The 129,272-nt window shown below is 38.0% G+C and overlaps 5 protein-coding genes across 7 annotated transcripts; 3 read left to right on the top strand and 2 right to left on the bottom strand.

Annotated features, from left to right (window-relative positions):
- Positions 1–1,488: 1,488 nt before the first annotated feature.
- On the bottom strand, positions 1,489–21,086 carry TRMT6 (tRNA methyltransferase 6). Of its 2 annotated transcripts, none has more exons than XM_036748262.1 (11): positions 20,858–21,086; positions 12,769–12,914; positions 11,805–11,914; positions 10,351–10,442; positions 10,177–10,260; positions 9,797–9,921; positions 8,998–9,356; positions 8,105–8,190; positions 6,515–6,617; positions 6,275–6,361; positions 1,489–2,379 (listed from the first exon to the last, which is right to left on the bottom strand). In XM_036748262.1, the coding sequence occupies exons 1-11, from the start codon at positions 21,010–21,012 to the stop codon at positions 2,188–2,190; spliced, it is 1,539 nt and encodes a 512-aa protein (XP_036604157.1). In that variant the 5' UTR covers positions 21,013–21,086; the 3' UTR covers positions 1,489–2,187. The 2 variants fall into 2 exon arrangements, with proteins under 2 accessions (XP_036604157.1, XP_036604158.1); XM_036748263.1 differs by lacking the exon at positions 20,858–21,086 and adding an exon at positions 16,249–16,263.
- Positions 21,087–22,545: 1,459 nt separating this feature from the next.
- MCM8 (minichromosome maintenance 8 homologous recombination repair factor) lies at positions 22,546–83,124 on the top strand. Of its 2 annotated transcripts, none has more exons than XM_036751687.1 (20): positions 22,546–22,619; positions 30,014–30,161; positions 30,400–30,483; positions 31,595–31,677; positions 31,824–31,973; positions 33,122–33,225; positions 33,983–34,181; positions 44,708–44,793; positions 49,963–50,114; positions 50,393–50,588; positions 53,777–53,807; positions 54,357–54,497; positions 58,479–58,620; positions 67,276–67,471; positions 68,654–68,873; positions 69,167–69,376; positions 70,475–70,551; positions 77,775–77,964; positions 78,081–78,174; positions 82,872–83,124. In XM_036751687.1, the coding sequence occupies exons 2-19, from the start codon at positions 30,017–30,019 to the stop codon at positions 78,171–78,173; spliced, it is 2,499 nt and encodes an 832-aa protein (XP_036607582.1). In that variant the 5' UTR covers positions 22,546–22,619; positions 30,014–30,016; the 3' UTR covers position 78,174; positions 82,872–83,124. The 2 variants fall into 2 exon arrangements, with proteins under 2 accessions (XP_036607582.1, XP_036607581.1); XM_036751686.1 differs by lacking the exon at positions 82,872–83,124 and adding an exon at positions 81,633–81,846.
- On the top strand, positions 23,203–25,431 carry LOC118843902 (heterogeneous nuclear ribonucleoprotein U-like). The gene is given in 2 exon segments (XM_036751688.1): positions 23,203–25,186; positions 25,189–25,431. Coding segments are annotated over 2 exon segments (2,178 nt in total). The 5' UTR covers positions 23,203–23,211; the 3' UTR covers positions 25,392–25,431.
- Positions 83,125–93,772: 10,648 nt separating the features above from the next.
- Positions 93,773–108,787, top strand: CRLS1 (cardiolipin synthase 1). The gene is made up of 7 exons (XM_036750559.1): positions 93,773–94,654; positions 97,497–97,634; positions 100,403–100,532; positions 103,655–103,740; positions 104,473–104,541; positions 106,631–106,722; positions 107,781–108,787. Exons 1-7 carry the CDS (start codon positions 94,175–94,177, stop codon positions 107,866–107,868), a joined length of 1,083 nt encoding a protein of 360 aa, XP_036606454.1. The 5' UTR covers positions 93,773–94,174; the 3' UTR covers positions 107,869–108,787.
- Positions 108,788–110,339: 1,552 nt separating this feature from the next.
- On the bottom strand, positions 110,340–123,106 carry LRRN4 (leucine rich repeat neuronal 4). The gene is made up of 4 exons (XM_036750560.1): positions 122,397–123,106; positions 119,785–119,989; positions 115,084–115,215; positions 110,340–112,993 (listed from the first exon to the last, which is right to left on the bottom strand). The coding sequence occupies exons 1-4, from the start codon at positions 123,091–123,093 to the stop codon at positions 111,685–111,687; spliced, it is 2,343 nt and encodes a 780-aa protein (XP_036606455.1). The 5' UTR covers positions 123,094–123,106; the 3' UTR covers positions 110,340–111,684.
- Between the last annotated feature and the right edge of the window lie 6,166 nt (positions 123,107–129,272).

Raw genomic sequence — 129,272 nt, forward strand, 5'->3', positions numbered from 1 at the left:
CTCCAAAGAGATAAAAGAGGAAAAGGATCTGTATGTACAAAAATATTTATAGCATCTCTTTTCATAGTAGCCCCAAACTAGAAACAAAGGGGGGTACCTTCCTATTAGGGAATGGCTAGAAGAATTATGGTATATGAACGCAAAATATTGTACTACAACAGATGTTGAAATGGAGAGTTTCAAAGGAAACTGGGAAGACCTTTATGAACTGAAACAAAGTGAAGTTAGCAGAATCAGGAGAATTATACAAGGACATCATAGAGAGGAAAAAAAACCCAGCAACTTTGAAAAGACTAAAGAACTATGACCAGTGTGATGACAAACCATTAGTCTAAGCACTAGGGATGAAACATGACACCCACCTCTTGCCAGAAGAGTGACAGACTTAAAATGAAAAAAATGAGACAAACTTTTGCCCATGATTCATACGGAATTATTTTGTTGGACTATACACATTTGTTATGAATGTTTTATTTTTCGTGCTTTTTTAACTGTTCAATTGGGGAAGTAGGGGGAGCAGTGGGAGGGAGAGATAATAAATGATTACAAAATATGTAAACAAATAATTTTTAAAAGATAGTCATTGTGTACTACACAAATTATCTCACCCATTAGATTTATGAACCACGTCTGTGAGTTAACAATAACACATTCCAGAAGAATTAAGTTCTTTGAGGTCAGGAACTGTATTTTGCTTTGTCTTTGTACCCATATTACCTCACACCAGGCCTTGCACAGAGCAGATAATTAGTAAATACTTGTAGGACTGAAATCTCTAACCAGGCAAATGTCTTCTCTGTTCATTCCAGCCCGTGTTTCACAATGTACTTAGATAGTGGCATTAGAAAAACACAGATTTACTGTATCACTGAGGTAAGTCTCAGTATGAAATGCATGGCTACCAAAGATAAAAAATAACAAGATGTATATTTGTTGATAATTATCATTTGCCATTATCAGAATACAAGGTACAGATCTAGCAGTTTAAATAACATATGGCTGATCAAGAATATCCCCAACTCTTTTTCCCATGAGAATTCCACAGTAAGATAACACTAATAATAAATTATTAATATTTAAATAAACATTAATAACCACACTATGTCAACAAACATATTCAAAAACTGAATACAAATCATCTGTCTTGGGCATAATCTGAAAACCTTTCTTCAGTTGCAAATGAATAATGAAATCAGGGCCAATTTATTAAAATTTTAAAAATCTAACTTCCTAATTGTACTAAGGTTCAGCAAACAGGCATCATGACTATCACTGACTACACTAATTTAGAGTCATGAAATAGGAGACTCTTTAAAGTGTTTTGGATTGAGGTGAGAAACTAGAGACTAGTTTTATAAATCATGTGGAAAAAGTCTTATTATTTTACTGTCACACCTCAAGTACTGATGGTCCATTTGCCCCTTTATATGAAAGAAATCCCTCATAAAAAAATATACAAAAAAACTCTCTCAATTTTAATACTGAGAGAAAAGTTAAGAGTAGTTTTATCGGAAATGGAGAATGAAAGTCTTTTGAAAATCAACAAAAACTAAATAACCCCACCATAACCCTTGCATATACCACGATCGACAGCAATAAAACAAAAATTGACAACTTCAAGTTGTCAAATTTTAAAAATAATAAAAACCAATACAATTTAAAAATGTATGTAATACCACTGGAGAGAGATAGGAAATATCTGGTACCCAAATTATATAAAACCTCCCATACTTCTTAAACTTTTCCTCCATAAATTTTTTTAAATACACATTTATGTGCATATGACTAGAGTTTTCAATTGGTTAAAACGAAGTTGAGTCCTATATACAAAATGTGTTGGGATTATTTTTCTTACTTTATCTGAATTAAGACACTAATTGACACACAATTTTAAGACACAGAAGTGAACTTGGTTAAGTCAAACTTAATTCCATTTCATGCCAAAAGGCTTTGGTTTTCCTGGCACCTTCATGCCATGGTGGATCCAACACCTTTGTCCATAAAGTGGCTTGAAGGGTTTTTTTTCCCTTCCCAATAGCCAGGTGTTAACTGGGAAAAGCTTCTTTAAAATACATTAACACATCCAGGTTTCCAAGAATGGCTGTGTAAACATGCTCTTATGGTACCAAGGAGCAATTGGTAGTGGCATGTTAAGTATGTGAATTCAAAGAATCCTTGGAAGTAAAATCAAGGTAGATCTTCAAGAGTTGAATCAGACTCCTGAACTTTCCGCTTTTTAGCTACTGGCTCTTCAGTCTTTTGTAACTGTACTGCACAGGACTCCGATTTTTGTTTATCATTGGCAACAGTGATGCCTGAGAGAAGATAACCTCCACCTCCACTCATCATCAGTTTGGGATGACTTCGATCTGGCAGAACCTAACCAAAAGAAATGTTAGGTTTTCTAAGTTGACACAATACACAAGGCAAATTTAAGATCCAAATGTAATGTTTAAAACATTATGTTAAATTAATTTTCATAATGCCCCTTGGAATAACATTATTTAAAAATCTTGCTCATCTAATCCAATCAGTTCCAGTTTCTTCTACAGATGAAGAAATAAAAACTCACAATTATACAGTAGTTAAAGATTTGCAAAGCACCTTCCTCAAAATTGCCCTGTAAGGGAAGTAGATAGAAACTATGCTCAGAAAGGGCTAAATAATTTAAGCTCATGATGCTTGTTAGCATTCATATACCACAATCTAACTGGTTTCCTCTGTAATCCTACATATTTTCTAAAAACATTTATTCTGAGAAGGGGTCCATAGGCCTTATCAGACTGCCGAAGGGCTCCATGACACACAAAAAAGGTTAAGAACCTCTAGCTTAAATCTTGAAGGTTTCCTCTGGCTCTAAAATTTGAGGACTCTAAAGAGTAGGCGCTTTAAAAGTCTCCAAATGTACTTTGTTGTTCGGTTGCCTCAGTTGTGTCTGGGACTCTGTGACCCCATTTGGGGTTTTCTTGTCAAAGATAATGGAGTGGTTTGCCATTTCCTTCTCTAGCTCATTTTATAAACGAGGAACTGAGGCAAACAAGGTTAAGTGACTTGCCCAAGGTCACATTGCTGGTGTCTGAGGCCAAATGTGAACTCATGAAGATGAGTCTGTCTACTGCGTCACCTAGCTGTCCTCCAAATATGTTTTACTATAAAGCAAACTCAAAATTAAAGGTGCTCCGTCAACTTTAAAGAGCTATGTAAATGAATTATTATTAACATTGAGTTCAACTCAACAAGCTTTTCATACACTCATTAAGCACCACCTATGAACAGTGCAAAGGAAACAGTACTTTCTGCACATTTACTGGGGAAAGAGCCTATGCCCAAATAAGTTAAGTACAAGAAAATCTGTGAAAGTAGACAGCACTACAAGGTGATATGTGAATTACCTGAATATGAGATCACTTTAATATGGTTTCATTTTCTGACAGCAATGGTCAAGCTTTCATGCTTCTATGGATATTAGGCTAAAAACATCTGACCCTGACCAGATGAAACCAGACTGAGCTGGTTTTCCCACCTTTACTTAGTTCTCTATTGGATGAGTCCATACCACATGTTCTTTTTTGTTGTGTTTTTAAATATATTATGTTTAAGAATGTAGAATACTACAAGGAAATGTACAAAAGTTGATGCTCTTAAAAGAGTATACATCAATGACTATAAAGATGTCACAGTGACTTGTGGTGAGTAAAAAGTGTCAAAGATTATTCAAAACTACAATGAAATAAAATCAGTCACACTGAAGAGCAAAGGAAAAGAGGGTCAAAAATGAAAAACATCAAGAACTGGCAAACTATTGCTACTCAACAGCCTGATTAATTCTCAGAAAACAAGGAAAGCCTTTCATAAAGGACCTGACCCCTCTACAGTGTTGCAAAGGCTTCTCAAGATTGGAAAAACAGCAGTAAGACACACACACTCTCTCTCTATCTGTGCTAACCTTTGTTATGAAGAAAAAATGATTGTCATGGACAAAACAATAAAAAGACTAGGGTTTTAAAGACTGAGAAAAGATGCTCTTTCCTAATGTGACCTTTTTATTTGAAGCTATACTAAATCACTCTCAAAAGCAGTTAGGTAAATATACACAATTTAACTCTAATCATTAGACATCCACCCCAAAGAGTTTTTTAGGGATATTTTTTATTCTCAGTGAGCCTTGAAATTCATCTTTTTTGAGGGAATGATGAACTCTAACAGTATATTGACATAATGAGAAGTAATATTGTTCCAGAATTACAGAAATTCCTAATTGTAGATAGAATACTGCTCCATCTTTTTATATTATTCCATATACCACAAAAAATTAAGAAATTTATCAAAGTGGTAGAGAAAAACATGCTTCCATGGCATAGGAACTTGTCTAATTTAAACCCCACTGAGAACCTATGAACTACAACTACAAAAAAGGCTGGACATTGAAAAATGGGCTGTTTGTCAAAGGTACACAATATGCGAAATGATTTTAAAAGTGGTTTCAAAATGAAGAATTAAAGAATATGAGTCAAAAATCTTATGAACTCAATGCCAAATCATGTACAAGTGACTACAATGAAAGGACATGCTGCATGCTCTAAGTTTTTTTTTAAAGATGCAAGATTTATTGTGTCAGTCAATAAACTTAATTATTTTACTTTGCCCATTGATTTGCACAGCACTGTACCAACTGGGGAGAGAAGAAAAGGTTTTTCATGGGAGGTGGTCCCTGAGTTGATTTGAGGAAGCCTTTCAACCCAAGGAGTCTGAGGAGAGAAAGCAAAGGAAGGAGTGCAGCCCGGAAAGAAGGTCAGAGATGGGAGGTAGAAGGGTGAATTCAGAGAACAGACCACGTACCAATGTGACTGGCCCGGAACGCAAGTAGGGAGCGATGTGAAGTGAGTCTGCACAGGGAGTCTGGAGCCAGACTGAGAGGTGTTTTGAATGTCAAGCTGGCGAGTTGCATTTTAACTTAATGGCAATAAAGAGTCCCAAGAGGTGTTTGGGGAGGCAAGAGCCACAGGTTGATCTGTGTTTTCAAAAGATTATGTTGGTAGCTGTGTGGAAGATGGATTGTGAAGGGCAAAGGGAGGGAGCCATGACCAGAAGTGGGGAAATAAATGAGGGGGCTACTGCAATAGCCTAGGTGATGCTGTAAGGTGCTGAAGGTCTGGAGTTGGATGGTGGCTACCTAACTGGAGTGAAAAGGATTGCTCTGAGACAGAATTAAGGGTCTACTATGTGCAAGGTTTCTTGCAATAAAAACAAGAGACAGAAGGCTAATCTCTGAGTACAGGTTGTGTCTACTAATACAAATAAAAATAGTCAACTGTAATTTTTTTAAAAGTTCAAGCAAATTTGGGTTTACAAACGCAAAGTTCTGAGAAAGTTTCGTAAAAATAAATTTTTCATATTCTTAAATGTCCCTTAATTAGTAACTGCCAATTTCCTAAACTATGCAGATTCAGAAATCTGAATTACTGTGCCTTCAACAATACCTGATCAATCAACAAGCACTTATTAAACACCTGATGTGTGCCTGAAACTCTAATACATTCTGGGGAAACAAAAACAAAAGTGAAACAGTTGCTGCTCTCAAGGACTGTACATTTTATGCAGAGAAACATGTATATAACCATGTTTTATACAAAAATTACATACATATAAATACAGGGTAAATTTGGGGCAAGAGAGCACTAACAGCTAGTAGGATGAGGACAGTCTTCACATAGAAGGTGATATTTGAACAGGGTTTTGAAGGAAGCAAGGGTTTCTTAGAGGTGAAGTAAGGAAGGAGTGTGCACCAAGAATAGGGATAGCCAGGACAAAAATGGGCAGGTGGAAGCTGGAGTGCAACGTGTGAGGACCAGCAAGATTAGTTTGTAGACTGCAGAATGCAGGAAGGGAAGCCTTCTATCATAAAGCTGATGAGGGTGACTATAAAGGGCTTTAAAAGCCAAACAAAAGAGTTTATATTTGATCCTAAAGGCAAGAGGCAACTACTGGAATTTATTCGGTAGGGAAGTGACATAGTTTGACCTGCAATTAAAAAATCCCTTTGGCAGCAAGGCACAGGATGGACCAGAGTGGGGAGAGTCCTGAGGCAGGGAGAATGAGGAGGAGGCTACTGTAATAGTCCAAGAGAGGTGAGAACAGCCTGAATTAGGGTGGTGGCCATATGAGTAAAGAAGGCAGATATAAGAGAGGTTGTGGAGATAGAGGCGAAAAGATTTATGTATTTAGGACAATATGTATTTTCCTATCTCACAGTGCAACTTATTTAAATACATACCTGATAATTTCTGAGCCAGGTTTCTGAGAGCCTGAGATTAATAACTCCTCCTCTTTCTCTTAATTTTGTATAACACTCTACCAGTGGCTGAAGGATAAAGAAAAGATACAGTTTAAATAATATTTTCTGGACAGAAATTCAAGAACAGAATTTAGCAGTCTTCTTCATCATCCCAAATCTTCACCATTCTATTATTTACTCAGCCACAGAAAAATCCATGTCAACCCAGTATAGCATTACCTCTTTATAATGACAGTATACAACAAAAGGCCTTGAAGGAGCAACAAATTCCAGCAAAGAAAGAGCCAGCGGTGTTGGGTGGTATCGACTGGCTATAATTAAACTGAAAAAGGAAAAAAAATTAAATTATTTTTGTCTTCAAGCAGAATATGTTATTTTGACAAGACTTTAAAATTATTAGATACATTCAAATTATACAGACACACAAAAGAAATCATTTAAGCAGCTTTCTGGAACCTCAAACCAAGAGTACTCCAGGGTTGCTTTTTGTTGCTGTACAGCCACTTCACTTGTGTCCAATTCTCTGTGACCCCATTTGGGGTAAAGATACTGGAGTGGTTTGCCATTTCCTTCTCCAGATCATTTTACAGATAAGGAAACTGAGGCAAACAGGGTTAACTGACCAGCCGGGCATCACACAGCTAGTAAGTGTTTGAGGCTGCATTTGAACTCAGGAAGATGAGTCTTCCTGATTCCAAGCCCAGGGCTCTATCCACTGTGCTACCTAGCTGCCCTCAAGAGCTGCTACTTTCTCAGCATTAAAGCTTAGTAATCACTGTTGGTATTTGGTAACTCTAAGTACTATTTAAAGATGAAGACCTGTTTTAAAAGCTTTCTCAAAAACATCTGGATTCTAATTCATCACCAATTAAAATGGTCTTGCAGATGGCCAAACCTACCTCTTCTCCAAAATATCTAGGAGTCTATGAAATTTTTACCAGCCTTTCCTCCAACACCCAAGGTTAGAGCACTGATGCACCCAATGAGAATAAGCTTAATTTATCTACTGTGTTAATATGATGAGAAGCAGTATGGTGTAGTGGGTAGCAATGGCCTTAGAACCAGGAACACCTGAGTTCAAATGCAGACTCTGCTCCAGAAGAGTTGTATGTCCCTGGACAAGTGATACACTTTCAAATCCTACAAACTGCAGAGAAAGTTACCATCTCTTTCAGCAGTGAAAGTTCCACTGAAATCACAGGTACAGTCTCTAGCCCAGGCTCTATCTATAGTAATATGGCAGGAGCCTTATAATTCCTTCTAAAATCTATACTTGTGCCTAGATTGATTTCTTTTAAGTTCAGCCTAATTTTCCTCAGGTTCATAAGGAACCTAATCCTTACTCCCACTGGATCACAGGATTATGCACCTAGAGCTGAAAGGGACCTTAGAGGGCGTCTAAACCACACTCTTCATTTTACTGATGAGGATTACTGAGGCCTAAAGACCTTAAGTGACTTGCCCAAGGTCTCACACACAGTAAGTAGGATTTGAACCAAGGAGCTCTTTCCACACCATCACTCTTTCTACTGAATCACTAGGATCCAAGGCGAACAGTCAAGGGAAAGAAAAAGCAGACAAAGCAGAACCAGGCTGCTTAGTAATTAATCGAGAGCAGTTTACATTTTCTTATGGCCAAAGCAATAAACTAACAATAACAGGGATGAGCAAGTGGCAGGATGACTAGAATGACATTTTTTAAGAAACAAAAATATATAAGAAGCCATCTGTTTTTCTGGAACTGGGATAGTTTAGTGACTAATGTAAATAAGTGATGTGTACTCGATGAGTGATATTACCCATACTCACCCATCTGCATTTCTTTCATTCAATAGAGCAGCAGCTTCTATCTGTCTTTTCTTCTGTTGTTCTTGTTTTCTTTGGAATTCTTGAATCTTGAAAAGTAGAAAAAAATTTTTAAAAAACTCAATCAACTGTCCTGACCCAGACACTTTACTGGATCTCCAATCTGCTCCAGCATCATTTTAACTTTCTCTACCAATTCAGGCACACCACAATAGTAAGAAGATATAATTTAGGAAGCAGTTATAAAAATATTAAACGCATAGGAGATATCCTAATAACCTGTACAGTTATGTCAACAAACATTTATTAAGCACCTACTATGTGCCAGGCACCATGCTAAACTACTTAGAGGTCATGGAGCATACACCTAGAACTAGAAAACATCAATTCGAACCCCTTCATTTTAATTAAGAACTCTTACATTTGTATCGCTTTTTATAGTTTGAAAAGTGCTTTGCATACATTATCTCATTTGATCCTCACAACCACCCTATGATGTAGATTATCTTCATTTTATAGATGAGGAAACAGACTTAAAGAGGTGACTTGCCCATTGCCACATGGTTACTAAGTGTCAGATGTGAACCCAGGTCTCTCTTGACTTCAAGCCCATTGCTCTTTCTACTAGACCAAACTAATTCTCTATGGATAAGGAAACTGAGGGCCAGTGAAATGAAGTGAGCTGCCCAAGGTCCCATAGGTAGAAAGCAGAAAGGAAGATTCAGATCTAGGTCCCTTGATTCCAAATCCAATGTGTGTGGTTTTTTTCCCCATTACATCATAGAATTCTCTTAAAGATCAAAAAATGTTTTCTCCAATAATTGTGATATTTACGGTTTCGATGAAGGAATAGGAGAATCGAGGAGAAACATCATGAGAAGATGAGGGACCCTTACATAGTCTTTTTTATTTCCTCTTTCTTTGTGCTCCTTGTACTCTGGCTCTTGAGATATAACTTCCATTGTTTCTTGCGGAGGATGGTTGTTTTCTATAACTTCAACAATATTTTCTTCCCTCTCTTTTGGAGAAGTCTGAAGGTCATCAAGAAGTGTGCCATTGTTTTCTTCCACTGAAATACTGTCTTTGGACTCTGAAGGCAAAGCTTGGGAAGAAAATGTGCCATTTAGAAGACTGTTCACTTTGCCAAGGGGGAATTCATAAAGACTATTAAAGAAAGATTTTGGGAATCCAAAACAAGTTGTTGCTGCTCGAACAGGACCACCTCCAGGGTACATCTGAATGATTGATCCAAAACCTGAAAGTAAAGAAAACCCATCTTTAATATACAAAGATGCAGTGATCCATTGAGAATTCCCGTATTAAAAAACCCAGGAAAAAGTATTTGCCAAGTTTTCCTCACTACTCATTTGAAACAAAGAAACTTTATTGAATGATCTCAGCTTGAAAACATGATAAGCTTACTTGGCCTTGGTATAGAAAGGGTGATCACCCATAGTTTCTCCCAAGGAGTTCTTAGGAGTCTGTTTTCATAAAGAGCTTCAAATAGGCTAAAACTGAATTTGGTATTATCTTAAGTCACCCTGCCTCAGGGAGGAAGAGGAAACGGTAGCTAACTTTCTGATTAAAAGTAGGAATCCACAAACATTACCAACAATACTTTGAAATTAAGGCAGCATATGATGCTCAGACCTGTTGCCCAAACAATTCAACATGTTTAGTCTTAAACTTTCTTACCCCCCATCCGCTCCATTACAGCACCCAGCACCAAGCCTGCGCAAGTTTCCATTACAATCATTTTATTGCCAGCATGGATATTTCCCAAAGTCAACATCTGGGCCAGTGTATCATATCGCATGTAGCTAAAGAGAAAAGAATGATCCCATCAATGTTACTCACATTTCACAAAATACTTTGTTTTACACTATCATATAACATCTAGCTAACGGGCCACTAATTATTTTTGAGGTGATAAAAGAACTTAGAACTCAAGAAGTGGTAGGATACTTTGTGCAACAGGAGCAAGTTCCCAAGTTTACTCAAAATCGTGACTTTATTACAATAAACTATTATTTCCCATTCCCCAGTCTTCTACTTTTAAAGGAAATATGGCTTACTTAATTTTTCCAGGTTCTCTTGCATAATACATAATTGAAAGAATACGGGTAGACGGCTTCACAACAGTAATAATTGCTTCATATCTAAAGATAAAACACACAAAAAACTCCTTTTGTAGAGAATGTTTTGAACCTATCTTATTTCTACTTGCAACTTTCTAATAGAATTCTTACTTTTTCTTCTTCTTCTTTATATATTTATCCTGTGCGAATTCTGTCTTATCTCGGAATGTTGTACTATTTTCAATTAACTGCTGAACAATTTCCTATAAGAAAAGTAAGAGTTATTCCATATCGTACACCAAATAGTTCAAATTATTAGACAAAGGAAAAAGGGTTTTAGTACATTTACAAAGGTCTAATTCTGGATCCTCTCACCTCATAAAAACCAAAGTATTCATTCAATTTGACTCGACAAACATTTATTAAGCATTGACAATGTACAAAAAACACCGTGCTGGATGCCAGAAATACAAAGACAAAACTACACCATACAAAAGCCTCATGAAGCTGGGGAAATTACATGTACACGAACACAAGTAAATAGAAGATGATTTAAGGAGAGAAAGAACATTAATATATGGCAAAGGAAATAAGGACACCAGGGGAGGCTTCATGAAGGAGGCAACATCTGAACTGACTGTTTAAGAAGCAGAGATGAAAGGGGAGTGCAATCCAAGAAAGGTGGATGGTCTCTGCAAATGCACAGATGTGAAAGCTGGAAAACTGAGTTTAGGGAACAGTTTGGCTGAAACATAAATGTACATGAGGAGGAATAATGGAAATATGGCTGGAAAGTTATGCTGGAAATAGACTAAGGATGGTATTCAACAGGCAGAGAAGGTTGTATTTTACTCTAAAGGAAACAGGGAACTACTGACAGCTTTTGAGCAAAGGAGCAACGTGATCAGACCTGTGCCTTAGAAAGAATAAAGTAGAAGCAAGGAGAATAAGTCAGAAGCTACTAAAATAGTCCAGGTGGATGGATAAAAGGGAGTGGATGCAAGGGATACTGCAGAAGTAGAAAAGGCAAGACTTGGTGGCTGAGTACATAAGAGGAGTGAAAGAGAAGAAAAAGCCAAGGATGATGACAAGGTTATGAGCCTGGGTGACTGGAAGGACAGAGATGTCCTGAATGAAAACGGGAAAGTGTGGAAGAAGCACGGGCTTGGAACAAAGAGAAGAAACTCTTTCTCAGCCACGCTGAATCTGAGATGCCAAGGGGATAGACAAATAGAAATGTCCAGCAGGCAGCAGACAATAAGTAATTGGCATTCGGGAGAAAGGTACGGAGATCTGGGCTTCATCTATGTAAAGATGATAATTGAATTTATGGAAAAAGATTAGATTACTAAGGAAAAAAAGATGGAAAGAGGAGAGAAAGAGGGCTGAGGACAGATCCATGCTAAGGAGTGTGAGGGTCAATAATAATGAAACAAACATTTAAGTTTCCCACAGGAGAAAAGAGCTTTCCTTGGTACTTTTAACTGAAGGCATTTCTTTACATGTTTGTCAAGAGAAGAGGTAATAACAATCACAGTGTTTATGCTTCACCTGAAGTTGTGTGCCTTAATTCACTAAAAACCAAGCAAATCCCTAAGCATATCTGGGCAAACTCTCAATATTACCTCTCCTTTAATGCCCTTGTCCTTCAAAGCTTTTATGTCATCTTGAGTAAGTTTCTGAGACTTTCCATCATCAACTATATTTCGATTATCAATACCAGCTTCTTTAGTTTCTAAAGGAAAGAGATTGATTCATTATATTCTTGTCCTAAAGTAACATTATAAACTTTTAATTCATAGGACAAATTTTTCCACATTTAAGGTTGCTTTTAAAAAACTTGACCTATGATTTCATCAGGACAGGTGAAGAATTTCCTCACCTATGCAGATAAGTACCTTCTCTGCAACTTGTAGTCTCTGAGAGTTGCCTGGACCATTAAAAGGTTAAGTGACTTGCCTAGGATCATATAACCTGCATGTGTGGAAGATGAGACTTGAACTCAGGACTTTCTGACTGTGAGGCCATCTCTGTGTTCTACACCACAAGGCCTCTAAAATTTAATGCTTATGAGATTAAATTATAATACATAAAAACCTAGTTTTTAAAACATATTGATAAAAATTACTTATTTCTTTACCCAAATTAGAACAGTAACAATAAAAGAAGAATTGGACCTTAAAGATAGTTTACGTCTTCTTAGCTCAAGGCCCAGTCCTCGATCAATTCCATGAGTTCCTCAGATCAAACTGTCTCATCACAAGATGCAACTGGGGGAAGGGTGTGTGTGTGTGTGTGTGTGTGTGTGTGTGTGTGTGTGTGTGTGTGTGTGTGTGGTTATTTACCCAGGATTACACAGCTAGCTACTGGAAAGGCTAGAACTAGAACATAAATCTGCCACCCAATGCAGCATTATTGGTACTACACTATGCTGAGGTTCTTAAACTACAATCCCAAACGAATCTGGAATTTCTTAAAATAGAATTTTAGAAGCAAAGTAAAGGTAAATGTAGACAGCAGATTCTTCAAAAACTTCTGATTTGTAAGCTCTTTTTGACTTTTCTAAGTTTAAGTAACTATTTCCCATACCTGAAAAACAAGACATATCTGAAGTGATCTCTTCCATCATCTTCTTGGGTTGAAGGTTTCCACCACTGGATACTTCAAATGTAGTTCCATAACTATGTCCAATGACATTATCCAAAAAAAACCACTGTTTCTCAAAAGTAACTTTTCTGAAAGAGATGAAAAAGAAGGCAGTTAATCAAACAACCTAGTCATAGTATCATTAAGCTAGAGCTAGAAGAGACCTAGGAGGCCCTTAAGTCTAGCTACTTATCAGATGAGGGAATTGAAGCTAGAGAGATTAAGGGATTTGTCCAAGGTCACACAAGTAGTAAATATCAGAGGCAGGATATTAGCCTAGGTCCTCAGACTCCAGATCAACTGTTCTTTCCATTATATACAATTCTTTTCATTTAAATGGTTGCTATGAACCAGCAAAAAGCCATCAAAACCATGCCTGAATACAAAAGGCAATCAACATTAGAGGGAAAAAAACCCAAAAACTGGTGGTTTTTTTGGTTAGGAAAAAGAAGTTAATTGAAAAATGAAGTGCACAACAAAGGGTTTGATAAGCAAATAATATTATTATATTACATTAAAACCATAAGGCCTTTGTAAAAAATGAAATAAAGCAATAGCAGAAGAAGAGTTAAGGTTGGCTGGAGAAGAAAAAGCACAATTTCTGTTCATTTAAAGTAACACTCGTTCTTCTGGAATCACAGTAGAAAGGACTTCATGAAATTGTGTAAGTCTAACCTATTGCCTTCAGGCAGGTAACTAACCATCCAATATAGACATATTTTTATATCATTGCTACTTTATACAAATTTGATAAATGAGTCTGACAATGCTGACAACTTAATGAAAAAACTTAGAAATCTTCATATACAGCTCTACAATATAAGCTTATTTCACTGCAAATCAGAGACAAATGGAAGTTCTTCAAATAATGCTATGAAGGTAAGATGAAGCAGCCAGAGATAGAATAAAAGCTCCCTGACTTTTTCACTTTTTACATTCATATCCTCAGTACCTAGCACAGTTCCTAGCACGTAGCAGACACTTAACGCTTGTTGAAAGACTGATTTTTAATCTGAAGGGAACACTTAATATTAAACTCTTTAAGGACAGGGAGTTTTTATGTTTTTGCCTACCTCCCCAGTATTTAATACAGGGCCTAGCCCATAGTATTAACTTTTTGACTGACTGAGTGAGGAGACAGGATTATAGGCATGCCTCGTTTTATTGCACTTTGCAGATACTGTGGTAGATTTTTGTTTTTTTTACAAATTAAAGGTTTGTGCCAATCCTATGTCAAACAAGTCTATTGGCACCATTTTTCCAATATATGTGCTCATATTGTATCTGTGTTACACTGCGACAATTTTCACAACATTCAAACTTTTTCAACATCATTATATCTGCTATGGTGATCTGTGGTTTTTGATGTTGTTTCCATGAACCACACCTATATAAGACAACAAATTTAATCGACCAATATGTGTTCTGAATGCTCCATCAACCTGACATTCCCCCATCTGTCTCCCTCTCTTTTTGTGTCTCTCTAATATTGAAGACTATTACATAAACTTATATAAAACAATGATAGGGTTTGAGAGGAATGACTCAAAGTCTGAAAAAAGTTCTGCTGCAGGTAAAGTGCTATCAAACAGCACTGCATGCTGCAGAGAAATCTTTCATGATTTGGAAGGGTCAATCAATGTGGCAAACTTCATTATCGTCTTATTTTAAGAAATAGCTACAGCCATCCCTACCCTGATCAGTCAGCAACCATCAACACTGAGGCAAGATCCTCTACCGGCAAAAAGATCACAACTCGGTGAAGGTTCAGATGATGGTTAGCATTTTTTAAGCAATAAAGTATTTTTTAAAATTAAGGTATACACATTGTTTTTTAGACATAATACTAGTGCACACTTAACAGACTAAAATATAGTGTAAACTCAACTTTTATATGCACTGGGAAACCAAAAATTGTGTAACTTTATTGCGATATCCTCTGTATTGCAGTGGTCTGGAACTGAACCCACAATATCTGAGATATGCCTGTATGAATAAAAAGCTTAAAGAAACCTCAGTAGTCATCTAGTCCAACCCTCCCCTTTTACAGACAAGAAAACTGAGGCCCAAGCAGGTGGGCAGAATAACTCGCATTCATCTAATAGTTTATGGTTTGCAGAGCATTTAACAAATGACTCATTTGATTCTGAATAGCACCTACTACAGGGAGGTGATTATTACTGTTATCTCCATTTTACAGAAAAGGAAACAAAGTAGGTGACTTGCCCAGGGTCACATGGCTAGTGTCTGAGGCTACATTTGAATTCAGGTCTTCCTGATTCCATGTTTAGCACTCTATCTGCTGTGCCACCTAGAAATAATTTACATTTATATAGTGCTGAGGTTTGCAGTGCTTTTTATAGACAATATGTCATTTGAGCCTCACAACAACCCAGGGAGGTAGGTCCTATATTATTTTTACAGATGAGGAACCTGAATATAGATATTACATTATATAGATACAGACATATAATACAGATATATCTATATGTTATGTAGATAAGGAATATCTTCCCAACTCCCAATCCAGCACTTTTTGATGTATCATGTTGCTTTAATATTTTACCAACAGATGCCTATAATAATGCCTATTTTCTCCTATATTTGATGTTTCATATTCTTAATTAAAATGAATAAAAGAACTACTTTCAAGCAAATCCTAGATCAATACCACCACCCTGAATATATTTAATATTTTAATCTGAATAGTTCAAGGCTATTCACTCATTTATCTTTAAGTACATTTTCAGGTAGCAAGGAGACCAGTGCTTACTTAGCACAGTGACCAGCACATAGTGGAAACTTAGTAAGTTTTAATTAACTGACTGATTCAGAGACAGTATGAAGAAATGAGGACATTATGGCTTCTTTTCATTGTAGGGAAACTGGTATAGATATACTGTGATTCACTCAAAATAGTCACTATAACATTAATCCTTGTTTCTTGACCTCTAGTCCAGTACTGTAATCTGATGTCTCTTAAGAAAATTCAGGCTTCTCAAAAGATAATTAGATGGGGTCAATAGCACCTGGTTAAGCAGATCCTCCCTTATCTACACTCTCTTTTGTAACAATTAAGATTCAAAGAACTAACAAATGTGTTCCCACATCTCAAGATTTCGCCTATTTCTAACCTGAAAGAAAATTTGGCCAGGAATGTAATGATTCTTCAGCTTCAACTCTTGGACTCTTAGGGAATGGTTTTGCTTGTGAGCTACAATCATTACAGAAGGGTCTCCAGCTCTGTCAAGGAAAGAAGACAAAAGACCAGAGGACAGAAGAGGGGAGGGAAGGAAATATCTCAATCAATCCCATGATTATTATACAGTTGCAGTTCTACATGGGCCCTCCTGCCAACATTCAATCCTCAGAGCCAGCCTGGTTCCCATCTCCACTACTCTTTATTCCTCTGGGGTTTCTCACCTTTCAGATTATCTGTTAGGGTGACACAGTTTTCCATTTCTCCCATTTTCCTCCTGCATACAAAATACACAGCCCAACTTTAGGTTTTAGAAGGATCTAACAACAAACAGTGATTTAAAATAATAAAAGGTGAAGTTACAAAATGACAATGTTTTAAAAGCCAATGATATTAGCTGATCTTATTAATCTCTCTGAGGGACTTCTCTCTAGAAGTTGTCTTCACTTAAAGTTTCAATACTTCTTTTATTCCAAAGACAGGTACTTCTCCTTCATTTACTTCCTTTCATTGATCGGAAACCAAAAGAGAGCTTCCTATTCCTGAGTTCCTATCAGAACTCAGATAGCTAGGGCCAACATATATTAAATAACAACCTATTGGGCCACACCTTGACACAACTATAGATTCAGTTACATTTCAAAGAAAACCACAGATAACTTGGATGGTATCTTAATATTAAAAGTCCCTAGGCTTCTGACAACAAAGATCAATTCTTTAAGTTCCTAATATGTGCAAGGCACTCTACTAGACCCTGTAGAAGACAAACCCTGGCCATTAAAAGGCTTACAATTTACCTGGGAAGACAAGTAATGTATAGAATATGCCAGGGGAGTAAAAGAAAAAAAAATTTTTTTGGCACAAAATATGTAATTTCTGTGGTTTAGAAAGTCCTACCAATGCAGGAAGGATAAAGTTAATTTTAATATTCCATAAATCACTATCAAGTATATATTATTACACTTAATTCAAGGATTTATTGAAAATCCACCATGGATGGAACATGAAGTTAGTTTTTGGGGAGAAAAGGATAAACAAGATTCCTGCCCTCAAAAAGATATGTAAAATAGCAAATTAGAAAGATGCAAAACAATATGCTATATCAGGTCAAAGAGTGAAGGGAACCTTTAGGGAGAGAAGGTAGGGAAGGGACACATCCCAAATATAAAGAAAGATAGTAATATTCGGAGCAAATAGAATTACAATAAGCTTCCTTAAAGGTGGATTCATTTTCTACTCGTCTGAACAATTTTCATTCTCTTTGGAAGGATTATTATTCATGTCCCACACCCTTCATATGGGTGTACCCCAAAGCTTTTTCTTGGATGTTCTTTTTTTTCTGTGATCTCATTAGTTGTCACAGGATCAATCATTACCTCTATGCAGACGACTCCTAGATCTATATATACTCAGCCCTATTTTCTTTCATGAGCTCTAATACTGTATCACCAACTTTCTACAGGAATTTCCAACTAGATGTCCCTCAAGCACCTCAAATCCAACATGTCCAAAACAGAATACGCTAGCTTCTCCTATAATCTACCCCTTTCCTATCTCAAATACTAGAATAGCTCTGTGATCTCATCAATTTGGAAGTTCCTATCAATGATATAGAGCAAAACCCACCTATGCTTTTTCTGTACAGCTCTTGATCAAGTATTCCCATATATTCAATAGGTACTAAAGATCTTCCTCATTTCTCTGTGACAACACAAGGCTACCAGTGAAGCAATCTAGCTGTATACCTGTGTGACCAGGCCGTCTTGTCTTCCCATCATACACTTCCTTGAAGATGCCTTTTGTTCCTGTCCTTCAGAGTGCTTTGCCCCTTATGTGCTGCAGTCTGCTCAAAACCATCATGAATCTCTCCATTGTCCTCTGTGTGACAGTTATTTCTAATTCTACTGAGGCAGCTGTTTTCAATGTCATACCGCCATATAGCAATACTGGTACAATGTTAATAACCTGTAAACCAATAAAATAACCTGTGCTTTCATGAGAATCTTAGGGTCATTAAAGGAGCTTCACAATTTCCTGAAGGTGATCCAGTCCTACCTCCTCTGACCACAAAGGCTTGATCTCTACTCAAAAAGCTTCAATGACTCCCACTTCTGCTACTGATTATCTGTGTGGCCTTGGGTATGTTGCTTAATCCCTCCGAGTCCCAAGCTTCTCCACTTGTATGATGAAGAAATCGAACTAGATAAGGGGTTAACTTTTTATTATCATGGACTCCTCTTGCAGTCTAACCCATGGACTAAATAATCTTCATCCATTCTAATCCATCCTCCATTCATCCTAAAGCTCAAGTCTGACCACGTCACCTCACTATTCCATAAACTCTAGATGCTCCCTATCACCTCCAGAATCAAACATAAAATCCTCTATTTGGTGTTCTAAGCCCTTCGTAACCCAGCACCTCCCCCCCTTTCCAATCTTATGACACTGTTCCCACACACTCTTAGATACAGTGACACTGGCTTCCTGGCTTCTCCTCAAACTAGATACTTGGCTCCAGGCATTTTCATTGGCTTTCCCCCAGGCCTGGAATGCTCCTCCTCTTCATCTCTACTTTGTGGTTTCCTTCAAGTCCAAGCTAAAATCCCATCTTCTACAGGAAACCTTTCCCAATGCCTCTCAATTCTACTGTCTTCCCTCTGTTGATTACTTCCTTCATATTGCTTGTTTGTACATAAGGGTTTACGTGTTGTCTCTCCCCATTAGATTGTGAGGTCCTCAAAGGCAGAGACCATCTTTTGTCTTTCTTTCTATCCTGTGAGCGTAGGCACATAGTAGGCACTTAATAAATTCTTACTGACTGGCTGACATCCTTTGCAACTCAAATCTATGATTTGGGGAGCCCTACTGCCTCTAGGACAATCCTGTCCATAAGAGGCCTTTCTGGATATTTTCTGTTGTTAGTGCCCTTCCCCTAAGTTATTTTGCATTTATTATTTATTTAGCATTTACTTGGCTGTGTACATGTTGTTTCCACATCCTCCCCTATCCCACTTCCCCAGCTGAATACAAGCTCCTTGGGGTTTCATTTTTATCTTTGAATCCCAAGTGCTTAGTAAAGTGCCTGGAACGTGGTAGGTGCTTAGTAAATGCTTGCTGAATTAAACTGATTTCAGGCACCATCCCCTCCATGATGTTAGGTCTGGAGTTCAGAAGAAAGACAAGTGTTTCCCTCACTGGAGGGTTTAAATCAGCGACTAAATAGCAATCAGACAGCGATGTTGCAGAAATGATTCTTGGTCAGGTACAGGCTGGACATGGTGACTTCTTAGATCCCTTTCACATCTCAGACTGCATATGACTGCTTTAGGAGTCTTCTACAAATAAGTTACATTTGAAGCTGAAGAAATGAATGAAACTGCCTAAGAAGAAAGTGGAGAGAGAGAAGTTGACCCGGGGAACATCCACCTTAAGGGACAAAGAAGAGGATGAAGAGGCAGCAAGGTAGATGGAAATACCTGAAACGAAAAGGAAGATTCAAAGGCTCTCAGAATTGAAAAGGACATGAAAAACTATCTAAGCTAACCCATAAATGAACACATACATATACATAAGCAGTCACTCAGTCTTTGACTGAAGTCCTTCAAAGAGAGACACCCTAACTTCATAGATAGTCCATGTCACTTTTGTATAGCTTGAGTGTTATGAGGTTTCTTTTTACATTTAGCCTACATTTAAATTTGCTTCTCTCCAACTTTCTACTCCTCCTTAAGAACCATCTGGTCCAATATCCTCATTTCATAAATGAGAAAACTCTGAGGCCAAAGGCAGAAAAATAATTTGCCCACCTTCATACATGGAGGTGGAATTTGAACCCAGGTCCTCTGAGTCTAAACTAACTGATCACTAGGCAACCTGAAGGTCCATTTGATAAGTGATAACAAATTTATGGTGGGCCCAGTCAACAAAGTTGTGTGACTTCCTCCAATGCTGTTCTGTAGCACTAGAGGAGACAGGTGGTAGGGGTAATCTAGAGCTGAAGTTTAGCTAGGTATGAGTGGCAGTAAGTCAAGAGGGCAAGTAACTGGAAAGTAGAGAACAGAGAATAGCTAACCTGGTTAACTAGAGTGAAAAGTGGGAAGGGAATGAAATGAATGAATGAATAAGAATTTATTAAGCTCAATGTGCCAGGCCCTGTGAAAGAGCAGAGGGGGTGGGGGCTGGAAGTCAAAGTGAGGATGAAAGAGAGGTGTAGAAGAGTGAAGCATAAAGACAGACAGCAGGGTAGGTTATCCTCAGAGAAATTTCACACTTTTCGATCATCCAAGCGGAACACTTATAGATGATAGGGAAAAGAAAGATGAGACTCCCCGTGTGCAGCCGAGATGGAGGGAAGGTATAGGTCGCTGAAGTTAAGGAAGTTGATGAAGTGGAAGGCAAAGTGTTTGAGGAAGATACCAACATGTAAACTGAAGTCCCCAAGTATAGGATCAGGGCAGAGGCAGAGAGGATGACTGAGAGATAGGTACTGAGCTCCTAGAGAAAGAAAGATGTCCTAGTGGCCGGCAGATAACGGCATCACCTCCTCCCTTCCCCGTCCCCAGCCCACCATTTGGGTAGAGTCCCAGGGTTAAACAGCGTGCAGGGCTGCTGAGTGATGGCGGCAGAGGGAGGATGGACAAGGGGCCACATGCCTACTTCTCCACCTGGCCCGGTGTGTGAGGTGCATGAACAAAGGTACATCTAGTTTTGGATCGGGTGGCCAGGAAGGAGGAGGGGGAGGCCGGGCCTTCTGGGGGAAGAGCCTGAAAGGAAGGTGCCGAAGGGGTTCTCTCCCTCCCACCTCCTCCCCAGTCTAGGGGAACCTTTACTCACTTTCTCCGCTGAACCTGCACGGCTTTGAACACGTCCTCTCTCTTCAGCACTACAAAGTCTCCATCCCGAATGAGGTGGTCCTGCTGGCGAGGATGCTCCGCGCTGTTCTCCATGGCGCCGCATCCAGCCGGCCCGTCTTCTTTCGCTCCTTCCATCAGACCTCAGGATCTCCGAAGCCCAGACCTAACCGCGCCGCCTGTTCTCCAGGACGAGCCCTGAGCACGCCGCTTCCGCTTTCCGGCCAGGGTGGTTCAGCCCCCTTCCAACTTCCGCCTGATTGAGCCTCGGATTGGCTCCAGCTTGTTCTATTCCCTCCCTTTCCTTAGCCGCTTCCCTTTGGCGGAAGTGCGTCATTCCGGCGCGAAAAAAAGAACTCCGGGCTAGGGGAGGCGGCTTGGAGACTCCGGGAGTTTTCAGCTGTCCTCTGTCATCTACCTGGCCCGGGCTCCAGGGCCTAGACTGCGCCTCCCTCTCCCAGGAGGTCGCTCCCTGCGGCGCCGGAGACACCGGGTTTGAGTTTTCTGACGTCCTGCCATCTCTGAGCAGCCCCTCTGAGATTCTGCGGGGAGGGTGAGGAGAAGGCCGCGAGGGGCTCGGGTGGAAGCGGCAGTGACCGCGCGCGTCCTCGGCTCCACGGACTGGCCGGGAGGGAGGAGGGACCTTGGTCGTGGTCTGGGGCCGAGTAGAGGAAGCCCGACTTGGTGTTTATTTCTCCCTTGGCCGGTTGCCTCCCTCTCCCCTGCTCTACCTCTCCCCCCAACCCCGCCCCCTCCCCCTTTTCCCCTTCACCTCTTTCACCCCCTTCCCTACCCCAAAGAAAGTAAACTCCTTGAGGACTTAATGATCTGCTGTATCGCTCGAGGCTGTGGCCTCCAATAAATTTTTCAAAGCAGGGCTCCCTGATTTCTTTCTGGCTTACTTTTAGGTCAGAGGCTCTTTGTCTTTGTAGTCTGCGGAAGCCTGTGGGCCCCTTCTCAATGTTTTCAGATGCATAAAATAAAATGGGATTATAATGGAAACTAATGCCCCGCAAATTTAGAGCCCTTGTTTTTAAAATTTTTAACTATTGTATTTGCTGATGTAACACTCAGGTTGACCGTCTATTATTTCTTAGCTTTCTGTATCACTGGACCCACCTCCTTTTTCACTTACAAGTTTCTGGGTGATATCTTTTATGCCACTTCTTGTTCCCAGGTCACCTTTGCTGATACTTTACAGCCTATACCTACATGCCAATCATGCATTTCTGTGTCTTCCATTGTGTCACCTATTATTTTGATTGTGGTGTACCATGATTTACAGCCATGTAAAATTACTAGGAGAATCTTGGTATTTTTTTTAGAAACAGAGGTTTTAGAACAGTTTGGGATTATTGAAGTTCCTGCACGTCTTCCTGAATGTAATTTTTCCCCTCTTGTATTTAACATCTGGACAAGCTCATTGTCCATTTAGGGTACCTTTGTAAGATCCCTAAGATCCCTAAAGGGATCAGTCCATCTACTTCCCATCCATCTGCATTTCATAATCTGGTTATTTAGTATTCTTAATCTACGTGGTTTTTTTCTGTGTAGATTGATAAACTGATCTGTTTTGAGTGACTATGGGTCCTGCTGAGGAGGCGCTCTAGTATTCTGATACTTAATGTGTTTAACAAAATGTCATCTGTAAACAGGAACATCCAGAGGATATCATTATCTATTGGGGACCCCTTATATTTGGAACCTACAGAAAACATCCTCTATGACAGTGGTGAACACCTTTGGTGAGCTTATAGCTTAATGTTTCATACCTTGCTTAACACTAATAATCAGAAGGTCATAGAGCTATTATCTCTGATTACATCTATATATATATATACATATATATATATATGTATTATATCCACAAACATTTAAGTGCCTACTGTATACCAGGTATTAGATGCTGGTGATGCTAAAACAAAAAATGAGATAGTTCCTGCCTTCAGGATCTTATGTTTATAGATAAATATAGAATGTATGCCATATAATTGTGTGAGTGGGGCATGGCGGGGACCAACAACTGTATATGAACCAGGACAAGCATTTTGAAGGAGGTAGCACTTGGAATGAGCCTTGAAGGAAGTTAGGTGCTCTGAGAGGGCAATGGGCAGATATAAAGCATTCTGGGTTTGGGGAACAGCCTTTGCAAAAGGAGATATGCAATCACATATCTGGAGCATCATTTTGGCTAGAATATAGAATGAGTGAAGGGAAGTAATGTTTACTTACCCTACAAAGAAAGGTTAGATCTAGACCAGTAAGTACTTTAAATGCCAAACAGAGGAATTTATATTTTATCCTAAAAGCAATTGAAAGTTTCTTGAAGGCGACCAGATGGAGCTAGAAGAGAACGGGGCCGTGGGGGCGGCTGATTCGGGCCCGATGGAGGAGGAGGAGGCGGGCGGCTCCTCGGAGGACGAAAACGGAGACGACCAGGGCTTCCAGGAAGGGGAAGACGAGCTCGGGGACGAGGAGGAGGAAGCAGGCGCGGGAGACGAGAACGGACACGGGGAGCAGCAGTGTCAACCGCCGACTACGCCGCAGCAGCAGCAGCCTCAGCAGCAGCGCGGGGCGGCCAAGGAGGCCGCAGGGAAGAGCGGCGGCCCCACCTCACTGTTTGCCGTGACGGTGGCGCCTCCCTCGGCAGCCAGGCAGGCCCAGCAGCAGGCGGGAGGCAAGAAGAAGGCAGAAGGCGGCGGAGGCGGCGGCCGCCCCGGGGCTCCGGCGGCGGGAGATGGCAAAACAGAACAGAAGGGTGGAGACAAAAAGAGAGGTGTTAAAAGACCTCGTGAAGATCATGGCCGGGGCTATTTTGAGTACACTGAAGAAAACAAGTACAGCAGAGCTAAATCTCCTCAGCCACCGGTTGAAGAGGAAGATGAACACTTTGATGACACAGTGGTTTGTCTTGATACTTATAATTGTGATCTGCATTTTAAAATCTCAAGAGACCGTCTCAGTGCTTCTTCACTTACTATGAAAAGTTTTGCTTTTCTTTGGGCTGGAGGAAGAGCTTCTTATGGAGTTTCAAAAGGCAAAGTTTGCTTTGAGATGAAGGTAACAGAGAAGATCCCAGTGAGGCATTTATATACAAAAGATATTGATATACATGAAGTCCGCATTGGCTGGTCACTTACAACCAGTGGAATGTTACTTGGTGAAGAAGAATTTTCTTACGGGTATTCTCTAAAAGGAATAAAAACTTGCAACTGCGAGACTGAAGACTATGGGGACAAGTTTGATGAAAATGATGTGATTTCATGTTTTGCTAATTTTGAAGGTGAAGAAATGGAGCTTTCCTATGCAAAGAACGGACAAGATCTTGGTGTTGCTTTCAAAATTAACAAGGAGGTTCTTGCTGGACGACCTCTTTTCCCTCATGTTCTCTGCTATAACTGTGCAGTTGAGTTTAATTTTGGTCAGAAGGAAGAGCCATATTTCCCAATACCTGAAGAATATACTTTTATCCAGAATGTCTCCTTAGATGATCGTGTTAGAGGGCCAAAAGGACCAGATGAGAAGAAAGATTGTGAAGTTGTGATGATGATTGGCTTGCCAGGAGCTGGAAAAACCACTTGGGTTACTAAGCATGCAGCAGAAAATCCTGGTAAATACAACATTCTTGGAACAAACACTATTATGGATAAAATGATGGTGGCGGGCTTTAAGAGACGGATGGCTGATACTGGAAAATTGAACACACTGTTGCAGAGAGCCCCGCAGTGTCTTGGAAAATTCATTGAAATAGCCGCTCGTAAGAAGCGGAACTTTATTCTGGATCAGACAAATGTGTCTGCAGCTGCCCAGAGGAGAAAAATGTGCCTGTTTTCAGGCTTTCAGCGCAAAGCTGTAGTAGTTTGCCCAAAAGATGAAGACTACAAGCAAAGAACACAAAAGAAGGCAGAGGTGGAGGGGAAGGATCTCCCAGAACATGCAGTTCTCAAAATGAAAGGGAACTTTACACTGCCAGAGGTAGCCGAGTGTTTTGATGAGATAACCTATGTAGAGCTGCAGAAAGAAGAAGCCCAAAAGCTTTTGGAGCAGTATAAGGAAGAAAGTAAAAAATCTCTTCCTCCAGAAAAGAAACAGAATACTGGCTCTAAGAAGAGCAATAAGAATAAGAGTGGCAAAAACCAGTTTAATAGAGGAGGTGGTCATAGAGGTCGTGGAGGATTTAACATGCGTGGTGGAAACTTCAGAGGAGGTGCTCCTGGAAATCGTGGTGGTTATAACAGGAGGGGAAATATGCCACAGCGTGGTGGTGGAGGAGGAGGAAGTGGAGGAATTGGTTATCCATACCCTCGTGGCCCTGTCCCAGCAGAGGTGGTTATTCAAACAGAGGCAGCTACAACAGAGGTGGAATGCCCAACAGGGGGAACTACAACCAGAACTTCAGAGGCCGAGGAAACAATCGTGGCTATAAAAATCAATCTCAGGGCTACAACCAGTGGCAGCAGGGTCAATTCTGGGGTCAGAAGCCATGGAGTCAGCATTATCACCAAGGATATTATTGAATACCCAAATAAAAACGAACTGATACATATTTCTCCAAAAAAAAAAAAAAAAAAAAAAAGAAAGTTTCTTGAAGGGGGTCGGAACCAAGATGACAGCTGGAAAACAGGGAATTGCTTAAGCTCTCCCCCAAATCTCTCCCAAAACCTGTAAAATAATGTCTCTGAACAAATTCTAGAGCTACAGAACCCACGAAATAACAGAGGGAAGCAGGTCTCCAGCCCAAGATGGCCTGGATGGTTACTGGGAAGGGTCTGTAGCACCATACTGGGAGCAGAGCTGTTGGGCCATGCCAGGACAGACCAGGCACGGAGTAGATTGGGAGGAACAGGCCTCAGGGCCATGAATCACTGAGCTGTAGCAGTTACCAGACTTCTCAACCCACAAACGCCAAAGACAACTGAGCAGGTCAGTAGGAAAACTGCTGGATCTGGGTGAGAGAAGTGTGCGGTCTGGCCCCAGCCCCGGGAGTGGCAGGCTACAGCAGCAGGAAGCTCCAGCGGCTGCTTCCAGAGTCATTGACCCACAAAGTGGGAGGAGACAAGGTGAGAGTGCAAGGAGCACTTTGCTGGCACAGGCAGGGTTCTCTTGCTTTGTCCTGCTTGGATCTGGGTTGTTGTCCTGGTTGGCGGTTCTTGGGGGAGGAGGAGTACCAGTGTGGCAGAGCTTGCGGTGACTAGAGAGGGAATCCTCGTGGTAGCTACACAGCAGAAAAGAGGGTTGCACTCACAGACCAGAGCACAAGCCAGGAGAGGATTATCGTAACACCTCAGAATAGAAGTAGCTCAGAAAACAGCAGCGCAGGGCCCCTGAAGCTTGGGAAAAAGCACTCTCCACTCTGAAAGCAGTCATACCCTGACAAAAAGCTCAAGGGTCAAGTAGTTGTCTGGGAACATGAGCAAGCAGCGTAAAAGGGCTCAGACTATAGAATCTTTTTTTTTTGGTGACAAAGAAGATCAAAACATGCAGCCAGAAGCAGTCAACAAAGTCAAAGAGCCTATATCAAAAGCCTCCAAGAAAAATATGAATTGGTCTCAGGCCATGGAAGAGCTCAAAAAGGATTTGGAAAATCAAGTAAGAGAAGTAGAGGAAAAATTGGGAAGAGAAATGAGAGTGATGCAAGAAAATCATGAAAACAAGTCAACGACCTGCTAAAGGAGACCCCCCAAAACACTGAAGGAAATAACACCTTAAAATATAGACTAACCAAAAGTTTCTTAAAACTACAGTCTGTTACTTATAAGTCATATATCTAAAAAAGCAAAAATATGCATAGTCATGTTCATGTTGTCTTCCCATTAGAGTGTGAGCTTTTGAGTGCAGGGACTGTTTTGCCTTTATATCCCCAGGTCTTAGGTACCTTGCATATAATAAATGCTCAACAGATACTTGCTGACTGACATATATAGGATAAAAATGATAAAAGATATATCAGGTGAATCCAAAAAAGCAAGAATTGAAATCATGCTATTAGACAAAGGTGTTCCAGTTTGCCAGCTGTGGGGAAAGTGGGTTACAGCTTGGATGCAGGGGTGATGAGAGCCTAGTGGTTGTGGTATAAATAAGAGAAGATGTATGTGAAAGATATTGAGGTGTCATTAACAATTCTTAGCAGCTGATTGGATATGGGGGAATGAACAAGTGAATAATTGAGGATAGAGTTTACATTGTGAATATATCTTTCTGGAAGAATGGATGTACCCTCAACAGGAATTCTGAGAGGTCAGAGATAATGAAGCTATTTGGGGGGGCATGTTGAGTTAGATTTTTTATGAGCTATCAGATAGAAATGTCAAGCAGTCAGTTGGAGGTGCAGGCCTAAAGCTCAGGAGGAAGACGAGGGCCAGATATGTAGATTTGGGAGTTCCCTGCTTAGAACAAATGGTTGAATCTATGGGAGTAGGTGAAATCACTGAGACAAAATGTAGAGAGAGAGAAGGACAGAGTCCAGGACAAAGCCCTGGGTTACATCCAGCCATAGGAGGTAGGACCTGGGTAATGATCCTACAAAGAGACAGAATAGGATTGGTCCAACAGATAGGAGATAAACTACTATAGAGCAGTATCATGAAAATCCAAGAAGGAGAAATTATTGAGAATGAGGAGGTGGTCAACCTTCTACAGTGTTAGATGCTACAGCCACACCAAGAAGGATAAGGACTGAGAAAAAGCTATTGGATTTGGCAAAAAAGAAATCATTGATGACCTTGGGGAGAACATTTTAAGTTGAATGGTAGGGACAGATGCTAGATTGCAAGGGGCTGAGAAGTGACTGGATGATTGAAAGTGGAAGCAATTAATACAAACAGTCTTTTCTAGGAATTTGGGCTTCAAAAGAGAAGAGAGGCACAGAATTATAGCTTGAGAGGATGGTAAGATAAGTGAAAAAATATTTTATAATTTTAAGAAATGCATGGGCAACATCTTGTTTTATCCCATCAAGACAAATGCTTTTTTACAATCAAAAATTAAGGGATATTAGCCAGTTGTGTGATACTGATGCCTTTGTCTGCCATAGAGAAATCTGCAAAAACCTGTCAGTTCCCTTCTCATTTTTCAATAAGAGTAATCTCAGTATACGTGTTCTAGGAAAATCTATAGACAGTGTGAAACAATGTTTTACTATGCTAAAAACAATGTATAATACTAGTAGTTCATATTTATATAGTGCCTTAAGGTTAAACTAGTGCTTTCCTCAGGAAAAAAAAGCCATGAAGTAGGTAATTCAAGCATTATCATCCTCATTTACCAGGAAACTGAGTCTTGGACTGTTATTTATTTTGTACATTTTCCACTATATCAGGTGCAGTGTTTGGCTTCACAGTTCAGATTAGAACAGGGATCTAGGTTTGAGGATTTACAGAAGACTGGCACTCAGAAAGCTAATGCAAGCATGAGCTTTATTACTATGCAGCACAATAAACAGGCAAAAAAGCAAAAAACAAAAGCAACACACACACCCCACAGAGCTTTGGCCATATAAGTCTGGGGTCACTCGTGAAGGAGTGGCAAGATCTCAGGGAGGTTTGCGAATGGGAAAGTCTTTATAGTTTAAAGATGGACTCTCTAGGGATAGACAATCAGCACCAGATATGAGAGGGGGCATTCTTAATTGGACTAAGATGTGCTGGGAAAGAGTCTCCCCCTTGCTGGAGTAGAGGAGTGTCCTAATAGGGACCAGAAATTAACTGAGGATTTGAGGTGGTTATCAGGTACTTCAAGAGTGGATGTCAGTGCACATCTGCTGCAGTTGGACGAGAGCCTCATCCAATCAGGAATTCAGAATGAATCAGGATAGCAGAAAAGTATGGGCTGTTAGTTATTGGTTACATTTTTTAATGGTTATTAGGACCATTTAGCCTAAGTGACTTCATATTAGAGACCTGTTTCTTATAACTACAATCTTGTATATTCCCCCCACAAAAAAAAATTCACTAGTATCATACCAAGTCAGGTCAACAAACATTTATCAAACATTTACTGTATGCTAGACTCTATATTAAATGCTGGGGATAAAAAGAAAGACAAAAACAGTTCCTGCTCCCAAGGAGCTCACAGTCTGATAGGAGAAACAGCATGCAAACAGATGTACAAATAAGGTCTAAAGATGGAGTGTCATGTGAGAGGAACAGCAAGGAGGCCAGAGTCACTGGATCATAGATCATGGATGGAAGTAAGATACAAGAGGACTGGAAAAGGAGAAAGGGGTCAGGTTGTTAAGACCTTTAAAAGGCAAGCAGGATTTTATATTTGATCCTGGAGGTAACAGGAAGCCATTGGGGTTATTGAATAGGAAGGTAATATGATCAGACTCATGCTTTAAGAATAACAATTTGGGAGCAGCTAGGTGGCACAGTGGATAGAGCACCAGCCCTGGATTCAGGAGGACCTGAGTTCAAATGTGGTCTCAGATAGTTGACACTTACTAGCTGTGTGACCCTGGGCAAGTCACTTAACCCCAATTGCCTCACCAAAAAAAAACCCCAGTAATAACAATTTGACAGCTGAATAGAGGATGGACTAAAATAGGGAAAGATTTGATAAGGAGGTAGTTGTAATAGTGCAAATATGAGGTGATGTCAAAGGAGAGAAGGGATCATATACAAAAGACATTGGAGATGTGGAATTGCCAGAATTTGGCAACCGATTGGATATGAGAGGTGAATGAAAGTAAGGGGTCAAGGATGACACCTAGAATGCAAGCCTGGATGACAGAATGGTGGTTGCCCTCGAAAGTAATAGTGAAGTTAGGAAGAGGAGAGGTTTTGTCAGGGAAAGATAATGGTATATTGAGCATGTTGAATTTAAGATACCTATAACCCATCTAGTTTGAAATGTCCAGTTGAAAATGAGATAATATTTGTAAATCACTTGCAGAGTGACTGGCTATAGGCAATATGTAAATGCTTATTTTCTTCCCCAGAGATGGGAAGACTGGAGATGTGATACTGGAAGTCAGGAGAGAAGGTAGGGCTAGATAAAAAGATCTGTGAGTCCTCTGTATAGATATGATAAGTACGATTACTAATAGATTGTTATCTATTCCATTATTTCAAATATGTTACACATTTTCAGGTATCATCCCTATGGCATTGGCTAAATCCTTTTAAATTTCTCTCAGTAGGTCATGAGTACCAATTTTAGAGGCAGAGGATTTGCACGAGGAGGATTTCAGAGCTGGAGAAGAGGAAGAGGTGGTTGGGGTTCTGGTAAAGGGAGAGGAAAAGAACAAAGAAATGATGGGAAGAAAACTATAGAGAAACATGTTTCACGTAAGTATGACACCTTATTTTTAGGTATTTATTGCCTGAGGAAGAACTGAAGCTCCTTGCTGCATGACAGTTGATGGTATACATTATGGGGTGTGATAATTAAAATCCAAAGAGGTTTTTGAGACTCTTACCTTGGAGATTTTTTTTATATCATTCCTTTGAAAACATATTTAATTGTTTAACAGTCATTTTGAAGAAGTTTGGGAAATGTTTGATCATAACCTATTATATCTTTCAGTACAAAACCCAGAACTTTGGCCACGGCAATCAACTCTAGACCAGTTTATACCATATAAAGGCTGGAAATTTTATTTCTCTGAAGGTAAAGTTAAGAGTAAAGAGAATAAATGACATTTTCCTGGCAACTTTCTGGATATGCAACAAATACGCAACAAAATTTGTATTCTGCAACAGGGCATGGTGGAAAGGTTCTGTGTTTGGAGAAGGTTACTTGGCTTTGTGCATAAGCACTGGACGTAGAGGGAGGCAGGAAGACTGCAGTTTAAAACCTTCCTCAGAGATTTAGTTTGCTTCAGTGATATTGAGCAAATCACTCAACCTTTTTGTGTCTCATTCTCTTCATCTGTAAAATGAGGGGGCCGGACATGATGGCCTTCATCAGGCCCTTCTTGCTTTGAGTCTGTGTCCTATAAATCCTCATTCTGCCACTTCATTTTATGTGATGTTGGCCAAACTACTCCATCTCTCTGAGCCTTGGTTTTCTTTTAAATAAAAAGGCCAGATGAGATGGCTGCTGAGATATTTTCCAACTTTAAATCTGTGAACCTATCTAGATGGGATTTAGTTATAGTTTAAACTGAGTCAGGTATTGTGGTATACTCCTATAATCCCAACTCCTGGCTGAAGCTGGTGGATCTTTTACCTCCAAGTTGTAGTGAGCAAAGTAAGTCAGGTATCCATTCTCAGTCCATCACCAATATGTTGAATCCCAGTCTTGGAAGCTGAGAACCATCATGCTGCCTGAGGATGGCTGAACCAACTCAGTTCAGAAATAGTAACTCAAAGCTTCCATTGCTGATCAGGGTGAGGTCAGACACTCAGGTGGCCCTTGGCTACGTGGACATTCAATTTATCATCTAGTTTAATATTCTTTTCATAGCTGGGAATGTCACTTAAGCTTTTGCATAGAAGGGACAACCTTAGATCATCTAGTCCAGGTCTTATTTTACAGATAAGAAAACTGAGGTCTCATAGAAGTTAAGTGACTTTCCCAAGGTTATTAACTGGGGGAGGATATAGAACGCATCTCCTAATCTCCAGTCCTCTGATAGTCCTCCTAGACCATGAGACCTCCGTAATGTTGTTGTGCATCAGGGTAGAATGTGTGTGTATGTTTATAAATATACTTACACATATACATACATATGTATATACATAATTCTTTTGATACTTAACAGCATATGTTGACTTAGTTTACAGTGATAGCTCTCCTTTTGTTCAGAAGATTCAAGCGTTTGAAAATTTTTTCACAAAGCACATCGAGTTGTATGATAAGGTAAGAATCCCATATAACAAAATTCTTATCTTAATGTGTGAGTAATATATATTTTCAAAGTACTTAATGAAAATACTTTTTAAAAAATTCAGATATGAAATATTGCCTGCATGGTGAAAATACGACCTTATGTCTTTATGTTCTAGGATGAAATAGAAAGAAAAGGGAGTATTTTGGTGGATTATAAAGAATTGACGCAAGATGATATATTGACTAACTTGATACCAAACATAGCAACTGAATTGAGAGATATGCCTGAAAAAACATTGGCCTGCATGGGTCTGGCAATTCATCAGGTAAAAATTATACCAGAGGCTTTGTCAGATTTTGAAAGAAAGCAGATTCCTCAGGATAGTCCTTTCAGAAATATTGTTCTATTACCCTTCACTAACAAAAACATCTCTCATGACTAGGACTAGCAATATTCATAGGCTTATGAGCCCGCAGTCTAAGACAAGATGCACTGGCATACACACCACATCTTATGGTTTAGATACTGTAATTTAATGATGTGAATAATAATAGTTAACATTTATATTGAACTTTCCTCATGGATAGCTAGTACAGTCCTATGGAGTGGATGGTATAAGTATTCATACCATTTTCAGAGAGGAAAACTGCATCTCACAGGGGCAGTGTCATTTGCCCAGCGTCACTTGGCGATTAAATTGCAGACCTGGAACTCAGACCTTTCTTTAGATCTTAAGATTTTAAGCCTAGTCTTTTTGATTTTTTTTTTTTATGATTCCTCTTGGGAGAAAATAAATTGGGCTGTATTGTTGAACGCATGTGTTATCTTAAATAATGCTGCTCTGTTGAATTATTCTATCATTTGTGTGGAGATTCTTAATTTGTTTTACTTTGAGATTTGTGTTTGTCTAATTAATTTTTTCCCCAGACCTATAGTTTCGTTGGTGTGGAAATTCTCTTCACCAATTCAGATCAGCAACTAGTTTATAACGTGTTATCTTAGAGAATTGTTTGGCACGCTAAAAGGTTAAGTTAATTTACCTATGATTCCACAACTACTATGTGACAGAGTTAGGACTTGAACCCAGGTCTCCCAATCCTTTAACATTATGCAACATTGCCTTTCTGAAATTTTCTTTAGATGCTAGAGCATTCTTTAGTAGAACCAAGCCAGGAAATAGTGACATGAGGCCTCCTTATTGACTATTTTAACCTGGGACACTTGGTAGCCAGGTCATAATGGAACCAGAGATACCAAACCGAGTTTGAAAACCCAGTCTTGAGGCAGTGAGTCCGGCCGAATCGCAGTCATTTGTCAGGGCAAAAGCATAGCAAATTGCAGAGTAATCTTTCGTAGATGATAGTGCTAAGCAGAGAACCATTAGAATTAGCTAAAATGCTTCTGGAAATATATGTAAAATTAATTGCTATATAAAACAGTATATAAGGAAGTCTCTCTATTTTACCTATCTAGATATTAACAAAAGATTTAGAGAGACATGCAGCTGAATTACAGGCCCAAGAGGGATTATCAAGTGAAGGAGAAACAATCGTAAATGTGCCACATATCATTGCAAGGTAAAGAACGAATTTGTATTATAAAATTTCTTAGAATAAGGATATTGAAAACTATTTAAGAAAGTTTTTATTTAAAAGAATCTAACGTAGAAAGGATATGCATTTGATTCTACTTTGTTGAGGTGAGCCAATTTTCTAAGTCTTAAAAGAAAAGTATAAAAATTGTCATTTTTGAATGTTCACACACTGAATAGTTACTGATAATAACATTGCTACCTAGATTTGTTAGTTATGGCTATAGTGTACTATTAAGTTATTAAGTCTCCTTGTGACCAATATTTGTTATATTTTATCCAAGTTATGAGACATGAAAGAATGAATTCAACCTTATTAGTTTTTAAAAACTTATTATTAAACACAGATATAATAGCCATCTGGATTGAAAGGAAGTAGGTATGGATGGCATATCAGCTTTGCCTAGAATTTATAGATGAAATTTTCAGTGTTGTTTTTTTAAGAAGCATTGAAAGTTATTGAATTGGGTGTCATTACAGAGCACCTTCTAGGTTCCTCATTTATTTATCATCATATAGTCCTACTTGTGGAAATTTTTTTTGTCAAAGAACTTCTTAAGGGTGAAGGAAGGGAGAAGAAAAAAATCCCTGTATCTTTAATGATGTCTTCACTCTGTGATTTCATATATAGTTTGATAATTCAGTAGTAGCACCTAAAAAGTATACATAGAAGTAAAGGCACCTACATTCTATTTTTATATTTTTCTTTATAAATCTCTTATACTGTGTTTCCATTATTTTAGGGTATACAACTATGACTCCCTAACTCAGCTGAAAAATGTCCGAGCCAATTGCTATGGGAAATATATTGCTTTACGAGGAACAGTTGTTCGAGTCAGTAACATAAAACCTCTTTGCACCAAGATGGCTTTTTTGTGTGCTGCGTGTGGAGAAATACAAAGTTTTTCTTTTCCAGATGGAAAATACAGTCTTCCCACAAAGGTAATTTCCAGTCCTCATTGTCAAAGAACTTTTTTTTAACCCTTAGAGAATAAAGAGTACTAAATATAGCCATGAATATAGTGAGTTTATTATGTGTCCCACCTCCTTCTGTTTCTCAGAATCTCTTTTTTGTTGTTGTCATTCATTTGTTTCAGTTGTGTCTGACTCTTTATGACCTCATTTGCGGTTTTCTTAGGAAAGATACGGCCCATTCATATCCTGTGACTATTTACCAATTGGAGAGTGACTCATATTCTTACACATTTGGCAAAGTTCTCTATATATTTGAGATAAGAGGCCTTTATCCAAGAAACTGTCTATAAAATTTTCCCCAATTTTCTGCTTTCCTTCTAATCTTGGGTACATTGGTTTTATTTGTACAGAACCTTTTTAACTTAATGTAATCAAAATCATCCATTTGACATCTCACAATGCTCTGTCTCTCTAATCTATAAATTCTCCTGTCCATAAATCTGATAGATAATGTGTTCCATGTTCTTCTAATTTACTTACTTTATCTCCCTTTATGTCTAGGTCATGTATCCATTTTGACCTTATCTTGGCAAATGGTGTAAGATGTTTGTCTATACCTAATTTCTCCCAGACTGCTTTCCAGTTTTCCCAGTAATTTTTACCAAAAACTGAATTTTTATCCCAAAAGTTTAAATCTTTACATTTATCAAACACAAGGTTACTATAATCATTTGCTACTATGTATGATATATCTACTTTATTCCACTGATCCACCATTCTGTTCCTTAGTACCAGATAAGTTTGATAATTATTGCCTTATGATAGAGTTTAAGATTGGACACTGCTGGACCTCCTTCCTTTACTTTTTTTCCCATTCCTTTGATATTCTTGACCTTTTGTTCTTCCAAATTAATTTTGTTATTATTTTGTCTAGCTCAATAAAATAACTTTTTGGTAACTTAATTGGAATGGTGTTGAGTAAATATATTAATGTAGGTAAAATTGTCATTTTTATTATATTGGCGCATGGGCAATTAATATTTCTCCAGTTATTTAAACCTGACTTTATATAAAAACTATTTTATAGTTATGTTCTTATAACTCCTGGGTTTGTCTTGGCAGGTATGCTCCTAAGTATTTTATATTGTCTGTGGGTATTTTTAATGAATTATATCTTACTATTTCTTCTTGCAAGACTTTGGTGATGATTGATGTGGGTTTATTTTATATCCTGCTACTTTACTAAAATTATTAATTGTTTCAACTAGCTTTTTGTTGAATTGCTAGGATTTTCCAAGTATGCTATCTTATTGTTTGCAAAAAGAGGTAGTTTTATTACCCATTCTGATTCCTTCAATTTCCTTTTCTTCTCTTATTGTTATTGCTAGCATTTCTAATACAATGTTGAATAATTATGGTGATAATAAGAACCCTTGTTTCACTTCTGACGTCATTGGGAAGGCTTCTAGCTAATCCTTATTACAGATAATGTTTACTGATGTTTTTGTGTAGATACTTCTTATCATTTTAAGGAAAAATCAATTTATACCTATGCTTCCAAGTGTTTTTAATAGAAATGGGTGTTGTATTTTATCAAACTCTTTTTCTGCATCTATTGATATAATCATGTGATTTTTTTAAACTTTTGTTATTGGTATAATCAATTATGTTAATAGTTTTACTTATTTGAACCATTCTTGCAATCCTGGTATAAATCGCACTCAGTCATAATGCAAAATCTTTGTGATATATTGTTGTAATCTCCTAGCTAATATTTTATTTAGGATTTTTGCATTAATATTTGTTAGTGAAATTGGTCTGTACTTTTCTCTGTTTTTGCTCTTCCTGGTTTAGGTATCAGCACCATATTTGTTTCATAAAAGGAGTTTGGTAGAACTCCTTTTTTGCCTATTATTCCAAATAATTAATTTAATTTTGGAACTAGCTGATCTTTAAATGTATGATAGAATTCATTTGTAAATCTGTCTGGTGCTGATGCTATTTTCTTAGGAAGCTCATTTATGACTTGTTCAATTTATTTTTCTGAAACAGGTTTATTTAGATATTTTATTTCCTCTACTGTTAATCTGGGCAGTTTATGTTTTTGTTAAGTATTCTTCCATTTCACTTAAATTATTAAATTTATTGGCATTTAATTGGGCTAAATAACTCCTAATGATCGCTTTGATTTCATCTTCATTTCATTTTTGATAATAGTGATTTGATTTTCTTCTCTTTTTAAAAACTCATTAACCAATGGTTTACCTATTTTAATTCATTTTTTCATAAGACTAATTCCCAATTTTATTTATTAATTCAATGGTTTTCTTACATTCACTTTTCTTAATCTCACCTTTGATTTTCAGGATTTCCGATTTGGTATTTAATTGAGCATTTTTAATTTGTTCTTTTTCTAGTTTTTTTCTTTTAAATTGCCCACCCAATTCATTGATCTGCTCTTTTATTAATATAAACATTTAGAGTTATATATTTTCCTCTGATTATTGTTTTTGCAGCATCCCATAAGTTTTAATATGTTTTCTCATTATTATCATTCTTCTTTAATAAAATTATTTATTGTTTCTATGACCTGTTCTTTAATCCACTCATTCCTTAAGATTAAGTTATTTAGTGTCCCATTATTTTTTAATCCCTGTTTTTATGGTCCCTTATTAAATGTAACTTTTATTGCATTATGATCTTAAAAAGATGCATTTAATATTTATGCTTTTTCTCCATTTAGCTATTTATGGCCAAATTAAAAGATCAGTTTCTGTAAAGGTGCCATGTTAGCTTAGAAAAAAGTATCTTCCTTTTTATTCTCATTCAGTTCTTTCTAGATGTCTATCATGTCCAGCTTATCTAAGATTTTATTAATTTCCCTAACTTCTTTCTTATTTATTTTTTGCTTAGATTTACCTAATTCTGAGCGGGGGAAGGTTGAAATCCCCCATTATTATAGTTCTGCTATCTATTTCCACCTGTATTTCCTTTACCTTTTCCTTTAAAAATTTGGATGCTATAGCATTTGGTGTATACATGTTTAGTATTAATACTCATCTATGGTCCCTTTTAACATTATGTAGTTTTCCTCTTACCTCTTTTAATTAAATCTATTTTAGCTTTAACTTTGTCTGAGATAATGATTGCTACCTTTGCTTTTTTTATATCAGCTGAAGCATAATAAATTTTTCTCCAGCCTTTATTTTTACTTTATGTGTGTCTCTCCTTTTTAGATGTGTTTCTTGTAAACAACATATTGGTGAGTTCTGTCTTTTGATCCATTATATCTGTTTCTGTTTTTATGGGCGAGTTCATCCTACTCACTTTCAAAGTTTCAATTACTAGTTGTGTATTTCCCTTCATCCTATTTTTCCTCACATTTATTCTTTTCTCTCTTGTTTTACCCTACCTCTCCTCAGAAATCTATTTTATTTCTATTTCCTCCCTAGCCTGCGCACCCTTCTAAAGTTTCTCCCTTATCCTATTTCCTTGCCCTCTCCTATTTCTGTATAAGTTAAGAAGACTTTTATCCTCTACTAAATATGTATGCTATTCCTTCTTTCATCCAGTTCTGATGAGAATGGGGTTCCTGTCCAACACCATATCCTCCCCTCCACTGTAACAGTTCTTCCCTCCATTTACACCTCTTTTGTATGAGATAATTTATCCCCTTTTAACTCTCCCTACCCAGTTTTCTTTTTTAGGCTCATCCCATCATAATCAACTCAACCTCAAGCCTTCTATCTATGTATACTCTTTTGAACTACTCTAGTAATGATAACATTCTTAGGAATTACAAATCTCATTTTCTCATATGAGAAGTAAAGAGTTTAACCTTATTAAGTTCCTTATAATTAGTCTTTTATGTTTACCTTCTTATGTTTCTCCTGATTCTTATAAGTCAAATTTTCTGTTTAGTTCTGGTCTTTTCTTTGAGAGTACCTAAAAGTCCTTTAGTTCGTTATCTGCCCATTTTTCCCACGCCATCACTTATAATCTTAGAAATCCTGCTTACTTGGACATCAGCTTCCTCCCAACCAAATGAAAATTGTCTTCTGAAGTGCAAGCGACGTGTTTATGACCATCTAGTATAAGAGTAACACAAGATATTTCTGTTTCTGTGGTTGTGTCTTGATGGTTGTATTCTTGTACAAATTGTTAGGGCCATTCTTGCTGTTTTGTCTATTTGGAATTCAGTCTCTTGCACATGAACTTTGCATTCCTTTTTGGGTGCATCCATCACTCATGTGTCCGTAGCTGTAAACAAAATATACTTTTGCTTCTTTGCTTGTAGTGCACTGGTGGTGGTCTTGTATCTGATGGTTATAACCTTTGTTTTAATAGTCTTTTATTTTCACAATTAGATTTTGTCTATTCTATCTTTGCAGATTCTTTATAAATTTTTGTCTCAAGTCTATATTAGTAGTATGATCTTTGGTGTGCTTACAGTATAAGCTCCTTGAGGGCAGGGACTGTTTTGCTTCTTTTTGTATCCCTAGTGCTTAGTATAGTGGCTAGCTAGCACACAGTAGGTACTTAATAGATGCTTATTGATTACTTCTTTAGTCCATACATAAGAGAATGCTCTAGAACAGAGATTCCTTTTTTTTTTGTTTTGTTTTGTTTTTCTGTCGGTTTTTGGCAGGGCAGTTGGGGTTAAGTGACTTGCCCAAGGTCTCACAGCTAGTACTTGTGTCGTGTCTGAGGTCGGATTTGAACTCAGGTCCTCCTGACTCCAGGGCTGGTGTTCTACTCACTGCTTCAGCTAGCTGCCCCTAGAGCAGAGATTCTTAACCACGAGTCAATGAACTTTTTTTCAGTGTTTTCATAACTTTATTTCAGTATAATTTATTTTCTTTTTAATCCTATGTATTTTATTTTGTACATTTGAAAATATGATTCTAAGAGAGTTCCATAGGTTTCATTGGACTGCTAACCGAGATCCATGATGCAAAAAACCCTAAGAACTCCTGTGCTAAAGTCAACTGGGATTGGTTCACCCTGTTGGGAATTCTTTATTACAAGGATAGACCTATACTCAGTCTCTCCTTTGGGTGATACTTTTGTGGCCAAGCCTTTGCTTTGCCCACTATCTACCATAGAAGATCTTGCTTCTCCCCATTTCACAAGTGAATCATATCTTTCAGACTCAGGAATTGTCATACCAGATTTTCTTAGTAGGACATTTATTTTCTTGATGAATTCCTTAGAAGGGGGTATGTAAATCATTGCCCTTTGCATTGTTTTCTACTGCCACTATGTCTGGTATTTTTGATCCACTAGATTAAATTATTAAATATTAAAAAATATTCCCATGCTGACTAAGTGGAACCCCTTCCCAAGTCTGATCTTACTGGAATCTTTCAATTCTTTGACATTTCTTTTCCAATATTCTTAAAATGTTCTTATGTTTATTCTCTGGAGTCCAAAATCAAGATATTCCTATTAGTTTCCAGTTCAAAAACACCAAAATACTTAATAAACAGATCAGACTTCATTTCTTGAAAAAGGTGATAACAAAAGTTTTTATTTAGTAAACAGTAATGCTAAATTTGTTTTTTCAATATTTTCATAACCCCAAATGGGGTCACAAAGAGTCGGAAATGACTGAAACAACAAATGCTAAACTTAATACTAAACATATAGTCTATAAAGTAATAAATAATAGTTCTATATGATTAACATGTAACAAGACAGTAGAACAGGCAAAGTAATGTCATTTATTATCAGGCACTTTGCATACATGATTTTTTGAGAAAATAGCAACAGGAAAAGAAAAAATAAACAAAAATCCCAGATATAAGAGATATAATAGGATTATTAAGGTTATAAAAACCCATTTTGTTCTTTAGCTTTTCCCATGAGTCTCAGCCAGTGCTCAGATTCTGTGCTTATGATGTTATTTAATCAGTCAATGGTAATTTACTAAGCACCATCACTGTGTGTCAGCAACTGTTTAAGTACAAGGGTTACAAATATGTAGGTGAAAGTTCTTGCCTTCAGTGAGACTGCACACTGCCATGGAGACACAGTTAAGTCATTTTTCAGTCATGTCCAACTTTTCATGACCTCATTTGGGGTTTTCTTGACAAAGATACCAGAGTGGTTTCCTATTTCCATCTCTAGGTTATTTTATAGATGAGGAAACTGAGGCAAACAGGGTTAAATGACTTGCCCAGGGTCACATTGCTAGTAAGTGTCTTAAGGCCACATCTGAACTCAGGAAGATGAGTCTTCCTGAATCCAGGCCCTGCGCTCTATCCATTGCACTGCCTAGCTATACCATGGAGGCATAACATATTCACAGATAAATATGAGGTATTTATAAAATAAACAAATATATGGGGAAGACACTAACAACTGGGGATATCAGGAAAGGCATCTTAAGGTACGTGGCCCACATGCCAAGCTAGGTTCTTCAAGAGGTAGAGGTGAGGAGAGGGGACATTTCAGATACAGGGTCAGACTGAAAAAAGCACAAAAGCAGAAGGTAGAATGTTGTGCTCTGGGACTAGTAAGTAAGCTAGTTGTAACAACAATGTTGCTAGTGGCCGTTATGGGGGTGTAAGACCAACAACACCAACACACAGAAGAGCTGCCAGCTCAAGTTCTTTGATCTGCTTTTCTAAGGAAAGCAACTTTAAAGGGGTTAACAGTCGCACTTTAATCAAACATACGCATACCATTAACTTAGTTCAGGGGGAAGAGCCAGTACCCTGGCCAATACGAACAGAAATTACAAATAGAAAATATGAACAGAGCAAACACAGTTATCAACAGATAGGCCTCTAGCTGCCTGACCAAAGAATTACATAGTTACCAGAGAGAGTCACCAACATCTGGGTTTTCAAAGTCATGGGGCTCCAGTGGCTAGCCAGAGTCTCCTGTGGTCAAATCACACAATAGTCTTCCGGTGAGTGAGAGCCCGAAACAAGAAGCCAACCTCTTGAGTTTATAGATCCTTCTTAGGTCCTGAGGGCTTCACACATAATCAGCAAAAGGGTGTGGACCTGGGGCTTCACTCCTAGCAAGACTTAATCAAAGGCACTTGATTACTTTATAGAATTCTAAAAGAGAAAACAACAAAAAAAGTCCTCCCCTGCTTGGCATTATACCAGTGTGGCTGGAAAATAGCAGCTGTGAGGCAGACTAATATGTAGTCAACCTGGAAAGAATTTAAAGTCCTATGAAGGACTTTAAATACCAAACAGAGGAATTTATATTTTTCCTGCAGTAATTAGGGAGCCACTGAAGTTTCTTGACTATAGGAGTGACATTAGAGACCTATTGTTTAAGAATATTAGTCTGACAACTGTTTGGAAGGGAGAGCAATTAGGAGGCTATTGAAATTGACCAGGTAAGAGATAATGAGTGTCTAGAAGTGTGGTTGTGATATCATTAGAGAAAAGAGAATGGATAAAAAGATGTTGAAGAGGTTGAATCAATGAGATTTGTTCAACTAATTGAATCTAGGGGAGTGAGTACTAGTGAAAAGTTGTATGACTTCTAGGTTGTGTATATTGTTGACTGTGCTTCTAAAACAAATAAGGAATTTAGGAGAGTAGGTTTAGAGGGAAAGATCATAAGGCCTGTTTTGGTCATGCCGATATTGAGATGTTCATATTTCTCTCTTCTCCTCCCCGTGTGTGTGTGTGTGTGTGTATGTATACATACATACATATATATATATATGTATGTATGTATACATACACACACACACACACACACACACTACACACACACACACATATAAAATAGGGGCTGGATTTGTGACCTCATTGGTATATGGGATAGCCAGGTGAGGAATTCTTTCTACCTCTACAAAGTCTCTGCAATTTGTAGTCTAAGAGGCCGACATAAACCTTGAGAAGGTAAGTAATTTGCCCAGGGTCACACACCCTGTATGACCCTGGGAAAAAATAATATAGCTATAACACAGTATACACGCAGTCATTTTGAGAAATATGTGTGTATGTATGTATGTGTGCACACGTAAACACAAATATACACACACAGAAATGGATACCCTTTACCTGCCCTTCCCATTTCTGCAGCTGCCATGTCAACTATCATTTCACAATCTAAAGTGAGAATCTATAGCTTCAGAAGTGGAGGAAGGGAAAAATCTTTGAAAAATAAGAGAAATTTATTGGAGCAAATCTTAGGTAGAACTGGCCTGCCTTTGCCTACCTGCCTCCAAAATATCTTTTTCCATAGTGCCTAAAGATTTTCCTTTCACATTTGTTACCATAATGTTAAGCAGATTGGGAGTTTGTGTTTTTTTTAACTCTTTTCTCTTTTGGAATGCTAAGGCAATCAAGTGCCTTTAATGAGTCTTGCCTTTGAATTGGGCCTTTTGTCTTTTGTTTTGGAGTGCTTCTCAGCACTAAGGTAATCAAGTACCTTTGTTGAGTCTTCCCTTTCAAATATAATGGCAAGTAAAGTGGGGCCTTTTGTTGTCTTTTGTTTTGGAGTGCTTCTCAGCACTGAGGCAAATAGGTTGACTCTTGTCTTTGTTTGAATCAAGAGTCATTGATTTCTCCTCAGACACTTGATACACTTACTAGCTGTGTGACCTTGGGCAAGTCATTTAACCCCAATTGCCTGCCTTCCCCCTCCAAAAAAGAAAAGAAAAAAAGTCATTGATTGGAAACAATATATATGATGTGGTGCTAGTGATTAAAGATCTTTCCCACACCCCTTTTGCTAAGTAGGCTCTGAGCTCTCAGGGCCCTGAACAGGGTATATGAGCTCTGAGGTTGGGGTATTGCTTTTGGGGGTACACTCATTGTGTTGGTGTGGAGACTCTGGGTAGCCAGATATTGCCTCTCTCTCTCTCTCTGTGGTAACTATGTATGTATTGCTATGGATAGACTGGTTTGTGTTATTTACTCTGTTTATATAATTTCTGCTTGTAATTTCTGTTTGTATTCTCTCTGAAGTTCAGGGTGCTGGCTTTTCCCCCTGAACTAGGTGAATAGTATACGTATGTTTAATTAAAGTAAGGTTGTTAACCCCTTAAAGTTGCTTTCCTTAGAAAAGCAGATCAAAGAACCTGTGCTGGCAGCCCTCCTGTGTGGTGGTGCTGTTGATCTTACACAGTCCCAGTAGCTGCAAGCAGCATTGTTGTTATAGTTACCAAGTTAATAACTTTCAATTCCACAAGTTACAGCTCTTACCAGTTAGCCATTAAGTATGAATTGGAGCAATGAGTTTGTTTTTCTTCTAGGATAGGTGTTCTTAACTTAGGGTCTGTGAACTTGCTTTTTAATATTTTGATAACTGTATTGCAATATAAGTGATTTCCTTTGTAGTCATGTTTTATTTTATCTATTTAAAAACATCTGAGAAGGGCTCCACAGGTTTCATCAGACTGCCAAAGGCTTTCTTTGTCATTTAAATATAAGGTTAAGAGCCCCTGTTCAAGGCTCTAGCTGAGATAGTTATTTGAGGGAATGGTAACTTTGATAGAAAGGGAAGCGTGTTAAGTTATTTTAGATTCTGGAGCACTTTAGAATACCGGACTGCTATAGTGACAGACTTGTAGTGAGGACCACGTAGGAGCACATGTGAAGAAGAGTGGCAGAAGAGAGGTATAGAAATGAAGGATAGAAAGATAGCAAAAATACCGAAATGTAACCTAGTTCAAAAATTTTTCTAGGACTAATTTTAGACTTAGAATAAAGGATTTCTTCTGCTAACCCTCTTCCATGGACTGAATGATTCCCTACTCCCAAGACCTTGAACTCAAATTAGTATTGTTAGCTGTATCATTGTCTAGCTAGCCTATGCATCTAACTACCTTTTAGAATATTGTTTCTATTGGAAAGTATATTCCAAGTAATAAAAGAGACTGACTCATGAACTTTTAAAAAACAACCTGTTCATAAGTTGGGAACAATATATTGTAAGGCATAAATTAAATAGAATAATCAAGAGCAAAATGTTAGTGACAGTTATCATGACTAGTATACTCTGGTCTATTTAAAAAAACTCTGGTTTATACTCTATGTAGAATACTCTATGTAGTATGAAACTATAGTCTATATTATAAAGAAAGTGGGATTTATACTTGATAAGTCAGGCTTGATGGGTAGAATATACAGATAGTTGGAGACAGAGAGAGGAAAGGCATTCCAGGTTGAGAAGACAGTCTTAGAGGTAGGATTGATGTATTGTGTGAGAGGGAATAGTAAGGTGACCTGCCTAATATGTTAAGTAATTTGACTATATTTTATGTCTCCTCAGGAGCACTCTATATCTAGTAGGTGCTTAATAAGATTGTGGGATTAAAAATAAGGAAAATGGCTATGAGGCAGCATTAAGGCAGATTATGGAGGGCTTGACACCTAGATAGCATTTAGATTTTATAAAGTATGGAAACCATTGTAGCTATTCTTGTGTCAAATTGTAATACTACCATGGTGCCAAATTGTTAATCAAATAAGTTAAATGAGGCATTTTCATTTCTAACAAATGAGGCATTTAACATTTCTAAAGAACTCATTTAAGTCTAGCAAAATATGACTTTGAATATATTTCTATTCCAGTGTCCTGTGCCTGTATGCCATGGGAAAACATTCACCGCCCTCCGAAGTTCTCCTCTCACAGTTACTGTGGATTGGCAGTCTATTAAGTAAGTAACCGTAGATTATAGGTTTCTTGAAAACGTTAAGGTGATCTTTGCGTGTGTTATTATTATCATACTATAGAATAAAATTTGTTATATGTAGGCCAACAGGGATTAAAAATATTGATCAATAAATGCAATGCACAGGTTTTAGGTAATGAGGGGTTTGATGAAAGATAAATTGTATCTTATTGTAGTTATTCATCAAACTAGGTGATAAGCCATGAGGAAGTATTGCAAAGGAACTCTGCATAATCACTAGTACCAAATTTTTTTTAAGGTGAATTCACAACCAATGAAGAAGAAATGAAATTATTAGGAACTAATACATCCAATTATGTGCTAACAAAACTGACAATCTAAGTGAACTATCTGAATATTTACAAAAATATAAATTGCCCAACTATATCCTTGATGCCTAAACCAAGGAAAGGCAAAGCAGAGAAAAAAAACAATAGACTGATGTCCCTAACGAAAATTGATGTAAAAATTTTAAATAAAATATTAGCAAGGAGGTTACAGCAACACATCACGAAGATTATACATTATGACCAAATTGGATTTAAACCAGGAATGCTGGTATATTTCATTATTAGAACTATAAACATAATTAGTCTTTTTATTAGCAAGAACAACAAAAATCATATATCAGTAGATACAGAAAAAGCTTTTGGCAAAATAAAAAACTCATTCCTATTTAGAAAAAAAAATTTTAGAAAACAGAAATAAGTCTTTATGTGATTAGTATTATCTGTTTAGCCTTTAGCCAGCATCATCTATAATAACAATAAACTAGAAACCTTTCCAACAAATCAGGAGTAAAGTAAGGACATCCATTATTATCATTGCTGTTCATTATGGTGCCAAATATTGTAATAAGGCAATGAAAAGAAATTAAGGGAATAAGCATAGCTGAAGAGGAAACAAAATTATCACTTTTTCCAGGTGGTATAATTATTTAGAGAATCCTAGAGAATCATCTAAAAGAATTTATTGATACAATTAACTTTTGCAAAGTTGCAGAATATGAAATTAAGACATATGAATCATCAGCATTTTTATATCTTACTAATATAATCTAGCATAAGGAGAAAAAAAATTCCGTTAAAAATTTACTACAGAAAGTATAAAATACCTGGGAATCTACCTGCCAAGACATTTAGAAGAACTATGCGGACACAACTATAAAACACTCTTTATAGAAATAAAGGCAATTCTAAATAATTAGAGAAATAGTAATTTCTCATGGGTAATCTGAGTGAATATAATAAAAATTACAACACAACTTGAGTTAATTTACTTATATATATTAATCAAACTACCAAAAAACTACTTTGTAGAGTACAATAAAATGGCAGAATTCATTTGGAGAAACAAAAAATCAAGAATATCAAGGGAATTAATGAAAAAAAGTGGCAAAGAAGAGGGCCAATAGTAGCAGACCTCAAAATACCAGTGCCCGAAGTACCATTTTGGTACTGGGTTGAAAATAGGTTTAGTTACTGGGTTAGGTTTAGTTCATATTATATAGAAGCAAATAAGGACAGTAGCATAAACCCAAACATCCCAGTTATTTGGACAAGAACTCACTGTTCAACAAAACCTGTTTGGTAAAATTTGAAAACAGTCTGATAGAAACTAGATACAGGGGGCAGAGCCAAGATGGTGCTGTGAAAGGAAGGAACTACTGGAGCCCTCTCACATATTCTCTCAGATACGTCTAAAAAAGTGAGTCCAAGCAGTTCGAGAGAGTTAGAGGCCACTAGTAGACTGAGAGGTAGGAGCGCCAGGCATGTGGATTGGCACCAGACCAAACTAACTGGGAACAGCAGAGGAATCCAGCCAGTCTGCTGCTCTGGGAGAGCACTGGGTGAGCAAAATGCCCTAGCAGGAGCAGGCCCAGGGCGGAAGTACCCGGCTACAGCTGCGATCGAGCCTCAGCCCAGGACGGGAGTCTGTCAGAGTGCAGAGCCTGCAGCCACGAGAGCAGCTAGCCCAGAGGCCTCCAACCCACAGTCTAAAGGTTTGAAACTCACCTTCTTGAACAGGTAAAACAGCTCATATCCCTCCCTTGAATAAACCCAGAGAATAAAATCTCAGGAGAAACAGAGGAGCCAGAAGCGGGGCTTCAGTAGCGAGAGAAGTGGGGGAGAGGGGCCTTCCTGTGGTGGCAGAAGGAGACTAGTACAGGAAGAGAGGTGTCCCAGCAGTCCCCACCTCAGCAGAACAACGAGAGTAACTGAGCCCCAGGGGGTGGAGCTAACTAACGTCTACACCAGGACCCCAGACTTGGCTTTGCACAGCCAGGGGAAGTGGCAGACACCAGCACAGACAAGAGCTGAGACCACCCATTCTGTAGAACAGTCAGGGGGAAGAGGAGACCACCCCCCCAGCAGTCAGACCACCCTTCCCCCACACCTCATGAAACCAGAGACCATAGCACATAAAGCTAGATCCTAACACAAGTAACTTGGGACAGAGTCCGCTGAGCCCTGGAAGCAGAGATCCACTTCAGAAACCAGGAGGGAAAAAAAAAACACCATGAAAAAGAATAGCAAGAAGCTTTCAAAGATGATAGATTCATATTATGGAGACAGGGATGATCAAAATGCCACTTCAGAAGAAGACAGCATGGTCACTACATCCACATCGGAAAACTCAAAAGGGAAAGTGAACTGGTCTCCAGACCTAAAAGCATTACTGGAAGAACTCAAAAAAAAAAAAAAAAAGAAATTGAGCAAGCCATCAATGAACTCCCTCGGAAAAAATCTCCAGGGCCAGATGGTTTTGCATGTGAATTTTATCAAACATTTAAAGAACAATTAATTCCTATCCTTTGTAGACTATTTGGGAAAATGGGTGAAGAAGGAGTCCTACCAAATTCTTTTTATGACACAAATATGGTACTAATACCTAAACCAGAAAGAGTCAAAACAGAGAAAGAAAATTATAGACCAATTTCCCTAATGAATATTGATGCAAAAGTTTTAAATAAAATGTTAGCAAAAAGATTGCAGCAACTTATCAGGAGAATAATACACTATGACCAGGTAGGATTTATTCCAGGAATGCAAGGTTGGTTCAGTATTAGGAAAACTATGAGCATAATTGATCATATCAATAATGAAACTGGCAGAAACCATATGATCATCTCAATAGATGCAGAAAAAGCCTTTGACAAAATACAACACCCATTCCTATAAAAACACTAAGAAAGTGTAGGAGTAAATGGAGCCTTCCTTAAAATTATAAATAGCATCTACCTAAAACCATCAACAAACATTATTTGTAATGGGGAAAAGCTAGATGCATTTCCAATAAGATCAGGGGTGAAACAAGGATGTCCACTATCACCCCTACTATTCAATTTCGTACTAGAAATGTTAGCTGTAGCAATAAGAGAAGAAAAAGAAATTGAAGGAATTAATTTTAATTCCTTCAAAAACTAAATTATCACTTTTTGCAGATGATATGGTGATTTACTTAGAGAATCCTAGAGAATCAAGAGAAAAACTACTTGAAATAATAAACAGCTTTAGCAAAGTTGCAGGATATAAAATAAACCCACATAAATCCTCGGCATTCCTATACATTACTAACAAAGCCCAACAGCAAGAGATAGAGAAATTCCATTCAAAGTTACTGTAGACGCTATAAAATATTCGGGAGTCTATCTGCCAAGACAAACCCAGGGCCTATATGAACATAATTATGAAACACGCTTCACACGAATAAAGTTCAGATCTAAATGAGTGGAAAAATATCAGTTGCTCATGGTTAGGCCGTGCTAATATGACAAAAATGACAATTTTCCCTAAATTAATTTATTCAATCGAATTGCCAAAAAATTATTTTACAGAGCTGGATAAAATAATAACAAAATTCATCTGGAAGAACAAGAGGTTTAGAATATCTAGGGAATTAATGAAAAGAAATGCTAGGGAAGGTGGCCTAGCCATACCAGATATTAAACTATACTATAAAGCAGCAGTCGTCAAAACTACCTAGTACTGGCTAAGAAACAGAGCTGTGGATCAGTGGAATAGAATAGGTACACAAGACACAGTAGTCAATGACTATAGCAATCTACTCTTTGATAAAGCCAAAGAATCCAGCTTCTGGGCTAAGAATTCACTATTTCACAAAAACTGTTGGGAAAATTGGAAAATGGTAGGGCAGAAACTGGGCATAAACCAATATCTTACACCATATACTAAAATAAAGTCAAAATGGGCTCATGATTTAGGAATAAAGGCTGATACTATAAGTAATTAGGGAGAGCAAGGAATTGTTTACCTATCCGATTTATGGAAAAGCAAAGAATTCATGACACAACAAGAGATAGAGAGCATTACAAAATACAAAATGGATAATTTTGATTATGTTAAATTGAAATGTTTTTGTATAAACAAAGCCAATGCAACAAAGATTAGGAGGGAAGTAGAAAATTTGGAGAAAATCTTTGCAACTAGTGTCTCTGATAAAGGTCTCATTTCTAAAATATACAGGGAACTGAGCCAAATCTATAGGAATACAAGTCATTCCCCAATTGAGAAATGGTCAAAGAATATGAACAGGCAGTTTTCAGAGGAAGAAATTAAAGATATCTATAGGCATATGAAAAAAATGCTCCAAATCACTACTGATTAGAGAAATACAAATCAAAACAACTCTTAGGTAACACATCTCTCCTGTCAGATTGGCTAACATGACAAAACAGGAAAATGATAAATGCTGGAGAGGATGTGAGAAAATAGGAACATTGTTACATTGCTGTTTGTTCTCTGCCTACCTAAATTTAAAAGTCATCATTACCAGGAATTAAATTATATGAATTTATTTAATTTTTGCTGCAACACCTGAGAAAGCTGGTTTTCTAGGGCATTGCAAATCATTTTAAGGGCTACAGTTTGCATCAGTGGAGAAAGCACCTACATGTATGGTCCTTTTATTATGCTTTTAATTCCAAAATACAAAATTTGCTAAAGTAAGCTTTAGACTCACTATTTAAATTGAAAAGGTGGTAAGGAATTGTGTTGTTTTTACTACTGTATACCATGTCTAGTTTACCTCCATGCTAAAGGATACTTTAATATTTGGTGAATGAATTTTTAACATGTAAAAGAAAAAACTAAGTCAATGTTTCTATAAACTTGTACATTGCTGTCTTTGTAGAATCCAGGAGTTGATGTCAGATGACCAGAGAGAAGCAGGCCGGATTCCTCGAACAATAGAATGTGAGCTTGTTCAGGACCTTGTAGATAGCTGTGTCCCAGGAGACATAGTCACCATTACAGGAATTGTTAAAGTGTCAAATACTGAAGAAGGTATACTATGAATTTTGCTTTATCTTTTCTTTCTTTCTTTCTTTTTTTTTTTTTGAAGAACTAATCTATTATCCTTTAGTAGCTATTCATTTTCTATCCACTTTTTATTAGGGATTGGAATATTTCCAAATCTAATTGTCAAATTCTAAGTTTTAGGCATAGTGTTTATTATGAAGGTGTAACATTTACTTTTATTTGAAGTTCCTTTTTTAGTTCACCCTGTCTTTTGATTTTGTAACTTGAATAAAGGGGAACTTTTAATTGTTTTAATTTTTCAGGTTCTCGAAATAAGAATGACAAATGCATGTTCCTCTTATACATTGAAGCAAATTCTGTAAGCAATAGCAAAGGACAAAAAACAAAAATTTCTGAAGACGGGGCAAGTTATGGAACATCTATGGAGTTTTCACTGAAAGATCTTTATGCTATCCAAGAGATTCAGTCTGAAGAAAACCTTTTTAAGCTTATTGTCAAGTAAGGATAAGTCGTTATTTTATGGGTTTTTTTTTTGTTTTTTTGGGGGGCGGGGTTGGCACGGCAATTGAGGTTAAGTGACTTGCCCAAGGTCACACAGCTAGTACATGTGTCAAATGTCTGAGGCCGGATTTGAACTCAGGTCCTCCTGACTCCAGGGCTGGTGCTCTATTCACTGCACCACCTAGCTGCCCCAATAAGTCGTTATTTTAATGCTTAAGTTAATATAACAACAGCCAGTACTGTGGAGGTGTAAAGCCAATAACAGCAGCACACAGGAGGGCTGCTAGCACAGATTCTTTGATCTGCTTTTCTAAAGAAATGCAACTTTAAGGGCTTAACAATCTTACTTTAATTAAACATACATATATCATTCACTTAGTTTAGGGGAAAAAGTCAGCATCCTGAACTTCGGTGCAAATACAAACAGAAATTGCAAACAGAGAAAATAACACAAATCAACAGACAGGCTTCTCACTTTCTGACCATAGCAATACATGCGTAGTTACCAGAGAGAGACACACCAACATCTGGGTTTTCAAAACTGTGGGGCTCCTTAACAGCTACCTAGAGTCTTGTCTGGCCAAATCACACAAACACTCTTCCAATGAGTGAGCCCCCAAAGCAAAATGCTAACCTCAGAGTATGTATACTGTTTCCAATCAAGGGCTTGATTCAATCAAAGACTCTTGATTCAAACAAAGGCAAGACTCAGGCACTTGATTGCCTTAGTACTGAGAAGCACTCCAAAAGAAAAAACAGCAAAAAGTCCCACTTTGCTTGCTATTACAGTTGAATGTTTGAATAATATATAATAATTTTTTTTATGTTATATCATACAGATCTCTTATTGTAGTGATTGTGCTTCATTACTATCTTGCCATGTCATTTCTGTTTTTGCTGTCTTTCTGAAAGAGTGCCCTGCACTTGGAGCCAACAGAGACCTGGGTTTCAATCCCACTTCTAAGAGTAGCAAGTCATTTAACTCTTCTAGGTTTCAGTCTCCCCATCTGTAAAGTAGAGATAATACTAGTGCCTACTCCACAGGTTTGTTGTGAAGAACAAATGAGAAAATGTATGTAAAGCATTTTACAAATCTTAAAGCATTGGATAAACTTCAGCTTTTACCTGTACTTTATATTCTGGAAAGTCAGTTGAGTACGCAAAGGATTGTTGTTTTAGGAATATAGATACTTTTCCAAGTAAAGTACTCTTCTAATACTTTATTCACTTTGATTTTTGTGCTTTGGACCCTTATTACCTCTTTTTTCTAAATTTGAAATGTTAATTAGATAATTCACCATTATTCATAAATCTTCACTGTGGCACTGATAATGCACCTAATATGGAAACTCTCCTCAGAGAGGTTAAATAACTGTCAAACCTTGCTAGCAAGTAAATATCAGAGGCAAGTTTTGAACTTGGGTTTCCCTGATTCTGAGGCCACTACTATGCCACACTTTGCCTCATAGCTCTTCAATTTTTTTTTGTTCTTAAACATTCAAAGATGCCACTCTGAGTAGGAAAACCACAAAAACTCGCAAAAGTAGAAATTAGTCTCTGAGCTATAGTTATAGTCACCACGATGCTGTTATTATCAGGGGAACTGGAAGAATCTAGCTTAGGACCTGAAATAGCCCGCAGTTTACTCTTCCCTTCTCCCAAACCCCTTCCATATAAATAAATATTTACCACTATATTTCTATGGCTCTTCTTAGATCATCATATTTATCTAATGCTGAATATTTATTTTTGTTAATTTGATTTTAGTTAATGATAGTTCACATTTATTTAGAATTTTATGTTTATACAAGTGTTTTTGTAGACATATCAATTAATTCCCACAGTAATTTTATGGGTATTATTGTCCTTTTAAAGACAAAAAATTTAGTATCATAGAAGTCAAATTAATTGCCTAAGACTCTAGGATCATAGATTTAAAACTGGAAAAGACCTTAGAGAGGATTATTTCAACCTTTCATTTTCCAGATTAGATAACAGATTTATGGGACTTGCCCAAGTAACGGAAACAGGATTTGGACCAGGTTCTCAGATTCCAAATCCAGTTCTCTTTCTACTGCCCCGTTCTACCATGATAGTATGTAGAAGGTCAGAACTTTTGACATAGATTGATTTTTCTACTATGCAACTTTGCTTTTTTAAGTGAATATGACAATTGTGTGATTTTTTTCCTATTGTTTTCTTTCAAGTCTACCTCTTCCTATTCCCATTCTTTGAAACTTCAACATGAGCTATGGACCACCAGTCATGTTGGAACAGAGTAGGCAATAAATGGTTACATGTTAAAAAAAAAAGTTGGGGGGAGTATATGTAATAAAATTTAGTAAAAATTGGTACAATTGACAATCTTGGTTTTTATTGTAATTATAATAATAGTTGCTAGCATTTATATAGCTTTATATAAGGTTCACAAAACACTATATTTTTTTTATCTTATTTTATTTTCACAACAACCCTGGGAGGTAGGTGCTGTTATCTTCATTTTATAGATGAAAAAACTGAGGGAGGCAGAGGCTAAATAACTTACTGAAAGCCACACAGCTTGTTAGTTTCTGAGGCAGTATTCTAGCTTGGTCTTCCTGACTCCCAAGTACAGTGTTCTGTCCTCTATGCCACATTGTATATCTTGTTTTTCTAATAGAAACAGGTTGCATGTTCACTGTTGCATATTCATACATAGTTTTGCTTATATAACTCTCCATCTTGTCATTTTCAGTATATTGTTATTCATATCCAGTTGATCATTTAATCCTCCTCAATAACTTAGCTATCAAAACATATATGTCAGCATGCACATTAGTGTTAAATTTCATTTAATACAATACATTTGTTTTACAACCAAAAACCACTTTAAAGTCTAGTTCTGGAAAAGACTTAGGAAAGGGTATAATTCACTTAAGATAATTAAAGTGCTTATTGAGTGCCTTGACTCTGTGCAGACTTGAAGTATTTGAAATAGTCTTCCTTTTTTTAGATTAGCATATGTCACTAAGGAAGAATTTTGAGAACTTATATCATAGTAAAAGTTGTCGAATTTTTTTTCAGGAAATTTTTTTGTTTTTGGAAAAAATAGCAAGTGAAAATTATATAAGAGATGATAGTTAAATTTTTTTAAAAGGATAATGAAGTTTGACAGTATTTCAAACCTAGTTCTTTTTGTTTTTCAGCTCACTTTGCCCAGTAATTTTTGGTCATGAAGTAAGTATTATACATTGTTTAATTTTGTTCTTATTTTTAAATGAAAATCTACTGTCTTCATTTAGGAAATGTAGCCTCCGAAGAATTTTGAAAATAGATGTAAAATAGCCAGATATATAAAAATAACTCATTTTAATTGATATGAATTTTTAATTTAATTATTTCTTAATTCAGCCTGTATATAACTTGCTTTGTATATATTTGTTTGCAAGTTGTCTCCCCCATAGACTGTATGCTACTTGAGGATAGGGTCTCTTTTGCTTCTTTTTTGTATCCTCAGCATTTAACATGGTACCTGGCACACAGTAGGTTCTTAACAAATATTTACTGATTGATTTTTTTCCCTCCTTTATGTAGTTACCTCAATCATTACCTTCACAAATTAATGTTGTAAACTTACAGTGTAGTCTTAGTAGTAGTCACCTTCAGGAAAATTAAGCAGATAGTACATGAGATAAGCTCTTGTTATAATTTCAGAAGGAAATAGCAGGTAAAAAGCAGTTGTTAAGTTTTTGCCTCATTTTTGACCAGTTTTTTTTTATACCCTAGCTTGTTAAAGCTGGTTTGGCATTAGCACTCTTTGGAGGATGCCAGAAGTATGTGGATGACAAAAACAGAATTCCAGTTCGAGGAGACCCACACATCCTAGTGGTTGGAGATCCAGGATTGGGAAAGAGTCAGATGCTACAAGTAGGCTATCACTCACTGCTTGGAGATTTTACTTGTAATACGCAAGTATAATTCATAATTATCTCTTAAAACTACCATTTTCCATATGGAATAAAAGCTCTTAATATAAGATTGAATAGTTAAGATGCACCTCAAGTGCCACTGGCCTTTGCTCATTCCCTCAGTTGTTAATACCTCCCCCCCACCTCCCACCATTTTGTTTGTTTTGTACATGTCCTGTATTTATTTGTTTGTGAATGTATGATAACTCTCCTGGAGAATTCAAACTCAAGGAGGACAGGCAGGACTGTCCCTACTTTTGTATTTGCAACCCTAGGACCTTGTACATATGCATTTTTAGTGTTTTTGGTATGACTATATAATACATTTATTCTATCAGGTTTATTCTGTATATGATAAGCATTTTTCCTTGGATGTGATTTGTTGCATAATTTAAAATTTGTGTATTAAATCAGGGAGGTAACTCTCTTATTGGTCCTTCCTTTCAAATTGCAATTACCTGCCTACAATTGACTGTAGCTCAAGTAAGTAGATGTCCTATCATTCATATTCCTTGGTTTAAAATTCCTGTCTTCCCTGCCCATTGCCTTGCTTTTATTATATGAGGTGAGTTTGCTGATGATGAGACCGAAGTAAAAATCAAGGAAGTACAGTAGCATCACCAGCTGGCCTTTTAATTGTAATTGTTTGTGACTATAAAAGCTGAGCAGCTACTGAACCTTCAGATAATTTTAATGTCAAAATTTTGATTTACCTAGTCCTTAATTAAAGATGACAAGTAGCCCAGGGTTTTATATTTTCTTTATATTCTTTATTGCACATATTGTGTAATAAAAGCCTGACACATAGTAAACACATATTTTATGCTTTTTCTTTCATTCCATTGTGTAATCTTTTTTTGTATACTTCTGATTGTTTTCATTAAGAATAATAATTACAATATAGGTGACAGTACACAGTAGAGCTTTAAAGTTTGTAAAGTATTTTACATATTTTATCTCATTTTATCCTCAAATAAACTTTATAAAGTGGGTGCTAGTGTTATCTCCTTTTTAAAAAATGAGTAAAATGAGCCTTAGTACCCAGAATTATACAACTACTAGATGTGTGAGGTAGTATTCAAACCTATGTCTTTTTTACTGAAAGTCCAGCGTTTTGTCCACAGAACCGTACTGCTCTTGAGGCCTGAAGTGTTAACCACTACTTTATCATACTTTGACCAAAAGTTTGGTACCAGTTGTAAGCTATTCATATCATTTTTACAAATATATTTTATAGATTACTTATTGTACAGAATTTTTTCTTATATATATATTTTTGTTTATAACTTATAAAATTTTCATCCTTCCCAATTCTTTTTCAAAAATCATTGTGACAGTCTCTATGTAGTAATGATTCATTTAGCAGTCCTGAATAATACCAGTGAAATTGCTCATATTTGAGGCAGATTTTAATTCTGAACTAATGTTTTCATCAAAACTTGGGTTTGTGAATGTAGTTTTATGTGTTGCATAGTCTTTTGTTTAAAATATTTAGTTTTATTTTAGTCTCTATAGCTACATTTTTAAAAAAATTATTTAAGCTGTTTTTACAATTAATATTTTAATTACCACATTCTGGGAAATGTTATTTGTTTATGTCAAATTATAGATAGGAGCACTCCATTTACTTTTTTTTCCAAGTTGCCTTTGTGACGTACTTTAATTGAATGTTCTGAATTAGGCAGGATTATGAATCTCAGCTGGAATTCCCTTAGAGTCCTGACTGTCCCATACATTGAATCTAAATTCAAGCATTCCTAAAAAGGTTGTACAGTTTCTTAGTGGCCTCTCCTAACAGTCTATTTTGTAAGACACTCTTTAGAAATTTAGAGCCTAGCATAGTGCTTTACACAAAGCAGTAGATGCTTAAAATATTTGTTGAGTTGAATTGAAAAATGACAACTACTACTTTTGCCATTTGAACTTAAACATTAATTTATTAAACAAATATAGTTATTAAGTATCTACTACATGTAAAGCATGCTTGAGAATACCAAAATTAATAAGACGTAGTCCCTTCTGTCACTATGTTTTATAGTCTGATAAAGCAAGTAACAAATACAACCGTGTTGTAATGTAGAATGTGAAAGTCCAATACAAGGTACAAATTTGTCAATCAAAAATCATTTATTAAGTGCCAAATGTGTCAGGCCCTGTGCCAGTCATTGAAGGTGCAAATAAGGGTAAAATCAGTCTTCTTCCTTAAGAAGCATATGTTCTAATGGAGGAGACAACAAATAAAATAACCAGGCACCTACAAGAAATACATAGAATAGATGGAAGTTAATATGAGATAGGAAGGTGCTTTCAGGTGAGAGGGAGACAAAAAAAGGCCTCCTGCAGTGGCAGGTACTTGAGCTGAATCCTGAATGAAGCCAGAAAAACCAAGAGGTGGAGGTAAAGCATTTTAGGCATGGGTACAGCCAGTGCAAGAATGTGGAGTCACGAGATGGAGTGTCATGTTTGAGGAACAGCAGGTAGGCCAGTGTAACTAAAACATAAAGTGTGTAGAGGTGAATAAAGTGTAAGAAGACTGGAAGGGCAGGGTGGGACCAGGTTATGTAAAGATTTGAGTGTCAAACAGAGGAGTTTATATTTGACTCTGGATGTAAGAGGAAGTCACTGGAGCTTATAGAGCAGGGAAATAATTTATTCCACCAGGATTAGTGAGGGGTGAAGGGTGTAATGTGAGAGAAACTGTAGCTAGCTACACTAGCTAGCACTAGAAAAGGTGTCAATAGATATAGTTTCATAAGGAATTAGCCATGTCTTTGTAAGGGCCAGAAGATAGAAAGAGGTGTTGGGGGGAAGGGGTAGAAGAGGTTTAAGGTGAAAGTTTGTAAATGATGGAGTAGGTATTCCAGAGGGCACAAGGAAGGGATAGGCAGATCCAGGGTGAGACAGAGTAGGGGAGGAGGAGATAAGGTTAAGGTAGAAGAGGTAGTGAGTTAAGTTTTGTATACTGGCAACCTAGAGTTCAAAATCACTGGGACAGGGAGACTATGAGAATATGAGACCATGCCAACAACTTAGCAGTGAGTCCAAGTGATTAGGAAAAAGACAATTGAGGTTAGCAGAAGATCAGATCATTCTGAGATCTTTGCTTGAAGTTCAGCCTTCTGACAGGCGATAATGTGTCCTTTGAGACTCCTCGAAGCCCTCATGGGAAGCAGTAGCAGGTAGAGGTTTAGGAGCCTGGTCAGGAGGTAGGGGGAACTATCTTTTCCTGGAGAAGACCCTAGAGGGCAAGAAATGGAAGAAATGGAAGAGATCAGTGGGCAGCCTGGCATTGGAAGTGGTCCTGAAGTAGGGATCCACCAAAGCATAGGAATCCAGAAGATGGGAAAATTACTTCCTGAGATTGAGGTTAGGGAAAGCTTGATGGTGAAGTTGTCATTTGAACTTGGCCTTGAAGAATATGTTTGAATTGAACAGGTGGGGAAAATGTTCCAGATAAAACAAATAGGGAATGCTCAGAGAATAGCTAATGGCTGGGGGAAAGTAGAAGTAATTGGGCTGGAAAGTCAGGTTTCAGCCAAAGCTTGGAGTGTAGAATGTCTTGAATATTAGGAGGAATGCAGACTTTTCTTGGAAGCCCATTTTGGCAGCATTCAAAGTTTCTGAATAGAAGCATGATCAAAACTTTGCTTTGAGAATGTTCTACCACCAGAATGATGAATCAGTAGAGGGAAGACTAAAGACTGGAAGACCAGTAATAGACTTGGATAGAAATAATAAGGAACCAAAACTGTGGAGGGGGCAGAGGAAATGGAGAGGAATTGGTTTTCATAAGAGGTATATAAAGGTAGAATCAAGAAAAGTTAGCAATTAATCAGTAATGAAGGAAGGTTTGAGAATTCAGAGATGACACAAAATATATTATTTTTTGGTATGTTCACTTTTTTCTTTTCTTTTAGTGGCCTTACCTTATTTTCCTTAGGCAGTGTGTAACGTTGCCCCACGTGGTGTTTATGTTTGTGGTAATACAACTACTTCATCTGGTCTGACTGTCACACTTTCGAAAGATAGTGCATCTGGAGACTTTGCATTAGAAGCTGGTGCCCTGGTACTTGGTGATCAAGGTAAGAAAAAAAATGAAGCCAAGTTCAGTAGACTAATGGTTCTTTATTATTTTCCTTCCCTAAAATCCTGTCTATCATTTTTGATGTACTGCTTGCATAGCATTAGCATACGTGGATACTTCAATAATTGGCAGCAAATGGTGCCAACTTTTAGTTTTTAGTATTTTGAAAAGGGTGGCAATTATTTGTTTGGAAATGGCACCACACAATTCAGAGAGATGCACGCTCTGGGGCAGCCACTAAACATCTTTAACCTAATCTCCAGGTGCGTTTCCTTCCAAGCTTATTTTCCCCCATGTAAAAAATTGTATGATTCTGGATTTTCAGAAATGCCCATAATGTAGTTATGGGCATCATTTACTAAATATTGATTAATTTGAAATTGATATCAAATAAAAATGTTTAAAATTATAATTTATTTAAAACTGGTTTTGTGGAAAGCAAATTATTTATTGTTATCAGTACTCATTGTGAATGTTAGCAGGCATTGAGTATGAAAACTGGCAGTTTGATGTATGTATTATATCATGAAGAGAATTATTGTACATACTACAGTTAAACACACAAACATCTCTATACATTTCACCAACATAGAGTACAATTCAATAAGTGCTTAAAAGTCATCTAAATTAAAGATCAGTGGAATTATGATATTGGAACAGTGAATCACATCTCAAAATTTGTGGATTGTTTTGTGTTAAACCAGGGGTGGGGAACCTGTGGCCTTCTAGGTCATTGGGTACAGTCTTTTGACTGAATCCAAGTTTTATAGAACAAATCCTTTTATTAAGGGGATATACTCTATGAAGTTTGGATTCAGTCAAAGGGCTGCACTTGAGGACCTAGAAGGTCACATGTGGCCTTGAAGCCACAGATTCCCTACCCATTTTAGACAAATAAAAGAGCTGCTTGCATTAAAAAAAATGAAAAATTTAAGGTTTTATTTCATCCTTATATGTTGTTTAAAAATTATTCTGTTACACTAGTTCATAATTGTGAAAGTTACTGCAAATCTAAAAATTCTTTTTAAAAATTTGTGGACAAATTGAGTATTTATGTGGATCTCAATACATATATAGAAAATCCTCATAAAATGTTGATATGGATAGGAAGTAGGCGTATTGATCAGTAAGTGTTGATTCTCTCTCAGTAACCCTTTTAGGTACTAATAAGGTCCAAGATTTTTACCATGCCATTGGTATCTTCCTCTTCTTCAGTTATCTTTTTTTTAATTTAATATTTTATTTTTTCCCCAATTACATGTAAAAACAATTGTAACATTCTGTTTTCAAATTTTAAATTTCAAATTCTCTCTCTCCCTCTTCTCCCCCCTCATTGAGAAGGCCAGCAGTTTGACATAGATTATACACGTGTAGTCATGCAAAACACATTTCCATGTAAGTCGTTCTGTGAAAGACAATACAGGCCCCCCCCCCAAAAAAAAAAACCAACAAGAAAAATAAAGTAAAGTAAAAGTATCTTTGATATGCATTCAGGCTCTACCAGTTCTTTCTCTGAAGATGGATAGCACCTTTCATCATAAGTCCTTCAGAATTGTCTTGGATCATTGCTGAGAATAGTTAAGTAATTCACAGTAGTTCATCATACAATATTGCTCTTACTGTGTACAATGTTCTTCTGGTTCTGCTCATTTCACTTTGCATCAGTTCATGTAAGTCTTTCCAGGTTTTTCTGAGAGCATCCTGCTCCTCATTTCTTATGGCAGTCACAATCATATACAACAACTTGTTTAGCCATTCTCCAATTGATGGACATCCCTTCACTTTCCAGTTCTTTGCCACCACAAAAAGAACTGCTATTGTACATGTAAGTCCTTTTCCTTTTTGTTTTTTATCTCTTTGGGATAAAGACCTAGTAGTAGTATTGCTTGGCCAAAGGGTATGCATGATTTTATAGCCCTTTGGGCATAGTTCCAAATTGCTCTCCAGAATGGCTGAATATATGAATGTATGAAAAAACAGTCAGCAACTTGGTAAAAGAGGCACAAAAAATATTGAGAAAAACACCACCAGCAGTGCATTTGTATTTTAATTTTCCCACATTCCCTCCTACACTTGTCATTTTTCTTTTCTGTCATATTAGCCAATCTGATAGGTTTTTGGTGGAAGTTCAGAGTTGTTTTAATTTGCTTAATTTGCAATTTTTAATCAATTAGTGATTTAGAATACTTTTTCATATGATTAGATAGTTTTGATTACTTTGTCTGAAAACTGCCTGTCCAATCCTCTGACCATTTATCATTTGAGGAATGGTTCTGAGGTCTTTCTCTCAGAAACTTGCTGTAAAAAGTTTTTTTCACAGTAATGATTACCAATTATGTATTTCCCTCCATCCTATTTTCCCACTATTTATCCTGCTCGCGCTCTCTCTCTCTCTCTCTCTCTGTCTCTCTCTTTGTCTCTCTCCTTTCACCCTGTCCATTCTCAAGTCTACCCTCCCTTCTATCAGCCTGCCTCCCCTTTCTCTTTTCCCCTGCCCCTCTTACTTTTCCTGTATGGTACGATGCATTTCTACAATCAACTTTGTGTGTATATTATTCTCTCTTTTAGCCAATTCTGATGAGAGCACGGTTCATGTTTTCCTCTCCCCCTTCTCCCATCTTCCCCTCCATTGTAAAATCTCTTTTGAGCCTCTTTTATGTGAGATAATTTACCCCATTCTACCTCTTCCTTTCCCCTTCTCCTAGTGCATTCTTCTTTCTTGCCCTTTAATTTTTTTTTTTAGATAATCATTCCATCATATTCAACTCTTATCTGTGCTTTCTGTCTATGTATATTCCTTCTTAACTTTCCTAATAATGAGAAAGTTTTGGGGAGTTACAAGTATCATTTTCTGGTGAGGAAATATAAACATTTTAACCTTATCGAATCCTTTATGACTTCTCTTTCCTGTTTACCTTTTTATCCTTCTTTTGAGTCTTGTATTTGAAAGTCAGATTTTCTATTCAGCTCTGGTCTTTTCATCAGGAATGCTTCAAAGTCCTCTATTTCATTGAATTTCCATTTTTTTCCTTCATTTTTTTTCCCATAAAGGATTATACTCAGTTCTGCTGGATAGGTGATTCTTAGTTCTAATCCTAACTCTTTTGCCCTCCAGAATATGAGATTCCACGCTCTCCAGTCCTTTAATATAGAAATTGCTGAATCTTGTGTTATCCTGACTGTGGCTCCATGATATAGGAATTATTTCTTTTTAGCTGCTTGCAGTATTTTCTCCTTGACCTGAGAGCTCTGGAATCTGGCTATAATATTCCTGAGAGTTTTCATTTTGAGATTTCTTTCAAGAGGGGATCAGTATAGTCTTTCAATTTCTATTTCACCCTCCGATTCTAGAATATCAGGTCACTTTTCCTTGATAATTTCTTAAAAGATTATGTCTAGGGGCATTTTTTGATCATAGCTTTCAGGTGGTCCAATAATTTTTAAATTATCTCTCCTGGATCTATTTTCCAGGTCAGCTGTTTTTCCGATGAGGTATTTCACATTTTCTTCTATTTTTCATTCTTTTTGAATTTGTTTTATTGATTCTTGATGTCTCATAGAGTTATTAGCTCCTACTTGCCCAATTCTAATTTTTAAAGAATTATTTTCTTCAGTGAGTTTTTGTACCTTCTTTTCTTCCTTTTCCATTTTGCCAATTCTGCTTTTTAGGAAGCACTTTTCTTCAGTGCATTTTTGTATATCTTTTTCCATTTGGCCAATTCTGCTTTTCAAGGCATTCTTCTCTTCTTTGGGTTTTGTGCCTCTTTTACTATTTGGCCTATTGTGTTTTTTAAAATGGCATTTTTCTCAATATTTTTTGTGCCTCTTTTACCAAGTTGCTGACTGTTTTTTCATACATCACTCTCATTTCTCTTCCCAATTTTTCCTCTACCTCGCTTAATTTTTAAAATCCTTTTTTGAGCTCTTTGTGGCCTGGAACCAGTTCATATTTTTCTTTGAGGCTTTGGATGTAGGAATTTTGACTTTGTTGTCTTCTTCTGAGTATGTGTTTTGATATTCCTTGTCACCATAGTAACTTTCTATAGTCAGGATCTTTTTCAGCTGTTTGCTCATTTCCTAGCCTATTTTTTTAATTATTCATTTATTTTAAACCAAAATACACAATAAGAAAAGAAAAAAAGGGGCAGCTAGGTGGCACAGTTTATAGAGCATGGACCCTGGAGTCAAGAGGACCTGAGTTCAAATCTGGCCTCAGACACTTGACACTTACTAGTTGTGTGACCTTGGGGAAGTCATTTAAGCCCAATTGCCTTGCCTTCCTCCTTCAAAAAAAAAAACATATTATAAACTTAAATACACAATAAGAAAAGAAAAAAAGCATTGGTATGTGCACAGCAGAACATAAGAAAGGATTCAAAATATACAGTAGTGAATTTCCATTTTAAGAAAGCCTATATAATAAATACTACACATTGTGTTCGGAGCTGTCCATCTTTTCTTTGCTTCCTTGTAAGTTTTCTTTTGTCCTCTGCTATGCACTTTTTATTTTGTTCTTTTTTCCCCCTTCTTTCCCTTCCCTCCCCCAAGAAGACTACATTTAAGTGTGGATATGTACACATACACACGCATATACATATGCACACAAACCTCTGATACATATACACCTACTTGCACTTATATGTACATACACATACTTAGATATCTATAATCATACTCATATATAGACATATGCATTCATATGCATCTGTGTAATACCACATTATACTTGTTTGTCCATTGTTTCTCTGAGGGTGGATAACATCTTCCTTCATAAGTCCAAGTCTTTCCATATTTTTCTAAGTCCACCAACTCATCATTTTCTACATCACAGCAATATTCCAACATTTTACTGTCTAGCCATTTTAAATAGTCTAAAACAATATTGCTTAATGTGGCTGACCTATTGTGTAGTTTCCATATTTTTCTCTTTTGATTAAATCTATTTTAGCTTTAACTTTGTCTGAGAGCATGATTACTATCCCTGGATTTTTTTCCCTAATAAATTCTACTCTTGATCTTTATTTTATATTTGTGTGTCTTATTTCCTATCCCTCCTGACTCCTCTACTTTAATTCTACCCCCTATCTTGCTTTCCTATTACTTAACTTACCCCCTCATCCAAAGATCCCTCCCTTATCATCTCCCCCCATACCTTTTCCCTTTACTCTCTTGTTTCTGTCTAAATTTAGAAGACTTTTATAGTCTTCCAAATATCTTATTCCATCTTTATCCCATTCCCATTAATCTAGGCCCTTTCTATACCCCCCCCCCTTATCCTATTACCTCACCCTCTTATTTCCTTCTAAATGTTCTTTTTCCCAAATCTGACGAGTAGGGTTCCTTCTAAAAACCCCTCATTCTCCCCCCCTCCCTTTAGCTTTTTCTTTTCTTTCTGAATTTAGAAGACTTTTATACCCTTCTAGATATATGTGTATTGTTTCCTCTTTAACCCATTCCCAATGAGAGTAGGGTTCCAGAACTACCAGCCCTCCTCCCCCATATGATTCCTCTGTGTCACTTCTTCCTCTTGCACCTCCCTTATATATGATAATTATTCTTTTCCTAAATTGTTTTACTTTTTAGAATCACACCATACTCACTTCTCCCCCACCTTTCTTTTGAGTTACCCAATTAATAATAATAATCCTAGATATGTTTTACATTTCCTCATATAAAAAGTAAAGTCTGTCCTTATTGAGTCCCTTTTAATTAGTCTTTGATGTATATCTTATATTTCTCTTGGATCTCATATGCCAAATTTTCTATTAAGTTTATTTTTGGGGGTTTTTTTTGCAACAAAATCCTGAAAATCTGGCAAATCATTGAATGCCCCATTTTTATTTGGAATTATGCTTAACTTTGCTGTATATGATATTTTCAGCTGCAACTCCAGTTCCTTTGCTCTTCAGTATATTAGTGTTACAAGATCTGCAGTTAGTGTTGCCACTGCTAGGTCTTTTTTTCTTTTTTTTGATCATAGCTTTCAGGTAGTCTGATTATTCTTATGTTTTCTCTTCTTGATCTCTTCTCCAGGTCATTTGTTTTTCTTGTGTTTCACATTCTCTTCTATTTTTTCATCCTTTATATTTTGTTTTATTATTTTGTAGTCTCTTATAACTTCACTGACTTCCCCTTGCCCAATTCTAAGTTTTAAGGAGTCATTTTCTTCCTTAAGATTCTGGATCTTCTTTTCCAGTTGTTTGACTTTCTTTTCATAATCTCCTTGTTTTTCTTGGATTTAAAAAAAAACAAAACATTCCAGCCTATTTTTTGACTTCTAATTCTATGCTAAAATGGGGTTCTGCTTCTGGAGTGGGGGGGGCACAGTCTCAAGCTTCAGGTTTTTTTGTGCAGCTGTTTTCAGAGGTAATTCTAGGGACCTCTAAGTTTTCAGTTCTTCCAGGATGGTATGATATGAGGAGAGGTGTGCTTACCACTTTCCTGTACTTGTTCACTGGTCTGTGAGCAACCACAAGCACTCTTTTCCACCCTGGAACAGTGACCCAGGGTCCCTGCTCCCCTGCTGCTGCAAGCTCTGGTATGTTAGTGCTCCTCCTCATCCTGGGACTGAGACCCAGGACTGTGACCCTCATCTGAGTATGGGCAAGACAACAGAGTCCTGCCCCCAGCAGAGAGACCCCTGTAATCTCTTTCTGACCAGTTGTTCAACCCCATTATTGTCTGCGCTGAGAAGTCTGGAAACTGCCACTGCTGCCATTGATTTAGCTACCTCCAAGGCCTGGGGTCAGGTCTGTGCTGGACTACACTCCACTCTCACCCTGGTGCAACAGACCTTTCCTGCCAACCTTCTAAGTTGTCTTGGGCTGGAAAATTGTTTCACTAAATCCCTTTGTGGGTTCTGGCTCTCTAGAATTCGTTTTGAGCTGTTATTTAAAGGCATCTGGAGGGGTTTGGCAAAGAGCTCAGGTGAGTCCCCACCTTTTCTCTGCCATTTTGCTGCCAAACCTCGATTATCTTATAAATAAACACTTAGAATCATCTAAATTGTGCTGTCCCTAGCACACACTTTTTCAGTAGTTCCCAAATTACAGTAACTCTTCAGAATAGCTACATATAAAAACTTTGAGGGTAATAGTTTGTGTGGATAATTTTTACTTATCATAAGCTATATTAACTACCAGAAACATTTAACTTATAATCAGCATCTAGAATCATCTATATTAAAAGTAGCAGTTTTATCATAAATAGTCAATGTTAGAACTGGAAGAGGCCTTTTTAAGCCTACTACCTTCTCAGTTTGTGGAGGAAGAAACTAAAGTCTAAGGGTTAAATTACTTTGTTAAGATCACACAGGTATTAAATAGCAGGTCTAGTATTTGAACCCAGTTCCTATGAATCCAAATTCAGTACTGAAAATTAAATGTTGTAATTGATAATTTTAAAAAACACATAGCTAATGGTTTGATATTTTATTTAGATGACTTTTAAGCACTTTTTGAAATGAACTCTGTGATAGTACAATGTACAATAAATGGTTTGTTATGAGTGATACTGGTGTTATGTAACATTTGTGTTTCGCTATTAGTATGAACAACAATTCTCTTCATCAAAACAGGGAAATGTTAAATGTTGGAGAAGATGTGGGAACATTGGAATACTAATGCATTGTTGGTGGAATTGTGAACTGATCTAACCATTCTGGAGAAGAGTTTGGAACTATGCCCAAAGGGCTATAAAACTGTACATACCCTTTGACCCAGCAATACCACTTCTAGATCTATATCCCAAAGAGATCATAAAAAGGGGAAAAGGGCCCACATGTACAAAAATATTTATAGCAGCTCTTTTTGTGGTGGAAAAGAATTCAAATTTGAGTAGATTCCCCCTCTATTGTAGTATATGAATGTAATGGAATACTATTGTTCCATAAGAAATGGTGAGCAGGTGGATTTCAGGAAAACCTGGAAAGACTTGCATGAACTGATGCTGAGTGAAGTGAGCAGAAGCAGGAGAACATTATACATTGTGCTATGAACAACTTTGTTAGACTTAGCTCTTCTGAGTAATGCAGTGATCTAAGACAATTCCAAAAGACTCATGATAGAAAATGCTATCCACATCCAGAGAAAAAACTATGAAGTCTGAATGCAGATCACAGAATACTATTTTCTCTTTTTTGTTTTTATGTTTTTTTCTTTCTCATGGTTTTTCCCTTTTGTTCTAATTCTTCTTCCACAACCTGACTAGTGCGGAAATATGTTTAATATGATTGTACATGCATAGCCTATATCATATTGCATGCTGTCTTGGGGAGGGGGAAGTGGAGGGAGGGTGGAAAATTTAGAACTCAAAATCTTAGTGAATGTTGAAAACTAAAAAATAAGTTAATTAATGAAAAAAAAAATTTTCTTCCTCATGTAATGTTTACTATATGATTTTTCTTACTTCAAACTGCCAGAAACTAATAGATCATTTACTGCAAAATTCTAGATACTTAAAGAAATAGTGTCATCTTTCAACTTGAACTACTTAGATTTAATGTGTGTTAAGTGTAAGGTATTAGGTTATTGATTATGCATTTGTTTTTAAATTGTAATCTAGTTAAATGTTTATATTTATTAGTTTGTTTAATATTTAGCTTAAGAAAAATTCCACAATAAGTTATTCCTTTAATCAAGGACTTTAATTTCAGGTATTTGTGGAATAGATGAATTTGATAAGATGGGGAATCAGCATCAAGCCCTGCTAGAAGCTATGGAGCAGCAAAGCATTAGCCTTGCTAAAGCTGGCATTGTCTGCAACCTCCCAGCAAGAACTTCAATTATTGCTGCAGCAAACCCAGTTGGAGGACACTATAATAAAGCCAAAACTGTTTCTGAAAATTTAAAGTAAGTCTGTATTTACAGTTAACGACTCAATAAAATGGCAGGTTTTTAATAAAGGTCATTTGTGACCAATTTTATTTAGATTTTTTTTCCAAATGGTGGATTCTTGACTTCAGGTATGCTTTTGGTTTTTTTTTCTTTCTTTTTTTTTTGGAGGGGGAAAGGCAGGGTAATTGGGGTTAAGTGACTTGCCCAAGGTCATAGTTATGGAGTGTGTCAAGTGTCTGAGGCTAGATTTGAACTCAGGTCCTCCTGACTCCAGGGCTGGTGCTCTTCAGCTATGCTTTTGATGATGCTATAAAGCAGGGCTGTCCAAAATGAGGCCCACAGGCCATATGCGGCCTGCCTGTGGGTCTTAATTTTCATGAGTGAAAATATAAAATAATAATTTGCATGGAATGCATATTAGATTTTTTCAATTCCATCACTAATAAATAATCTCATTGATATTAATTTTCTTTGGTGTTTTTAAGCAGTATTACAGACAGAACACATCGCATGGAATTTTCAATCAATCTGTTGGATGCGTTCCGTCTGTATGATGCAGACTAGTCATTATGCACCTACTTTTATACTGTTGTGTTGTTGCTTTGTTGTTTCGTGTTTGCTTTCGTGCTTCGCACCTTCACCCGTCATATTGATGGTGTGTGTTCCCCATTTTCTGTTAGGGTACTGTATTTTTTATTCTGGGTATGGCCCTCGAATAATTATTTTATTTTAATGTGGTCCTAAGATAACCTAAGGTTGGACAGCCCTGCTATAAAGGGCTGCCTTATCAACCTGTTAAGAGATGGGCCAGAAAAAAAGATGTGGTGAAAGGTGGCATTTTTGTGGCCACTGATCCTTCCAAGGAAAGGTGTATCAAGCCTAAGGTTGGATGCAAATTAGTAATAAGTAAGGGGTATTGGGGTGAGGAGAGGAGAGAAGGAAGTTATAAGTAATGACAATTTCACTGATATATCAGGTAGGAAAAAAAGACTTCATGAGCCACTATGGCCTATATGCCAGAAATTGCTAACCTTTACATTGGACTTAATGCTATGTTTGCTGATTGATCTTAAAAGTGAAATTTCTCATTCTTTTGTTAACTTAGAATTTTATTTCTTAAATTTTTTTTTGAGTAATAGGGGAAACAGGTTTGTAGATTTCCTAGTTCTTGTTTCTTTTTGTTTATACACCTTCTAGAATTGGGAGTGCTCTGTTATCCAGATTTGATTTGGTATTTATCCTACTGGATACCCCAAATGAGGATCATGACCATTTACTTTCTGAACATGTGATGGCAATAAGAGCTGGAAAGAAGAAAACAGTTTCAAGTGCCACAGTGTCTCGTGTGAGCAGTCAGAATTCAAACACCTCTTTGCTTGAAGTTGTTTCTGATAAACCTTTATCAGAAAGACTAAAGGTAGACATTACCTCTTTTTCTTCTGTTCATGTTTAGATGTGAAAAATTAATATTCTTTTTTATATTGCATTTATATTATATATACTTATCATGTTCTATACCTTTACTTCATGTACTATGTGAGGATTAAGGCCAGCATCAGTTTTATCCAGAATGATCAAACTCAAACAGATTTTGAGAGTCAGAATCTCCATTATAAGATTTAATATCTAGAAATTTTAAATATTTGATAAATTATTTTTAGTAATCTCTCTATTTTATCTACATATCTGTAATTTGAATCATTGCTTTAGGTTTCTCCTGGAGAAAACTTAGATCCAATTCCACATCATTTATTGAGAAAGTATGTTGGATATTCTCGGCAGTATGTTCATCCAAAGTTATCTCCAGAAGCTGCTCAAATTCTTCAAGATTTTTATCTTGAGCTTCGGAAACAGACTCAGCGATTAAATGGTACACCAATTACCACAAGGCAGTTGGAGTCACTAATTCGCCTGACAGAGGTTATTTTCAGTTGTAAATATTTTAATGGTTTTTATTTCTTTAGTTTTACTACAGTTTTGCTGTACTATGGTAGTTTTAAAAGCAGATTTGGTGTCTTTCGTGAACAGGCATCTGGATACTTAATGAAATATACAATAAGAAAATAAAGGATATAAGTCCTTTAGTAGATCTATTGAACACATACAAACACCATGCTGGTGAACCAATTTTTTTGTGTCTTCCACTATTGCCAGTTCATTCTAGCCAGTAGAACTGCTTATTAATTCACTGTAGAACATTCTTTGAAGACATGATAGACCCATAATCTCCTTTTGAAGTGTCTGGGGAAAGGATATAAAGTATTCTAGAACTCCAAACTACCAAAAGCTATATATATATGAAAACTACAGGTTAAGAATGTCCAGTATTTTATTCTAAAATTTGACAGTTCTAGCATAGATAACAGGAGACTCATACTTCTGATAATCAAAAAGTAACTTTATCATTTTAAGAATTAGGTCCTTGTGTTGGCTGGTGTTGCTTAAAATAAAACACAAGGGAAACAACTAAGAACTTAACTTCAAAGTAATTACATTTAAAATACTTTTTTTGCATTCTGTTTCATCCACGTGAGTACCCCCTACACTGATACTTCCACACCTCAGCAGACAATGTTTGTGATTTCTGGGGCTGAAAATTTTGTCATCTACTTGGGCAGCACTTCTGATGAGCTTCTTTGACCTTAGCTAGGCTGATCCACTGACAAGAAACATTCTAAGCCATTATGTGTTCATACTTGACACCTTTCCACTTTGGTAGACCTGCCACCAGCTGTACTCCTCCTACACAGCCTTTGACAAGCCAAGGTCATCTTTACACTGTGATGAGGCCTCAGAGTAGGACTTCAGTGGAAGTGGCATGCTGTTGCTATAATACTATTTCAGATGATCAGTTCCCAGCCTATTAACAAGCTGAAATATATCTGGAGTTGCATCTTTAACATATGTGTAATGCATAAAATATAACCAACTCTACTGACTATATTATTCTAAGAGGGGCAAATATATTAACTTGTATTACCTATCAAAATTGAAAATATATTATGGATTTTGTTGAAGGCTCGGACAAGAATGGAATTAAGGGAGAAAGCAACCAAAGAAGATGCAGAAGACATAGTTGAAATTATGAAGTACAGGTAAGATTTTAATTTTAAATTAAGCTAAGAAATGATGTTAAATGGAATAATGACATTTCGTTGTCATTAGAAGCTTAGTTTATGTGTACCTGATTTTTCTACTGAATTACTGTATTTCTGTGAAAACGTTTTTCATAATAACAGTATGTACAAGAAAACTGTTCTCAATTAAAAACATGCCACCAATACAATAAAGTAATTAATGCAAAATATGACATTTGCGGGGAGGCAGTTTTAAGCCTATTATGGTTCTGCACAGCCCTAAAATCATCATCACCCCTAATAAATAGTACTAAATATTGTCAAATAAAAAAGAAATCTCAACAAAACATCGTATTAATCAGTTGATAAAAATGGATGACATTAAGGTATATGGCTCCACTGAAGAGTACATTAAACAGCTTCTTCATGGAAGCTTTTCCCAATGATATTCAAAGGTCATTTGGACTCAGTAAGTGTGAAATTCTTAATTTACACCAAGGAAAAACATAAACTAAATCTTTGAGCTTGAATCCAGAGCTCAAATACAACCAAGGACAAGGCAATACTTATGATTTTCTGCAGGTAAGACATACTGAGTATAAAGCCATAAAGAAGAAAGCTATGGCTTGACTTACAAGCATACTGAAGTCAGAGTTCAGTGAGTGAACACTTTTAGAGAAATTAACACCTTTGCAATGCCAGTCTTACATTTGCTTTTTTTTTTTTTTTTTTTTTTTTTGAGGGAGGAAGGTAGGGCAATTGGGGTTAAGGGATTTGCCCAAGGTCACACAGCTAGTAGGTGTGTCAAGTGTCTGAGGCCAGATTTGAACTCAGGTCCTCCTGACTCCAGGGCCGATGCTCTACTCACTGTGCCACCTAACTGCCCCAGAGGTTGAGTGATTTGCCCAAGATCACAAGCTAGGAAGTTTCTGAGACTGGATTTGAATTCAGTTCTTCCTGACTCCAAGGCTAGCACACTATTCACTGCACCACTTAGGTGCCCCTTGCTTTTGGAACAGTAAATGAATAACGGTGGATTCTGAAATACCCAAATAAAAATCTATATAATATTTATGAAATACAGGACCATCACTCAAGCAGCTATAGGAAGATTAAGAGCCTTCAGAAAAGGAGAAAAGGGCCATAGAGATATTCTCGGGTGGCCTGATAAAAAGATTGGAAACTTAAATATTTTTTGGAACAGATTGCATTACAAAGCAGTAGGCTGACAAGATGCCTCTGATTAGTATAACTGAAAGTGGTTTCATTTTCCTCTCCATCTCAAAAGCTTATTAGAAATCAATTAACTAACTCTCAAAGATGTTTTCACAAAAGGGGAAGTGATGTGGATGATGATAAGGGTCTTATGACATTAACCCCTTTGGCTGCAACACTCTTAATGCATCTTTTTTAACAGACCATTAGATTTCAAGACTCAGTTTCTCAGGGTGTGTACTACTACCATTTCAACCCTTAACTTGCTTTCCTGAGGTAGGAAAGCCTGTCACTACCTCCTGACGAAGTTCCACTTCCAAAAGTAGTTCACAAAATTAAACCTTTCATTATAACCCTAACCAAGTCAGTGATCATACTACACACAAACAGTGGATTCTGAAATTACTTCTATGTCTGTTACCAGGTACCTCCGTTTGGTGCTTGCTACGGCCAATGGCTTTTCTGACTCATTTTGAAGCAAAGCATTCATGATGCACAAGCATAAGGCTTCTACGTATCCCATCATGTAGTCTCAAAAGGTCATTATAATGTGGTCCTTAACTCTCTCAAGCCTCTAGAGATTCCTTTTAATAATGATGACAAGATGAAAACATTGTTTTAGGAACTAATCAAGTAGTAAGAAAGAAAAAAGTCAAAAATGACTACGGAGGGTTCCTGCAATAGAGATGTGGTCAGCTGCTGGCTATTCCAGATCAGTTCTCACAGCATGCCAGGCATCAGTATTCACTTAAATGTAACTTTTCGTCTTTTGCCTTATGATCCGCAGATTTTTTCTTTGGTAGGGGTGGGAAGGGAGGTGTTTCCCTAGTCAGCACTACCCTAGCAAACTGAAGTTAACAAGATATATATTAACTTCATTGGAATGAGCCAGTCTAGTTTTTCATAGAATTTTTCCACTCCTATCTTCTACAGTTAGTTGTTCATTAGTATCTAGGCTAAAATTGTTTCATGACGAGCTGTTTGCTCGTGTTTATCATGAACCTTGAAAAGTAAGATAACCAAATGCCTCTCCAAATTGTTTCTTGTTTCTGATAAAATCCAAGTCTGTGAAATCATTTATTAATCCTAGGAGGACCTAGAAGACATCATTCCATTTAGTGTCAGTTTCCTCATTTCTTCTAGTTTCATTTGGGGCAAGACTGTCAATGCAGATATAGTTCAGTTCTTCCAATATTATATGTACTAGTGAATTATTGGATAAAGTTTGTATATTAAATACTAACAGTTATGTTAATGTTTATGCCTATTCTAAGAACTATATGATTCTTAGTATCTTCTATCCTGCTCTCTGCCACCATTTTTGTGGGAGTCGAAGGGGTTACACAAGACTGAGTTCTGGTCTGTATTTGTAACTACTTCATGGGTCACTGTAACCAAAAATTTCATTATATGGTAGTTATCATTTTTGTGGTAAGTTCTTCCAGCAATAGAGAATTCATAATCTTTCCCAAAAAAAACTAACTCTCTATATTTCTGTCAAGGCCACCATCATCCATCTAGTTATCCAAGTTTGCAACATCAGAGTCATCCTGGACACCTCATTCTCCATCACCCCTCCTATCTAATTGCTTGTTAAATTGTGTCAAGTTCTGCAACACATATCCCATCTATCTGCTTCTCTCTGCCACCCTGGGTCAGGCCTTTATCACGTCTCATTTAGACTACCGTGATAGTCTAATAGTTGGTCTTCCTAATTCAAGTCTCTAACCTCTCCAGTCCGTTTTCCACACAGCAGCTAAAGTAATATTCCTAAAGCATAGATCTGACCGTGCTATTCCCTTGCTCAATCAACTCCAGTAGTTCCCTTTTACCAATGTCACCAAATACATACTCCTCTGTTTGGCATTTAAAACTTTTTACAACCAGGCTCCAAACTACCATTATAGCCTTAGGCTGCAACCCACAGTCCAGCCATACAGGATTTTCCTATGATTAGAATGATGCACTGTCTTTGTTTCTATCTCTATTTTATTCTGCTCAGTTTTCTCCAAAAATCAATTCAAACACTACCTCTTAGATGAGGCCTTTCCTGATTCCCCTCCTCCCCACTCCAGCTACTAGTATGTCCCCTCAAAACCACTATCCTGTATTTTGTATGTTTTACATATACTTTGACATGTACATAAATGTAGTCTTTCCCAAAGAATGTAATCTCTTTTAGTAGAGGAATGGTTTCATTTTTGTTTGTGTGTTCTCAGTACTTAATACAATTCCAGGCATAGAGTAGGTATTTAATATTTATTTATTGATAGATAGACTGGATATTTTAAAAACAGAACATTCGTTTAACTGATGTATACTCAGATCTTTTCCATCTTAGTAAAATCTAGCAGAGCCTTTATTCTGTAGGCATACTCTTCAGTGAGCCAGGGTTACCCCTATGCTGTAAAAAAGCATTCAAATAGGAATTACATATCAAGTCTGAGAAATGGGAAATGAACAGAAGTTTTTAAAAATGTATTTTATCACTGTTGTTAGTGGAGTTGATTCGATTCTGTGCCAAATAGTTACCATAATGTGGAGGCTGAAATGAAGAGACATGGTATACAAGGGCAACTGTAAATTCCTTCAGGGCAGAGATTATGTTTTCTTTTTTGTCTTTGTATTACCAACACCTGTCATAGTGCCTTACATATTGGTAAGTGTGCAGTCACCTAAGAAAAAAGCAAAAGACAGTTAAGGGAAAAATTAGTTTTCAAAGTGCATGGCTTAAGACCCAGCTAAGTTAAAGCAACCCAAGAGCATTTGTAAATGGAATGGAAAGGAATACAATAGATACATATGAAATGGAACATAGATGCTGATCTTTCCTCATCACCATAACAAATCTGGAATTTGGATTCTACTACCTCAATATCCAATGTGCTATGTTAAGTGATAGCGTGGCACTAAAGAAATTAGGTTAAGAAGGACAAATGAAGGTGACAATTTAAAAGGTATTCAAGGATTGATTTTTTTAATATTTTTTCAATTGACAAAAATTAATTTTCTCTTCTCCCTCTTTTGAATTCTTATAACAAATATACATAGTCAAGCAAAACAAATTTCTGAACTGGCCATGTCAATAATATTTTCAGTCAATACAAAACATTTATTAAGAGCCTATTATGTGCTAAGTACTGGTGAAACAAAGACAGACAAAAGACAGTCCCTGCCCTCAAGGAGCTTACAGTCCAATGGGGGAAGATAACATACAAAAGAAAGCAGAAAAGCAGAGTTGGAGAGAAGGTGCCCAGCACCGGGGCAAGATGGAGAAATCCAGAAGAATGAAATCAGGTGGGAAACAAAGGTATGGATAACCTCAGCTCCCTCCTTAAATGGAATTTCTGCATGGAGAGATCTGGGTGGAGAGGGGCCCCAGTAGCAGAAAGTACTAACGAGGTGCAAATTGCATGGCTGAAGTGATCTTGAAGAATGAATGGACTCTTGAGGTATGATGAGAAGTCCAGAGGACAGTAGCTGAGTAGGAAATGATGAGATGGTTGGCCATGTCCAAAAATATATGTCTCATTTAGCACCTTAAGTCTGTCACTTCTGTCAAGTACCTCTCAGTGGATAGCAGGTTCCATCATTGGTCCTCTGGAATCTTGATTCATTATTCCATTGATCAGGGTTCTTAAGCCTTTCAAAGTTGTCTTTATAATGTTATTGTTGTTCCAGTTCTGCTCACTCTACTCTGTACCAATTCATGTAAGTTCTCAATTTCTCTGAAATCACCACCACCACCACCACCCCACTTCATCATTTCTTACAGCACAATAGTATTCATAAATGACAGCCTTTTTAGCCATTCCTCAATTTATTGTTACCTCCTGAGTGTCTAGTTCTTTGCCACTACTAAAAGAGTTGCTATAAATATTTTGTACATATATGACCCTTTCCTCTTTTATTTCTTTTCTTGTTGAGGCATAGGCCTAGTACTAGTATCATAGGATCAAAGTGTATATAAATATTAGTAACTTGGGGTGTTGTATCATCAAAGAGATATGTGCAACTGCTTTAGGTACCTTTCAGGATTGGATTGCACAGTATAATAAGCACTCCACACCAAATCAAGGTAAGCTTAACATTTATTCTGCACACAAGGACAATAGAAAGCAGTATTAAAGAAATATAGAAAGATGAAGATAAAGCTTAACAGATTAATAGAAATATTTACACATCACCAAAACAGGGAAGCACCAATATCTGGGTTCACATTCCGGGGTGGGGGGGCTTGATTTCAGCTCCCAGAGTCCCAACTGGGACAGAAAGTCTCAAGCAGAGCATCCTCTCACGAGTGAACCCCGAGAGAGAATACCAATTTTCCCAGAATATATACAGTTTCAAACAAAGGAAAAATTGGCGAGGTGTGTTTTAAGCAACTAATAGGCTTGGCGCCAGAAGGCATCAGATTCTACATGACCCAGCACCTGATTGGCTCAGTGCCAAGGTTCTAGGTCACTCAGCACAGGATGTATTGCAGCTGTGGACTGGGCCAGAGTTCAAAGGTGCAAGACCTCTGTGATTGATAAGGCAAAACGAAGTTCAAAAGAACACAGGATTGATTCCATATATTCCTAGAAGGGTGGCCAACCCTTCCAGGACAAGAAATCAGCCAGGTATACTTTTACCTTTAGTCTTGGGAATGCGACCCCTGTTCCAAGGAGAAAGGACAACATATGTAGTCACATAGGCCTGTAAATGTACAGGGAAGATCTTTATATTTCATTAACCCTTCAGGTGTATTTCTAAATTACTTTCCAGAATGACTAGACTAAGTCACAGTTCCACCAGCAGTTAACCAGCATGTTTGTCTTCCCTAAATCCCTCCAACATTTGGCCCCGTTCCTTATTTTGTCAACTTAGGCACCCTGACAGGTATGAGGTAGAACTTCAGAGTTGCTTTAATCTATGCTAATTATTAGTGATTCAGTCTTTTTTCACATAGCTGTTGATAGCTTGAATGTCTTACTTTGAAAACTGTTCATACCCTTTGACCATTTATCAGTTGGGGAGTGGCTCATATTCTTAAATTTTAATTAGTTCCTTATATACCTTGAAAATGAGATGCTTATCAGACAAGCTTGCTGCGATATTTTTCCCAGTTTCTTTTTTTTCCTCTCTTCTCATTCAAGCTACATTGGTTTTATTGGTATAAAAACTTCATTTTAATGTAATCAGAATTGTCCACTTTATCTTCTGTGACCCTTTCCATCCCTTGTCATGCGTTGTTCCCCTACACATAAATCTAAAAGGTAATTTCTTTGTTCTTCTAATTTGTGTATGTTACCTTTTATGTTTAATTCACATATCCATTTGGGGCTTATCTTGGTGTACAGCTTGAGATGATGCTCTACACTTATTTTCTGCCTTACTGTTTTCCTAGCAGTTTTTCTCATAGAGTAAATTTTTACCCCACTAACGGGGGTCTTTGGGTTTATCAAAGACTAGGCTACTCTATTCGTTTGCTTCTGTCTGTTTATGCAACTAATCCATTCCAGTAGGCAGTCTATATCTTAACCAGTATCAGATTGTTTTTGATGATTAATGTTTTGTAGTATAGAGATCTGGTACTGCCAAACTCCCTTTTCTTCCCACCTTTTTCATTATTTCTCTTGAGATTCTTGACCTTTTGTTAAAATAATTTTATTTTTTGTTTTTCTTTTTTATTCAGTTGGAGTGTGGGGGCTAGAGGGGAAGGATGAATAGCAATAAGTTGTTCAAAAAAAAAAAAAAAAGAGGGCCATTGAAACTTTTTTTAAAACAGAAGAAAAGCCAGAGGGAAACTGACAAGCAGCAAAACCTTGAAAGTTGCTTGTTGAAGTTATTATATACTGTAAAGGAAATTCAGGATTTATAGTTTATGTACAACCCTCTGGTTTTACTTTGTATATGGAAATGCTCATTTTATTTAGTTTCTAAGTTCAGAATAAATATTTTTAAAGATGTGGTCTTTTACAGTCTAAAGGTTTATGACTTTTTTTTAAATCTCTACCATATTTGCCAAAACTCTTTTGTTTTAGTATGCTAGGAACTTACTCAGATGAGTTTGGGAATCTGGATTTTGAGCGTTCTCAACATGGTTCTGGAATGAGCAAGAGGTCAGCAGCAAAAAGGTTCATTTCTGCTCTCAACACCATTGCAGAAAGAACCTATAATAATTTATTTCAATATCAACAACTTCGACAGATTTCTAAAGAGCTAAACATTCAGGTAATATTTTTTATACAGTGCTTTTGGTGGGGGAGAGGGGTAAGAAGGACCAGACCTATTCCATTGGCAAAGGGAACTCCCAGTGAGGAAGCTCTACCATTTCTTTTCTCTTCCAGGTTGCTGATTTTGAAAATTTTATCAGTTCACTGAATGACCAAGGCTACCTCTTAAAAAAAGGTCCAAAAGTTTACCAGCTTCAAACTATGTAAAGTGAGTTTCCCAGCAATAGCTTGTTTTACCATCAACAGTTGCTTTAAAAAAGCAAACAGTATTCTTTATGTGTGAAATGTATTAAGTATATCTGAATTTATTGTTATTTTAATATTAGCCATATACTTAAAATAAAGCAAAAAACATAAATTTTTATAACTAGAAATGCCACATGATTAAACAAAAAATAATAATAATAATAAAAAAAAGAAATGCCACATGAAAAGAAGACCAAATGTAGTAGATAAGGTAAACTAAATACTTAAAATGTCAGGCAGCCTCTTTTTCATTTTTCCATTTTCCCCCAAAGACCAAGAGTTGTTTACATTTTCCTTATTAGAGGTCAGAAAAAACCTGAGATCTATCTGAATCACTTTTTTATACTTATTTAAATAGTTCCCCAAAAAATCATATAGATTTTTATTGGCGCTTTTTTCTTAAAATTTATATTACTAATTTAGAAATTAATATTTGAAATAAATTTAATTTTTAATTAACTTTTTCATCTTGACATTAGCCACTGTGCATTCTTTAGGATTTTAAATTCTTCAAAAGGTAGTTTTCGTGTGTGAAATTCTTAATTTAAAATATTACTATTAAAATGAGTCAGATTTTTATGCTTACTATAAATGACATAGATGATATTGAAACTTAATTTTATAATAAATATTTATTTTTTATGTGTATTCCTTTTGCCATTTAACTAAACAAATGAAATTCAGTATAAAAAGGATGTGACTGCTTGTTTTTCTTTAACATTTCATAAATAGGATAGACCTAAAGATAGGAAGAAAGCCTACAAGCTGAATCTCCTGGCATGTTATGATTCTACAGAGTGGTTTGCAGTTTAGCGATACCATGCTTTTTAATGAATGAATGATTTTAAAACTATTTATTGTTTGATTAGTTTTGCCTGACTAAAATGGTTATGTCTTTTTCTCATCACTGATTCTAAAATGATCTATTCCTTTTTATTTTCTAAAAACCTTTTTTACTTAAATATTATGAGATTTGGAGGAGGCATTGTGGTACTGCTCGCTCCTTTTCCCCCAGCCCTCCCCACCTCGAGGTACTTGTGCTCTTCAAGCTATATTCATGACCTTTTTCCCTTAAAAGTTAGCCTTGGCATTTGTTTAAACTTTATCCAATATAAAAGCAGCGGTTAGGACTGATTGCCTCATCTTTACGTGCCTCCAGTAGCTCCCTAGGACTTAGCTACTAAGTCACAGATGAGTTGATATGTATATTATGAGTTTTCTGTTGGTAGCATAATAAATAAACTGACAGCAGTTTTTGCTATTCAGCTGTAAGTACGTATGCATTTGTCTCAGAGACTTCATAACCCTATAGGAATGAAGGACATGAACCACTTTACCTAGGTCGCATTTTATATCCCTCATATACTAGAGATCCAGGTAACATCAGTAAGCCATTGTCCTGGAAACCTTATGAGAAGCTGCTGCCAAACCCTGTTCTATACCCTCTACAACCCCAAAGTTTTGTTCCAACTCCACTCAGCCCTTCACTGTGCCCTCTGGAATGCATGTTCCATAGGCAACAAACTTCTCTTCATTTTAAATCTTTTCCTCTCCCACTCCATCTACCAGCTCTTGCTGAAACCTGGCTTTCCTCTATATGACCTCCCTGGCCACCCGTTCCAGCATTGGCAGCACCTTCACTCATTCTTCTCACTGGCTGAGGAAGAGAAGTTTGAATATTCCCATTGTTACTTCCAGGTTCTCCCTCTTCCTCCATAAGAGAAGTTTGAATATTCCCATTGTTACTTCCAGGTTCTCCCTCTTCCTCCATCACTCAGTAAACTCTTCCTTTGAGGTTTAAGCTATTGAAATCTACCAAACAAATATTTATATCTATCAAACAAAATCCTAGTAGCTGCTGTCTACAAATCATTTCTATACTCCCCAACCCCAGTTCACTCCCCTTCCTTCTTCAATGAGTTTTATTCTTGATTCATAATTTTCTCTCATCCTCAGCTCCTACCCTCATACTAGGTGGAATTCAACATTCATATTGATTCTCTCTCAAATACTGTAACTATTCATTTCCTCAATGTACTCACCTCTGCTGACCTCCAGTCTCCTATCTCCAACTGCCTTTCAGACATCTCAAACTCTATGTCTAGTAGGCATCTTAAACTCAACATGTCTAAAACAACTCATTAACTTTGTCCCTAAACCTTGCCCCCACCTCCCACCCCACATCGTCCCTATTACTGTAGAAGGCAATGCCATCTTCCCAGTCCCCTCAGGTTCACAATCTAGGGGCCATCATGGATTCTTCACTGTCTCTTACCCCCATAGCCAAGATGTTGCCAAGGCCTTTTTTACCTCGGTTTTACCTTGTAACATCTCTTGAATATGCCCCCTTCTCTCCTCTGACACTGTCATTACTCTGATGCAAGCCTTCATAACTTCACACCTGGACTACTGCAATGGTCTGGATGATGGATCTGCCTGCCTCAGGTCTCTGCCCATTCCAATCCATTCTCCATTCAGCCACCAAAAAGATTTTCCTAAAATGCAGATGTGACCATGTCACACCCCTTACTCAATAAACTCCAGTGGCTTCCTGTTACCTCCAGGAGCAAATACAAAATGCTCTGGTTTGGCATTCAAAGCCCTTCATAATCTAGTCCCCTCCTACCTTTCCAGTGTCCTTACACCTTATTCCCTAACATATACTCTTCCATCCAGTAACACTGCCTTCCTGGCTATTCCACAAATGGAACATTATCTCAGCTCCAGGTGTCCTATTTGTCCCTCATGCTTGGAATGCTATCCCTCTTCTGCTTTGACTGCTGACCTCCCTGTCCTTTAAGTCCCAATTCAATTCCCACCTTCTATAGGAAGCTTTCCTCAACCCCTCTTAATTCTAGTGTTTTCCCTCTGTTAATTTTTTCCTATTTACCCTATATCTACCTCCTAGGGTTGTTGTGAGGATAAAATAACATTTGTAAAGCAATCTGCAAATCTTAAAGCATTGAATATTATTATTTTTTAGTTATGTCACTTCAGTAAATGTCTTTTCTAAGATATCAGAAAAGCCCATTGGCTGATTGTCAATAGGAAGAACACTGGTGGAGGCTTTTGAGCCACAGTACTAGGAACAGCCACATACAGAGTTATCCATAGAATCAGAGGTAGCAGTCACACCTCTAGGGATCTAACATGCCTACAAGTTGGGGGAATGAACTCAGAAGCAATGCTGTACCTGCACTGACCAAAAAGCAGGGAAATATTGGAGAAAGCCCAGATGAGCTGATTTTAGCTTTCATCTTGAATTAGTTGGTGGTACTAGCTCTAGGAATAGTAAATTTAAAGGACAGGAACTTGGATTTAGGTTAACTCTTAACAGAGCTCCCCTGGAAGACCAGAAAGGCTAAGTAGACTCTCATATCCTCCTTTCCCATGCCTTCGTTTTGCCCTCTTCTCTCACAGACCCTACCAGGCCTTATATTCAGGAAGAGCAGCATGGCTGTTCACACCACTTGGATTAAATGGGAGTTAACCCTGGGTGAGATGGAAGACCATCAAGCCTTATCATCTGTCTTGCCACTGCATCCTAACATCCTCTGGACCTTGCCATCTGCATTGCCTCTATTGCCTTCAGACCCCCAGGCTCTACATCTGACCTATCCTTAAGACTTTCAGGCCTTTCCATCCAGCCTACTGATGAAATCTTTTATGTGTTGTCTCCCTCAGTTAGTGTATAAACTCCTTGAGAGCAAAGACTCTGGATTTTTCTGTTTGTATTCTCAGAACTTAGCACAGTGCTTTGGCATTGATTAAATGCTTAATATGTGCTACTCATTCATATAAGGCATCCAATTTGGGGGTAAATGGCTAATTATGACCCAGCAGAGTGTCAAGTAGGTCAGAGCTCTCCTGTTAATTTGTTGTTGTTCAGTCATGTCCAACTCTTTGTGACCCCATGGACCATAGCACACCAGTGCTGTCCACAGGGTTTTCTTGGAAAAGATACAGGAGGTGGTTTGACATTTCCTTCTCCAGTGGATTAAAGCAAACAGTTAAGTGACTTGCCCAGGGTCGCACAGCTAGTAAATGTCTGAGGCCACATTTGAACTCAGTTCTTTCTGACTCCAGGCCCAGCACTCTATCCACTGGAACACCCAACTGCCTCCTGTTAATAGTGGTATGTGATTTTTAAAGCTTGCAAGATCTATTGTGATATCTATGTACCTTGCCCCTGTAATATAGGTACCTAAAGCAGTGGCATTCTGCAGTGTAAGCAAGCCTAATTATAGGCTCGTGGGCTAACTTAAACCTACACAAATGGCAGTATGTTTCTGTGTTAATTATTCACAAAGAGAGTGTCTAAGTTTCGCAGAGGTAGCACTCTCCTTGGGCAAGTAAACACCAGATCACTTAATTGTTATGATTAAAGCAAAACCTTCCGAAAGGCTGCAGTATCTCCACTTGACCACCAAAAGGTGCCCAGACTGAAAATGCCTAGATTGATTCTAGTTTCACAGTTATCCAAGGAAGTGACATGCCTTAAATCTGGGGTAGTTTTCACAAGATCCATGTATAAGGGGAACCCTGAGTGCTACATGTGGAAATTAATGAAGACTCCTCCACATCCTTAATTAATGAGTAATTTGTGGATGGGGGAAAAAATTGTGCACCTAAAAGATATATTTCCATACTACCTTTCAGATCCGGATGAAATTTAAAACTGCCCTTGGTTGCTCAGAACTATTTCCTGTACATCACAAGAAGCCCCTGAACGTCCACATCAAATTATTCACACACACAACACCTTAGCCACTTTTGGAGGGTAAACATTTTTGAAAATAAAATTCTGTGTAAGTGCTAATAAAATTCTATGTAAATGCTAAAAATTAGTTTTTCTTCAAGGAAGTATTTTTGGAAAAGGGGGGTTTGGGGAGGAGAGATATTTTGTCCTAAAATAGAAATGAACTCAGAAATGGTAGCATACATATTATGAATATGAAATAATTTAGAAACCAAATTATGATACAGATTTAAAATATTATGTGGTAAAGTACCATTCAGCTATTCTGACTAGAACTGAATTGCAAGAAGTTCAGTTCCACAACCAACTTTAAAGTGTGTTCTGTGTGTTAGGCACTGTGCTACATGTAGGAGATAACTAGTCTTGACCTGGTGTAGCTTTTTGCAACCATAGGAGTCTATCTCTTCTTTTAGATCATGGCCTTGGGGCCTCTTTCGTTCTATTATTTCATACCCAGCCTGATTGCTTTGAGAAGTCCTTAAACATTTGTCTGCCTTTTGAACTGAAGTCCTCTGTTGCCACTAAAACTCCCTCAATATAAACACTATTTGAGTTATAGTCAGAAAGTGGAAGAATCTCTCAGTCCAAACAGCAACAGCTGGGGAGTAGTGGAAAGACAAGAATTTCTATACTTAGTCCTGGAGAGGTAGTAACCACCTTTTGGCTTAGAAAGGGCTGCAACCTAAGGGGCTAGGTGTGAGATTCTTTTCCATCCCTTTTTGGGTCCCTAGTTTATGCAAAACACCTCAAAAAATACGGTGTTACTGACTTCTACTCTACTTTCCCATAGCAACCAATTTCTGTCCTCGTTTTACTTGTCTTTCTAGCAATTTCCAAACAACTCAGTAGCATTTAATGTAAGTCTTTAGTGGAGAGCACTTCTTGTAATTAATTGTTGGTTATTCAGGACTAATTACAACTGGTTTCCTCTACTTTCCTTCTGTTTGGGTTTGGCTCTCACTCTCTATTTCATTAGCAGTTCCACCTGAGGGTATATATAGGTGGGAGAGAGGAAGATACTAAGTGCATTTTACCACTTCTTAAGTAACTGATTTTAAAATGGTGATGGAAGAAAAAAAAATCTGAAACTAACTGCATGTGAAGATTAGGTCTGTGAAATTTCTCAACTATTCTCTGTAGCCAAGCTTGTTCATTATAATTATACAGTGTTCAATTCCTTTTTATTCTTTTCATTTACATTATTATAATCAATGTTCACATTATTTTATAAGGGCAGGGGACTACAGGTGTGGACTATTTCATATAATAGTAACTGATATTTATGCGGCAATTTAAAGATTGCAAATCACTATATACATATATATGCACATTACACTTTCATTTGATCCTCACTACAACCCTGTGAGAGAGGTGCAATTATTCCCATTTTATATATGAAGAAACAGAGGCTGAAAGAAATTAAGTTACTTGTGTCAAGGTCACAGCTCTTAAGTATCTGAAGCTGAATGTCAACTTAAGTCTTCCTGATTCCAAGTCCAGCATTCTATCCAGTGAACCAGCAATATACCTATATGTTCTAAGACATCCTCGACAGATAGGTTGGTTAGTTTTGCCAGACTTTCCCCCTTTTTTTACCTCTTTGTTAGAAGAGAGGCATTGCTAGTTAAGGAATAAGGGAAGATATTCTGGAAAACAAAGGAATTTAAAACAAAAGATTAACAAAAATAAGTAAAAGGAAAGCCTATGCATCGTCACTAGAAAAATACAAAGTTTGTGATCAGCTTAAATCATCTTTTTCCCCATGTGTGCCTCTACAAGCCTGGTGACAGTGCTGAGGTTTAAGAGTGCTGGAACCGCGAAATGGCGACACACAAGTCCTGCCCAAATGAATTCGACCCATGCCTCCTTTCAGCCAAATTAAAACAAAGTTTATTAAAAATCCACCACATTGGCCAGACTCTTAAGAAATCTGAGGATTTGTATCCCCAATGCCAGTGGGCCAGATTGAATCTGAGCACTTTCATGGAGGCAAGATGGATCTTATATACACAAGTACTGTGGGAGGGATGTAGGGGGAGCCAAGTAGTCTGGGGTGACCAAGGGAGGGGTCCAGGGAGTATCTTGATGGGAGTGGCCAGTAGTCTGGGGTGACTAAAGGTCGGAGGCTGGGAACCTAGATAGGATTAAGAGTGGGAAGTAGCCAAAGGTGATCTGGAGGTAACTATGGAGGGCTAGTCTAGGTTCTGGGTAACAGATTTGGGCTTAGCAATGAACAATAATGAATGGCTTATAGCCTCGGGCAGATGACAGATCGAGAGGGAAGATTCAAGGAGAGTTTAAGGGGGCTCCCAGGGCCTATACCCCATCAACAGCAGCTCATGCATTCAGTGTTTATGAGATGGTCTTATACATCATGTTACAGAAACATGTTAAAATTATAAAATGTTTTAAGTTCACGTGCTATGTGCTTCTGTAAATATGTTTCAGTTTACTGTTCTGTCTTACTGTGGCAAAATTAGAATTGTGCTTCTTCCATGTTTTCTGTATTTTCTTCTTTCAGTCCATAATAAATCATTCTGTTCATTTATTAACTAGCACTTTCCACCAAGTTCTAGGAAATGTGGTCTGAGGAATCAAGGACAGTTCCTTGTTAATATCCTTAGGGGTTGGGATAGGAAAGCTGTAACTTTTTAATCAGTTGTGGTTTAGCCACTGCTGTTAGGCCTTCAACTCAAAATAGAAGATACAGCTTTCCTATCTTATAAATAATATTTAAAAATTGTAATGTCGCAAGTTATTTTGTTGTATTCTTTATATCTTTGAGCCATTTTTTCTCATCAATTTATCAACCTCAATAAGAAAAAGAATTTGATACTGTAGTATGCATAACAGCACCTTTTGGATTTGGAGCCAGAGGACATGAATTCAGATTCTGACTCTGCCACTTACTTACTATTTTGAGAGACCTTGGGCAAATCACCTCTAGGAATCAATTTCTTCATCTATAAAATAAGAATATTGGACTAGATCAGGAGTTCTTAACTGGGGTCCATGAACTTGTGTAATATTTTGATAACTCTATTTAAAAGTAATTGGTTTCCTTTGGAATTGTATGCATTTTGTTTTATGCTTTACAAATAATTATCCTGACACCAGACTATTAAAGTGATCCATGATGCAAAAAAGGTTAGGAACACCTTTGCTCAGGAGGTAAAATGTCATACAGATCAGCAGGATGGAAAATACTGAGAAGGCAAATATGAAAAGCCCAGACATTCCACAAAAAGAAAAAGCTAGAGCTGGGATTCCTTATCTTTTTTGTATAATGAACCCCACTTTGGCAGTCTTATGAAACCCATGCATCCAGTCTCAGAGTGTTTTCAAATAATTAAGTGCTAAAATTTCAGGCAGAAGTTAGATTTGTTTTAAAAGATGTTTAATTTTGGGGGGCGGAGCCAAGATGGCGGCTGGTAAGCATGGAATAGAGTGAGCTCCGTACCCGAGTCCCTCCAAAAACCTATAAAAAAGGGCTCTGAACCAATTCTAGAACGGCAGAACCCACAGAACAGCAGAGGGAAGCAGGGCTCCAGCCCAGGACAGCCCGGATGGTCTCTGGGTGAGCTCTATTCCACACGGAGCTGGGAGCTGGGAGCTGGGAGCTGGGAACGGAGTGGAGCAGAGCCCAGCCTGAGCGGCGTGGACGATCCAGTCCAGAAGCCGGGCGGAGGGGGCCCTAGCGCCCTGAATATGTGAGCTGCGGCAGTTACCAGACCCCTCGACCCACAAACACCAAAGACTGCGGAGAAGGTTAGTGGGAAAAGCTGCGGGAGTGGAAGGAGTTCCCAGTTCGGCTTCCAGCCCCGGGGGCAGCGGAGGTGGGGCAGCTACAGCTGTTGTTACTTGCAGCTCCAGGCCCACCTGGTGGGGGGAATTAAGTGGCGGATCACAGCAGGGGTGCACAGCCTGCCGAAGATCTGAGCCCAGTCTGGACTGGGGGTCCTTGGGGAAGGAGGAGTGCGGCTCTGACAGAGCTGGCACCTCCCCCCCAAACGTAGAACATAGAACTCTGTAATCTACAAGCAGTCATACCCCACTGAAAAACTCAAGGGTCAAGTTAGTTGGTTGGGAATATGGCCAGGACGCGAAAACGCGCCCAGATTCAGTCTCAGACTTTGGATTCTTTCTTTGGTGACAAAGAAGACCAAAACATACAGCCTAAAGAAGACAACAAAGTCATAGAGCCTACAACCAAAGCCTCCAAGAAAAACATGAACTGGCCCCAGACCACAGAAGAACTCAAAAAGGATTTGGAAAAGCAAGTTAGAGAAGTAGAGGAAAAATTGGGAAGAGAAATAAGAAGGATGCGAGAAAACCATGAAAAACAAGTCAATGACTTGCTAAAGGAGACCCAAAAAAATACTGAAAAATACACTGAAGAAAACAACACCTTAAAAAATAGACTAACTCAAATGGCAAAAGAGCTCCAAAAAGCCAATGAGGAGAAGAATTCCTTGAAAGGCAGAATTAGCCAAATGGAAAAGGAGGTCCAAAAGACCACTGAAGAAAATACTACTTTAAAAATTAGATTGGAGCAAGTGGAAGCTAGTGACTTTATGAGAAATCAGGATATTATAAAACAGAACCAGAGGAATGAAAAAATGGAAGACAATGTGAAATATCTCCTTGGAAAAACCACTGACCTGGAAAATAGATCCAGGAGAGATAATTTAAAAATTATTGGACTACCTGAAAGCCATGATCAAAAAAGAGCCTAGATACCATCTTTCAGGAAATTATCAAGGAGAACTGCCCTGATATTCTAGAGCCACAGGGCAAAATAGAAATTGAAAGAATCCATCGATCGCCTCTGCAAATAGATCCCAAAAAGAAATCTCCTAGGAATATTGTTGCCAAATTCCAGAGCTCCCAGATCAAGGAGAAAATACTGCAAGCAGCCAGAAAGAAACAATTTGAATATTGTGGAAACCCAATCAGAATAACCCAAGACCTGGCAGCTTCTACATTAAGAGATCGAAGGGCTTGGAATGCGATATTCCGGAGGTCAATGGAGCTAGGATTAAAACCTAGAATCACCTACCCAGCAAAACTGAGTATCATGTTCCAAGGCAAAATATGGACTTTCAATAAAATGGAGGACTTTCAAGCTTTCTCAGTGAAAAGACCAGAACTGAATAGAAAATTTGACTTTCAAACACAAGAATCAAGAGAAGCATGAAAAGGTAATCAAGAAACGGAAATTGCAAGGGACTTACTAAAGTTGAACTGTTTTGTTTACATTCCTACATGGAAAGATGATGAGTACGATTCATGAGACCTCAGTATTAGGGTAGTTGAAGGGAATATGCATATATATATATATGCATATATATATGTTTATGTATATATATAAGTGAATGTGTATGTATGCATGTATCTATGTGTATATGTATGTATGTGTATGTATGTGTATATATATATATAAGTAAAAGAAAGAGAGCAGACACAGGGTGAGTTGAGGATGAAGGGAAGATAGCTAAAAGAAATAAAATGAAATTAAGGGATGAGAGAGTAACTTACTGAGAGAGGGAGATAGGGAGAGATAGAATGGGGTGGATTATCTCCCATAAAGGTGGCAAGAGGAAGCAGTTCTAGGAGAGGAGGGGAGTGGGCAGGTGAGGGGGGAATGAGTGAACCTTGCTCTCATCAGATTTGGCCTGAGGGGGAATACCATACATACTCAGTTGGGTATCTTACCCCACAGGAAAGAAGAGGGAGGAAGATAAAAAAAAAAAAAATAAAAGGCAGGGGGATGATGGAGGGGAGGGCAGATGGGGGTGGAGGTAATCAAAACAAACACTTTGGAAAGGGGACAGGGTCAAGGAAGAAAATTCAATAAAGCGGGATGGGTTGGGAAGGAGCAAAATGTAGTTAGCCTTTCACAACATGAATATTGTGGAAGGGTTATACGTAATAATACATGGGGGGCCTAGGTTGAATTGCTCAACTTCTTAGGGAGGGTGGGTGGGAAGGGAAGAGGGAAGGGAATTTGGAACTCAAAGTTTTAAAATCAGATGTTCAAAAACAAAAAAAACTTTTTGTATGCAACTAAAAAATAAGATACACAGGCAATGGGGCGTAGAAATTTATCTTGCCCTACAAGAAAGGAAGGGAAAAGGGGATGAGAGGGGAGGGGGGTGATAGAGGGGAGGGCTGACCGGGGAACAGGGTAACCAGAATATACGCCATCTTGGAGTGGGGGGGGAGGGCAGAAATGGGGAGAAAATTTGTAATTCAAACTGTTGTGAAAATCAATGCTGAAAACCAAATTTGTTAAATAAATAAATTGCATTAATAAAAAAAAAGATCATCAAAATGTAAAAAAAAAAAAAAAAAAAAAAAAAAGATGTTTAATTTTTCCCCCATTTATACTCATAGACCCCCTGAAATCTATCCACAGATTTCTTGGGGGTCCATAGACTTCAAGTTAAGAGTCCTTGATCTAGAGATAAAGAAAGCAACCCACATTTGAACCTCAGACTGAAAAGTTATAAAGATTTGAAATAAGTATTTACTGACAATGAAAAAACACCTACCTAAAAAGGAATTGTAAAAAAATTGTTAAAAAAAAAAAAAAGCAACTCCTGAGATGGCATGAAAAGGAAAAAATAGAAAGAAGTATTTCTCTTTGCTCCAGTTATCTTGGCTAACTAAGCATGTATTTTTTAAAATGGGGCTCTAAAAAGACTTTCTTCCTTTTGACTACAATAAGATTATTTAATAACTATCTTGACTCCTGGTTTACATTAGTGGCATAGTAATTTTGTCTGTTTCCTCCTTCAATAAAATATTTTGATATGTGTCTAAGATATTAAGATGTTTCAAATATTCCTGAAAAACATCTGGCCCATGCAATTGCTCATTTTGGCTTCTCTTAGCCCTCTCTATGTCAACAAACACGGTGGAGAAGAAACAACTATTGCAAATATTTACAGAGCATGAATACAGAAAATGTGCAATTATTAGACCATCTGATCAACAAATAAGCATTTATTAAGAGCTTACTATGTATCATATATCCCTCAGAGCTATGGTATGATGGATAGATGTATTCTTAACTGAACAAGAGACAGGCAATTATAGAAAATAAAACAGATAATTCTGATTATATAAAACAATGGCTTCCACACAAACAAAATCAATATACCTGGGATAAAAAGGGAAGTCATCATATGGGAAATGACCCTTTTTTGGTTTTTTTTGCAATTCTATCTCCCTCTCCTTGCTCACTCTATCCCCAATCGAGGGGGAAAAAAAGGAAAAGTATTTCTAATGTAATGCCTGCCCCAAAGCCCATCAGTATGGGACTCTCCTGTTTCATGGGGATGAATGCCCAGCCCTGTTCCAGAAACAAGAGAGCTTCAGTCCTCATTAGAACCCCCTAGGGATTCACTGAATTTTAGTCTTCAGAATCCAGTCTTTCGGCATTTCTGGCATCCAGCTTCAAGAGAGAAGATGGAAGAGGCAAACCTCACTTCAGGTTACATCATATACCATCATATAAGATGCTCCCATGTATAAGATGCACCTTAATTTTGGGGCCCAAAATTTGGAAAAAAAATATTACATATAGTTATTGAACTCAAGTTTTATTCATCTGCTCATAGCTTTCAGGCATCTTTTGGGCAAGTCTGGTGCGTGTACGCATGCTTAGTCCATTCCGTTTCATGAACCTGAAGCACCAATTGTGTCCTCCTTTGAAATCAGTAACTTCTTTTTCATTAGCAATTCTTCTTGCCTCATGCTGAACCATCTTTGGGGATGCAAGAATTCCAATTGCCTTTTGCTCTTCAATCCATATCTTCAATTCCCTCTCTAAATCAGGCCGTTCTGCTAACTCATGGCCTTCTTCTGCCATGGCGCTTTCAGTAGGGTTTCTTCTTCCCATAGTCAGTCTCCAATTGTTTTCTCAGTTGGAGGAGAACCAAACTTATGCTCAGCAGCATGATTTCCATTCACTTTTGCAAACTGGATCAGTTTTAACTTGAATTCAGCACTCAACGAAAATCTTTTCTCAGCCATTTCTGGGCAGAACATGGCAAAACGTAACCTTAATATACTGGTAACAAATGCAAAACAATGAGCGCAAAGACAAGTGGAAAATCAACAATGAGCACAAAAACAAGCGTGAAAAAGCGGGAAATGCAAGTAAAAAAATCTACAACCACTGTATAAGATGCACCCAGTTTTTAGACCCCAAATTTTTTGGAAAAGGGTGCGTCTTATACATAGGGAAATAGAGTACCTATTCCCAGCTTGATTACACTAGAGTCTCAGGGAGTTTCCCCTTGGTTGAGATCTAGGAAACTCTTTCTTGACCGAGCAGAGTTATCTTGCTCCCAATGAAACAGTTCCTTCACTCTGTATTGTCTGGGGTACATTCTCCAATGTGTACTTGTACCAGAAGCGAGCGAGACAAACCACAGAGTATAAGTTTTAAGTGGAGAATTTATTAGCCAGCGGCCATTGGGGTACGGCACCACAAATCAATGGCAACGTGTTGAAGCGAAAGGGTAGTTTATATAGGATATGGGAGTACAGAGTGGGGGGGAACAGGAACAAAGGTCCTGGCTGATCAAAAGATTCAGTCAGGTTATTGTACTAGTGGGATAATCTCATTTACATTCCTTGGTGGAGTCATGGAGCCCCAGGGATATCTGCTAGAAAGGGTCTGCCAGGTTATCCTTCAGTGGGATGGTCCTATCTACTGACATTCCTTGGTGGAGTCATGGAGTCCCAGGGGGTTTGCTAAATGCCAAAGATATCTGAGTCCATTCTTTCTGGGGGTGCTTGTCAGTAGCTAGGGGTTTCTCAGGGGTTCCTAATTTTCCTTGTATTACATTTTCTCTGCTTTGTTTTACTGTGATTGGGATAAATGGGATTCTTTGCTATTCACTATGTGCATTAACAGTAGTTGGTAGGAAAGGGGTTAAAGCCTTGAATATGGAACTTGAGGGGTCCCCCTTCTCCTCAGAAATAACAAAGCTATCACAAGTTAAGTTGAACCTAATTATATCCCCTAATGTTTAAGAGAACATATAGATAATACTTCTAGCCCAGTACCACTTCTCTCAGAAGAGAGAAGAGCAGCCTTCAGCTTCCCCTCAAGGCAACAATGAAAATCTCCTTTGGAAAAGGGGGTGGGAGGAGGGAGAGAGGCTGTAGATGTCTACTTTGCCTCCCCTCTAGCCACACAAAGTGACAGGCTTCTTACATGTAGGCCTCCATACACTAACAAAGTTAAGCTAAATAAATTCCCACAAAAATTAAGTCCTAAGGACACCATAAAACACTCTTGAGGACACACCTTTGGAGCATATTTATGTTTGGGTGGCAATGGGAGAAAGAGTAACCAGTAGATAGAAAAAAAAAAATCTGTCAAAAACTAAAGGAGAAGAAAGTGTTAAAAAAGAAGGTGATTAGCAATGAAAGTTCAGAGACGTGGATTGACAGAGCCACTGGATTTGTCAATTAGGAGAGAAAGCAATTTTTAATAGTGAAAGAAGTCTGATTACAGCAACTTGGGGAGTAAGGAAGGAAATGTATCAAGTGAAATGTTTAAGCGGAGAATAACAACATTCTCGTGTGACTTAAGTGTAGTGAAGGTCTAAAAGAATGTCTCCAAATTCTGAATCTCCCTTAGTTGTTCACTTAATGCCTGGAAGATTTGACTCCTTTAACTTTTGTCTATTATCTAAGAGAAAGTAACAACCTTAATTACAATATAGCCATATTCCTAATGACTATCATTTTCTCCATCTTATATTGGTTTATTTTAAATTGAAGGATTTACTTTGTAGAATGACTTTTCGTCTAAAAAATCAATGCACTGCAGGATAAACTTTCAGAAAGTAAATTCAACCTGAAACAGAACTTATTTCTGATTGACTTGCCCAAGGTTATATGAGCATCAAAACAAGAATTCAAAACTGGAGCCAACCTTGTCCACTGCCTACTTTCACTGCTGCCATCTGTTTTACTCTGCTCCCTGTTTGTCTGTAGTTCTGGCATAAACAAGACAAATCCTTCCCCATTATAATCGGGTGCTGCCTACGGAGCAGTCTTTGCCCAAGTTTCTGTTGCCAGTTTAATACACTAGACTGAGTCTTAACACCCAACTCCACCGAACGGTTCCAAACAAGCCAACGAGCATTTAATAGGCACCTACTATGTGGCTGGCACTGAGCTAAGCAAACACACCCTTATCATACCCTCTAGTCCCACATTAGAAAATAACCCCACCGTTACATCTTTCCCTTAAATAACATCTGCCTCCTTCTGCCTTCCGTTTCCTGAGCTCCATCTCACATCCTAGCTCCAAGCTGCACCAGCTCCTCGCAGACCTCGCTGCGCGTCTCGGCGGCCGATACTCTAGTGAGGGAGGGGGAGGGTGTGGCCTAATCCAGCCCACCTCCACCTCTCCTCCCCAGGTAGGAGCGGCGCCAAAGAGAGGGGGCCGGAGAGGACTGGGAACTTTGGCTCCGTTCTGGTCCTGGAAAGGCTGCAGACATTCCCTTGGGAGGCAGCGAAGGTAGAGGGCGCCCGTGGTCCCCGGCGCTGCCCCCATGATGCCAATGCCGGGCACCCCGTCCGGTCCGGAGAAGCCGGCCGAGGCTGTTGGGGGGCAAGCTCTGTGGTCTTCCCGCCCGACCCGCGGGCACATGTTGTGTGTTGTGTCCCACTCCCTGCCCTGTTCCCCAGACCACGGTCCCCTCTTTTTTCGCCTCGGGGATGCCCGCGCGCCCGGCTCCCGGCGTCAGCGGCCACGCGACGGCTCCTCGCCCCGCCCCCTGCCTCATTCCCTCCGGAGTCCGTACGCGGAGCGGCGGTTGGTGGCACCATAACGGCCCCCGCAGCCCACACTAACGGACCGGGTCGGGGTAAGTGGCAGGGAAGGCACGGGGCTGTCGTAAAAGTGTCGTGAAAGTGCCCGCCCCTGGCCACCCTCGAGGCCACCTGGACGGAGGCGGAGGCAACTGGTCGTTCGAAGACGACCATGCCCATGTGTCCGCACCCGGGGACGCGGCCTTGCTGTGAGGCTAGCGGGTCGTGAGGGCGACCGAGGACTTGCCTTCATGGAGAGGCGGCTCTCCTGCGCTTATTCTTGCTGCTACTTCTCCTCAGGCCGCTGAGGCGACTTCCGCGCTCTCCCCGCCGGGCCGCTGCGGCCGCCGCCTCCGGGGCCATGCTGCCAGCCTGGCTAAGCCGGGGGTCCCGGGGGGTGCTCCAGGGCGCCGGCCGCAGCCTCTCGCTCACCCCCCGGGCCCGCAGCCCCGTGTCTCTGGAGCGGGTGGCCTCTGTGGGGGCCAAGTTCGAGCAGGAGCCCGCCGAGGAGCCGGTGGGGGCAGCCCGGCGGTGGTCTAGGGCGAGCGGACTCGAGGAGCTTCTGGCAGGCGCCGGGAGGCGGCCCCGGCCCACCTTGAGCCCGGGCCCCGCCGCCTCCTGCGGCTGCTGGGGCCTCCTACCCACCCACTGGGGACTGCTCCGGTCCGCGCCGGGCAGCCCCCGGCCCGGAACCGGGGTCGCGGCCGGCCTGCGGTTTGCGGGGTCCGGCCGAAGAGGACACAGCTCTGGATGGGGAAAGGGAACCCCGGAACAAACGCCAGAAGCCGCAGGTGCGAAAGGAGTCTTGAACTCGGCGTGGAACCAGCATCCCCCTAGCCTGGTAGGTAACCGGGCGGGCGACCCCGCGCCCCTCCCCCAGAGAGCGGGTAGGGTCTCTGCCAGTCTCTGCGCGGGCAGAAAGCGCGCAGACCCGGGCCTGAAGTGAAGAGCCCCGCGGGCACGCGCCGGTCTGTCCGTGAACTTGTTAAAATCTGCGCCTACGGGAGCGCACGTGCGGTTCATGGAGCGGTGACCAGCGTGCAGCCTCCAGGCTGGGTCATCCACAGTGTCACTGGCAAGATAAGCCGGACTTCAGCCCTTCCACCCCCAGGCATCTGTGGAGACCTGCGCTTGGGGAGCTACCGGAGCCGAAAAGTGGTTTTAGTCTTTGGCATTAAACAAAAGATTTTTAAGTGAATTCTTTTTGTTAAGGAGTCAATAAAAGGAAATAAAATTTCAGGGACGCAGCAAAGCTGACTGACTTAATTCTAAGCGTATGACTTTGGTTTTCAGCTATATCCCCAAAAGACTTAATTGCTTTTAGTTCTAATTAAAGCATTTGTATCTTTGATTTTTTAAATAAAATGAAACTTCCCTGCTTGTTGAGATAGGAAATATTCTGCCACTTTTTTTTTTCATTTGTTACCTGGTATCCGTTAAACGTTGACCAAACTTTAAGGCAGTCAACTCGGTTTTAAAGGAGAACTTTTGTTGTCGCGGTAGCGGGTCTCACCCCGATTGTTACATCTTCAATTGTTATGTCTTCAATGGCCCTCTATTAGGCCATTCCATCAGATGTGCACCATGAGTTGAGGTAACCACATCAAGGCAGAAGTATAAGCTGCCTTAAGAGCTAAAGCATGTTGGCATTTGAGTGCTGTATGATTTGAGGTTGCCATATCCTGGCAGAAGTTCCTTCAGCCCTTTCTCGAGCATGACACAGGTTGAGTGTCATCTGGTTGGGTAATCTGAGATTAGCTTCTTTAAATTTTTGAGAGTTTTACAAGTTTAGCTTAATGATTGTGAATTAATTTGATAATGTATTCCTACAGACCTGAATTACATGGTGGAAACAAACTCCTTTCACTGTTAACTTGGGATCCAATCTAGCTTCTTGAGTCATAATTATCAAATTAATTTACCTGGATATACAAGACTGTTTATCCTTGCTTATTGTATCATTAGTTCCCCCATGAGTAATTCTTAAGGTTTTTATTCCGCTTTTGGTTTTTGTTTTTTATTTCCTTACCCTCAACCATCAAGTGCTTTATCACAGTTTTATTCATTATCTCATTGGATATGTTTAACTTGCTCCATACCAAGCTGTGCCTGGAAATGTATGTCTTTGTTCTTTGGACTGTGGCAGTGGAAAAGAGAGCGTGACCTTCTAACTTGAGTTTGGACACACTCCCTAAATTATGTAAGAGGGCCCATTCAACAAAATCTATTCCACAGTTATTTATTGAATGTCTACCATGCACCAGGTGGATTATGGTAGGCGCTGTAGGATAGGTAACTGGGGGAGGGGAGGATACAGAGAGAAGATAATGTGGCCTAAATAAATGTCTGGTCACTTGAATTACAGAATGACAGTCTTATAAATTGTGAGTTTCACTGTAGAGTACTTTTCAGACATTGTGTTAAAAAAAAAAAACTAGGTTTAAAAACATTCCTTGCCAGATTCTGTTAGAAACATGTAGTACCTGCAGAGTACCCTTTTTCTTAGACTCTTTCAGTTAAGATTTGGTTTTTCAGATGTGTCTTCCAAGTCTCCATGAGGCACCAAATAATGAAACAATAATGGGTCTCTGGGTGGATGAGAAGAAAATTCCATTAGGGAGTTAGGAGTAGCAATTCAGAGCCAGGTTTCAGGAAAATCATGTTAATTTCTGCTCTACCATTTGCAGCTGAAGCTTTTAAAAATTGAAATGCTGTCACTAGAAAAATTTCTTGCCAAAAGTACGGGAGCTTCTTGAAGGCAACTACAAATCAGCTATTTCGTCACTGTCAAGTTTAGATAACTATTTGTACCTTTCAAATCATTTTCAAGATGAAGCCTAAATGCCAACATAATGCATGAAGATCTGCTAAGGGAAGACATTTGGTGGAAGAAATTAGTAGGGAGGCCCTGAATTTTAGGGTGGGGTGCTGTTTAAATTTAGTTTCTTATAAATTCTTTAAAATTGTTCTGGATTGTGTATTTTCCTTAACTCTCAGCAGGGCATCTGGGTAGAGATATTCTTTAGACCAGCCTTCAAGGCCTTGCTTAATGGTACATTTGTAGCTTTATTTTATATCCTTTGACATACCATGTCTAAACTGGGCTAATGATTGTTACACAAACAAAAGCCATGCATTACTGCTTCTGTGCCTTTTCCTCATTCTACTATAACCAGTGGATGAAATGCCCTCCTCCTTTCGAAATCTCCACCTTTTGAAATTGCATCCTTTAGCAAAACTGAAACAAAGCTCCTTCTGAAACCGTCTCTGAAAGCAGAAACTATTTGTTTTGTTTTTTTTTAGTAATTTGTGTTTGCATCTTTTTCTCTTTCTGCCTCTCTCTTCTTAATTTGACCCACTTCTACTTAGGAGGCTGCTTCTAGAAGCACCCAGATGCTGTCTTGTTTATATTTCCCATTATCACTTAGCACAGTGTAACCCAATTGATAGCTAGTGGGAATTCAATAAATTTTGGTAGACACAGAACTAAATTAATAGTGGCTCAGGTTAAAACACATCGTCTGTATGATCTTGATCATTGGTGGGGAGGGAAGATTCTGCCACATTTTTGTTTTCTGTTAAAACCAGTCCCTTAATCTTTTTAGGACGTGATAGTACTATTTTAAAGGTAAAAACAATTAAAGTATATATTAATTTTTAACTTTCTTGTTTTTCTGTTCCAGTATGAAAATCCATGGACAATCCCAAATTTATTGTCAATGACAAGAATTGCCCTGGCCCCAGTTTTGGGTTATTTGATTATTGAAGAAGATTTTAATGTTGCACTAGGAGTTTTTGCTTTAGCTGGGCTAACTGATTTGGTAAGTTGTAATGTGTCCACAAAAATTATAAAATGATATTGAACCACTGTAGTCATTTATTAAAAGGGCCACTAAATGTTGCTGTAATCATCAGAAAAATCTGTAAAATTTGAGGTCAGTACTGTTATTAATCTCTTAGATGCATCTCAGGTGGTAGTAATTCTCAGGTAATATAAATTTAACTGTTATTTCAGTAACATAGTACTCTAGTATACAGCTCTTGGGCATTTTTGAGGTGTGTTCATGTCTAAATAGTTAATTTTACCCTTATAAAATGTTATGTATATTTTACAGATGAAGAAATTGAGGCACAGAGAAATTAAGTCAATTGCCTAAGATTACAGAGCTAGTTAGTAGTTGAGCTGGAACTAGAACTCATGTCTTATGATGCTCAACCCTGTGCTCTTTCTGTGAGACTATACTATTCCACTATTCAGCCAGACTGCTCTGGTTTCTGTGTGTGTGTGATTTTTTTATGAAGAAGTTATCTTGTCTTGGATTGGTTTGTCTTTTTACTTACCTCACTGTATATAACATTCGAGCTACTAAATAATTATTGACTAAACTAAAGCTTTTCTTATAGTTTATAAGTGTACTTGAGTACTCTTATTATACCTTTGTAGTTTACCAGATTTTTTCCTAGTGGATGGCCCATTATTCATCTATATCTACAACATACAACTTTTCACTAAGGTGATAATAGTCTACTGTTACTTTGCCAACATTCTAATATATTTAGCATGTTCAATGAAGATACAAAACATTAAAAACAAAACATACACCCAAAATAAAGATTCTAATGCTCTAAAACCTTATTTTTTTCATACACTGTTCAGATCATGTATGAATGTATTTTCTTAAGTCTAAATCTATACCACCAATCAAGTTTGTGCTTCAGAATTTAATTTGTCTAACTTCTTTTGCAGTAGTGAACAAGAAAATAATATTCTGTATCAAAATTTTCGATCAGAAAGCATTTTTCTAGCATATTTTTATGTAACATGCTAAAGAGAGATCAGATTGTCAGTCAGTCCATCTCAAAACATTATTGACCAACCCTACTCCATGCCAGGCGGTATGCTGAGCACTGAGGATGTACAAAGAGGCAAAAGATAATTCCTGCCCTCCAGGAACTCATAATCTAAAGGGGGCAGGGACACAACGATATATTAAAAGAAGGAAGGACTAGAATTAAGAGGGATTGGGAAGCACTTCCCATAGGAGATGGGATTTTAGTTGGGACTTGAAGACTGGGATGCTGCTAGGTGGAGCTGAGGAGAGAGATTCCAGATGTGGGAAGGCCAGCGTCACTGGATCAAATAATACTTGGTGGGGAGTAAGGTATAAGAAGATTGGAAAGATTCAAGGGGTAAGGGCTTTGAATGCTGAGCAATGGATTTTGTATTTGATCTTGGAGGTGATAGGGAACCAGTGCAGTTTATTGATTAGAGGAGGTGAGATGGTTGGACCTGCACTTTAGGAATATTACTTTGTTAACTTGAATGGAGCATGGATTGGAGTAGAGAGACCTGAGGCAGGTAGACCCACCAACAGGCTATTCTGTTAATTAAGGCATGAGGTGATAAGACCTGGACCAAAGTGGTGGCAGTGTCAGAGGAGAGTCAGGGGCATATTTGAGAGATGCTGCAAAGGTAAAATTAACAGATCTTGTTAATAGATTAGATAATGGGGGTGAGGAGGGTGAGAGATAATGAGGACTCCAGGATGACAAACTCAGGTTTCCATCCTGGGTAACCGGGAGGATGGTGTTGCCCTATATTGTAATAAGGAAGTTAGGACATGGGGAGATTTTAGAGGGGAAGATAATGAGTTCACTTTTTGACAGGTTAAATTTAAGATGTCTACTGTATATCCAGTTCAAGATTCTGAAAGGCACTTGGAGATGAGAAATTGGAGGTAAGCAGATAATTTGAGGAAGAATAGGTAGATAAGAATCATCAGCATAGAGATGGTAATTAAATCAATAGGAGCTAATGAAACCACTGAAGTTACTGAAGTAGTATGGAGGGAAAGGAGAAGAAGACCCAGAGCAGAACCCTGTGGGACACCTAAAGTTAGAGGGTGTGAAAAAGATGGTGGTCTGATAGAAGAACTAGAAGAAAATGGTGTCCCAAAAACTTAAAGACGAGAGTATCTAGAAGAGGGTAATCAACAGTGTCAAAAGCTGCCTAGAAGCTGAGGAGGATGAAGAATGAGAAGAGGCCAAGAGATCATCAGTGACTTGGAAGGGAATTGTTTCAGTGGAATGATGAGGCTGGAAGCCTCAGGCCTTCTTGGGGGTTGTGCCTCATACAAAGACGGAGGTCGTTGATGGCGTGGAATATGTGAATAACCAAACAAGCAATAAAAATCATATATAACTAAATCAATGTATTACTGGTATTAACAAGCCAAACTGCACATCTAGATTATTGACATAGTAGAGAAATGATGGAAATTACAGGTTTAATTGAGCAATTTTCAGAAGCAAAATATACAACGCTGAATTGAAGAAGTATTGTTGGAGTGTATAACATCAAATTTTAATAATATTTTAGTTGATTTTATGTTTTTTAAATAACGTGTATTTTTTGCTTAGCAATCCAGGAACACTGCTTTATTTTTGATAAGTGATCTCATACAGAATTAACAGATTGCCATTAGTGATTTTTTTCTGGTGTATATAGCTGGATCTTGTAGCTGTGAAATATCTCTTGTAGATTAATGATGACATTTGTTTTAAAAAACAAAAACTCTTCTATTTTCAGTTGGATGGATTTATTGCTAGAAACTGGGCCAACCAGAAATCAGCACTGGGAAGTGCTCTCGATCCACTTGCTGATAAAATACTCATCAGTGTCCTATACATTAGCTTGACATGTGCAGATCTTATTCCAGGTAAGAGCTCAAAAATAATATTCGGTATTGTGGTAAGTTTCTTACAAAATTACATAGTCATAGTCTTAATGTTTTTAACTGGACCTGTGATTTCTTGGGTTTAAGGAACTTAGTGTCAGGAAACACCCTCTACCAAAGTATATCAGCAACTGACTTGCAACTTATAGCCTTAATAATAGTTGCCTGGGCCTCAGGGGTTAAAATTCTTTGCCCAAAATCACGTAAAACCACTATGTGTCAGAAGCATGATTTAAACACACATCTTCTGATTCACAGACTCTTATCAAATATTTAATGTTCTTTCTGCCATAATAATATTGTGATAAATTCTAATAATAGGCCGTGGATTTCTTTTGATAAGAAGAGTTTGATTCAAAAGTTTTCCCAATTTAAATTTTTCACCAACAAAAATAATAATTGTTTGGTTATAGAACCATATTTGTTCTTCCTTAAAACTTAAGCTGAAGTCAGTTATTATTTCTTTAGGAGATTGAATGCTCAAACTTAATTATCTATCTCAGGCAAATTTTTTTGGCAAACAATTCAAGCTATTCGCTGGGAGATACTACAAATTATTTTTTAATACTATTTTATTTTTTCCCAGTTACATGTAAAGACAATTTTTAACTTTTTTTTTAATTTTGAGTTCCAGTTTTTCTCTCTCCTTCCCTTGCTGCCCCCCTTCCTGAGATGGTAAGCAGTTTGATATAGATTATACATGTTCAGTCATGCAAAACATATTATCATATTACTCACATTGTGAAAGAAGACACAGATCCAAAGGGAAAAAACACACACAAAAAAATACTATGCTTCCATTTGCATTCAGACTCCACCACTTATTTCTCTGGATGTGTAGCATTTTCCATGAGTCCTTTAAATTATCTTAGATCATTGCATTGCTGAGAAGAGTTAAGTCATTCACAGTTGAAGTGTATAACATTTTGCCGGTTCTGCTCAATTCACTTTGCATCAATTCATGCCTGGGTTTTTTTGAAATTAGCCTGCTCATCATTTCTTATAGCACAGTAATATTCCATCACAATCATATATCACAACTTGTTTAGCCATTCCCCAGTTGATGGGCATCCCCTCAATTTCCAATTCATTGTCACCACAAACAGCTGCTTTAAATATTTTTGTACAGAAAAGTCCTTTCCCCTTTTTGAATTATTTTAAAATAACTTCTGCATTTGTATTTTCTGAAGCACATTACGGTATTTTTTTTTCCTAATAGATGACTACATAAGAAAAATGAGAACTCTGGAATTTTTAATATTTCTGCTATATTTCATATCTGTATTACACAAAATTCTATTCAACTCAACAAATGTTCAGTGTATGCCTACTGTGTGCAAGACACTGGGCTAGTCACTGGCAATATAAAAATTGGAAAACCTAGATGGCATAATGGACAGAGTGCTGGAGTTGGAAGCAGGAAGGCCTAAGATCAAATCCTGTTTCAAAAACTTTGTAGCTTTTTATTTATCCTCTATCTGACTCAGTTTCCACCTCTAATAATGGGGATAAAAATAGCATGTACCTCCCAGGGTCATTGTGAAGATCAAATGAGGTAATAAATGTAAAGCATTTTGTGAACCTTTTAAAGTTCCAGATAAATTAGCTATTAGCTTCTTGAAGAACTTTCAGTCTAATTAGAAGATAGAGCATATATGCAAATAAGCTTGATCCAAAATAAAATGGAATAAAGGCAAAGGAGAAGAGAGAGAAAAGTTCTCTAAGAAAATGTAAGGAGATTATTTTTTTCAGCTGGGAGATCAGAGGCTTTTAGGTTTCATGAATGTAGGAATATTATACCTCACTTATGTTGACATCTTAGATAGATTTGAAACATTAGATGCTCACTCGTGCCAGGTACCCTGTTGTGTTGTGGATACGAATACATACAAACCAGGAAGACAAATTACTGTCCTCCAGGACCTTGCAAGTAATGGGGAAGGACAGCACGTAAGAAGGGTACTGTCAAAGTGAGGAAGGGGACAGTTGACACAGCGTGCTATGGCAATCGAAGTAGTGAGAGGGTGGCTTCACTACCGAGAATAAAGTAGAGACTCTGAACAGCAAAACATCTCAAAAACATCCATGTACAGTACCTAAGTTCATCTTGTCTCTTCAACAAGCATTTGTATACTATAGAATACCTAGTTAAATTTAAGTAAGGTATTGTTATTTAGAAGAGGCCTTCTCTTCAGCATTCAGTATATTTAGATATAGCCTTCCTCACAGTCCTGAGAGGCTCAGTTATATTTTCCTAACCCAGGAAACCAATCAATGGTAAAAGTGGGAGATAGAGTATTTCTTAGAAGCAGACCCCCTGGCAGCAAGAAGTAACAGCTGAAGACCCTGGGAAGTGAAGGGGAAGACATTAAAAAATCTTTAAATAGCCTCTGGGACTTTTTAAAGGTGCATACATCACTAGCCCTTGAGGGCATCATGGTATTACCACACAGTACAATAATGCTGAGGTCATCAAGAAAAGGTTATGGTCTCTATAATCTATGAAGATGGAGAAATGATTCTAGAAAGTTTTACATGTACAATGATTAGAATTTAAATGTTTTGGCATGCAGGAGAGTAAACTGCATTTAATCTGAAAATTTATGTAGAATACTTTCCCTGACAATACTAGTAAATGGGTGTTAAAGAGGCATTTATTAATGTTGTCAACTGGGCAGAACCTGTCTCACTTGTCGATGGCTGGAGTGGAACAAAGCAGGCTAGAGAAAGAGTCAGGAATCAAACAAATTTACTTTCAAAGTGTGGGAAACGGCTTGCAAGCAGAGAGGCAGATTAGATGCATGTGCCAGGGTGAGGGGATCCTTATACTGACAGTGAGGAGTAACAGCAACGATGAGACGAGTTTGATTCATGGCAGGGCTTCATGACTGGAACATGGGTGCTTGTCTGAACTCAGAGAACACCTGGTTCTGGTCAAAGCAATATAGTAATTATGCGATTTTGCCAGAGGGTGAGTGTAAAGGACTGTTGTTATGCCAAGCTCAGGGCACAGTCTGCTTGCTGGGCCTTAGCTCTGGAAAACAGGGTGTTTCCTAATATCTTGACAATGTATATGTTAAGATGATTTCATTTTTATTTTTCAGCTTCACTTACTTACATGATTATTTCAAGAGATGTAGTGTTGATTGCTGCCGTTTTTTATGTCAGATACAGAACTCTTCCATCACCAGTAAGTAAAAAATATATTTTATGTTAAAGTGAGATTACTTAAAACCTATATAGAGAAAAAATTTTGTAAAGACCTCAGTCTTAAAGTTACTGACATACAGTGAGGTCTATTTATTGAAATATCTTTTGGTGATGATTTTTAATCCCTTAACCAACTGATTCAATTAGTGGTTTATCTTTTTTTTAAAGCATGCATCATCATGCTTCATAAAAGAGATTAAAGTAATTGCTTAGTAACATGAAAATACAAGTAAATTTAAAATGCATAGGAACTTATTTTATAAGTTTGAATATCACAGACTTATTAAAAATTGTGTTTTAAGGGCAAAAGCAGGCATGGAGTTAATTCTGCTTAGGACTACTGTGAAGCATTTGCCTGATCTCTAAATCACCAGCTAAATTCTAACTAAATATAATGGATTTTTTAAAATGTCACTGACTTTACTATTTTTAATTCTCCAAACTAAAAGTACTGATTCTAGTAAGAAATAAAGTACGGTATTAAACAGATGTTTTGTTATGCATTCAATTTATTTAATCAAATGATTCTATTCAGTTCTTGATTGCATAAAGCAGGACCCTGATATATGATTATACTATTGCAGTTATTACTATTTATATCTTATTCTATAGATTATATATAACATTTGATCATAATAAGTTTCTAAAAACTGTCATTTTTTTCTTTTCAAAAACAAACTAAATATCCAAACTTTTATTATCACTTTCACAGCGAACACTTGCTAGATATTTCAATCCTTGCTATGCCACTGCTAGGTTAAAGCCAACATTCATCAGTAAGGTAAGGACAATATAAACTCTTTCAATTCTTTGTCTTACACTCTTTTTTATCTCCTTTACTATTATGTTGTTCATTCCCAATGATAAAGATGCCCTAATTTTTTTTTTCTATAATGAAAGAGAATCTTTGATAATCAACAAAAATCTTTTGTTGTAGCATTTTTCTATATTAAGTGTAGGTCCTTGGATCTGCTGGAACTAGTGATGAAACATAGCTTCTCATTTAATGAATTAGCTAGCAAATGATAAATGTTTATGACACATTAGAAGAAAATGATGTCACCTACATACTTCTATCTCACTCTTTCCTTCTCAAGTTCCTAGATCTTTGTCAGTCTTATGGTTAGTTTTATTGGGAGATTAGGAATTTTGGTGGACTCTTTAAGGTGATTTATATGTTTGAATTGGAGAGGGTGAAGAGTGGAAGGGTAATTGCTGCTTGGAGAAACAAAAAACATTTCTTCTGCCTTCCTACAATGTAAACATCACATATAATCTACTTTTATTTGTTACTATCACATGCAAAGGAACAGGAAGAAGCATTATTTCATAGCACACTATCAAAATACTATAACTATATGCCCAATTTGTTCGGCTGGATGCCAGGATGCAAAAATTTCATCGTTTCACAGTAACTTCTACTTACTAGCAATATGCTTTTTTTTTTTTAACATGAAGATGATATTTCCATAAGGGTATGTATGTACTTGGAACTGCTTCTCTGATAGTAACAATTTGCTTTGCTCTGTCAATGCCCCATCTCCAGTTGGTTAGATTGGAGTCTGGCCTTGGAACAACTAACTGGTCTACAGGGGGATGGAAACCATATCTTTGTTCTCGTAAATATCATGTTGTAACCAACTTAGCTAACCTGCTGTGATGGAATTTTAATTTTAACTGTATTGTTTTGGCTTCTAATTGGAAGGGAGTAACACTAAAAAGCAGGTGATTCAAGGAAGTATAAGGACAAATGTTTCAATGTCTTATCCTTATATAGGTAGGCCAGGTAATGATACTAATAATAAGAATAAAATAGTTCATAGTATTTGTTATATACCTCTTCCATGACCACAGCAACCCTGTAAACTTCTTGGGGACAGGGACCATGGATTTTCTAAACTTGATTGCTTCCCCCTTGGCTTTTACCCCCATCACTTAACACACAGTGTCTTGAGTATGTGGATGTTTAATACAGTTTTGCTCTTGTTAGTAAAAATATCTTTTTGAAGTAGTTCTTTTTTTTTATTGTTACCTGGTTGAAAAAGTAGTAACATAATACAAATTATGGTCTTTTCCCCTTGTCTACACCACTTCCCATATTTTCTTTCTTCATCATTGTCTCTTCTGTATACTCCAGTCATAGAGTCAGTATGTTCTTTGTTCCCCTTTCTTAGTCCCTTTTCCATGCCCATATATTAGGGACATCCTCCCAACTCGAGAAAATTTGCCTCAATGAGGATAAGGAACGAGATGAATGTTTACCATTGTTGGGTCAGGGGATGGGTGGTGTAGTGAAAAGATCACTGAATTCAGAAGCCCTAGGTTCTAGTTTTGGTTCTGCTATTACCTTGTTTAGATAAATTATTTCATTTCTATATTACCCCCATTTGAACAGTGGAGATAATAATGCTTGCCCAGTTCACTCCATAGGGCAGAACCTGTTTTATTTTTGTTTTTGTATCCCCAGTACCTACCACAATACATGACATATAACAAGTAGCTTAATAAATGCTTGTTGATAGGGTTGTGCAAATAAATTGAGATCATGTGAAATCAGTTTGAAAAATTATTAAAGCAATATACAAATGAAAGATACTGGTATTATTGCCAAACTAATGCTATTCTCACATCATTTGTAAACCTTTGATAAAATTAAATAGCTAAAATTTCTTTAAAAGAAAAGTTGTATACACATGCTATCTTTTTTTTTTTGTATCTAACATTAGGAATATTTCAGTTCAACATCTAACATTTGGTGGATACTCTGCCTTAAAACAGCCAGTTTCATTGTCTATTTGTATGCTACATAATTGAGAATAGATCGAGGTGGCCTTGATTTATTTTTTGCTTAAACATTTGTTTTTCTGTAGGTGAATACAGCAGTTCAGTTAATTTTAGTGGCAGCTTCTTTGGCAGCTCCAGTTTTCAATTATGTCGACAGCATTTATCTTCAGATACTTTGGTAAGGTAAAATTTTAATTTATCACTCTGAGAATTTTAATGTCTTGGTAGTTTTAAAAATTATTTCATCTGTAGTGCTTCTTTGTCAGCAGTATCAACAATATTGATAATTGTAGCATTGAAAATGTACGAACTTTATAAGTACTAAGTGTTGTAGCAGATTGTGATATTTATGTATACTTGGCAGTTGTGTGGAAAATTTTTTTAATGAACACAGCTTGTATCAACAGATCAGTCACTTTCCCACAAATAATCTCTCATAGTATTTTCCTTGAAAAATAAGTTAATCAAAATTGCCTGTAGACTGATTGTACATGCTTATTTTATTTTCTGCTATTTGTTAAGAGAAAGTAGTGACGTATGCTTGAACCTTGATAATTTGAAACCAGCATTAGTATATTTTATTATTTCCTTTTAATATGTTCTTCATTTGCATTGTTATGCAAGTAACATATGGGTCACTCCTTTGGTTTTGCTTTATTTTGCATGATTCATACAAATGTGAAATTACTTATTGGGGCAGCTAGGTGGTACACTGGATGGGATGCTGGGCCTGGAGTTGGGAAGACCTGCATTCAAATCCAGTCTCAGACACTTACTTGCTGTGTAACCCTGGGCAAGTCACTTAACTCTATTTGCCTGCAAAATGAGCTGAAGAAGGAAATGGCAAAACACTCTCTATTATCTTTGCAAAGAAAACTCCCAAAAGGGGTCACAAAGAGTCAAACATAACTGAAAACAACTGAACAAGAAGTTATTACTGATTGCCATACAATTTTCAAAGTCATCCATTCTATCTTTCAAATATTTGACTGTGTTTGATGCATACAACACAAATCTTTTTTTTAATGCTTAAAAGATCATTTGACTTTATTGTCTTTTGAAAATTATGCCTACAAAACTTTAGTTAACTCTCTGTAACTGATGGCAAATCCTAACATTTCATTATCTGAGGGTTCATAAAATAAGAAAAAGGGAGCTTGGTATAAGGCAACTATATTTTTTATAATTGTTATAACTTGTATTTCTTTTTTCTTCTTACTTCCCCTACAACAAAAGGTGTTTTACAGCCTTCACCACAACTGCATCAGCCTACAGTTATTATCATTATGGCCGGAAAACAATCCAGGTGATAAAAGGCAAATAAATGTCATCCATCGTTATTAGCTGGAAAGCAGTAAGACATCTACATCAGAACCAGCTGGTAATCTACAGGAGTCTCCCTTTTTTGTTAGTTTGGAAAAGACTTTGTCAAAACATAAACCATGTCAGTGTCATCCCAATTGAAGTCAAGTGCATTGAAATTAAGCTTAAATCATGTACTGTATATATGTGGAATTTTCCAATGTATTTTTAAATAAAAATATAATTTGGAATTTTTTATTAGATTTCTTAAAGTAATTTACAATTCACCAATTATTGTTAGTCAATTTTGAATTTTTTTAAAGAAATATTTCCTGAAAATATAGTCTAATCCCTGGTTCCCTTGTTCATTAAATAGAATTTTCATTCTTAAGAAAGCATTATATGTTACCAGGTCAGTGAAAGGGAAGGGAATTAGATTTAATGTGAACTTACCTACAACTTAAGTATTTTTATTTTTCAAATCTCTGGCCTATAGCAGTTGATATGAATATGTCATTTGTTAGTTTAGTCTGGTGATATGTTATGACAAGCTAAGTTATAAAGAGAATTTAAGATGCAGTGTGTTTTGAAAATAAAGTCAAACACATACTACAGTATTGAGGTTCATGTTAAGTCTTCCAAAATCTTTGATGCCTAATAGTTTATTTGTTATTTATGTCAGGATAATGAGTAACAGAATAGTTATAGCTTAACATAGGGGAGTTCATACCTATTACTGTTTGCTACCTAAGGATCAATGATTGCTTTATGACTTTGCACTATGTTCCTAAAATAGACAAGTTTTCATAATATTAGAACTTGTATTCATGTGATATATAAATAATAATTTAAAGATGTGTATTTTTCCAAGGTTTTTTTTAAACTTAAGGAAATCTTGTTTTCATGAAGATAATAAAGAAATAAAATAGCAGAGAATACTATTGTTTCTTCAAAAGCCTACTGATTTCCTTGATGCTGAATTACCAACAAATCAGAAAACTTTTTATTTCAAACACTGAAGTTTTTAAAGATATGTGGATCACTGGTAAACCAAAACTGAAATGTTCATAAAAATGAACTGGAAAAGTAGAGTTTGGCAAATTATTTTAGTTGCTTCTTTCATTGCTGCATGAAGAGGCAGGTAGGTGGTATAGTACATAGAACACCAGACCTGGAAGCAGGAGGACCCAAGTTAAAAAATCCAGCTTTAGACACTCATGAGCAAGTCACTTAACCTGTGCCTCAGTTTCCTCATCTGTAAAATGAGTATAATAATAGCAAAATAAGATAGAATTTGTGAGATAGTTTGCAAATCTTAAAGCACTATATAAATGCTAGCTATTATTATAGGAAGTGATGCACTAAGGCATTGGTATTTCCTTCCCTATCCTGGGTTAAGTGATGAGCAGCAAAATGTTGAACTTTCCATCTTTTTTTTTAAGTTTTGTCCTTTGGATAGAGGTAAATTTTATTATTACCTTCTCTGTAGGTCTTCCTTACCTTAAAAAAAAAAACATACACACATAAATCCAGACTTGCAAAGAAAAGGGACATGAATAAGTTGGACTTTTGACAGTAGAACTATATAGATGATCTCTCATCATTCTAACTTCGTAGTGGGAGTATGGGGTTTTTCTAACTAGGTTTACACACTGAGGAGATCCTGAGGTAGCCAGCAAAAGGGAACAATTTAGAAGCATTGCAATAAATTGACTTTAGGTAGAAGATATTAGGAAGGGGAATGCTAACATATATAGTGTTACAAGGTTATATATGGATATAAAAAGATTTTATATATTCAGTATGCTGCTTATTGCTGTAGATAATGGGTTGGCAACCTTTTGTGTGATAAAAATGTTCACTAATGATGTTTACTAGCTTGTCGCTTCTGACTGACCTTTGGCTGATCTGACCCAACTTGGAGCACAATTGAACCCCTCGACCGTAAACATTGACATGACTTAGTGCTGTTCGGCCAGATTTTGGCTGATTTTAAATCTAATTCAGTTACAGAATTGTAGAACTGAACTGTGAGGTAGCATGGGGCTAGGGTTAGGTTTGAGAGGCACACTTTCCTTGTTTTCATTCTCTCTGCTCACGTACCATGTATATTACCTTGCTTGGGTATTTTTTTTTAATAGGATATCATTTACACATAGGTGGAATGTGTGAAAGGACTATTTATTAGTCTAAACACAGATGGTATATTTTGATTATATGTTAAGGAGAAAAGGGGAGGTTGGATCAATTTGTACAATATCTTAAGACTGTGGATTGTTTTGCCTGTGTAACTTGTTTATGAATCTAAATCCTCAGATTACCTTAGTTTTTCATGTAGCACTTTAAAACTTTTTAAATCTATAAAAAGACCACATACTTCAGCTGTTTGCTGAAGTCACAAATGTGAGTATAGCAGTTTGAAAAAACAGTTTTTTTCTACACAAATGAGTCCTAAAACAGTAAAACAAACTCAAGAAACGTAGCCACCATTACTGGCTTTAAACAGTTATTTACTTATTCCCATGTTTTTGTGAAGGTGAGAAACATTAAGAACAAATCAAAACCACATGTTTTGTAAGACTAGAAGGGGAATTGTTTTTATCTATAGGTATACTTAAGAATTTGTTTTATCCATGTTTAATACACTAAAACCCCAAAATGTATGCTTGTTTCCTGTTTTTCACTAGAATAGATCTTTTTAGAATCTTAGAGGCTGAAGTTCATAGTAGATGTTGCTTTTCCCAGGTACTAAGAATGGAGGAGATGCCTTCTTTGTGTCTCTGGAAAGTAGTTGGTCCTGGTGTTTTGTTTTTTGAAAGTAGGATATTTTAGCCACGGAAGTGAAATTAATATGCCAGGAATCCTGTCTACTCCCAGCTAATGTAGCCAGAAGCTCTGTCTATACTTATATCTATGTATTTCAACCTTCAGAGGAAGAATCCACTGAAATCCTTGGACACATTCCTTGGCCAGTGTCGTGTCATCATTTATGTCTTAGCTGGACTCGATGTCTAAAGAAGGCAAGATAACAATGTGAGAATTCTTTGCTCGCATTAGGACTTCATTTTAAATGTTTCTGTTAAGTATTGAGGTGGCACCAATCTATGAAACATTCAAGGTCTTAACTAGGTAGCACATCAGATTGCATATAGCAGACATCCAATAAATGTTGAATTGAAGTAAATTACTATGCCCAGTACTTGACAGTATGGAAAGACAATGTCCGTTTTCTAAGAATTAATCTAGCTGAGTCTGGAGAAGACCCATCACCAGTTACCTGTTGATAGAGTGAAAATCATTTGTTACAGCCAGTCTCAAAGACCTATATACTATATTATCTACTACTAGCGATAGTACTTAATTCACATGATTGTGGAGAGGCTCAAAGGAGATAATGCCTATGAAGCAGCTTTCCAAGCCTTAAAGCACTGTATTATCAGATCTTCTTGACAGGAGTGCCTACGCACACAATGAATTTATAGGTTCTTGAAGTATAAGGTGACCTGCAATTATTTGGGGAGCTCTGGGAATGACCTAGTGTTGCACATAAAACTACTTCTCTCCATAGTCTGCCTATTCCCAGAAGTGGAGTAGTCAAAAAGGAAGATTTGGAAAAAAGTGATCACATTCCTTATCAGGAATGTGATCTGGAAGCAGAAGTCAGTAGCATTCCTAGTGACAAATCATAGGATCATAAATTTATCACTATAAGGGACCTTAGAGACCATCAGTCTTCTCTGTCCTCCCTTAGTAGGGCTTCCACGTAGCTTGATCAAAGGTGGCCAGTTCCCTAGAATGGGCTTTTAGGGAAAGGCCTTCTTGATAGTTCTCTTGAAGACTAATTAAAAGTCTGGAGTTTTAACGGATAGTCAAACGCTGGGTTTTTGTAGGAGACAAGGTGTGTATCATATTGTTCTGCATGTCTTGTTTTGCACTTCTTATAAAGACAGACAGACAATATAAAGGTGCTAAGTAAAAGCAGTCCACTTGTGCTGCACAGACCTGCAAAAATGAATAAGAAACTTGGCTTTGTTGTAAATGTGGTACATGCTTTTCTCCATTCACTTGTTCTGGTTAGACTCAGACCTGCTTTGTTAGATGCCAACACACAGACATTGTACGTTGTACTTGGTGAGAGCCCATGCAAGGGGTGCTCCCTGGCTATGGCATAGATCTCTTTCAGTACTGTCTGTTTCTCTGCTCTGTCTTCAGGGTGGTAGATAAGCTGATACATACGCACCACTGAATTGGGTGCACACCAGTGGATGAGCGCAGATGTATCAGTGGTCTCAGACACCTCCTGGAGTTTAGGTGGGTCTGGGATGGTGTCTTCTCTACTGAGGCCAGGGCACCGGCACTGTGATGATTTCTGTAGTATATCACATGGAGTTTGGAGATGCTTACAAGGATGATAATCACAGAGAATATCTTGCTTAACCACATCCTTCCTCTCCTCTGCCTCCTCCTCCTCCTCCTCACTGTAGTCATCCAGCATGTCGATTGGAATCCCTATGACTGAAGCACTTGGCTGATGTCTCTCAGTAGTGGTCTGTGCCCTTTGATTGGTCTGGGGAGTGCTTACCGTGTGTGGAAGAGAGGGGATCCTGGGGTGCTTCCTAGGGAATGGGGTAGAGTCTGAAGTAGGTACTGAGATACCTGGTCCAATAGTAGCTTGGTTAAGGAAGTTTTTCCTAATAGCATTTTCTTTCCTTAGTTTTGTTGGAGCTGTTCTTCCAGCACTGGGTGGAATGGCCCAGTCACGAGGACCTACTGTAGAGACTATGGTAGGGATGATTGCTGTCCTTCCACCATTTTGGGTAGGCAGAGCAAGTTTTGGTGTATCAAAAGTAGCTTTCTTGCTCAGGATGGAGTTTTCCTTGGTAATATTAGGTGTCCCTAAAGCAGGAAATGCAGTGGGCTGTGTTTTGTGGAAGCTAGGAGAAGCCAGTGTCACTGATTGATTTGATCCATTTAATGGTTTGTTAGAGGAATTGTTATCAGCACTGCTTTCCAAGGAAGGAGGGCTTGATGTGATGGAGGTTGTGTTTCTTTTAGAAAGACACTTACTGTACAGCTGGGAGAGGGAAAGAGAAGACGAAAATGTACTGTTGGGGTCTGCAGCTGGAGTACAGAGAGTGTCGTTGGGCCTAGGAGAGTGAGACAAACCAGTTAGAGAACACTTGACGTCAGTGTCAGCATGATGATGGGTCAATGGATGGACTAAGCAGGGGGCTTTGGTATGATTTTAAAAGCCCTAAAGGGGCTTCTACCTACCCAGTCTTGATCCTTGCCAAAAGGTCTCAGGTTCCTGTATCAGTCATTCCTTTGGGTAAAGGACCCCACTGAAATCAAATGTTACTATGAAGAGAAACCTGTACTAAGCTATTGTCAGCCTTAAACACCTCAACCGAATTTGTTTATCCGATAAACTTTGGAGCAATGGTAGACTATAGGAGCAGTAAACTTTGCTAGGGAAGTGTGGAGTTAATGGAGGAAGGTCAAATAATGAGGTGCTGCCTGGGAGATAAGGCAACTATGGGTATGTAAGTGGAGCTAGAGCCTTTTGAGGAGCTAGTATGGATGCCTTGAGCCCTTAATACAGGGGCTAATGAAGAGGAGAAGGGAGTTGAAGCACTACCAGTAAACATCTCCTGCTGAACCGTTGTGGAGAGGGACAGCTCTGAACAACAGGCCTGAAAGACAACCAACTTACACTTAACTTTTAACTTGTCTGGTAATCGAAGGGGTAACGACATGATGAAGAAGCAAAAGTCAGTTCAACTTCATCACAAGAAATAGCAACTTCCCTTACCTGACTTTTATAAGAACTATGTCAAGTAGAAGGACTTCTTGGTTTTGATTACTTTATCATCTTTTTTTTCCCGGAGCTGATGAGCAAATCATCAAGTGAAAGTAACATGGGGTGACTGTATGAGGGAGGGAGTGTTAAGAGTAGATGATTTCTGAGCACCCCTTTTAGCACTACTATTGTATGATTAAATTCTGTCCTTTGGTGAAGTCCTACTCTGATGGATCATCATTAAGACATGGAAATGACCCCGATTTCTCAAAGGCTGTGCCAAAAAGTACAAGTTCTGGCAAATCCTAGAAAACTGCAATGGCCTCCAAGTATGGGAAAAATAATAGGAGTGTTGTTGCCCGGAGATCAGCTTCTCAAAAGTTCAGAAGGGTTCATCACTGGGGTGGCTGCAAGGTGATAAAATTTTTGGCAACTGTTGAAGACCACCCACAAAATCATATTTTTCCCACTTACCAGATCATTGAGAAATCCCTCCTTTTTTCACTCTGCATTTATTTTACAAATATTTTACATACACTTAGATTTGTACATGTCTTCCCTGATTGAATGTAAGCTCCTTGAGAGAAGGGATTCCCATCCCCTAATAGTGCCTCACTTATGCAGTGCTTAATAAATGCTTATGGGCTGATAGATTGAGGAGCATCCATGTTAGTGGATGTACGCTGACAGAATTTCAGATCCTTCAAGTATGGAATGAATCTCTGAAAAATCATCCTTCAGTGGGCAGAGCACCAGCCCTGGAGCAGGAGGACCTGAGTTCAAATGCGGACTCAGACACTCGACACACTAGCTGTGTGACCTTGGGCAAGTCACTTAACCCCAATTGCCTTCCCTTCTCTCCTCCAAAAAACAAAACTAAAATTATCCTTACTTAAATTGGGCTTTTTAGCTCCTTTTAATGCTAGCAGAATAGTTAACCTTTGCATGGCTCTATCTCAGAATTTCTTGTTAACACCCAGTGGTAATTAACAATTTGGGTGTCCTATATCCCAGTTCAGTATGCTCAGTCTGGAGCAAGAAATTACAGTATTTGTGTTTGTGGGTTAAGCAGTCATGGGATTTGGGACAGTTGAAGAATCATGCTAATAAAGGCAAGAATTCCTATGTAGAATGTCCATCAGAATAAAGTCATTTAGACTATTGTTGAAGGGTTATATGGGCTCTAAGTTGGAATAGGATGCATCATTATTGCTGTGAGAAGTCTTTGGGTCCTACTTTCTCTTCATAATTGGGCATTAATATCTGAAAAACAGTGACAAAGGACCATCTTAACCCAGAGAACAAGGTGGAACAACACAAAAGAACATAAAGTAGTAATAGCAATTTTGTGTAAGAGCTACTAGTAAAGAGTAAGCCTTATCTGAGGCCTCTCTACCACGAAGTTCTTTTTTCCAGTGAAATAATGGAGCCAGTTACCTGTTCAAGACCATTTTCTTGGAGAGGAGCCAAGACAAGTCACAGCTGCAAGTTAAAGGATTGCCATACAGGTTGATGAAAATAACCTGGGAGGAATCCAGGGTCCAAGGCTGGAAGGAACTCAGGTTGCAGCTGAAGTACAAAAAGTAAAGGATTAGAGAAAGAGGATCTAGGTATAAATTCTTTCAGATAGTTTTATTCTTGTGGTTATTATTACAAGGGTAATTGAATAGAAAATCAGAAGACAAAAGAGTTGGGTCCTGGGCCCACTTTTACCATCAACCGGCTATGATCCTCAAGGCAGTACCTTTGTGTCCCACTTTTTACTTCCCTCAAATACCAATTCTTACTTCAGATGCTTCTGGTGAGAATCAAATGACATTTCTGTGAAATGCACTTTGAGAACAATAAAACACAATAAATTATTATGGAGTGAGCATTCAAATGTGTGGTTAACAAGACTAATAACGAAGATTGAGAACTTACACTATACCAGATAATGGCCTCTAACATTCCAACATTTCACTATCATTTTAGAAATGTTATCCCAGATTAACAATGGTAGTTAATCCAACTTTATTTTTTATCCCTTAGACTTTCTTAGGGTAAAGTCATCCTAACAACTGCACAAGTGTCTGTGTGTGTAAGAGAGAGAGATAGGGGCAGCTAGGTGGCACAGTGAGTAGAGCACTGGCCCTGGAGTCAGGAGGACCTGAGTTCAAATCTGGCCTCAGACACTTGACACACTTACTAGCTGTGTGACCTTGGGCAAGTCACTTAACCCCAATTGCCCTGCCTTCCCCCCTCCAAAAAAAAAAAAAAAGAAGATGGCAAAAATACAGAATGGAGTGAATTAGGATGGGTGTTATGCCATGGCTGATATCAAGAGCTATCTCTAGTCTCAATAACTTCTATTTTACAAAGTGGCAAGCACATTTCCCAGTCTCTTCAGAGATAATGTCAAGATCACTAGCAACTTAGCAAGCGGAAAAGAGAGAACTCTGATCATTACTTAATCTTGGTCTAATTTTTGGTGTTCTTTCACTCAAAATCAGCTTTTTGCTATCAATCCACTGTGAAAGTAGTTTCAGATTGACCTCTGAAAAGTATCCTTGGCCTCACTAAATCTTGTTTTTATCTTTTGTTTTTCCTGCTTTGTTGAATATAGCATCTAACCCCAACATTCTTGTACATGTTAATCATATTAAATTGAGCTTCTAGAGCAGTGTAAAAAGGGAAAGGTTACCAAAAGGCAGCCTCCAGCTTGGGGGCGGGGTATGAAACTAGAAGAATTCACCTACTTTTCCTTGCTCATTAACGGGATGATTCATGTGAACCTTAGGGTTGGTTGGTTTGTTAGCATCAACTGGCAATCTGCTGCGAGTTATGATCGAAAGCAGAGTAACATCTTGAAAAGTACGCTGGATTTGGAGTCAGAGAACCTGAATTTAAATCTCAGCTTTGTCTAGGGCTCCTATGACCTTGGACAAGTCTCTTAACTCCTTCTCAGCCTCGATTTTCTCAGAGGCAAAGGGGTTGGATGAGCTAGGTGAGCTTGGGGGGAGGCCCTTTGAGCACTATGATTATCTTGGAACAGAACCCCATACAAACATTCATCAAAAATGAGTATTCATTATTCAAGTCGACATGGTACGTACATGATGGGAGAGGGCAGGACCTGGCTTAGAAGACCTCCAATTCTGCCACTTACTCTACTTGTGTGATCTTGACATCTCAGGTTTCTCATCTTTAAAACAAGGAGGACTAGATGACCTTAAAGGTGTCTTCTAGCCCCAAATCTATGATCATAGAATCCTCAGCAATACTCATTCTACAAAATTCATGGCCCAGGACAATTGCCCTAAATAGCTATATCCTAGTAATGACTGCTTATAGGCTGGAATAGCAAAGCAGTTTTGTCCTAGGGTTGGTGGAGCTGCTTGAAATAATGTGGATAAATGGGAACTTTGCCGACAGTCCAGCCAATTCAATCCAGTTGATTTTAATAAGCTTTTATTTAGTGCCTACTATGTACAAGATACCATACATTTCAAATCTAGCTCCTCCTGAAAATCCTTTGCATTTTCGGTAATGTAAAAGAAATAAGCAAGGTCTCTAATTTGCTTATCAAGTGTCTTGTCAATATATTTGGAGCCGAGGAGGAAAAGGAACCAGCACTAATTAGGGCATACTGTGTACCAGGCTCAAATATCTCATTTGATCCTTAATCCTGTGAAGTAGGTGCCTGAGAGAGACAGAAGTAAAGTGACTTGGGCCGAGGTCACACAGCTGTAAGTATCTGAGGCAGGATTTGAATTACATCTTCCTGATTTCAGGCCCAGCACAAAATCAGGCCCTTCTGACTCCAGGACCAGCACTCTATCCATGGCACCACCCAACTGCCTCAATTTCAGATTGATTCTCCTGTCAGTCTCACAGTTTTTAGCCTACGCCAAGGTTTAGGATAGCTCTGGCCAGGACCAAACCACAGCAAAATTATAAAAGTTTTCTTCAGCACCTCCTTTTCAGAGCATTCTTCTCTGCCAGTTCCCTAAATGATGCCCCACTGCCTGCTATTCTCTGGTCATCACCCCTCCCAAAGCTAGTCTTACTCCCTCGGTAGAATACAACCAGTTCCATCCTTCCCTCACATCAAAATGGAAACAACTGGTGCAAAGTGCACTGAATTTAGTGTCAAAAACAAATAGAATGAAAAATATATATTGACCTGTATTAGGATAGGAAGCCCATTAAAATAATGCATTAATATGTTCAACTTTGAGAGGCCTGGAATTTAGTAGAAATGGATCGTGCTATATCACTTTTGGAAAAAGTGCATGTTTTCAGCGTTTGCTAACTACTGTGTACAATTACAGCCTTCCTTTTTACACCAATATTCTCCCAGGAATGAGAGATGATTCCCAATAATGGAACACCTTATCTCAGGAGAAATAAAATTTCAAATAGCCCAAAAGCAAGTGGAAAAATGTTTGGTGTACATACGTACTTAGAATTATGTGTTTGAGAACTGGCATAAAAGACATTATTAAAGACATGTATGACCAGAAAATGAGGGATGGGGTAAGTAATGTCACAAAAATATGTGACAAGAGATGGACAGCTTAATTGTTGCACAGGTTGGAATAATGGAGGGATTGCTCAAGGGCAGTGTTGGAATTACCAGAGTAACTCCTTCATCTACACAGGTGACAACGCATCTGTGATTTCATGGCTCAGGCCCAGTAAGGTGCCTGAGGCACATGAAGGTCAAAATGACTCTCCCGGGGCCCTGTAGCTAAGTGGCAAAGGAGAGAACTTGGATAATCCTGACTCCAAGTCTATTCCTGCTGCCTCTTATCCTGGCACCCCTGAAATACGCAAAGAACCAGGGGAAAGCCTGTAGCACATTGGGTATGTCTTACCGGGGGATACAATATGGACAAGAATCCTACTGAATGAAAAGTCATGAAGAGGTTGTGACCTGCATCAGTGGTGGGATTGCCTATACAGTGAAATACATCTCACCAGTCCAACAAAGTAGAAGGAAAACCACAAAAACTATATCTGTTCTTAGTTCTGTTCCATCAGGACCCGGCTCTCTTCCCCTAGAACTGTCTGGTTACCTAATATCTCAGCATATGCTAATAGGTTACTGTGTTGCCCCATGAAGTAATAGCTAATGGACCTCCAGAAGACCATACACAAACACACACAAACAAGTTACTGTAATCCTGGGCACTTTTACTGGGAAGCAAGGAGCCTTTTTTTTTAAGAAGGGAAATAGAAATTTGGTTCAGCAGTCACTTATATATACAAGCAGTACCAACCCTAGATCTGGCCATTCCTTTTTACTCAGATCTTTCTCCTGTTGGCATGTGCTCTGTTTTTAGTTTTTCATCATTTATGGCCTCTGAATTCTCCATAGTTTCAGTTTTCTCTCCCCAAGCTACTACTTACTCTCATGTGTGGTACCAGGCACTGAAGGGTTTTACACCAATACTCCCACACATTCCAAGGTATGGGGCTGTTAAACCAGAACTGTACATTTTTTTATAGGAAAAGTGGAAACCTTACCCCACCATGCTGTTTCAAAGTCAGAATTCAACAACGACCCTAAAGCTATCCTGTCAGAAGCTAAAAATAAACCTCAAAATAAATCTTCATGCAAGCTGAGGCTAAGATTTGGGATTGAAGCCGACGCACACATATCTGTGCCTTTAACCAGGCTAAGATTCTCTTTCCAGACTTAACAACAAAGATGGAGAGTTTGGATTGGCTTTGATTTCCAGTGTGGCCTATCTGGATAAAGGGATGTCACAGTATGGGAGCTATTCTTCTAGATATGGCTGACCACCCACTAAAGCAACTGCCCATGTGGCATAATCCATTGGACCTGTGAAGGCTCTTGTCCATAAAGGATCTCACCAATTCAGATGTCAAGTGTCTGATATCCCCTTTGAGTTAAGTGTCTCTCCAGGTTCTTCTTTTAAAATGAAAAAGTCTCAGAGTAGAGAGAAAAGGTTAGTTAATTTCCTCACACTTCTTTTTGTGGATGCCAAGATAACCTGAGATACTGATGTGTTCATAAAAATAACTTGGCATAAATGGAAGGTATTAAATCATTAATGCCTTGGGATTTTACAAATGCAGACACACAAACACTAAGCATATGGATCTGAGATCGCTCTGAGAAACACTTACTTTTGGAGTAGAAGAGACTGCAAATGAGGAGTATCTTCAAATATTTCTGTTTTAACAAAACTCAGCACTTGAGAGTCTTGACAATCCAGTACTCTCAGGTTAGGGGTAGCCTTGAATATTTCCCCATCGAGGCTTTTCAGTCTTGCCATCTTCTTAAGGTAGAGGGACCTGAGGTTTGGTACGTCCCTGATCCATCCTAGCTGGACTGAAACACAGAGGCAGAACTCTTTGTGGACCACATGAAGGGAAGCGAAAAGGAAGGAGCACTAAAAAGGAGTTAGTTTCATTTAAAACAACAACGACAAACACAAGTGGTATAATTTCATGAATATGGGAGCTGATCAGAACTTTAAAGCGAAACTCAAAAGACCACATTTCAGATTCTTTAGTCAGTCATTAGTCTAGAATCTCATCTAGAAAATATGTCTTATGAGAAGGACTGGATCCAGAAATTAAAGACTATCATATCTCATCGACTCAAAGAACTGGAATTCAGTCCAGCATCCTCATGAGAATAATAGGCTCATCATAGACCCAGACCTGAAAGAGACACAGAGGTCATTTAGTCCAAACCCCTTCATTCTACTGAGGAAGAAATTAAGGGGAAGTGACTTGCCCAAAGTCACACAGGCAGTAAATAGCACTGACAGAATTCACAAAGGCTTGTCCTCCGATTCCAAATCCAGCCCCATTTTTACCTGAGATGAAACTGAGTCTCAGAGAGGTTACTTGCTCAGTGTTACGCTGCTAGTAAAGAGAAGTCAGGACTGGAAACTAGCCCAGTGTCTTTCCCCCAATATCATAATGAGGAAACTAAAGAAAAATCAAACCCATCCCAGTTCTCTCAAGTAGCTAATAATTTGCAGATATGAAATACAATGAGGTAATGAGTGGGACTAAAGGAGTGGGGAAAAGCAAGTAATACAACTAAGAAAACTACTTTTTCTTACCTTTTGACTGATTTCATTTCCTGACTTCCCTACAAAACCAAAAACTTCTCCTTCTGAATTCCATCCCATTACCTAAATTCTCTTGCTTCTCCTAGGTGGGATTTATGGGGGAAAAAAATCTACTTTCCTCGAGATTAATTTGTATCATTAATGATACCAACAATAACGGGCATTTATATTGTGCTCGAAGGTTTGCAAAATATCTTACTTATGTTATTTCATTTAACCCTCATAAGAACCCTGTGTTACTGCTTTTGTTGTTGTTCAGTCGTGTTCAGATCTTTGTGACCCCATTTGGGGTTTTCTTGGCAAAGATACTGGAATGGTTTACCATTTTCTTCTCTGGCTCATTTTACAGAGGAGGAAACTGAGGCAAACAGGGCTAAGTGATTTGCCCAAGGTTAAACAGCTAGTAAGTGTCTGAGGCTGAATTTGAACTCAGGTCTTCCTGACTCCAGGCCTGATGCTCTATCCACTGCACCACCTAACTGTCTCAAGAACCTTGTGAGCTACGCACAATTATCCCCATTTAACAGATGACAAAATCTAAGGCAAAGAAAAGTTAAGTGACTCACGGCCAGACAGTTAGTAAATGTCTGATGTGACATTGGAACCCAAGTCTTCTGGACTCCAAGTCCAGTGATTTCTTTCTCCACTAGGACAACTAAAGAAGGAAGTACAGGAGAGGACTGGCCCTCCAGTGGTCTGGACCCAGGATGTACAAACCTAGTATTGAGTCTATGGAGTCCATCAGTTAATAATTATTTCCTGAGCACCTATTAAATTTCAAGCAATTACTGTATGTATGTATGTGTGTGTATGTATATGTATATATATTCCTAGTACTGCAGTGGTTGCTATTATTCACTAAAAAACCAATTTTGTTCTATACCTTCCTTTTCATCCCCTTGTGACACCACACACACACACACACACACACACACACACACTTTTATGTTCATATATAACATATATGTATGTGTGTGCATACATACATATACACACATAAACACACATATATATGGAATCTTCCTGAATCCAAGGCCAGCCCTCTTCCCATGATGCTACTCTGGCCACTCTGGCTCTCAAACAAGAAAGATATGAATTCAAAAGTGTGTATGTGCATGTGTGCATGTATATATGTATATCTATGTATATACATACACAGATATACATATGTGTGTGTGTGTATAAAGATAATTATAATTCTATATAAATATGAGTCTGTATAAAACATTTTATAAATAACTATTTACTTATATAATATATACATATATCTATGTATGTGTATAATGTATATATTATATATAAATATATACTTATACACACATATACATATAACTAAACACACACACTTCAGAGTGAGTGGGGTGATGTAAACTTTTGTAGTCACATCTTCTTTGCTTGAGAGCCACAGTGGCATCATGGGGAGAGGTCTGGCTTTGGAGTCAGGAAGACCTGGGTTCACTTTCTGCCTCAGACATACATACACTGGCCATTTGACCATGGGAAAAGTCATTTCACTTCTCAATGCTCCCCAAAGTTATCTAAGTTGCAGATGAGTAGCATCAGTTAAAAGGGTTTTTAGACACCAGAAATTCCCCACTATAATGTTTATTGTTTAAATCCCAGTCCCATTCCTAGAAAATTCCTCAGACTTACTTTCTGGAAGAAAAGTCCCACTCAGATCCAATACTTCCATGGTATGCATAGGTGTCTTTTCTCCAACTTGGCCTAATATTCTCTGAGCAAAGGCTGACTCTTTAATCCCTTCTTGGTCATTTTTCCCCAACAGGGTAGCCGACAGGTTAAGGAAGCGTAGGGATGGAAAGCATGAAAATGCCCCAGGTTGGATTTCCAGGATAGGATTTCCCACAAGTGAGAGCCATGTCAGGTTCTGTAGCATCACAGTGTGGCAGCTGGGTACGGATGAAAGCTTGTTAAAGCTTAGGTCCAGAGTTTCAAGGCTTTCAGAGACAGGAGTCTCCCCCCAGTGAAGTTCTTGGATCAGGTTGTTCCTCAGGATAAGAACTTGAAGATTGGAGAGGTCCCTCAGGTCCTGATCTCTCAGTTCCTTGAGCTGGTTGCTGCTTAGGTCTAAGCTTTGTAGTGTCCTTGGCAGACAGGGAGGGAAGCTTGTGAGGCTTCTGTTTACTAGAAACAAGGTGGCTGTTGTTGTCATATTAAACTCCTCACAAGATAAGCTAGAAAAACTGAGGTTGTCCTCCCAGGGACCAAGCCGGGCAACTTGAAAGAGAGTTGCGACTGCCTTTGGCCCAGCAATACCTTCTTTGCTTGGTGGGCTGTCAGGTGCTGCCCAGCCCAGCTCCATCATGGAAAGCAGCAGCAAGAAGAACATTCTGTGGTTTCAGTGGCCTCCAAGTATGGACCTTTTGGGGAAGGGGGAGCAAAGACCATCAGAAGACATAGCGAACGCAATCGCTGTTCGGTGCCCAGAAGCAGTTTCTAAGTAAAAAAAAAAGGCTGGGGTGGTTTTTCCTATTATGCCTGGAATGGTAACGTAGAAGCAGGGGATGCAGTAGGGTTTTTACTAGAATGAAAACCAACTCTTCTAAAAAGCCTAGAAGAGAAAGCCATGATTATAACCTTAGACAAGCCTGGGATATTTTGATGTGCAGAATGTCAGACCTTAAAGAGCCCCAAGGTCAACACTCTCACTTTCTCTGTGGAGACCATTTCCTAATAATCCCTGAGGACCCTATGTACCAAGCTAGAACATTAAGCTGGCACTTCTGGGTTTGAAAACTTGATGAATCTCAGCTGAAATCCATTCCCTGTGGGGGTGTGGGGGTAGAGGAGGAAGAAACCATGAACTAAATTCCAGGGTCTCTGGGAACACAGTCTATTTTTTAAAAAAATTGCTTAAAAATTATCAGCATGAGAAACATCAACAAACACGAACATATCCTTATACAAAACCGAAAAAAAATAAAAAGAGGATATGAAACTGTGAGTTTCTATTATGCACAGCGTGTTTTGTTTTGTTTTTTAAGGTATACAATACATTTAACATGTACCAACTCTATTCTGTTTACCTCTGTCTCCTGAGTGTCCTTCTGCTCTCTTCTGAGTGATTTTAAAATGTTACACTGCTGTTCTTTTTTGGCATCACTATCTCTCCTCTCCACCTTCACCCCCCAAAATGCTCTTCTTCGTAGAACCCAGTCTTTTTATTGTGGGGCTATTTAAAGAGATCCTTTGGGTCACATTTTAACACAGGGGTTCCTTTCTGCATTATGTGTCTCAGGCTTCACTTTTGTAAGATGAGGAAAGTATTGCAGCATCAACTGACCCCAGAGAACATGGACACCCCAAGAAAAGGCTTTACTTCCCTGTCTCAGTCTCTGAGGGATGACTTTAGAGTTTCTGTGAGAGGAAATCAACACATCAATGTCACATGTACTTCTTTAAGATGAGTAGTTTAAATATTGTCATTATAATAATTAACATGTACAGGACACTCTCAGGTTTGCAAAGGACCTTCTATACGTTAACTCCTTTGAGACTCAGAACACTGGGGAATAGGTGTTGTTATCCCCATTTTAAAGACAAGGAAACCGAAGCTGAGTGTCTAGCTCAGAGTCACACTGGCAACATTTGAACTCGGGTCTTCCTGACTCCTACGCTATGGCTTTACCCATTCCACCACTTAGCTACCTAACTATAGACAGACTTAGAAACACACTAACCTGCTCAATGCTAGAGAAACAGCAAGAGAAAAATGGGGGCTCCATTCCTGCCTCCAACACTTCAATCACTCAATCAGTAAGCATTTATTAAGCACCTGCTGTGTGCCAGGCACTGTGCTAAGCTCTAGCACTTGAAAGTTAAGTGACCAAGGGCAAACCCCTTAATCTCTGTGAGACTCTGTGTGCTCCTCTGTTAAGTGGGAACAGACGTCACAAGATCAATCCAATGAGACGGTGTCTCTAAAACACTTTGCAAATTGTACTGTGCTATATAAATGTCAGTCATTATTAAGGTAGGGGAGCAAAGAAGCCCCTGGCATATGGGCCTTCAAAGCTAGCCACTCCCTCAGTCCTGCTATCAATGTCTGCACTAGCTCACAATTAATGCTGTTCATTGTGGCCCCAGCCTGAGACGCGAGCTTTACTCCAGTCATACATCTAATGATATGTTTGACTCTAGGAAAGCCAGATTCCTCCATAAAATGAGAAAACTGGGCTGGATGACTTCTAAGGTCCCTTTCAGTTTCTACATAACACAACCATGATTCTGAGAATCGCTGTTCTTGAAAGTGGGTGAGGAGCGGGGTGGGAGTGAGTTCAAGAAAAGGTTCGTTTACTTTGTACTCACCAGGCAGGCACCTTTTGAAGTATGTAGCCCTCCAGTCCTCCTCTGATTTTCTCTGCTCCTTTAAAAAAAAAAAAGATAGATTTTTGACAAAGAACTTGTTAGTCAGCCAGCAGCTTTGTTCACAGTCCCAGGGGCAGCTCTTCCCTGCTCCCCCCCATCCACATCCTTTCTGCCTCTCCACTCATGGTTAGGGGCAGAGCTTACTCCAGCCCTCCTGAGCCCCTCCTCCTCCTGGTCTTCCTCCTCCTTCTGGTCCTCCCCCTCACTGAGCTTTCGAAGTCATTAGCTCCTCTCTTCTTTACCCACTGGCCCCTCCCCACTCTCCTCCATGGCCAGCTCCTTTCTGAGCCTGTTACAGTTTCCCAATCTCTTGCTTTCTACATTGTCCGAACTCCCTGGGGGTGAAATATGCAAGGTCCCTGCTCTCACAGGATCAGGGTTAAAAAGGGTCAATGGGGCTGGGTGGTCAGGCAAGGCAGCTTCATCATTTCTCAGGAATCTGCTCCACCTTGGCTTTTCCGGTGCCAGGTGGCTGCTATTTCCTTGGGAGAAGTTGAAGTTGAATGGCGAGAAGAGAAAAAACCCTCTCTCTTTTTACCCAAGGCAGGACAGCCGAATGTCAATCCTGAATGAACTCTGTGACCATTTATGTTCAGTAGAGTCTGGTGCAGGCCTGAGACAGATACCAAGAAGTTAATGAGAGTCCCTCAGAAGTGTCTTCTCCGAAGTTATTTCTGAGCACACAGTTGACACCTAAAAAATACTTGTTGATTGATTTTGTTACGTGCAAAGTGGGAGGAAGGAAAAGGAGGAAGGAAAAAATGAAGAGAGCTCTACTCAGAAAGGCCTTTAGTTACTCTCAAAAGCAGGATAATAAAAGAGCACTAATCATGTTCTGTTTTCAGCATACATGTTCAGATGTTTTATGTTCATTTTGCAGTGGAAATCTGTTTCTAGATGATATATATACATACATATATATTTCATTATTAATCTATAAGAAATAGAATACATTTGTGGAATTCCTAAGACCAGAGTCAACAGTTGTTAAACATTTATTAAGCCAGGCACTATACTAAGTACTGGATATACAAATATAAAAAAAGAAAGTCTTTGCCTTCAAGGAGCTTACAATCTAATGGGTCATGCTTGCCACCTAACAAAAAATCACATTAACTTAAACTAGATTAGATCACATGGAACATGTTTAACAGTGGATTTGTACACTCTAAGTGCCAGGGAGATGAAACTAATTTTTAAAAAATTTAACATTTTTACTCTTAATTTTTTTGGAGGGGGAAAGGCAAGGCAATTGGGCTTAAGTGACTTGCTCAAGGTCACACAGCTAATAAGTGTCAAGTATCTGAGGCCAGATTTGAACTTAGGTCCTCCTGACTCCAGGGCCAGTGTTCTATTCACTGGGCTACCTAGCTGACCCTCTTAATTTGTTTTAAAAAAAAAAACACCAAAAAAGAGAGAACAGTTCCATATAAAAAGAAGAGAAAAAAAGGACTACATGTGAAACTGCAAATCCTTTTTGTATACAGCTTACCTTTTTTTAAAAAAAGGACAATGAATTCAATGTTACTTTTTTATTTTTGCAAGTATTAATTATTCCTCCCTCCCACTGCTCCTCAAACTGAACAATAAAAAATCTTCTATTAAATAAATAATAATAGAAATAAATATTTTATTTATAAAAAATAAAAACAAATATGCAAAGCTATCTTGCTCTTCTGTGTTCCCTCTGTTCCCCTTTTGTCCACTTCTATGCGTTCTTTAAAAAATGCTTTGATGACCCTCTTTTATTTCTTTTTTTTTATTTTTAGCAACACTATCTCTAGCTTGAAATGGAGCTGGCTAAACACTAGTTATCACTAGTTTAAAAAAGAATGTAGTAAAATTATAAAAAAAAAATCTTGGCCCCACAGAAGATGTATGAAAAGATACCTTCCCTGGCTTCTCTGAAGATGCTGGTGTTTGATGGGGATGGAGCATTGCATATAATGTCAGATTATTCTAATATGTTGATTGGTTTTTCCTGAATTTTTTCTTCTAGTCCTCTCTTTAAAAAAAATCTCTGTTAGAAGAATTAAACAGTTCTGAGAAGAGGGGGAGGAATAGAGAGGAAAATGTAGATAATTAAAGACAAAAGATATTAATAAAATCTATTTTAAAATAATAAATGGTTGTCTGAGTTCTGCTCACTTAACTCTGCATCAGTTCATTCAAGTCTTTCCAGGCTTGACTGAAGCCATTTCTTTCATTATTTTATAGTACAAAAATATTCCATTGCATTAATATACCACTATATATTGTTCAGCTCTTCCCCAAATAATGAGTAACCCCTTAGCTTCCCACTCTTTGCCACAACAAAGAGAGGTGGTATAAATATTTTTATACATATAGGACATTTTCACCTCTTTGATCTCTTTGGGTTATAGGCTTAGTGGTAGTATTACTAGATCAAAAGATATACAAAGTTTAGTGAATTTTGGGGTATAGTTCCAAATTGTTTTTTTTTCCAGAATGGCTGAATAAATTCACAGACCCACCAACAGTATATCAGCTTGCCTGACTTTCCTAAGCCCCTCCAACAATTATCATTTTCCATTTTTATCATCTTTGCCATTCTAATTTGTGAGAGGCAGGTCGGGGTTTTGTTTAATTCATATTTTTTTCTAATTATTAGTGATTTGAAGCATTTGAAAAACATAACTGTTGACAGCTTGGATCTCTTCCTTTCAGAATTATTTTTTCATATCCTTTGACCACTTATCTATTGGAGAAAGATTGTCATTCCTGTATATTTGAATCAATTGCCTACGTGTCTTGGAAATGAGACCCTTATCAGAGAAACCTGCTGCAAAGGTTTTTCCCTTAGTTAACTGTTTCCTTTCTAATTTTAACTACATTGATTTGTTGGTACAAAAACTCTAATTTTATGTGATCAAATTGTCTCTTTCATCTTCCATGATCCTTTCTATCCCTTTTTTGGTCATAACTTGCCCCCCTTTCCATAGTTGTGAAAGATATTTTCTTCCTGGCTCTCCTCATTTCTAAACTATATGATTCTTCACATCTAGGTCATCCATTTGGAGCTTACTGTGGTATAAAAGACTGATTCTTATCACAACCTCTGTCAGTTTTTGATGATTTAATCTCATTATACTGTTCCCTTGATTTTCTTTTTCCCTCTTTTGATTAGAATCATATAATTTGAAGGTTAGAAAGGAGCTTGGCAGTCATTTGGTCCAATGCATACCCAAAAGGGGCTCCCACTATCATACATCTGATAAGTGATTGTCCTCTGCTCGACACTCTCCAAGAAGGGGAAACCCACCACGCCATTCCACTTTTGGATGGTCTTTTAGAATACTAAACTATTTTTAAAGGATTCTTCTCAGAGAAGTAGAAGAAATGATATGCCAGCAATTACATTTTGTCATCTAGTTGGTTCTTTAAAAGTTTTATTAGTGCAAAAATTGTAACTATCTTAGTCTGTAAATCTGCTCATCGTTTGCATTGCTGCTTACTAGCTGTATAACCATAAGTTAGTTACTTGACTTCTCTGGACCTCAGTTTCTTCATCTTGGAAATGAGGGAGTTTGACCAGATGACCTCGAATGAGCCTTTGAGCTTTGGTTCTTACAATTCTATAGGAATTCCTACAATTCCTATAATCCTATGAACATCCTAAGAATTCCTATAATTCTATGGATATAATTCTACAAATATGAATCCGTAGAATATCTCAGAGTTGCAAATGTAAAGCAAAGCGGATACTAGTGTTCCTCCCCAGCCCTTGACCAAACAGACAGGGGACCTTTTCTTCCTCCAATCCCATTAGAACGTGAGAGAGTCTGGGGGTAGAGGGTGAGAAGGGGTTAGTCATGGAAGATTGCACCAGATTCTGATATCAGACCAAAACTTATCTCTCTTCCTGTCATTCCTTATCTAAGTGGTGTTGAAAAACACCAGATTGTCTAGGACAATCATAGCATTTATCTTAATGGGACATAATCTCCTTCCTCACTCCAAAATCTCAAAAATCTACTTTGAATCAAAATCCCAGCTACAGAAAAATGATTCTAGCAAATCCAAAGATATATCCCAACCTGCCGAAAGGATTGGATTTTTGATATTCTGATTCTGCCAGTGACCAGGTCCAGGCAACAAAACCATGAGCTAAAGTAATAG

Source organism: Trichosurus vulpecula, chromosome 3, assembly GCF_011100635.1.
Source record: "Trichosurus vulpecula isolate mTriVul1 chromosome 3, mTriVul1.pri, whole genome shotgun sequence".
Taxonomy (NCBI): Eukaryota; Metazoa; Chordata; class Mammalia; order Diprotodontia; family Phalangeridae; genus Trichosurus; species Trichosurus vulpecula.

Bases quoted from the DNA above. Each gene is read 5' to 3' on its own strand.
- TRMT6 (XM_036748262.1), bottom strand. From the start codon at position 21,012: ATGGAAGGAGCGAAAGAAGACGGGCCGGCTGGATGCGGCGCCATGGAG. The intron at 12,915-20,857 runs GTGAGTAAAGGT...CATCTCTTTCAG, and splicing joins GTGCAGGTTCAGCGGAGAAA to AAAAGTTACTTTTGAGAAAC. The intron at 10,261-10,350 runs GTAAGAATTCTA...TTTTATCTTTAG, and splicing joins ATAAAGAAGAAGAAGAAAAA to ATATGAAGCAATTATTACTG.
- MCM8 (XM_036751687.1), top strand. From the start codon at position 30,017: ATGAGTACCAATTTTAGAGGCAGAGGATTTGCACGAGGAGGATTTCAG. The intron at 58,621-67,275 runs GTAAGAAAAAAA...CTTTAATTTCAG, and splicing joins CCTGGTACTTGGTGATCAAG to GTATTTGTGGAATAGATGAA. The intron at 70,552-77,774 runs GTAAGATTTTAA...CTTTTGTTTTAG, and splicing joins GTTGAAATTATGAAGTACAG to TATGCTAGGAACTTACTCAG.
- CRLS1 (XM_036750559.1), top strand. From the start codon at position 94,175: ATGCTGCCAGCCTGGCTAAGCCGGGGGTCCCGGGGGGTGCTCCAGGGC. The intron at 100,533-103,654 runs GTAAGAGCTCAA...TTTATTTTTCAG, and splicing joins ATGTGCAGATCTTATTCCAG to CTTCACTTACTTACATGATT. The intron at 103,741-104,472 runs GTAAGTAAAAAA...TCACTTTCACAG, and splicing joins ACAGAACTCTTCCATCACCA to CGAACACTTGCTAGATATTT.
- LRRN4 (XM_036750560.1), bottom strand. From the start codon at position 123,093: ATGTTCTTCTTGCTGCTGCTTTCCATGATGGAGCTGGGCTGGGCAGCA. The intron at 115,216-119,784 runs GTAAGTGTTTCT...TTTGTACTTCAG, and splicing joins CAGTCTCTTCTACTCCAAAA to CTGCAACCTGAGTTCCTTCC. The intron at 112,994-115,083 runs GTAACTGGCTCC...TCACTCTCCTAG, and splicing joins AAGAAAATGGTCTTGAACAG to GCCCAACGACACTCTCTGTA.